This window comes from Lepidochelys kempii, chromosome 28, assembly GCF_965140285.1.
Source record: "Lepidochelys kempii isolate rLepKem1 chromosome 28, rLepKem1.hap1, whole genome shotgun sequence".
NCBI lineage: Eukaryota > Metazoa > Chordata > Testudines > Cheloniidae > Lepidochelys > Lepidochelys kempii.
Window position 1 is genome coordinate 2,124,704 of NC_136407.1, and position 140,309 is coordinate 2,265,012.

The window sequence follows — 140,309 nt, forward strand, 5'->3', positions numbered from 1 at the left end:
ACACACACACCCCGAGACACACACAGCCCGGCCTGCGTCACACTCCGACACACACACACACCCCGACACACACACAGCCCGGCCTGTGTAACACCCCGACACACACACACACACAGAGCCCGAGACACACACAGCCCGGCCTGCGTCACACCCCGACACACACACACACACACACCGAGACACACACAGCCCGGCCTGCGTCACACCCCGACACACACACACACACACAGCCCGAGACACACACAGCCCGGCCTGCGTCACACCCCGACACACACACACACCCCGAGACACACACACAGCCCTGCCTGCGTCACACCCTGACACACACACACACACCCCGAGACACACACAGCCCGGCCTGCGTCACACCCCGACACACACACACCCCGAGACACACGCAGCCCGGCCTGCGTCACACCCCGAGACACACACCCCCCCGAGACAAACACAGCCCGGCCTGCGTCACAGCCCGACACACACACACTCAAACCCCGAGATACATACATCCCGGCCTACGTCACACCCCGACACACACACACACCCCGAGACACACACAGCCCGGCCTGCGTCACACCCCGACACACACACAGCCTGGCCTGCGTCACACCCCGACACACACACACACACACCCCGAGACACACACAGCCCGGCCTGCGTCACACCCCGACACACACACACACACACCCCGAAACACACACAGCCCGGCCAGCGTCACACCCCGACTCACACACACACACACCCGCACACGCACACAGCCCGGCCTGCGTCACACCCCGACACACACACACCCCGAGACACACACACAGCCCGGCCTGCGTCACACCCCGACACACACACACACCGACACACACACAGCCCGGCCTGCGTCACACCCGACATACACACACCCCGAGACACACACAGCCCGGCCTGCGTCACACCCCGACACACACACACCCCGACACACACACACAGACCCCGAGACACACACAACGCGGCCCTCGCCACACCCCGACACACACACACACACACCCCGAGACACACAGAGCCCGGCCTGCGTCACACCCCGACACACACACACACACCCCGAGACACACACATACCCCGAGACACACACAGCCCGGCCTGCGTCACACCCCGACACACACACACACACACACCCCGAGATACACACAGCCCGGCCTGTGTCACACCCCGACACACACACACACACACCCCGAGACACACACAGCCCGGCCTGCGTCACACCCCAAGAGACACACACCCCCCGAGACAAACACAGCCCGGCCTGCGTCACACCCCGACACACACACACACACACAGCCCGAGATACATACATCCCGGCCTACGTCACACCCCGACACACACACACACACCCCGAGACACACACAGCCCGGCCTGCGTCACACCCGACACACACACACACACCCCGACACACACACAGCCCGGCCTGCGTCACACCCCGACACACACACACACACCCCGACACACACACAGCCCGGCCTGCGTCACACCCCGACACACACACACACACCCCGACGCACACACAGCCCGGCCTGCGTCACACCGCGACACACACACACACACCCCGAGACACACACACACCCCGAGACACACACAACGCGGCCTGCGCCACACCCCAACACACACACACACACACCCCGAGACACACACAGCCCGGCCTGCGTCACACCCCAACACACACACCCCGAGATACACACAGCCCGGCCTGCGTCACACCCCGACACACACACCCCCCGAGACACACACACAGCCCGGCCTGCGTCACACCCCGACACACACACACACACCCCGAGACACACACAACGCGGCCTGCGCCACACCACGACACACACACACACACACCCCGACACACAGCCCAGCCTGCGTCACACCCCGACACACAGCCCAGGCTGCGTCACAACCCGACACACACACACCCCGACACACACACACATCCCGACCTGCGTCACACCCCGACACACACACACACACACACCCGAGACACACACAGCCCGGCCTGCGTCACACCCCGACACACACACACACCCCGAAACACACACAGCCCGGCCTGCGTCACACCCCGACACACACACACACACACACCCCGACACACAGCCCGGCCTGCGTCACACCCCGACACACACACACACACACACCCCGACCTGCGTCACACCCCGACACACACACACACACGAGACACACACAGCCTGGCCTGCGTCACACCCCGACACACACACACACACACACACGAGACACACACAGCCCGGCCTGCATCATATCCCGACACACACACACACACCCCGACACACACACCCCAACACACACAGCCCGGCCTGCGTCACACCCCGACACACACACACACACACGAGACACACACAGCCCGGCCTGCGTCACACCCCGACACACACACCCCGACACACACACACACCCCGAGACACACACAGCCCGGCCTGTGTCACACCCCGACACACACACACAGCCCGGCCTGCGTCACACCCCGACACACACACCCCGACACACACACACCCCGAGACACACACAGCCCGGCCTGCGTCACACCCCGACACACACACACACACACACACACCCTGAGACACACACAGCCCGGCCTGCGTCACACCCCGACACACAGACACACACCCCGACACACACACAGCCCGGCCTGCGTCACACCCTGACACACACACCCCGAGACACACACACACCCCGAGACACACACAGCCCGGCCTGCATCACACCCCGACACACACACACACACCCCCGAGATACACACAGCCCGGCCTACGTCACACCCCGACACACACACACACACACTCTGAGATACACACAGCCCGGCCTACGTCACACCCCGACACACACACACACACACACCCCGAGATACACACAGCCCGGCCTACGTCACACCCCGACACACACACACACACACACCGAGACACACACAGCCCGGCCCGCGTCACACCCCGACACACACACCGAGACACACACAGCCCGGCCTGCGTCACATCCCGACACACACACACACTCCGAGACACACACAGCCCGGCCTGCGTCACACCCCGACACACACACACCCCGAGACACACACAGCCCGGCCTGCATCACACCCCGACACACACACACACACCCCGAGACACACACACAGCCCGGCCTGCGTCACACCCCGACACACACACACACACCCCGACACACACACAGCCCGGCCTGCGTAACACCCCGACACACACACACAGCCCGAGACACACACAGCCCGGCCTGCGTCACACCCCGACACACACACACACACACACACCCCGAGACACACACACAGCCTGGCCTACATCACACCCCGAGACACACACACACCCCGAGACACACACACAGCCCTGCCTGCGTCACACCCCGACACACACACACACACCCCGAGACACACACAGCCCGGCCTGCGTCATACCCCGACACACACACACCCCGAGACACACACAGCCCGGCCTGCGTCACACCCCGACACACACACCCCGAGACACACACACACCCCGAGACACACACAGCCCGGCCTGCATCACACCCCGACACACACACACACACCCCCGAGATACACACAGCCCGGCCTACGTCACACCCCGACACACACACACACACACCCCGAGATACACACAGCCCGGCCTACGTCACACCCCGACACACACACACACACACACCCCGAGATACACACAGCCCGGCCTACGTCACACCCCGACACACACACACACACACACCGAGACACACACAGCCCGGCCCGCGTCACACCCCGACACACACACCGAGACACACACAGCCCGGCCTGCGTCACACCCCGACACACACACACACACCGAGACACACACAGCCCGGCCTGCGTCACACCCCGACACACACACACAGCCCGAGACACACACAGCCCGGCCTGCGTCACACCCCGACACACACACACACACACACACCCCGAGACACACACACAGCCTGGCCTACATCACACCCCGAGACACACACACACCCCGAGACACACACACAGCCCTGCCTGCGTCACACCCCGACACACACACACACACACACACACCCTGAGACACACACAGCCCGGCCTGCGTCACACCCCGACACACAGACACACCCCCCGACACACACACAGCCCGGCCTGCGTCACACCCTGACACACACACCCCGAGACACACACACACCCCGAGACACACACAGCCCGGCCTGCATCACACCCCGACACACACACACACACCCCCGAGATACACACAGCCCGGCCTACGTCACACCCCGACACACACACACACACACCCCGAGATACACACAGCCCGGCCTACGTCACACCCCGACACACACACACACACACCCCCAGAGATACACACAGCCCGGCCTACGTCACATCCCGACACACACACACACACACACCGAGACACACACAGCCCGGCCCGCGTCACACCCCGACACACACACCGAGACACACACAGCCCGGCCTGCGTCACACCCCGACACACACACACACACCGAGACACACACAGCCCGGCCTGCGTCACACCCCGACACACACACACCCCGAGACACACACAGCCCGGCCTGCATCACACCCCGACACACACACACACACCCCGAGACACACACACAGCCCGGCCTGCGTCACACCCCGACACACACACACACACACACCCCGAGACACACACAGCCCGGCCTGCGTCACACCCCGACACACACACACACACCCCGACACACACACAGCCCGGCCTGCGTAACACCCCGACACACACACACAGCCCGAGACACACACAGCCCGGCCTGCGTCACACCCCGACACACACACACACACACACACCCCGAGACACACACACAGCCTGGCCTACATCACACCCCGAGACACACACACACCCCGAGACACACACACAGCCCTGCCTGCGTCACACCCCGACACACACACACACACCCCGAGACACACACAGCCCGGCCTGCGTCATACCCCGACACACACACACCCCGAGACACACACAGCCCGGCCTGCGTCACACCCCGACACACACACACACACCCCGAGACACACACACACCCCGAGACACACACAGCCCGGCCTGCGTCACACCCCGAGACACACACACACCCCGAGACAAACACAGCCCGGCCTTTGTAACACCCCGACACAAACACACACACACACCCCGAGATACACACAGCCCGGCCTACGTCACACCCCGACACACACACACACAAACCCCGAGATACATACATCCCGGCCTACGTCACACCCCGACACACACACACACACACACACCCCGAGACACACACAGCCCGGTCCTGCGTCACACCCCGAGACACACACAGCCCGGTCCTGCGTCACACCCCGACACACACACACACACACAGCCCGAGACACACACAGCCCGGCCTGCGTCACACCCCGACACACACACACACACAGCCCGAGACACACACAGCCCGGCCTGCGTCACACCCCGACACACACACACACACCCCGAGACACACACAGCCCGGCCTGCGTCACACCCCGACACACACACACACACACCGAGACACACACAGCCCGGCCTGCGTCACACCCCGACACACACACACACACACAGCCCGAGACACAGACAGCCCGGCCTGCGTCACACCCCGACACACACACACACCCCGAGACACACACACAGCCCTGCCTGCGTCACACCCCGACACACACACACCCCCCCGAGACACACAGAGCCCGGCCTGCGTCACACCCCGACACACACACACCCCGAGACACACGCAGCCCGGCCTGCGTCACACCCTGAGACACACCCCCCCCCCCGAGACAAACACAGCCCGGCCTGCGTCACAGCCCGACACACACACACACACCCCGAGATACACACAGCCCGGCCTACGTCACACCCCAACACACACACACTCAAACCCCGAGATACATACATCCCGGCCTACGTCACACCCCGACACACACACACACCCCGAGACACACACAGCCCGGACTGCGTCACACCCCGACACACACACAGCCTTACCTGCGTCACACCCCGACACACACACACACACACCCCGAGACACACACAGCCCGGCCTGCGTCACACCCCGACACACACACACACACACCCCGAAACACACACAGCCCGGCCAGCGTCACACCCCGACTCACACACACACACACCCGCACACGCACACAGCCCGGCCTGCGTCACACCCCGACACACACACACACACACAGCCCGGCCTGCGTCACACCCCGACACACACACACCCCGAGACACACACACAGCCCGGCCTGCGTCACACCCCGACACACACACACACACACCGACACACACACAGCCCGGCCTGCGTCACACCCGACATACACACACCCCGAGACACACACAGCCCGGCCTGCGTCACACCCCGACACACACACACCCCGACACACACACACACACCCCGAGACACACACAACGCGGCCCTCGCCACACCCCGACACACACACACACACACCCCGAGACACACAGAGCCCGGCCTGCGTCACACCCCGACACACACACACACACCCTGAGACACACACATACCCCGAGACACACACAGCCCGGCCTGCGTCACACCCCGACACACACACACACACACACCCCGAGATACACACAGCCCGGCCTGTGTCACACCCCGACACACACACACACACACCCCCGAGACACACACAGCCCGGCCTGCGTCACACCCCAAGAGACACACACCCCCCGAGACAAACACAGCCCGGCCTGCGTCACACTCCGACACACACACACACACACAGCCCGAGATACATACATCCCGGCCTACGTCACACCCCGACACACACACACACACACACCCCGAGACACACACAGCCCGGCCTGCGTCACACCCGACACACACACACACACCCCGACACACACACAGCCCGGCCTGCGTCACACCCCAACACACACACACACACCCCGACACACACACAGCCTGGCCTGCGTCACACCCCGACACACACACAGCCCGGCCTGCGTCACACCCCGACACACACACACACACCCCGACACACACACAGCCCGGCCTGCGTCACACCCCGACACACACACACACACACCGATACACACACACACCCCGAGACACACACAACGCGGCCTGCGCCACACCCCAACACACACACACACACACCCCGAGATACACACAGCCCGGCCTGCGTCACACCCCGACACACACACACACCGAGATACACACAGCCCGGCCTGCGTCACACCCCGACACACACACACACACCCCGAGATACACACAGCCTGGCCTACGTCACACCCCGACACACACACACACACACCCCCCGAGATACACACAGCCCGGCCTACGTCACACCCCGACACACACACACACCCCGAGATACACACAGCCCGGCCTGCGTCACACCCCGACACACACACACACCCCCAGACACACACAGCCCGGCCTGCGTCACACCCCGACACACACACACACACACCCCGACACACACACAGCCCGGCCTGCGTCACACCCCGACACACACACCTCCCGAGACACACACAGCCCAGCCTGCGTCACACCCCGACACACACACACACCCCCCCCGACACACAACCCAGCCTGCGTCACACCCCGACACACACACACACACCCCGACACACAGCCCAGCCTGCGTCACACCCCGACACATACACACACACCCCGACACACACACACATCCCGACCTGCGTCACACACCGACACACACACACACACCGAGACACACACAGCCCAGCCTGTGTCACACCCTGACACACACACCCTGATACACACACACACACCCTGACACACAGAGCCTGGCCTGTTTCACACCCGAACACACATACACCCACACACACGGAGACACACACACACACACACCCCGACACAGACACACGCACCCTGACACACACACACACAGAGTCCGGCCTGCGTCACACATACACACACACCCGAGACACACACACACACACCCCACACACACACACAGAGACACACACACAGCCTGCCCGCTTCACACCCCGAGACACACACACACACACACCGGACACAGACACACGCACACCCTGACACACACAGCCCGGCCTGTGTCACACCCCAGCACACCCACACCCACCGAGACACACAAACACCCCGACACGGACACACACCCCCACACACAGACACACACCCCGACACAAACACACACACACCCTGACACACACACAGTCCGGCCTGCGTCACACACACACCCCCCGAGACACACACGTGGACACACCCTGAGACACACACGGACACACCACACACAGAGACACACACACACAGCCCGCCTGCTTCACACCCCGAGACACACACACACACACCTGACACAGACACACCCCGAGACACACCCCGATACAGACACACCCACACAGACACACACACCCCGAGACACAGACACACACAGCCCGGCCTGCGACACACCCCGACACACACACACACACTGACACACACACAGAGGCACACACAGCCCGGCCTGCGTCTTACACACACACACACACACACAGAGCCCGGCCTGCATCACACCCCAACACACGCACACACAAACATACACACAGAGCCCATCCTCCGTCACAGCCCGACACACACAGACACACGCACATGGGACTCGGTTGCGCATACACACATATGTGCCTAGATCACACACACACACACACAGAGGCCTGGATAACACACACAGACACACATGGGCCTGGCTTGCACGCACATTCACGCAGGTCTGGCTTGCGTGTGTGTGCACACCGACACACCGGCCTGGATCACACTCGCGGAGGCCTCCTTGTGTGTGTTGGTATGTATGTGAGCTAAACACACATCCAAAGGGGGCTAGATCTCACACACAGGCCTTGCACTATCTGTCTCACGTAGACAGGTTTCGATCACATGTCCAACCCCCCCGCAAATCTAACACACATGCAGGCCTACATATCAGACACACACAAAGGTACAGGCCCAGCTCGCTCGCTCTCTCACACACACAGGCTTAAATCTCTCTCACACACACACACCTAGATCTCTCACACACACAGGCACAGAAAGGCCTAGAGCTCTGTGTGTGTGGGTCACACACAGAGGCCTAGATATGTCACTCAGACACACAAAGGCCGAGAGATTCGATACACACACACACAGAGGCACAGAAAGGCCTAGATCACACACAGAGGCCGAGAACTCTGTGTGTGTCTCTCTCTCTCTCACACACACACACATTTTTCTCACACGCAGGCCTAAATACGTCATCACAAAACACAGAGGCCTAGGTATCAGAAACACAACGGCCTAGACTAACAAAAGGCCTAGCTCTCACAGAGGCCTAGATCATACACACACACCCCCCAACTTGCACACACACAGAGGCCTAACACACACGCACACGCCTAGATATCTCACAGACACACAAAGGCCTAGATATCAGATACACACACACACACACAGGCAAAGAAAGGCCTAGATGACACAGGCCTAGAACTCTGTGTGTGTGTCTCTCTCTCTCTCACACACACACACACAGCCTAAATCCTACACACACAGACCTAGATCTCTCTCTGTCATGCACACACAGGCCTATATCTCTCTGTCTTGTGCACACACACATGCCTAGATCACACATACACACAGGCCTAGATCTCTCTCTCACACACACACACACACACACGCCTACATCTCACAGGCACAAATCACACACACACAGAGGCCCAGAGCTCTCTCTCTCACACACACGCCTAGATCTCTCTCATATACAGGCACAAATCACACACACACACCCAGGCACAAAAAGGCCTAGATCACACAGAGGCCTAGAACTCTGTGTGTGTGTGTCTTTCTCTCTCTCTCTCTCTCACACACACACACACACACACACACATTTTTTCTCACACACAGGCCTAAATATGTCATCACACAACACAGAGGCCTAGGTATCAGAAACACAACGGCCTAGACTAACGCAGAGGCCTAGCTCACACACACAGAGGCCTAACATACACACAGGCCTAGATATCTCACTCACAGACACACAAAGGCCTAGGTATCAGATACACACACACAAGCCTAAATAGCTCACCCCTGCACAGACAGAGGCCGAGGTATTGGAAACACAAAGGCCTAGACAAAGACACAGGCCTAGATCACACATACACACACAGGCCTAGCTCACACACACAGAGGCTTATATTGCACGCACACACACGCAGAGGCCTAGATCACACACACACGCACACACACACTGGCCTGGATATCACATACACACACAGAGGCCTAGATTACACACACACACACAAACAGGCCAAGATCACACACACACACACAGGCCTAGATATACAGAGAGAGAGAGGCCTATATCACACACACACACACCTAGATTGCGCGCACACAGGCCTAGATATCACATACACACACAGAGGCCTAGATTACACACACACACGCAGAGGCCTAGATCACACACACACGCACACACACAGAGGCCTAGATTACACACACACACAAACAGGCCAAGATCACACACACGCACACAGGCCTAGATATACAGAGAGAGAGAGGCCTATATCACACACACACACCTAGATTGCGCGCACACAGGCCTAGATATCACATACACACACAGAGGCCTAGATTACACACACACACAGAGTAGCCTGGATATCACATACGCACAGAGGCCTAGATATCACACACACACACAGGCCTAGATCTCTCTCTTACACACACACACCTAATCGCACCCCCCCCCGACCCCATCATATAGACAACCATATGCATACAGACACTTTACTCTCTGTCTGTCTGTCTCTCTCTCACACACACAAATCTCTGTCTCATGCACAGAGGCCTGGATCCATCTCTCTCACACACACACACACGCACAGGCCTGGATCCATCTCTCACACACCCATGCACACACACACAAATCTCGCACGCCCACACAGACCCAAATCACCCAGTAACATTACAGACGCCTAGATGACACCCCCCCCAGATCTCCCACAGACCCAGATTGCACACTCACAACACACTGGCCCATATCTCCCACACACACACCCCCCAGGTTGCACGTGTGTGTGTGTGTGTGTGTGTGTATACGCCCCCCCCCGCACACCTCCTCTCATGGCTCAGCCAGTCCCTCCAAATCCCACCCCCGTAGCAATGAGCCCAGCTGGGGGCTGGAGGGGGGGCATGACATCATCTGCTGTGGCGGTGATGTCATAGAGCCGTGTGGGTGACATCATAATCCCCAGGGACCTGAGCAGCTGCTGCGGGACCTGCCCGTGGGGGGATTCTCACACCAGCGGTGGGGGGACGAGTCAGGCCCCCCACCCACCCCAGACCGAGGCCGGAGGTGAGGACGGGGGACCCCGACATGGCTGGCTCTGAGTATGGCATGGAGAAGGGAGAGAGATCGAGTGGTTACAACGGGGGGCCTGGGAGCCAGGACTCCTGGGTTCTCTCCCCGGCTCCGGGAGGGGAGTGGGGGCTGGTGGTTAGAGCGGGGGGTGCTGGGAGCCAGGACTCCTGGGTTCTCTCCCCAGCTCTGGGAGGGGAGTGGGGGCTGGGGGGTTACAGCTGACCTGTACTGGGAATAGAAAGACTCTGGGGTAGGATGGGAGGCGCGGGCGGCTGGACGGACAGACGGAGGCAGGGCCGTGTAGGGGACTGGATGGGAGGCGTGTGAGGCTGGATGGACAGACGGATGGAGGGGGGTAGATGGGGATGGACGGATGGGGGGGATTGATGACGGTAGATGGGGAAAGACAGAAGGACGAGGTGGATGAAAGGACAGAGGGACGGATGGAGGGGGATAGATGGGGACGGACGGGGTGAATGGAAGGACAGGGGGACAGATGGAGGGGGGTAGATGGGGACGGACAGATGGGGTGGATGGAGGAGGGTAGTTGGGGTGGTTGAAAGGACAGATAGACAAGGTGGATGGGGGTAGATGGGGTGGATGGAAGGACAGAGGGATGGATGGACAGATGGACGGGTAGATGGGGTGGATGGAAGGACAGAGGGATGGATGGACAGATGGACGGGTAGATGGGGTGGATGGAAGGACAGAGGGACGAGTGGATGGAGTAGATGGGGATGGGCGGACAGCGGTAGATGGGGACGGACGGATGGGGTGGATGGGGGTAGATGGGGATGGACAGACGGATGGACGGGGTAGATGGGGACGGACAGATGGGGGTAGATGGGGACAGACAGATGGACAGGGGTACATGGGGGTAGATGGGGATGGACAGATGGACGGACGAGATAGATGGGGACGGATGGACAGACAGACGGACGGTGGTAAATGGGGGTAGATGGGGACGGATGGACAGACAGACAGACGGTGGTAGATGGGGGTAGATGGGGACGGGGACGGATGGACGGACAGACGGACGGATGGGGTAGATGGGGACGGACAGACAGACGGGGTAGGTGAGGACAGACGGACGGGGGTAGATGGGGACGGACGGACGGGGGTAGATGGGGACGGACGGACGGGGGTAGATGGGGTGGATGGAGGTAGATGGGGACAGACGGACAGATGGATGGGTGTAGGTGGGGATGGAGAGATGGATGGACGGGGTAGATGGGGACGGACGGACAGGGGTAGATGGGGATGGACGGACAGATGGACGAGGTAGATGGGGACAGATGGACAGACAGACAGACGGTGGTAGATGGGGACAGACGGACAGACAGACGGTGGTAGATGGGGACAGACGGACAGTGGTAAATGGGGACGGATGGACAGACAGCAGGACGGACGGACGGGGGGGTAGATGGGGATGGATGGACAGACGGACGGACGGATGGGGGTAGATGGGGACGGACGGACAGATGGGTGGGGGTAGGTGGGGACGGACGGACGGATGGGGGTAGGTGGGGATGGACGGACGGACGGGGGTAGGTGGGGATGGACGGACGGACGGGGGTAGGTGGGGTGGATGGGGGTAGATGGGGATGGACAGACAGACGGGGCTAGATTGGGATGGACAGATGGACGGACGGGATAGATGGGGACGGATGGAAAGACAGACCGATGGGGGTAGATGGGAATGGACAGACGGACGGATGGGGGTAGATGGGGACGGACGGATGGGGGTAGGTGGGGTGGATGGGGGTAGATGGGGATGTACAGACAGACAGACAGACTGGGGTAATTTGGGACGGACAGATGGACGGACGGGGTAGATGGGGACGGATGGAAAGACAGACCGATGGGGGTAGATGGGGATGGACGGATGGAGTAGGTGGGGACGGACGGACGGGGGTAGATGGGGGTAGATGGGGATGGACAGACAGACGGGGCTAGATTGGGACGGACAGATGGATGCACGGGGTAGATGGGGACAGATGGAAAGACAGACCGATGGGGATAGATGGGGACGGACGGACGGATGGGAGTAGATGGGGGTGGACGGATGGGTGTAGGTGGGGACGGAGAGACGGACGGACAGACAGGGTAGATGGGGATGGACGGACGGACAGGGGTAGATGGGGACGGATGGACAGACGGGTGGACGGACAGATGTAGGTGGGGACGGATGAACGGACGGGGGTAGGTGGGGAGGATGGGGGTAGATGGGGATGGACAGACAGACAGACTGGGGTAGATTGGGAAGGACAGATGGATGGACGGGGTACATGGGGATGGATGGACAGACAGATGGACGGGGGGTAGATGGGGACGGACGGAGTAGATGGGGACGGATGGACAGACAGACGGATGATGGTAGATGGGGCTAGATGGGGACGGATGGACGGGGTAGATGGGGACGGATGGACAGACAGATGGACGGTGGTAGATGGGGCTAGATGGGGACGGACGGGGTAGATGGGGACAGATGGACAGACGGACGGACGGTGCTAGATGGGGACGGATAGACAAGGTAGATGGGAACAGACAGATGGACAGTGGTAGATGGGGGGAACGGACAGGTAGATGGGGATGGATGAACAGACAGACGGACGGTGATAGATGGGGGTAGATGGGGACGGAGGGATGGACGGACGGGGTAGATCGGGACGAACGGACGGACGGGGTAGATCGGGATGGATGGTGGTATATGGGGACGGATGGAGAGACAGTCGGGGTAGATGGGGACGGATGGACAGACGGACGGACAGGGTAGATGGGGACGGACGGACGGATGGGGTAGATGGGGACGGACGGACAGACAGACGGATGGTGGTAGATGGGGGTAGATGGGGACGGATGGACGGGGTAGATCGGGACGGATGGACGGGGTAGATGGGGACGGATGGACAGACAGACGGATGGTGGTAGATGGGAACGGATGGACGGACAGACGGACGGGGTAGATGGGGACGGATAGAAAGACAGACAGACGGTCATAGATGGGGGGGATGGACAGACAGATGGACGGTGGTAGATGGGGCTAGATGGGGACGGACGGGGTAGATGGGGATAGATGGACAGATGGACAGATGGACGGACGGTGCTAGATGGGGACGGATTGACAAGGTAGATGGGAACAGACGGATGGACGGTGGTAGATGGGGGGGACGGACAGGTAGATGGGGATGGATGAACAGACAGACGGACGGTGATAGATGGGGGTAGATGGGGACGGAGGGATGGACGGACGGGGTAGATCGGGACGGACAGACGGACGGGGTAGATTGGGATGGATGGTGGTATATGGGGACGGATGGAGAGACAGTCGGGGTAGATGGGGACGGATGGACAGACAGACGGACGGACGGGGTAGATGGGGACGGATGGAAAGACAGACCGATGGGGGTAGATGGGGATGGACGGATGGGGTAGGTGGGGACGGACGGACGGGGTAGATGGGGGTAGATGGGGATGGACAGACAGACGGGGCTAGATTGGGACGGACAGATGGACGCACGGGGTAGATGGGGACGGATGGAAAGACAGACCGATGGGGATAGATGGGGACGGACGGACGGATGGGAGTAGATGGGGATGGACGGATGGGTGTAGGTGGGGACGGAGAGACGGACGGACAGACAGGGTAGATGGGGACAGACGGACGGACAGGGGTACATGGGGGTAGATGGGGATGGACAGATGGACGGACGAGATAGATGGGGACGGATGGACAGACAGACGGACAGTGGTAAATGGGGGTAGATGGGGACGGATGGACAGACAGACAGACGGTGGTAGATGGGAACGGGGACAGATGGACGGACAGATGGACGGAAGGGGTAGATGGGGACGGACAGACAGACGGGGTAGGTGAGGACAGACGGACGGGGGTAGATGGGGATGGACGGACGGGGGTAGATGGGGATGGACGGACGGGGGTAGATGGGGACAGACGGACAGATGGATGGGTGTAGGTGGGGATGGAGAGACGGACGGACGGGGTAGATGGGGACGGACGGACAGGGGTAGATGGGGACGGACGGACAGATGGACAGACAGACGGGGGTAGATGGGGATGGACAGACAGATGGACGAGGTAGATGGGGACGTATGGACAGACAGATGGACGGTGGTAAATGGGGGTAGATGGACAGTGGTAAATGGGGACGGATGGACAGACAGCAGGACGGACGGACGGGGGGGTAGATGGGGACAGACAGATGGACGGACAGATGGGGTAGATGGGGATGGATGGACAGACGGACGGACGGATGGGGGTAGATGGGGACAGACGGAGTAGATGGGGACGGATGGACAGACAGACGGATGATGGTAGATGGGGCTAGATGGGGACGGATGGACGGGGTAGATGGGGACGGATGGACAGACAGATGGACGGTGGTAGATGGGGCTAGATGGGGACGGACAGGGTAGATGGGGACAGATGGACAGACGGACGGACGGTGCTAGATGGGGACGGATAGACAAGGTAGATGGGAACAGACAGATGGACAGTGGTAGATGGGGGGGACGGACAGGTAGATGGGGATGGATGAACAGACAGACGGACGGTGATAGATGGGGGTAGATGGGGACGGAGGGATGGACGGACGGGGTAGATCGGGACGAACGGACGGACGGGGTAGATCGGGATGGATGGTGGTATATGGGGACGGATGGAGAGACAGTCGGGGTAGATGGGGACGGATGGACAGACGGACGGACAGGGTAGATGGGGACGGACGGACGGATGGGGTAGATGGGGACGGACGGACAGACAGACGGATGGTGGTAGATGGGGGTAGATGGGGACGGATGGACGGGGTAGATGGGGACGGATGGACGGGGTAGATCGGGACGGATGGACAGACAGATGGATGGGGTAGATGGGGACGGATGGACAGACAGACGGATGGTGGTAGATGGGAACGGATGGACGGACAGACGGACGGGGTAGATGGGGACGGATAGAAAGACAGACAGACGGTCATAGATGGGGGGGATGGACAGACAGATGGACGGTGGTAGATGGGGCTAGATGGGGACGGACGGGGTAGATGGGGACAGATGGACAGATGGACGGACGGTGCTAGATGGGGACGGATTGACAAGGTAGATGGGAACAGACGGATGGACGGTGGTAGATGGGGGGGACGGACAGGTAGATGGGGATGGATGAACAGACAGACGGACGGTGATAGATGGGGGTAGATGGGGACGGAGGGATGGACGGACGGGGTAGATCGGGACGAACGGACGGACGGGGTAGATTGGGATGGATGGTGGTATATGGGGACGGATGGAGAGACAGTCGGGGTAGATGGGGACGGATGGACAGACAGACGGACGGACGGGGTAGATGGGGATGGATGGAAAGACAGACCGATGGGGGTAGATGGGGATGGATGGATGGGGTAGGTGGGGACGGACGGACAGGGGTAGATGGGGGTAGATGGGGATGGACAGACAGACGGGGCTAGATTGGGACGGACAGATGGACGCACGGGGTAGATGGGGACGGATGGAAAGACAGACCGATGGGGATAGATGGGGACGGACGGACGGATGGGAGTAGATGGGGATGGACGGATGGGTGTAGGTGGGGACGGAGAGACGGACGGACAGACAGGGTAGATGGGGACAGACGGACGGACAGGGGTACATGGGGGTAGATGGGGATGGACAGATGGACGGACGAGATAGATGGGGACGGATGGACAGACAGACGGACAGTGGTAAATGGGGGTAGATGGGGACGGATGGACAGACAGACAGACGGTGGTAGATGGGAACGGGGACAGATGGACGGACAGACGGACGGATGGGGTAGATGGGGACGGACAGACAGACGGGGTAGGTGAGGACAGACGGACGGGGGTAGATGGGGATGGACGGACGGGGGTAGATGGGGTGGATGGAGGTAGATGGGGACAGACGGACTGATGGATGGGTGTAGGTGGGGATGGAGAGACGGACGGACGGGGTAGATGGGGACGGACGGACAGGGGTAGATGGGGACGGACGGACAGATGGACAGACAGACGGGGGTAGATGGGGACGGACAGACAGATGGACGAGGTAGATGGGGACGTATGGACAGACAGATGGACGGTGGTAAATGGGGGTAGATGGGGACAGATGGACAGACAGACAGACGGTGGTAGATGGGGACAGACGGACAGTGGTAAATGGGGACGGATGGACAGACAGCAGGACGGACGGACGGGGGGGTAGATGGGGACAGACAGATGGACGGACAGATGGGGTAGATGGGGATGGATGGACAGACGGACGGACGGATGGGGGTAGATGGGGACAGACGGAGTAGATGGGGACGGATGGACAGACAGACGGATGATGGTAGATGGGGCTAGATGGGGACGGATGGACGGGGTAGATGGGGACGGATGGACAGACAGATGGACGGTGGTAGATGGGGCTAGATGGGGACGGACGGGGTAGATGGGGACAGATGGACAGACGGACGGACGGTGCTAGATGGGGACGGATAGACAAGGTAGATGGGAACAGACAGATGGACGGATGGACGGTGGTAGATGGGGGGGACGGACAGGTAGATGGGGATGGATGAACAGACAGACGGACGGTGATAGATGGGGGTAGATGGGGACGGAGGGATGGACGGACGGGGTAGATCGGGACGGACGGACGGACGGGGTAGATCGGGATGGATGGTGGTATATGGGGACGGATGGAGAGACAGTCGGGGTAGATGGGGACGGATGGACAGATGGACGGACGGGGTAGATGGGGACGGACGGACAGACAGACAGATGGTGGTAGATGGGGGTAGATGGGGACGGATGGACGGGGTAGATCGGGACGGATGGACAGACAGATGGATGGGGTAGATGGGGACGGATGGACAGACAGACGGATGGTGGTAGATGGGAACGGATGGACGGACAGATGGACGGGGTAGATGGGGACGGATAGAAAGACAGACAGACGGTCATAGATGGGGGGGATGGACAGACAGATGGACGGTGGTAGATGGGGCTAGATGGGGACGGACGGGGTAGATGGGGACAGATGGACAGATGGACGGACGGTGCTAGATGGGGACGGATTGACAAGGTAGATGGGAACAGACGGATGGACGGTGGTAGATGGGGGGGACGGACAGGTAGATGGGGATGGATGAACAGACAGACGGACGGTGATAGATGGGGGTAGATGGGGACGGAGGGATGGACGGACGGGGTAGATCGGGACGGACAGACGGACGGGGTAGATTGGGATGGATGGTGGTATATGGGGACGGATGGAGAGACAGTCGGGGTAGATGGGGACGGATGGACAGACAGACGGACGGACGGGGTAGATGGGGATGGACGGACGGATGGGGTAGATGGGGACGGACGGACAGACAGACGGATGGTGGTAGATGGGGGTAGATGGGGACGGATGGACAGGGTAGATCGGGACGGATGGACGGGGTAGATCGGGATGGATGGACAGACAGATGGATGGGGTAGATGGGGACGGATGGACAGACAGACGGATGATGGTAGATGGGAACGGATGGACGGACAGACGGACGGGGTAGATGGGGACGGATAGAAAGACAGACAGACGGTCATAGATGGGGGGGATGGACAGACAGACGGACGGTGGTAGATGGGGGTAGACGGGGATGGACGGACGAGGTAGATGGGGACGGATGGACGGACAGACAGACAGATAGGGGTAGATGGGGACGGACAGACGGATGGACGGGGTAGATGGGGGTAGATTGGGACGGATGGACAGATAGACGGACGGTGGTAGATGGGGATGGATGGACAGACGGACGGATGGGGTAAATGGGGGGACGGACGGGGTAGACGGGGATGGATGGACAGACGGCCGGACGGGGTAGATGGGGACGGACAGATGGGGGTAGGTGGGGGGATGCCGTAGACACTCCCGGGGGTGGGGGGCATGTCCTGCCGGTGCCCCCTTCACCTGCCCCCCATCTCTCCCCTAGGCTGCGGTGTGAGCGCTGCCCCCCGCCAGCCCTGACACCATGCGGCCCCCCAGCGCCCCGCCCACGCCATCCTGGCCCCTGGCCGCCCTGCTGCGCTCCTCCCGCCCCTGCTCCCCGGCCCCGGCCGCCCCGGCCCGCTGGGCCCCCTGGCGCCGGTACCGCATCTCAGAGAGCATGAAGGGGCTGCTGGTGGCCCTGCTGGGGGGCGGGGTGCCGGCCGGCTTCGTGGCCCCCTTCACCCGCATGGCCCACGAGGCCTCCGCCATCCCCTCGCTGGAGATCCTGCTGGTCCGCTGCCTCTTCCACCTGGCCTTCGCCTGCCGGCTCCGCTGCGGCCGGGCCCCGCTGCTGGGGCCCGCCCCGGGCCGCCGCCGCCTGCTGCTGCACGCCGCCGCCAACGTCCTCTCCGTGGCCTGCGCCTACAGCTCCTTCGTGGCCGTGCCCAGCGCCAATGCCGCCACCGTCCGCAAGGGCTCCTCCACCCTGGGCTCGGCCCTGCTGGCCCTGTGCGTGGAGAGCCGGCCCCTGTCCGGCTACGACTGGTTCGGCCTCCTGGGCAGCACCCTGGGCCTGCTCATCATGGTGGTGCCGGATCTGCTCAGCCTGGACCCCAGCACCCGGCTGGCCGATGCCTTCGGCTATGCCTTGGCCTGCCTAGGTGGCGTGGCCTTGGCCTTGGGCTTGGCCATCTTCCGGGCCTTGGATTTCCCGGCCAAGCTGCCCACGGCCGCCTTCGCCTTCGGGGCGCTGGGGGGCCTGGTGTGCACCCCGGCCATGTTCCTGCTGCAGGAGCCGGTGCTGCCGGCCGAGCCGCTCACCTGGAGCTGCACCGTGGCCATCGGGGTGCTGGCCGTGGTCTCCTTCCTGTGCGCCAGCCACGCCGTCACCCTGGCGCACCCGGCCCTGGTGTGCGCGGTGCTGCACTCCGAGGTGGTGGTGACGCTGGCCGTGCAGCACTACGTCCTGCGGGAGACCGTGACGCCCTTTGACGTCATGGGGGCGGGCGTCATCCTGGGCAGCATCTCCATCATCGCGGCCCAGAACGTCAGCTGCCACCCGCGGGAGGAGGAGGAAGAGGAAGAGGAGGAAGAGGAGGAGGACGAGGAGGAAGGGTGACAGCCCGGCCGGGCAGCTGGCGTAGGGACGCTCCGCTGAGGGACGTCTGCACGCCAGGGACCCCTCCGCCCCGTGGACACACCTGGAGGAGACCCCCACGTACCAGGCCGGGCTAGGACCTTCCTCCCCTGGACACACCTGGAGGAGACCCCCACATACCAGGCCGGGCTAGGACCTTCCTCCCCTGGACACACCCAGAGGAGACCCCCGTGTACCAGGCCTGGCGGGAACCTTCCGCCCCATGGACACAGCTGGAGAAGATCCCCATGTACCAGTCCCAGCTGGGACCCTCTGCCCCATGGACACACCCAGAGGAGACCCCCATGTACCAGGCCAAGCTGGGACCTTCCGCCCCATGATACACCTGGAGGAGATCCCCATGTACCAGGCCCAGCTGGGACCCTCTGCCCCATGGACACACCCAGAGGAGACCCCCATGTACCAGGCCCGGCAGGGATCTTCTGCCCCATGATACACCTGGAGATCCCCATGTACCAGGCCGAGCTGGGACCCTCTGCCCCATAGACACACCTGGACGAGACCCCCATGCACCAGGCCCAGCAGGGACTCTCTGGCCCATAGACACACCTGGAGGAGATCCCCATGTACCAGGCCCGGCTGGGATCTTCTACCCCATAGACACACCTGGAGGAGATCCCCATGTACCAGGCTCAGCTGGGACCCTCCACCCCATAGACACACCTGGAGGAGATCCCCATGTACCAGGCCCGGCAGGGATCTTCTGCCCCATAGACACACCTGGAGGAGATCCCCATGTACCAGGCTCAGCTAGGACCCTCCACCCCATGGACACACCCGAAGGAGAACCCCACGTACCAGGTCAAGCTGGGACCGGCACAGCACCCACCTCCTGGTGTGGACATGCACGTCAGGTGCAGACCCTTCCCCTGCAGCGCGGACGGGAGGGACCGGCCCCACTCCGCCCCGGGGCCCGCTGGACATGCCAGGCTTTGGCTTCCCAGAGCTCTTCCCCGACAGTTCTTGCCCAGAGTCAGAAATAAAACATGTATGTCTGAGGACGAGCATGGAGGGCCGCTCGCTTCAGGTGTCCTCCGGGGCGGGCGGGGCTGTCTTGGCCACCCTAAATAGCCCCCCTTGAAGCTGTAAATGCCCCACCGGCGGATAACTGTCCCACCCCTTAGATCCCTTCCTGACCCTTGGCCGTTGCAGCCCTGAAGCATGAGGTTTAAGGTGGGGCATGGGCCAAAAGGGAGCAGGGGACGCCCGCGTGGGCTCAGGTGTTTTCAGCGTGGTACCTTCGGAGCTGCCCCCCGTGTTTCCAGCCACGCTGATTGGGGGGAGGAGTGGGGGGGGGTCACACAGAGTCAAGCCCCTCTGAGCAGCTGCACTTGGCTGAGGGCAGACGTTGACACCTGGCAGCAGAACTGCCCCGTGGGTGTAACATAGCGACTCCCTAGATGGCCCCGATCTCTGTCCGGGGGGGGGGGGCAGGTATGGGCAGCGCCTGGCACAAAGGGGCCCCGATCTCCGTCGCGGGGGTCTGGGCAGCCCTCCCACCATGCTCATCATAAACTCTTCTCATTTGGGGCGGGAGGGAGAGCATGTCAGGACTCCTGGGTTCTCTCTCGGGCTCTGGGAGGGGAGTGGGGGCTGGTGGTTAGAGCAGGGGGGGCTGGGAGCCAGGACTCCTGGGTTCTCTCTCGGGCTCTGGGAGGGGAGTGGGGGCTGGTGGTTAGAGCAGGGGGGCTGGGAGCCAGGACTCCTGGGTTCTCTCTCGGGCTCTGGGAGGGGAGTGGGGGCTGGTGGTTAGAGCAGGGGGGGCTGGGAGCCAGGACTCCTGGGTTCTCTCCCCAGCTCCGGGATGGGAGTCAGAGCCAGGGATCTTACCAGAGACGCAGAAAGGCCAGGCGGACGATGGAGGGGGGGTGATTCCGGCTTTATTTAATCTCTGCTCATCAGGACACTTCCATTCCTTCGTTACCCCAGCTTGGGGGGGGGGGTAATTAGCAGGCAGGAGGCCTTAGAGCGACCCCCATCCAGACCCGCTGGGGCCCCCCCTCCGGCCCAGCTCAGGCTCCTCATTCGAATGCTAACAGAGTCACCCAGATACACGCACCCACCAGCTGGGCTTTGTACGGACCCCCTCGGGCCTGTCACGCAAGGGACACAGAGCCGGACTGGCTGGCTCCGGGGGGCAGGGAATGGGGCACGGGGCCTGTCCCCTCTAGGGGGCGCCGGCTCCCCTCCAGCCCCGGAGGAGGGGGGGACTGGCTGGCTCGGAGGGGGTGGGGAATGGGACTGGTCCCCTCTAGGGGGCACCAGCTCCCCTCTGGCCCCAGGGTGGGGACTGGCTGGCTCAGGGGGGCGAGGAATGGGGCACAGGAGTTATGGGCCCAATGGGTTTCAACACACGCTGGTGCCATCTAGTGCCCAACGGCAGGAGCTGCAGGCACAGCCAGGCTCTGAACCGGGGACCCTCCAGCGGAGGGGCTCTGACTTGGGGGGCCTGGATCGTACCCTCCCCCTACTCGACATGCCCGCTGCGGGGGGACCCAGCTGGCACCTGTCCTGGCATCTGCGCCTCCCTGCCGCTTACTGTACTTCCCCCATGACCGTGCCAAATTCCCCCTGCTGGGGTGCGGAACCGTCTGTCCTCTTTCTCGGAAGCCCCGGCGTGCCTCAGTTTCCCCCGGCGAGGGGACGAGGCGTTCGGGGACGGGCTGAAAGTGACCCAGATCTGCGAGGCGGCCGGAGAGAGACACCCGCGACCCGCAGCTCCACGCTGGGCCCAGGGACGCCGAGCCCGGCACGATCGCCCCCAGATCCCCCCGGCCCCTAACCGGGCAGCGCCCCCCGCCCCCAGATCGCCCCGGCACCTAACCAGGCAGCGCCCCCCCCACCCCCAGATCCACCCCGGCCCCTAACCGGGCAGCGCCCCCCCCACCCCCAGATCGCCCCGGCACCTAACCGGGCAGCGCCGCCCCCCCTGCCCCCAGATCCCCCCTGGCCCCTAACCGGGCAGCGCCCCCCCCCGATCCCCCCCGCCCCCTAACCGGGCAGCGCCCCCCCCAGCGCCCCCAGATTGCCCCGGCCCCTAACCAGGCAGCGCCCCCCCCACAGATCTCCCCCTGGCCCCTAACCGGGCAGCGCCCCCCCCTGCCCCCAGATCCCCCCCCAGCCCCTGACCGGACAGCGCCCCCCCCGCCCCCAGATCCCCCCGCCCCCTAACCGGGCAGCGCCGCCCCCCAGATCCCCCCCGGCCGCTAACCGGGCGGCCCCCCCCCCCCCCCGGCGCCCCCAGATCGCCCCGGCCCCTAACCGGGCAGCGCCCCCCCCCGCCCCCAGATCCCCCCGGCCCCTAACCGGGCAGCGCCGCCCCCCAGATCCACCCCAGATCCCCCCGCCCCCTAACCGGGCAGCGCCCCCCCCCGGTGCCCCCAGATCGCCCCGGCCCCTAACCGGGCAGCGCCCCCCCGGTGCCCCCAGATCGCCCCGGCCCCTAACCGGGCAGCGCCGCCCCCCAGATCCACCCCAGCCCCTAACCGGGCAGCGCCCCCCCCCGGAGCCCCCAGATCGCCCCGGCACCTAACCGGGCAGCGCTGCCCCCCCCGCCCCCAGATCCCCCCCCAGCCCCTAACCGGGCAGCGCCCCCCCCGGCGCCCCCAGATCCCCCCCGCCCCCTAACCGGGCAGCGCCCCCCCCAGCGCCCCCAGATCGCCCCCGCCCCCTAACCGGGCAGCGCCCCCCCCCGCTCCCAGATCCCCCCGGCCCCTAACCGGGCAGCGCCGCCCCCCAGATCCACCCCAGCCCCTAACCGGGCAGCGCCCCCCCCCGGAGCCCCCAGATCGCCCCGGCCCCTAACCGGGCAGCGCCCCCCCCACCCCCAGATCCACCCCGGCCCCTAACAGGGCAGTGCCCCCCCGCCCCCAGATCGCCCCGGCACCTAACCGGGCAGCGCCCCCCCCCAGATCTCCCCCTGGCCCCTAACCGGGCAGCGCCCCCCCGATCCCCCCCGCCCCCTAACCGGGCAGCGCCCCCCCCGGCGCCCCCAGATCCCCCCCGGCCCCTAACCGGGCAGTGCCACCCCCCAGATTCCCCCCAGCCCCTAACCAGGCAGCGCCACCCCCCAGATCCCCCCAGCCCCTAACTGGGCAGCGCCCCCCCCGGCGCCCCCAGATCGCCCCGGCCCCTAACTGGGCAGCACCCCCCCCCCAGATCGCCCCGGCCCCTAACCGGGCAGCGCCCCCAGATCGCCCCGGCCCCTAACCGGGCAGCGCCCCCCCCGGCGCCCCCAGATCGCCCCGGCCCCTAACTGGGCAGCACCCCCCCCAGATCCCCCCCCAGCCCCTAACCGGGCAGCGCCCCCAGATCGCCCCGGCCCCTAACCGGGCAGTGGCCCCCCCCGCCCCCAGATCCCCCCCCAGCCCCTGACCGGGCAGCGCCCCCCCGGCGCCCCCAGATCCCCCCGGCCCCTAACCGGGCAGCGCCGCCCCCCAGATCCACCCCAGCCCCTAACCGGGCAGCGCCGCCCCCCCGGCGTCCCCAGATCCCCTCCGGCCCCTAACCACTCAGTGCCGCCCCCCAGATCCCACCCCCGGGCCCGCGCTGGGATTTGGCTCCGGGCGCAGGCCCGAGCCGCGGCCTTTCTTAGCCCGCGCGTCCGGGCCGCGGGGCGCCTCCTCCGGCCGGCGGCTCACGCGAGGCCCCTGGCTCCGCAGGGCCGCGCGCGGAGCGTTCGAACCCCTCCCCCCGCGCCGCCGCCCTCCGAGCCTCGACTTCGCTCCCAGGCCCGGCGGGCTCCCCCGGCTGACGCAGCACTCGGCCATCTCCGGCCTTTTCCGGCCAGCCCCGCCTTTTGACTCATACATATTCACTTACTCTCATGAATCATTCATAGAGGTGATTAATTAGTCATGAGCACGTACCATTAAAACCGGAGAGAGGGAGATTTGTTTTGGTTTGTTATTTTAGTTAAAAGACGGGGCTGATGGGTCATTCCGGGACGTACCAAACCCTTCCTTTACGAGTAAACGAGGGGACAAAAATCTCCTCCTCAAAGTTCACATGGAGGGTCTCACACAACAGCGGGTTTTGCCCCCCCTCCCCGCTTTTGCACTTGGTTCAGTCCCCTTTCCTCCCTCCCGCCCGCCACCGCTTCCGTCTCAGGCGTGACCACGCCCCCCCCGTGCGTGACCACGCCCCCTCCCGTGCGTGCTCACCCCTGCCGCCTGGCCCTGGCCTCCCCGCAGCGAGGGGGGAGGGAGGGGGCGAGGCTATATAAGGCGGCTCCCGGCCGCTCGCGGCTCAGTCGCGCTGAGGAGCGCGCCGGGGACGGATCGGAGGGAGGGGTCCGGCGGCCGAGCGGGGTCGCGCGTGCGGGGGGGGCGGGGGTGTGTGTCGGGGGGGGCGGCCCCCCCACCGGTTAAGCGGGGGTAGGGCAAGCGGTCCGGTCGCGCGAAGCGGAGGGGGGCGCGGGGCGACGGTTCGTGCCGCCGGAGGAGGCCGCCGCGGCGCGCGGCCGCGTCACGTGATCCGCCATGCACGGGGGGCCGCCCTCCGGGGACAGCGCGTGCCCGCTGCGCACCATCAAGCGCGTGCAGTTCGGTATCCTCAGCCCCGATGAGATGGTGGGTGCCCGGGGGCAAAGGGGGGGGGTGCATGGCGCAGCGTAGGTGTATCTGGGGGTGCATGGGAGGTGGGGGGGGTGCATTGCACCAGGGGGTGTGTTTGACAGTGTGTGTGTCTGGGGGTGCATTGCACAGCTTAGTGCTCTCTGGGGGTGCACTGGGGTTGTGCATTGCACATTGGAGTGCTATTTGGGGGTGCACTGGGGTTGTGCATTGTAGTGCTATTTGGGGGGGTGTATGGGTGGTTGGGGGCTGCGCGTTGCACGAGAGAATGCATTTGACAGTGGAGTATCGGGGGTGCCTTGGGATTGTGGGGGGTGCCTTGGGATTGGGGGCTGTGCGTTGCACTAGAGAGCGTATTGCACAGCTTAGTGCTATCTGGGGGAGCTCTGGGGTTGTGCATTGCACTAGAGAGTGCATTGCAGTGCTATTTGGGGGTGTATGGGAGGTTGGGGGCATTTGACAGTGGAGTATCTGGGGGTGCATTGTGCATTGCACTAGAGAGTGCATTTGAGGGTGCATGGGTTGGGGGCTGTGCATGGTACTGGGGTGCATTGCACAGCGTAGTGATGTCTGGGGGTTCACTGGAGGTTTGGGGGAGCTGTGCACTAGGGGTTCCATTGCGCAGTGTAGTGGTATCTGGGAGTGCATTGGAGTGCGGGAAGCAGTGCAACGCACTGGAGGGTGCGTTGCACAGTGTGAAGGTGTGCAAGGGCTGTGCAAAATGTAATGTTTGGGGGTGCATTGGAGGGGGGATGCTGTGCATTGCACTGGGGGTGCATTACACAATGTAGTGCTGCTGAGGGACTTGCTGGATTGTGGGGAACTGCAGTGCACCTGGGGTACAGAGAGTGAGGGGCTGTGCAGTGAAATAGGGGTACGCTGCAGTGTTAGCTGGGGGCCTGCATTGCACAGTGATGCTGTTGGGGGGTGCATTGGAGTGAGTGACCATGGGGGGGGGGTGCTATGCACAGTGAGGGGGCATGTGGGGTCCTTGCAGTGTGCAAGGGGGGTGTATGTAACAAGATTGCAGAGACCTGAGGCCTCTTTGGTATTGTCTGCTTATAAATGGGGCATATGCAATACATTTGGGGTGACAAGCTTTAGGGGGGTGTGCCATGCATGTGGGGGAGTTGGGTTACACGGGGAGCGGATGAATGTGAGTTTGCAGGGAAAGGAGCAAGTTTGGGGAGTGGAAGTGGATTTGATTTAAATTAGTAGTCAGGAAGACTTGATTTAATCACGGTTTTCTGCATAAAAGTGCATTCTTGGTTGTTATAACCTTAATACATATTTTTCACAACTCAGAGATAGATGCAGTTTCATTTTTAGAAGGGTTACACAATACATTTTTAAACAGTGATTTATTTGGAAAACTTTTCAGAGGACTTTTACAGCTATATCAGCAAATGGATAATTGGTTATTTCATTTATCAAAGGTAATTGAAGGAGATATATATGAAGTCGCTGGGAGGTGAACTATCTCCAATACAGCAGGTTAATCATTAATATTTGGAGGATTTTCTTGCCAGGCTGTATTAGGAGGAGAACATCACCAGACAGACATTTCAGTTGTTTTATTTAACTAAAACAACGACCTTAAGTAGTCTGGATTTTTTTCTTCAACAGCAGACAGATAATATTTTAACAAAACAAGCCTATGTCCCTCGCTTCTCACATTGATCTCCAGACTTCTTGTCCAGATCTATTCCACCCCAAACAACCTTGAACTTTTTAAAACTTTGCACTTTTAGAGAGAGGTAAGGGATTGACTCGGTCTACACAAATTTGCAGAGGGACAGTAGGGTTGAGGTCTGTTATTTCTCACCTTTATATATTTATTTGTTTAAAACAATTTTTGCTGTTAACAAGCATGTTACCTCTGGAGACACAAATCCACAGTCTGAGAACTTCAAAACTAAGCATCGCTGATGATATCTTCTAGACTGAGCACTGAGTCCAATTGGGTAGATAGGAAGATTAACCTCAATAATTGGTACAGAAGCCCCTGGAACCCCATAAGATTCGGTTCCTAATCCATGAATTATTGGAAGTCATTTACAAAATGTTTCTTAAACATGATTTGAATATATTGTTTCCTACTATAGAATTAGGATTTATAACCCCTATTTCATGATGAGATGTCTTTGAGCTATATAACATATCTTAATTCAAACTTTTTATCAAAAAAGTTTGATTTAAGTTTTAAAAAAATCTGATTTTTTTTTTACTTTTTATCCACCCTGGCATGCATACACTGGACTTGGGGTACACAGAACAGCTATGGGGTATGGGAAATTGACAGGGTGCATGACATGACTGGGGTGTGGAGGTGAAGGATACTTGTGGCTAGTAACCCAATTGAGGGTGTGGAAAAGTGGGACCAAGTGTTGAGGTGTACAAATGGGAATGCTTGCGACTGAGATAATGGGGGGTGCTATGGAACACAGGCTGAGACAGACAGACGTACGACGGTCGGGGCGAAATCAGGTGTTTTGTGCAGTTTGTTCCCAGGCTCTGGGAGCAACATAGATCTTTGTGACACTGTTGTGGTGTTATTTGGGGGCAGGGGGATATTTCACGCAGGTTGCATTGGTGTGCAGAGATCAATACACGGGGGATGGAGCTGGAGGCAGACAGGGAATCATGGTGCTAATATTTCTGGTTCAATTCCTTCGAAACATTTTTGGATGCGGTTTGCACAATGTCGTATTAACGGTCAGTTGAAAGTGATGCTACCAATTGATTTTAAAAATCAATTCCAAGTAATTTCAAGTGCTGTATCTCTCCTCAAATCCTGCCAAATTTTGTCATCTTCCTGCCACAGTTCAACATTTTCTACTGGTTTTTCTCGGCGCGGTTGCTGGTGTCGTTGGCCATACGAAAAGCCAATCGGCTCAAAAATCAGAAATGGTTTTATCACTCGTTTTCCCGGTGCAGTAATTTTCAAGCGCAGTTTGCAAGCGAAGGCAGTTCGAAAAATCGTAACCAAAAGAACTAGTCAGAAACCCAGAGTTCAGTTTTTGAAGTTTGTACACAGCTTCATTTTTAGGTTCGTTTTTAGAACTTACCGGGAGCCACTAGATTTAGCTTTCTGAAGATCCTGACCTGATTTAGTTTGAAAGCCCTGGCAGGTTTAAAGCCGGAAGTTAATTATAGGTTGGTGCGGGGGTGGGAGGCTTAACAATGCAAATTAACCTGTGGAACTCCATGCCACATGAAATGGAGGCAGTCTTTACAAACTGCTAGGTGTTGACAGGAATCCTAGCCTGGGTTTCATAAGGATGCAAACCAGAGGGTAAAATGTCCTGCTCTCAGGCACTGATGGAGGTTAAGAAATTTAGCCCCAGGGCAAAATCCAGCATTTAGCTCTGGAGACAGGATAATTGGGATAGAGGTCGGGCCCATCATGAAACATCCTGGGCTTCTGATAATCCAGAAGCCCCCCACATGCACCGTCGCCCAGGCTGACAGCCCACCCTGCTGCCGTTCCAGCACCTGCCTCAGTTTCCCCTGTGTGTGGTGCCGCTTCCTGCACAAGCCTGACCCTCCATTTCCATTTTGCACCCTCCCAGAAACGGATGTCAGTGACGGAGGGGGGGATCAAGTACCCCGAGACGACGGAGGGGGGCCGCCCCAAGCTGGGGGGCTTGATGGATCCCCGGCAAGGAGTGATCGAGAAGACGGGCCGGTGCCAGACGTGTGCGGGTAAGACCGAAAGACCTCTCTCCTGACTGCGGTGTGGGGGAGATGCCAGCCTGGTGTCCCCTGGGGGCTGAGATCCCTGCCCCCCTGAACCTACCAGTCCCTGCCTTGGGGCCGGATGGGAGCTGGCGACCCCTAGAAGGGACAGGCCCCATTCCCCACCCCCCTGAACTGTACACCCCAAAACCCAAACCTTCCCAGGCAGGCGGCTGCTGCGTTGGTTGACCAGCGCTGTTGGGTGCCCCCAGCGTCGGTGTTTCTGGGGTGCCATGGCCGCGGCGCTCACTGGGGGCCGCTCTCCCTGCAGGGAACATGACCGAGTGCCCGGGCCACTTTGGCCACATCGAGTTGGCCAAGCCCGTCTTCCACGTGGGCTTCTTGGGGAAGACCATGAAGGTGCTGCGTTGTGTCTGCTTCTTCTGCTCCAAGCTGCTGGTGGACTCGGTGAGCCGACCCGACTCCCCGCAGAGGCCAGGCCTCCCCCTCGTAGGCCTCCCTCTGATCTCCAGCCACCCTTGATCCCTGCCCGGCTGGATCGATTTCTTTACACAGACTTTTGAGGCGAAGTGGGGGCGGGTTCGCTGTGCTCGGGGCCCCAGGACAATTGTCCCCGCTTTGATTGCACCCCCCCCAACGGAAATCATCCCCTCCCCACCCTGAAATGAGTCCCTCATCCGCTCCCACTTCCTCTATAAGACCATACGCCGGCGGTCCCCAAACGTTTGAGGGTCACGCCCCCCGTTACCTCTGTCCACGCCTGGCGGGGAGCGGTGATGCAGATGGGTAAGGGGGCTGAGGCTGCAGCTGGGACTGGGAGGCTCTGGGGTGGGGTGGGGTTGTGCACAGGAGTAAGGAGGCTGGGGCCGGGAGCAGATCCGCGGCTCTGGGATAGGGTAAGGACTTGGACGGGGTAAGGGGGCTGGGGCGAAGCCTCGCAAGGGGCAGGAACGTGGCTCGGAGATGGGGTGGGGGAATGAGGACGGGGTAAGGGGGCTGGAGCTGCAGCTGGGGGTGGGGCTGAGGCCAGGAGCAGGAATGCAGTGGTGGGGTGGGGGACATGGACAGGAGTAAGGGGGCTGGGGCTGCACCAAAGTTGGGGGCAGGGAGGGGCTAGGTGGCACTCCCTCCCCGCCATCCCCTGGACGTTTCTCCATGCCCCCCACACTTTGGGGACCTCTGCCATAGACCCATCCCCACCCACCTTGCCACACCCCTCACTGTGCGTCTGTGGGTCCCTGGCTCACCCCCCGGTGTGTCTCCCCCATGCAGAACAACCCGAAGATCAAGGACATCCTAGGCAAGTCGAAGGGGCAGCCCAAAAAGCGCCTGACCCACGTCTACGACCTCTGCAAAGGCAAGAACATCTGCGAGGGCGGGGAGGAGATGGACAACAAATTCGGGGTGGAGCAGCCGGACGGCGACGAGGACCTGACCAAGGAGAAGGTAGAGAGGGGGTGACGGGTTGGGTCATAGAAACCCCCTTGGGAGCTACCACCTGATGTGCTGGAATTACCTCTGAGCCCGTTTTCCCTGCCAGCTTGGGACTCCAGAACCCTGCCTTGTTCAGGCAGACACACCAGCCTGCTACAGACCCAGGTCTGAACCACGCCCCCCAAAAGCTGCAGGCTTAACTGAAAACAGCTTAAGAAGTGTTCCTGTCTCCAACACCCAGATACCCGGCTCCCTATGGGATCCAAACCCCAAATAATTCCGTTTTACCCTGTATAAAGGTTATATATGTTAAATCATAGAATCCTAGAATATCAGGGTTGGAAAAGACCTCCGGAGGTATCTAATCCAACCCCCAGCTCAAAGCAGGACCAATCCCCAACTAAATCGTCATAAATTGTCCACGCTCTATAACACTGGTAGAGAGAGATGCACAGCTGTTTGCTCCCCCAGGAATTAATTGCTTGCTCTGGGTTCCTTAATAAGCAAAAGTGATTTTATGAAGTATAAAAAGTAGGATTTCAGTGGTTCCAAGTAGTAACAGACAGAACAAAGTAAATTACCAATCAAAATAAAACAAAGCCACCGCAAGTCTAAGCCTAATATAGTAGGAAACTGAATACAGGTAAATCTCACTCTCAGAGATGTTCCAATAAGCTTCTTTCACAGACTAGATTCCTTCCTAGTCTGGGCCCAGTCCTTCCCCTGGTACTGTCCTTGTTCCAGCTCAGGTGGTAGCTAGGGGATTTCTCATGACTGCAGCCCCCTTGGTTCTGTTGCACCTCCTTATATAGCTTTGGCACAAGGCGGGAATCCTTTGTCCCTCTCTGGGACCCCACCCCTTCCTTCTAAATGGAAAAACACCTGGTTAAAGATGGATTCCAGTACCAGGTGACGTGATCGCATGTAAACAAGTAAACAGCCATCTACAGTCAATTGCCCTGGTTAATGAGAGCCATCAAGATTCCAAACGGCCATTAATGGCCCCCACTTTGCATAATTACAATAGGACGTCAGAGTTATATTTTATATTCCTAGGTTCAGGTACAAGAGTGATACATTCATACAAATAGGATGACCCCACTCATCCTGACCAGGACTCCCTCCCTCCCCCCGCAGGGTCATGGCGGCTGTGGGCGGTACCAGCCCCGCATCCGGCGCACCGGGCTGGAGCTCTACGCTGAGTGGAAACACGTCAACGAGGACTCGCAGGAGAAGAAAATCTTGCTCAGCCCGGAGCGGGTGCACGAGATCTTCAAGCGCATCTCGGACGAGGAGTGTTTCATCCTGGGCATGGAGCCCAAGTACGCCCGGCCCGAGTGGATGATCTGCACCGTCCTGCCCGTGCCCCCGCTCTCCGTCCGGCCCGCTGTGGTCATGCAGGGCTCAGCCAGGAACCAGGTTGGCCCCGGGCGGGAGTCAGGACTCCTGGGTTCTCTCCCTGGCGCTGGGAGGGGAGTGGGGGCTGGTGGGTTAGAGCAGGAGGGGCTGGGAGCCTGGACTCCTGGGTTCTCTCCCAGCGCTGGGCCGCTCCCTGACTCCCGCCGTCTCCCCCGCTCTCAGGACGATCTGACCCACAAGCTGGCGGACGTGGTGAAGATCAACAACCAGCTGCGGCGCAATGAGCAGAACGGGGCGGCCGCCCACGTCATCGCCGAGGACGTCAAGCTGCTGCAGTTCCACGTGGCCACCATGGTGGACAACGAGCTGCCCGGCCTGCCCCGGGTGAGCCCAGCTCTCCTAGCTGCGTTGGGAGCCGTGCAGTGCATGCTGGGACTTTTGTAGTCTGTGCCCCTGCCTTGTGCATGCTGGGGTTTGTCTTCATAGTCCTGCTCCTCTGCTCAGCCAATGAGAAAGCATTGCATGCTGGGGCTTTTACCCCATACGTTGGCAGTCCAACATATGTCTGGGCATCGTTGGCATGGCTTGTAATGAAAAGCTGCCTGCAGGACGGTGTCCTTGCTGGGCCAGTTGGACCAAGGTGCAGGAGTGCATGCTGGGATTCATAGTCTCTGGCTTGGCTTGAGGGCCAGCCTTGCATGCTGGGACTTGTAGTCTTGGTGGGCGGTACCTCCACATTAATGATGAGGGTGGTTGCTGCATGCCTTGCTTTACCCATTGCTCATGCTCTTGGGGAGCGTCCGAGCCCAGTTAACCCCCTCCTTTCTCCCCCCGGCAGGCTATGCAGAAATCGGGGCGTCCCCTCAAGTCCCTGAAGCAGCGGCTGAAAGGGAAAGAGGGGCGCGTGCGGGGGAACCTCATGGGGAAGCGGGTGGATTTCTCCGCCCGGACGGTCATCACCCCGGACCCCAACCTCTCCATCGACCAGGTGGGGGTACCCCGCTCCATTGCGGCCAACATGACCTTTGCTGAGATCGTCACGCCCTTCAACATAGACAGGTGGGGCAGCTGGCGAGCCTGGGGGGGTGGCGGCAGCTGGCGAGCCTGGGGGGGTGGCGGGGCTGGGGGAGAGGGGGGACCAGCACCCCCCCCCCACTAACACCTCTGCCTCTTCTCAACAACAACACCCCCCCGATAGGCTCCAGGAGCTGGTACGCAGGGGTAACAGCCAGTACCCGGGGGCCAAGTACATCATCCGAGACAACAGCGACCGCATCGACCTGCGCTTCCACCCCAAGCCCAGCGACCTCCACCTGCAGATCGGCTATAAGGTGGGTGTGGCTGGGGCCCAGGGGGCGGTCTGGCCCAGGGGGGACTTGAGTGCCCCCGGACCGGGGCGATGCCTGGCTTTCGGGGTGATCGTTTCCCTGGTCTGTCAGAGAACCTGCCCATGACCCTGGTGGGGGGGGGTCTTAAAAGGAGGGGATGGAGAGGGTTCAGATTGGGGTGGGGGTGTGGTTCAGATTGGGGAAGGGGAGGGGATTTTGGGGGTGGTGGTTGGGGGAAGGGTGTTGGGAGGTGGGTCTCTGGGGCGGGGGGGTTGAGGGATGGGGTCTCTGGGGCAGGAGTGTGTTGGGCAGGTGGGATGGGGATGGGGGAGGAGTCTCAGGGGAGTTTGGCTGGGGAAGGGTGTGGGGATGGGATTTCTGGGGACAGGAGGCTGGGGGAGAGGGGCAGGGTCTGCGGGGCGCGGGTCACTTGGGTGCCTGGGGTGACCCGCCCCACTCACACCCTCCCCTCCCGTCCCCCCCCAGGTGGAGCGGCACATGTGTGACGGAGACATCGTGATCTTCAACCGGCAGCCCACGCTGCACAAGATGTCCATGATGGGGCACCGGGTGCGAATCCTGCCCTGGTCCACTTTCCGCCTCAACCTCAGGTGTGGGGGCCGCGGGCTGTACCCCTCCCCTCCACGCCTGAGCTTTCAATCCCCCCTGATCCGGGTGGCCCTGTGCCCCCCATGTGTGTGGGAGCCCCCCCAAGCTGGTGGGTGCAGGTGCAGTGTTGCGGGTCTGTTAACCCAGCCCTGATGTGACCCCGGCTGCTGTGAGGGGCTGATCTGCCAGGCAGAGCCACCCCACTCCCGGTAGCACTGGGTGGCATTCCCCACCCTCACGGGCTCCGTTCCCCTCCTCCCCCAGCGTGACCACCCCCTACAACGCCGACTTTGACGGGGACGAGATGAACCTGCACCTGCCCCAGTCGCTGGAGACGCGGGCGGAGATCCAGGAGCTGGCCATGGTGCCCCGCATGATCGTCACCCCCCAGTCCAACCGGCCTGTCATGGGCATCGTGCAGGACACCCTCACGGCCGTCCGCAAGTTCACCAAGCGAGACGTCTTCCTGGAGCGGGTGAGCGGGCGGCCGTGCGCGAATCCCCGGGGGTGGGGGGTGCTGGGCCAGGGGAGGGCTGGGCCAGCTTCCCCCCTGACACTCTCCCCCCCGTCTCGCCAGGGCGAGGTGATGAACCTGCTGATGTTCCTGTCCACCTGGGACGGCAAGGTGCCCCAGCCGGCCATCCTCAAACCCCGCCCGCTCTGGACGGGCAAACAGATCTTCTCCCTCATCATCCCGGGCCATATCAACTGCATCCGCACACACAGCACCCACCCCGATGACGAGGACAGCGGGCCCTACAAGCACATCTCACCCGGTGACACCAAGGTACTTGCCCAGGACAGGGTGACGGGTTCCCACCGAGCTCTCCCTTCACTGTGCCAGGCTCTCAAGCCCCTTCTCAGCAGACCCCCAGCTGTCGAATCTCAGAGTCTCCAATTGGCTCTCTGTGGAAGAACTCAGGTAGGGGATGCCCAGCGCTCCTGTGCGTGTGAACCCCAAATTATATTGGCTTGCACTATATAGACTGATCTGCACTGCGCAAGCTGAGAAAATGCGCCCCCTCCCTCATGTGGCGGAGATGTACACCACTTTTTATATGAATTGCTGTCACGGAGTGGGAATGTTCTTAATGTTTTCTCTGACTACTGTGGAGGTGCCTCAGTTTCCCCTATGTTTTTCTTACATATTTAGGTGGTGGGATAAGGGTGTGTGATTGTTGTAGAGCCCTAGAGGGCAGGTGTGATGGAGTCTGCACAGAGAAAGGAGACAGGGTGTCAGCCAGGTAACTGATGGCCTGGCCCCCTCGTCTGCAGGGTGCCAACTGAAGGGGTTGGAGACAAAGATCAGGTGGACCCCTGGTCCTAGAAAGAGACAAAGGCCAGAGGAGAGGCTGGAGGGGGTTTCAGTTTGGAGCTAGCTGGGGAAACGGAAGAAGGCCCAGCACTGGGGTCTGGGCTCTCTACCCCCCAAGATGGACCTGACTGAGGGGTCCTGTTTTCTGTATCCATAAGCTCTGTTTTGAACTGTGTTCCTGTCTAATAAACCTTCTGTTTTACTGGCTGGCTGAGAGTCGCAGTGAATTGCAGGGAGTAGGGAGTGCAGGGCCCTGACTCCCCCACACTCCATGACACTTGTGTACCCCAAATTATATTAGCTTGCGCTGTATAGAACCATCTGCATCACGCAAGCTCAGAAAATGCACCCCCTCTCTCATGTGGCGGGAGATATACACAGCTTTTGAAACGAACGAAAAATAACTGGATTGAACTACGAGAGGTAGATTTTAAATGATGATCGGAGATAGCGAACAGATCAAAGCAGATTCCCTTAGTAAATCAACAGTTTCCATTGCGTAGGGCTGTCTCTTGCAAGGTTTCTATTCCACCCGGTTCCTCGGCCTAGCCAAGCTTCACAACGTCCCATGCGCAGACGAGATCTGACTGTCCCACTCCGCTCCCGCCAGGTGATCGTGGAGAACGGGGAGCTGATCATGGGCATCCTGTGTAAGAAATCGCTCGGCACCTCGGCAGGCTCCCTGGTGCACATCTCCTACCTGGAGATGGGGCACGACACCACCCGCCTCTTTTATAGCAACATCCAGACCGTCATCAACAACTGGCTGCTCATCGAGGGTGAGTCCGGGGGGAGCCCCCCTGCCTTGTGCCCCAGGAGGCAGCTTCCCAGCCCCGAGCAGGTGCCGTGCTCCAGCTCCTTGTCGACGGGGCTCCTGCACAAAGGAACTGGCCACTGCCAGGTGCTGCGGGGGTGACCAGGGATCCCCCATTGGGTGGGGCACTGCACGGACCCCTCCCAGACAGAGATCGGGGGCCCCGTCAGGCACAGACAGAGATAGTCCACGCACTGGACGCCTTCCAGTCTCTGAGACAAAGGGGGATCGCTCAATGTCAGGAAGGACCCTGATTTCCAGCCCCCTGGCTCTAACCACTAATTCCCACTCCCCTTCCAGAGCTGGGGGGAGAACCCAGGAGTCCCAGCTCCCAGCCCCCCTGCTCTAACCACCAGTCCTGGCTCCCAGCCCCCCCTGCTATAACCCACCAGCCCCCACTCCCCACCCTGAGCTGGGGAGAGAACCCAGGCGTCCTGGCTCCCAGCTCCCCCTGGCCCCCCGCTCTAACCACCAGCCCCCACTCTCCTCCCAGAGCCGGGGAGAGAACCCAGGCATCCTGGCTCCCAGCCCTATTCTAATGACTTCTTTCTGGAGGTGGGTCATGAGCCTTGGGAGACCAGATCTGGGGTGTGGGGGACCGGGTCTGACTCTACTGTCCCCCCCACCCCCCCAGGTCACACCATCGGCATTGGGGACTCCATCGCTGACGCAAAGACATACCAGGATATTCAGAACACCATCAAGAAAGCCAAGCAGGATGTCATAGAGGTGCCAGGGATGGGGGGGCGGGATTGGGGAAGGGGGAGCCAGCCTGGCCCCTTTGTGCTGGGGTGGGGGGGGCAGTGGGGGTCTGGGGTTGGGGCATGGTGGATGGGTTCTGGGGGCTGTGGGGGGTCTGCAATTTGGGGGGCTGGGTTTTGGGGTGAGGGTTGGGGAGGTGATGGAGCTGGGTTGGGGGGGCTGTTTTTTGGGGGATTGTGGGGGACGGAGGATAGGTTGCGGTGGGCTAGGTATGGGGGTTGGCAGAGGGGTTTTGAGGATGGACTGGGGGGGGCTGGGTTTGGCGGTAGTGGAGGGATGTGGAGACTGGGTTTTGGCCGCTGTGGGGGCCTGGGTTTGGGGGCAGTGGAGGGGGTGGAGGTTGGGTTTGGGGGGCTGGGTTTCAGGGGGGCTGGGTTTGGGCATAGTAGAGGGACGCGGAGACTGGGTTTCCGGGGCTGTGGGCATCGGGGTTTCCGGGGGGCCGGGTTTGGGCATAGTAGAGGGACGCGGAGACTGGGTTTCCGGGGCTGTGGGCATCGGGGTTTCCGGGGGGCCGGGTTTGGGCATAGTAGAGGGACGCGGAGACTGGGTTTCCGGGGCTGTGGGCATCGGGGTTTCCGGGGGGCTGGGTTTGGGCATAGTAGAGGGACGCGGAGACTGGGTTTCCGGGGCTGTGGGCATCGGGGTTTCCGGGGGGCCGGGTTTGGGCATAGTAGAGGGACGCGGAGACTGGGTTTCCGGGGCTGTGGGCATCGGGGTTTCCGGGGGGCCGGGTTTGGGGGCAGTGGAGGGACGCGGAGACTGGGTTTCCGGGGCTGTGGGCATCGGGGTTTCCGGGGGGCCGGGTTTGGGCATAGTAGAGGGACGCGGAGACTGGGTTTCCGGGGCTGTGGGCATCGGGGTTTCCGGGGGGCCGGGTTTGGGGGCAGTGGAGGGACGCGGAGACTGGGTTTCCGGGGCTGTGGGCATCGGGGTTTCCGGGGGGCTGGGTTTGGGGGCAGTGGAGGGACGCGGAGACTGGGTTTCGAGGGCTGGGATCAGCCCGCCAGAGGCCCCAGTGGGAGCAGGGCTAGCGGTGGGTTTTAGGGGCCCCCGCCTCTCACCCCGTGCCGCTCCACAGGTGATTGAGAAGGCTCACAACAACGAGCTGGAGCCCACGCCGGGCAACACGCTGCGGCAGACCTTCGAGAACCAGGTGAACCGCATCCTGAACGACGCCCGCGACAAGACCGGCTCCTCCGCCCAGAAGTCCCTGTCCGAGTACAACAACTTCAAATCCATGGTGGTGTCGGGGGCCAAGGGCTCCAAGATCAACATTTCGCAGGTGGGTGCTGCTGGCCTGGCTGGGGCTAGAACCCACGGAGTGGGAGGGGCCTTCTTCCAGCCCCGCCTCCTGGGTTGGGAAGGTGGGAGTGGGCAGGGTCTTCTCTGAGCCCTGCCCCCTGCGTTGGGATGGTGGGAGGGGCCTTCTCCCAGCCCTGCCCCTGGTTTGAGAAGGTGGGAGGGGCCTTCTCCCAGCCCCACCCCCTGGGTTGAGGGCGGGGCTCTCAGACAGCCCCTCCTACCCAGTGGTAGCTTATCACCATGTCTCTAGTCTCTCTTAGGATCTATAGGGCTGGGTGTGCGGGGAAAAGCATCATGGAAGCCTCCAGACAGATTTGGGGAACCATGTGTGCAGAGCTGGGGGAACCCCTCTGTCCGGACCTGGGGAACCCCCAGAATGGGATTTGTTCAGGCCCCTCGGTCCCAGCTGCGGATTACGGTCAGCAGGGACCTGTGAAGTCCCCCGGCACAATGGGGGGGCCTGATCTTGGTGTGCGGGGATCCATCCCACAGGGCCAATGGGTGAGAGCTGAGACTTGGGGGGGGGGCTGGGTGAAGGGGGGAGACCCAGGCCTGGCTTGGCCAGTGGGGTATCACCTCAAGTGAAATGGGGGGCCCCCAAGAGACAGGCTGGGGAAGCCCCAGCTCTTGGGGGTGCCGGGACCAGGGTTGGCACTGGGGTCACTTTTCCTGCCCCTCCCTTCCCCCCCCAGGTCATTGCCGTGGTGGGCCAGCAGAACGTGGAGGGGAAGCGCATCCCGTTCGGGTTCAAGCACCGGACGCTGCCCCACTTCATCAAGGACGACTACGGCCCCGAGAGCCGGGGCTTCGTGGAGAACTCCTACCTGGCCGGCCTGACGCCCACCGAGTTCTTCTTCCACGCCATGGGCGGGCGCGAGGGCCTCATCGACACGGCCGTCAAGACAGCCGAGACCGGTGAGCGGCTGCCGCGGGGGGCGGGGGCGCTGTGGGGCGGGGGGCACTCTCCCCTGGCAGGCAGGGCTGGCCCCCGGGTGGCCCCTCTGTCACTGAGATGCTGCGACAAGCTGCAAACCCCTCCAGGTCCTGCGCTCACACAAATGCTCACACCTGGCTGAGTTTACACTAAGGCTTTTCACCAGCCACTCGATGGTGAGGCTCCAGCCAATTCCCACCCCGCCCAGCCAAGGACCCCGTCCTGCCCCGGTTAGAGGCCCGACCCAGAAATCCCTCCGGCTGGGACCCACCTCCCTGGTTCAGTCTTTGTTCCCCAGACGGGTGTCGAGTTGTGGGGGGAGCTTCCCCGTTTTTTTTACAGCTTCTTCCCGCTTGCTGGGAAGACCCTTTGCCGGAGTCAGTGTCCCTTGTGTACTGAGAACTTGTGGCTGGTGAATATGGGGGTGCCAGGGTGCTGCTTGCGGGTATCTAGCTGGCAGAGCCCGTGCCGTTGGGCGCCCCCCCATGCTGACACCCACTTCCCCGTCCCCAGGGTACATCCAGCGGCGGCTGATCAAATCCATGGAGTCGGTGATGGTGAAATACGACGCCACCGTACGCAACTCCATCAACCAGGTGGTGCAGCTGCGGTACGGGGAGGACGGGCTGGCCGGGGAGAGCGTCGAGTTCCAGAACCTGGCCACCCTCAAGCCCTCCAACAAGGCCTTCGAGAAGAAGTGAGCGAACCTCGCCCTGTGCGTGTGGGGTGCCATTCCCCGCCTCCCCTCCGCCCCAGAGGTGGCTGCATCTTAGTGCCAGGCCAGGGGTCCCTGTGTCACCAGCCGCTCCGCCCCAGAGGTGGCTGCATCTTAGTGCCAGGCGAGGGGTCCCTGTGTCACCAACCGCCCTGCCCCAGAGGTGGCCACCTCTCAGTGCCAGGTGAGGGGTCCCTGTGTCACCAGCCGCTCCACCCCAGAGGTGGCTGCATCTTAGTGCCAGGCGAGGGGTCGCTGTGTCACCAGCCGCTCCGCCCCAGAGGTGGCTGCATCTTAGTGCCAGGCGAGGGGTCCCCATGTCACCAGCCGCTCCGCCCCAGAGGTGGCTGCATCTTAGTGCCAGGCGAGGGGTCCCTGTGTCACCAACCGCCCTGCCCCAGAGGTGGCCACCTCTCAGTGCCAGGCGAGGGGTCCCTGTGTCACCAGCCGCTCCGCCCCAGAGGTGGCCGCGTCTCGGTGCTGGGTGGGGGGTCCCCGTGTCACCAACTGCCCCGCCCCAGAGGTGGCCGCCTCTCAGTGCCAGGCGAGGGGTCGCTGTGTCACCAGCCGCCCTGCCCCAGAGGTGGCCGCATTGTGGTGCAGAAGCGTACGTTTGGGAGTACGGGTGGGGAAAGGTTACAGAGGGAGGGGTGTGGGGGTGCAGGGAGCAGCTCTGATGGGTGGGTGGGAGTGTGGGGCAGAGAACCCCCCCCCCCCCCGCAGCTCTCACTCCTGGCCCTTCTCCCCCCTCCCTCAGGTTCAAGTTTGATTACACCAACGAGCGGGCCCTGCGGCGCACCCTGCAGGAGGAGATGGTGAAGGACATCCTGAGCAACGCGCACATCCAGAACGAGCTGGAGAGGGAGTTCGAGAAGATGCGCGAGGACCGCGAGGTGCTACGGGTCATCTTCCCCACCGGCGACAGCAAGGTGAGCGGGTCAGCGTGGGACCCAGGAGTCCCGGCCCCCCTCCTCTGACCCACCAGCCCCCATCCCGCTCCCAGAGCCGGGGAGAGAACCCAGGAGTCCTGGCTCCCAGCCCCCGGCTCTAACCACTAGCCCCTACTCCCCTCCCAGAGTGGGGGGGAGAACCCAGGCGTCCGGGCTCCCAGCCCCCCCTCCTCTTAACTCTAAACCTCAGGACCCGGCAGCGTGGGGCTAGGCTCTGGATTGTGCCATGTGCTGAGCCCCCAGCAGTGGGGTATGGGGGGGGCTGGATCTGGACTGGACCATGTGCTGAGCTGCTGTCCCGTCCCCCCCAGGTTGTCTTGCCCTGCAACTTGCTTCGCATGATCTGGAACGCCCAGAAGATCTTCCACATCAACGCACGCCTGCCCTCCGACCTGCACCCCATCAAGGTGGTGGAAGGTGGGTCTTCCCCCCCCCCGGCCCCGTCGAGGGGCCAGCCGGCCCCATGGCATACTGGGACAGCCTGGGGAGTGGGGGGGGTTCCTCTGTGGGGACCCTGAAACTGACCTGGGGGGTGTTGCAGGACCAGTGGGTCTGACCTTTGGGGGTGTGGGAATACCCACCTGGAGGGGCCTCTTCCAGGTGGGGGGAGGATAGAGGCCTCGGGGGCCTGTGGTCTGATCTGGGGCGGGGGGGAGAGAGTCTACCCCTCTGATCCAATCCAGTGCCAGGGCTGGGGGGCCTACTGGACTGGAAGGGGCCAATGGTCTCGTCTGATCTGTGGGTGGGGGAGGATACCAGCCTTGGAGGCCTGTGGGCTGATGTGAGACTCCGGGGGGGGGGGGGGGTGCTGGCCTGGAGGGGCCCAGGCTTCAATCCAGGGGGTGCTGGCCTAGGGGGCCCAAGGTCCAGTCCAGGGGGGTCTGCTGGCTTGGGGAGGGCCTGGGGTCTGGTCCAATGCGGGGTGGGGAAGGGTGTCTGGTCTGCTCTGATCTGATCCGGGTGAGGGGAGGATACAGGCCTGGGGTGCCCATGGGCAGATCTGGGGGGCGGGGGGGACTGTACTGGCCATGGGGCGGATACAGGGGGCAGTGTACCAGCCTGAGGGGCCCGTGAGCGGTGCTGGAGGGCAGGTGGGGAGTGTACCGGGCTGGGGCGGTTCCGGGGGTGTTGGGGTGACCCTGGGGTGTGTCTGATGCTGCCCCCCCCCCCCCAGGCGTGAAGGAGCTGAGCAAGAAGCTGGTGATCGTGAACGGGGACGACCCGCTGAGCCGGCAGGCCCAGGAAAACGCCACGCTCCTCTTCAACATCCACCTGCGCTCCACCCTCTGCAGCCGGCGCATGGTGGAGGAGTTCCGGCTCAGCGGGGAGGCCTTCGACTGGCTGCTGGGCGAGATCGAGTCCAAGTTCAACCAGGCCATCGTAAGTGCCGGGGGCGGGCGGGCGGAGGCGGGGCCGGGTGGGCAGACATGGGCTGGGGCGGGCGGGACGCTGGTGGGAGATGGGCCCGTGGGGTTGGTCTGGCCAGGGGGAGATGGGGCCGGTGCGGGCGGGACGCCCGAGGGAACGGGGGGGGAGGACGAGGCGGGGCCGGTGCGGGCGGGACGCCCGAGGGAACGGGGGGGGAGGACGAGGCGGGGCCGGTGCGGGCGGGACGCCCGAGGGAACGGGGGGGGGGGAGGACGAGGCGGGGCCGGTGCGGGCGGGACGCCCGAGGGAACGGGGGGGGGGGGAGGAGGCAGGGCCGGTGCGGGCGGGGCCGGTTCCTCCCTCTCTCCGGTTCTGACACCGTCTCCCCCTCCCGCAGGCTCACCCTGGCGAGATGGTGGGCGCCCTGGCGGCCCAGTCGCTGGGCGAGCCCGCCACCCAGATGACCCTGAACACCTTCCACTACGCCGGCGTCTCGGCCAAAAACGTCACCCTGGGCGTGCCCCGCCTCAAGGAGCTCATCAACATCTCCAAGAAACCCAAGACGCCCTCCCTCACCGTCTTCCTGCTGGGGCAGTCCGCCCGGGACGCCGAGCGGGCCAAGGTAATGCTGCGGGGCTCTGGCGTTGCTCGGGGGGCCATCGGGGGGAGGCTGTGTGGGGTCCCCCTTACCCCGTCTCTCTCCCCTGCAGGATATCCTGTGCCGGCTGGAGCACACGACCCTGCGCAAGGTGACGGCCAACACGGCCATCTACTACGACCCCAACCCGCAGAGCACGGTGGTGGCGGAAGACCAGGAGTGGGTCAACGTCTACTACGAGATGCCCGACTTCGACGTGAGCCGCATCTCGCCGTGGCTGCTGCGCGTCGAGCTCGACCGCAAGCACATGACCGACCGCAAGCTCACCATGGAGCAGATCGCCGCTCGCCGTGGCTGCTGCGCGTCGAGCTCGACCGCAAGCACATGACCGACCGCAAGCTCACCATGGAGCAGATCGCCGAGAAGATCAATGCTGGTGAGGGGGCCGGGGGGCGACGTGCGGGGCCCATCTTCCCCCCCCACCACACACACCGAGGTGGCAGGAGCCTTCATGCTATCCCAGCCGGGGGGGGCAGAGATGTGTTCCTCACCCCCCAAGCTCGGATTGGAGGCAGACTCCAGTCCACTCTCATGCTTCAAGGCTGCAGCCTACAGGGGTCAGGAAGTATTTATGGGAAATCAGGCACCCATGTGAAGTTTTTTTCCCCACCTTCCTCTGAAGAATCAGAGCTCACCCCACAGTGGCAGATGGGTTATGGGGTGGGGAGCCTCTCTGGGGAAAGGGGGTCTGACCCATGGCGGGAAGCAGGCTGCGGCTGACGGCTCCCCCTCTCCGCCGCAGGCTTCGGGGATGACTTGAACTGCATCTTCAATGACGACAACGCGGAGAAGCTGGTGCTGCGGATCCGCATCATGAACAGCGACGGAGAACAAGAATGCAGGAGGTGGGTGCCCGGGGCGGGGGGGGCATCCGGCCTCTCCCAGCTGCGGGGGGGGGGAGTACGAGGGGGGGGGGCCGCTGGCTGAAGCTAACCCGGACCCCTCTCCCCGCGTGGCGCAGGAGGAGGAGGTGGTGGACAAGATGGACGACGACGTTTTCCTTCGCTGCATCGAGTCCAACATGCTGACGGACATGACGCTGCAGGGCATCGAGCAGATTAGCAAGGTGAGGGGCCTCCGCCGGCCCCGGGGGGGGCTAGGCCGGCCCCGGGGCACCCTGGGTAACTGGGCCACAGCTGGGGAGTTACAGACGTGCACTCTGCGGCAGGAGCCGGGCAAAGGGCTCGGTAGGGGGCGCTCTCTCGGTGCCCACCGCCACGGATGTGAAACCAGGGTCCGCATCAGTGAACCCCACTGAACCCCCCCCCCCGGGCCTGTCCACATCAATCCGGGTGTGAACCCCGGTGTCCTGGCCCCCGCCCCCCGTCTCGGGGGAATCCCGTTAGGTCACTCCCTGTCCTCCCCTGCAGCTTCAGTTGCACCATGTCCCTTCACTTCCTGTCCTAAACTACTGGTACCATGTCTGTGCGGCTGTTCAACCCACGGCCCACCCCAGCAGCAGCTTCATTTCAACAAAGGGATCCCCAGAGGTGGCCGCATCTCGGCGCCGGGCGAGGGGTCCCTGCCTGGCCCCCTGGGGGCGCAGTGTTGACCTCCCCTGTGCCCCCACCCCCCCAGGTGTACATGCACCTGCCCCCAGACGGACAACAAGAAGAAGATCATTATCACGGAGGACGGGGAGTTCAAGGCCCTGCAGGAGTGGATCCTGGAGACGGACGGGGTCAGACTCATGAGGGTGCTGAGCGAGAAGGACGTGGACCCCGTGCGCACCACCTCCAATGACATCGTCGAGATCTTCACCGTGAGTCCGGACGCCTGGGTTCTCTCCCCGGCGCTGGCGGGGGGAGTGGGGGCTGGTGGGTTAGACGGGGGGGGCGGGCTGGGAGCCAGGACTCCTGGGTTCCATCTCCCAGCAGGGGAGTGGGGTCTAGAGGTTACAGCAAGGGGGGGCTGGGAGCCAGGACTCCTGGGTTCCTCTCCCTGGCTCTGGGAGTGGGGGCGAGCAGGGGGGGGCTGGGAGCCAGGACTCCTGGGTTCCATCTCCAGCAGGGGAGTGGGGTCTAGTGGTTACAGCAAGGGGGGCTGGGGAGCCAGGACTCCTGGGTTCTCTCCCCGGCTCTGGGAGTGGGGGGCGAGCAGGGGGGGGCTGGGAGCCAGGACTCCTGGGTTCTCTCCCTGGCTCTGGGAGGGGAGTGGGGGATGGTGGGTTAGAGCAGGGGGGGCTGGGAGCCAGGACTCCTGGGTTTCCATCTCCAGCAGGGGAGTGGGGTCTAGTGGCTACAGCAAGGGGGGGCTGGGAGCCAGGACTCCTGGGTTCTCTCCCCGGCTCTGGGAGTGGGGGCGAGCAGAGGGGGCTGGGAGCCAGGACTCCTGGGTTCTCTCCCCGGCTCTGGGAGTGGGGGCGAGCAGGGGGGGCTGGGAGGCAGGGGGCTGGCGGGTTGCAGCAGGGAGGGCTGGGGGGAGACCCTGCAGGATCTGGGCCCGTTGCCCCGCCCCCCCGCAGAGGGGGCACCATGCTCGGCGGGCTCTGGTGACCCCCCCCCCCCCCCCCCCTCCCCCAGGTGCTGGGCATCGAGGCGGTGCGCAAGGCCCTGGAACGGGAGCTTTACCACGTCATCTCCTTCGACGGCTCCTACGTCAACTACCGCCACCTGGCGCTGCTGTGCGACACCATGACCTGCCGCGGGCACCTCATGGCCATCACCCGGCACGGGGTCAACCGCCAGGACACCGGCCCCCTCATGAAGTGCTCCTTCGAGGAGACGGTGAGCCGGGGCCCTCCTGCAGGGGGCGCTGTGCGGGGGGGGAGCGCCCGGCTCTTCCGGCCCCCGGCCTCTCCCGGCAGCGGGGCTGGCGATGGGGAGGTCTCCCGGCTACCGCAGTCCCCAGCCCCTTTCAGCAGGGGGCCCTGTGGGGCAGGAGGGCTGGCTGTGGGGGAGCTCCTGGCTATTCCAGCCCTGGGCTGTCCCCAGCAGGGGGTGCTGTGGGGCGGGGGGCTGCCTATGGGGGGGTCTTCTGGCTACCCCAGTCCCAGCCCCTTTCAGCAGGGGGCCCTGTGGGGCAGGAGGGCTGGCTGTGGGGGAGCTCCTGGCTCTTCCAGTCCCGGCCTCTCCCAGCAGGGGACGCTGTGGGGCAGGAGCGCTGGCTGTGTGGGATGCTCCCAGTTTCTCCAGTCCCAACCCCTCCCAAAAGGGGGTGCTGTGGGGAGTGGGGCAGGGTGCTGGCTGGGGGTGGGGGGGTCCCGGCTACCCCAGTCTCAGCAGAGGGGTGCTGTGGGGAGGGGGCTGGCTGTGGGGGGAGCTTCTGGCTATTCCAGCCCTGGCCTCTCCCAGCAGGGGGCGCTGTGGGGGGTGCTCCCGGTTCCACCCCTGACCCCCGGCTCCCCGCCGCCCCCCTGCAGGTGGACGTGCTGATGGAGGCGGCGGCCCACGGGGAGAGCGACCCCATGAAGGGGGGTGTCGGAGAACATCATGCTGGGCCAGCTGGCGCCCGCTGGCACCGGCTGCTTCGACCTGCTGCTGGACGCCGAGAAGTGCAAATACGGCATGGAGATCCCCACCAACATCCCCGGGCTGGGCGTGGGCGTCCGTGAGTACCCGCCGGGGGCGGGCTGGGGGGATAGAGCAGGGGGGGCTGGGAGGCAGGACGCCTGGGTTCTCTCCCCGGCGCTGGGAGCGGGCTGGGGAGATAGAGCAGGGGGGGCTGGGAGGCAGGACGCCTGGGTTCTCTCCCCCGGCGCTGGGAGCGGGCTGCGGGCTGGTGGGTGACAGCAGAGGGGGCTTGGAGGCAGGACGCCTGGGTTCTCTCCCTGGCGCTGGGATGGGAGTGAGGGCTGGTGGTTAGAGGAGGGGGGCTGGGAGCCAGGATGGCTTTTGGGGGGCAGTGGGGCGGGGGGATGTCCCTCGTCACCCCGCTCCTGTCGGCTCTAACATTTTGCTCTCCTTCCCCACAGCCACCGGCATGTTCTTCGGCTCGGCCCCCAGCCCCATGGGGGGGATGTCGCCCGCCATGACCCCCTGGAACCTGGGGGCCACCCCGGCCTACGGAGCCTGGTCCCCGAGTGTCGGTGCGTGGCGGGGTGGGGGTGGAGTTATCCCTTTGTGGGCAGTGGATTGGTTCTGCCTCCCCCCCTTTACTCCCAGTCGGGGGTGAAATTGACTCTGCTAACCCGCCCCTCTTTGTCGCCCCCCCACAGGCAGCGGCATGACCCCCGGCGCTGCCGGTTTCTCCCCCCAGCGCCGCCTCCGATGCCAGCGGTTTCAGCCCGGGCTATTCCCCGGCGTGGTCCCCCCACCCCTGGCTCGCCCGGCTCCCCGGGGCCCTCCAGCCCCCCTACGTCCCATCGCCAGGTGAGTGTCGGGGCTTGGCCCGTGTCCCCTGCCCCCCGGCGCGCCCTCCCCCGCCTCTAACGGCGCCTCTTCCTCTGCCCCCACAGGTGGGGGCCATGTCTCCCAGCTACTCCCCGACGTCGCCGGCTTACGAGCCCCGCTCGCCCCGGAGGGTACACGCCCCAGAGGCCCCAGCTACAGCCCCACGTCCCCCTCGTACAGCCCCACGTCCCCCTCCTACTCTCCCACCAGTCCCAACTACAGCCCGACCAGCCCTAGCTACAGCCCCACATCGCCCAGCTATAGCCCGACCAGCCCTAGCTACAGCCCCACATCGCCCAGCTACAGTCCGACCAGCCCTAGTTACAGCCCCACGTCCCCCAGCTACAGTCCGACCCAGCCCCAGTTACAGCCCCACGTCCCCCAGCTACAGCCCGACAAGCCCAAGCTACAGCCCCACATCGCCTAGCTACAGCCCCACTAGCCCTAGCTACAGCCCGACGTCGCCTAGCTACAGCCCCACTAGTCCAAGCTACAGCCCGACGTCCCCCAGCTACAGTCCCACCTCGCCCAGCTACAGTCCGACCAGCCCCAATTACAGCCCGACGTCCCCCAACTACACCCCCACCAGCCCCAGCTACAGCCCCACGTCACCCAGCTACAGCCCCACCAGCCCCAACTATACCCCGACCTCGCCAAACTACAGCCCCACCTCTCCCAGTTACAGCCCGACGAGGTCCCAGCTACAGCCCGACATCACCGAGCTACTCGCCCTCCAGTCCCCGCTACACCCCGCAATCGCCAACCTATACCCCCAGTTCGCCCAGCTACAGCCCCAGCAGCCCCAGCTACAGCCCGACCAGTCCCAAGTACACCCCGACCAGCCCCTCCTACAGCCCCAGCTCGCCTGAGTACACCCCGACTTCCTCCCAAGTACAGCCCCACCTCCCCCAAGTACAGCCCCACCTCCCCCAAGTACAGCCCCACGTCGCCGACCTACAGCCCAACAACCCCCAAGTACAGCCCCACCTCGCCAACTTACTCCCCGACCTCCCCCGTCTACACCCCAACCTCCCCCAAGTACTCCCCGACCTCGCCCACCTACAGCCCCACCTCGCCCAAGTACAGCCCCACCTCGCCCACCTACAGCCCCACCTCGCCCAAGGGCTCGACCTACTCCCCAACTTCACCCGGCTACAGCCCCACCTCGCCGACCTACAGCCTCACCAGCCCGGCCATCAGCCCCGACGACAGCGACGAAGACAACTGAGGGGGCGGCGTGCCTGCGTCCTTGCAGTGCGGGGGCGCGTGAGCCAATTAAATGGGGGGGGTGGGCAGGGAGGAGACCTGTTGCAATCAGGAGTGTCTGATCTTTTTTGGGGGGGGAGTGGTCACCCCAGGAAATACGAGGGGCCAGGACTGGTTGATCTCCATTGGGGTAGACCGGGGGGATGACCCCCACCTTAAATTCCTTACTGGGCAATCCAAGGGGGGCAGGAATATGGGGGGGGGCATGGATTCATGACCCCCCCAAAAAACAGGGCAAGATTGTGCCTCCTGTTTTAATTCTCTTTGTAGATACATTTAGACTACCTAGCCAGCGGGGTGGGGGGGGGTCACATTGCTGCCCCCCTCCTGGCGTGATACCGCCAGGACTGCGAGCGGCGTTCCGTTACCTTCGTTTAAGCCTTTTCTCCCGGCGCTTGGAGCTCTTTGTTTTGTTAGGTGTGTCGGTTCATATTCCCCACCCCCACCCCCCCGGCGACGTGAGCGCCGATTTTAACCAGCGTAGAAAATCTCGGGGGGACGGTTACGGGGACGCCTGATTGCTCTGGACTTTTAATCAAACTTCCCTCTAGCGCTGTTTGTGTGTGTGTGTGGGGGGGGGGGGTCTCGGTTGCTCCCCAGTTCCACCCACCCATGCCGGGGGGGGGGTGAATAACCGATTGTAAATGACCCCCCCCCCCCCCCCAGCTTCTATGATTTTTTTTTTTGTCTTAACTTGACTTCCCTGTGTGGAGGGAGAAATAACTGTACCTTTGGGAGGGAAATAAACGTTTTAGTAATTTTGATCAAGGTGCGTTTGTGTCTGTAAGCAGGGGGTGGGGTGGGCAAACCGAGTGGGTGCTAGAACCCAGGAGTCCTGGCCCACTAGACCCCCCCCCCCCGCTCTAACCACTAGCCCCTATGCCCCTCCCAGAGCTGGGGAGAGAACCCAGGAGTCCTGGCTCCCAGCCCCACCCCTAGCCCCCCAGACCCTACTCCCCTCCCAGAGCTGGGGAGAGAACCCAGGAGTCCTGGCTCCCAGCCCCCCTCCGCTCTAACCCACCAGCCCCCACTCCCCTCCCAGAGCTGGCGAGAGAACCCAGGTGTCCTGGCTCTCAGCGACCCCCTGTGTGTCAGGAATGAGTTCTGGGCTTATAGCCCTTCGTGCCTGCTCTTACTGCCTCAGTTTCCCCAGGGGTAACAACAGGAGCCTCCCCCTCCTGCCTTCTGCAGCAGGGCTGAAAGGGGCCTTGGACTGGAGCTGTCTCAGGCGGGCCAGGAATCGAACCCGGGACAACTGCTCGGAAGGCAGCGGCGCTCCCCACTATCCTGCGCCCGCAGGCTGGCAGGCGGTGGGCACCGGCCTGGCCAGGCACTGTGCAAGGAGCCGTTCCCCTCACCTGGCTGCGGGCAAAGCCCGAATCCCCGGGGGCGGGGGGGCGAGCCGGCTCCTGGCAGGGGTTGGATTTGAACCCCCTGTCCCCGGAGGGACCAGGGCTGTGCCTTAAACTGCTCGGCCTTGCTCCCATGGGGTCTGGCTTCATAGAAGGGGGATGTGTGGGGCTGAGAGAGTGTGCAGAGTGGGGGGCAGGGGAAAAGGCGGGGGGGTCGTTCCAGACACCAAAAAAATCTCAGGACTCCTGGGTTCTGTCCCTGGTTCTGGGAGGAGAGTGGGGGCTGGGTTAGAGGAGGAGGGGCTGGGAGCCAGGACTCCTGGGTTCTCTTCCCAGCTCAGGGAGGGGAGTGACGTTCAGTGGTTTGGGCAGGGGAGTGGTGAGCCAGGACAGAACCCAGGAGTCCTGGCTCCAGGAGGGGAGTGAGATTAGAGCCGGGGGGCTGGGAGCCAGGACTCCTGGGTTCTCTCCCCAGCTCTGGGAGGGGAGTGGGGTCCAGTGGTTAGAGTGGGGGGCAGGGCTCCTGGGTTCTGCCCCTAGTGCTGGGTGGGGAGTGGGTTGGACCTCGGACTCCTGGGTTTTGTGCCTACCTTGGAGGCTTTGGGGGAAGTGCCTGTCTTGTTGTGCCTCAGTTTCCCCCACTGGAAACTGAAACGGGGCTGGAGGCAGCGTTCGGGCAGGGCCTGGTTCCGGTCGAACTCTCTGGGATCCCCCACGTCCTTGAACCGGTCTTGGGGGGCAGGAAGAGACGATTCCCCACGGATTTCACCCCAACACACAGCCTGTTCTCCACCCAGCTGTGGGAGGGGAGTGGGGGGCTGGCGGGTGAGAGCAGCGAGGGCTGGGCGCCAGGACTCCTGGGTTCTCTCCCCGGCTCTGGGAGCGGACTGGGGGCTGCGTTCGGGCTAATCCTCTTCGTTAGCGTTGCTGCCTCCCACCCACCCCCCGGCTGTTTCACGGTCGTGTGGAAGGGGTTTGCCCCCTTGCCTCCGGCTCGACCACTTGGCCGCCTGGGGCCGAGCGAGACTTCGGTGCCTTGAGGGGAGCTGCTGCAGACCCCCCCCGTCTGTGCTTAAAGTGTAGCTGCGCCCCGCCCCAGAGGTGGCCGCATCTCGGGGCTGGCCGAGGGGTCCCTGGGGTCACCAGCCGCTCCGCCCCAGAGGTGGCCGCATCTCGGGGCTGGCCGAGGGGTCCCCGGGTCACCAGCCGCTCCGCCCCAGAGGTGGCTGCATCTCAGCGCCAGGACTCTGAGATAGCGCGCAGCTGCCCTGCCCCAGAGGTGGCTGCATCTCAGGGCTGGGCAAGGGGTCCCCGGGTCACCAGCTGCCCCCACCCCAGAGGTGGCCGCATCTCAGCGCCAGGCAAGGGTCCCTGGGTCACAACCAGCCGCCCTGCCCCAGAGGTGGCTGCATCTCAGGGCTGGGCAAGGGGTCCCCCGGGTCACAACCAGCCACCCCATCCCTGCCCCAGAGGTGCCCGCATCTCGGGGCCAGGGGAGGGGTCCCTGTGTCACCAGCCGCCCTGCCCCAGAGGTGGCTGCATCTCAGTGAGGGGTCCCTGTGTCACCAGCCGCCCTGCCCCAGAGGTGGCTGCATCTCAGTGAGGGGTCCCTGTGTCACCAGCTATGCCCCCCCCAGATGTGGCTGCATCTCGGGGCTGGGCGAGGGGTCACTGGCCGCCCCACCCCAGAGGTGGCTGCAGATTAGCTTTGCCCTGCTGTAGCAGGAAGCGGAGGCGAGATGGGTTTGTACCAGTGGGGGGTGTCTCCGCCCTGGGGGTACGCCGAGGTCTTCCGGGGGGGGGGGTGCGACATCTCCTCGAGATACTTGCCTCAATTTCCAACAGGTGGGCGAAGCCAGGCCAAGTTCAAATTTCGGACCATGTCCTGTTTACACCACTCCGGATCCTCCCCACTACTGGGTCTGGCCCAGGTTTACTGGGGACAGAATTGGTCACGCCTGGGTGGTTGTCTGGTTTCAGGTGTAATTTGGGGGGCGGAGCCGGAAGCCCAATCAGCCCCCCCCGCCAGGGGGACAGGCCGAGCGTGGCTGGTTTACACCGCAGGCAGGAAACCGGGCAGAAGCGGACGCGGCTCTGGATCCGGTGGCTTCGCACCTTTTAATCCGGTTTCAGGCTTTTTTGTGCCTTTTCCCACCCCATTGCCAGCCCCCGAGACGGGAGGCAGCCGCCTGTGGTAGCGTGGCCGAGCGGTCTAAGGCGCTGGATTTAGGCTCCAGTCTCTCCGGGGGCGTGGGTTCGAATCCCACCGCTGCCAGAAGAAGGGTTTTTTTGGGGGGGGGGGAAGGGTGCGTTTATAGCGCCACCCCCAACAGGAAGCACCCGCTTGGTTGGGGTGGGGGGGGAGCCAGTCTCTCCTTCCAGGGAAGGGATCTTAGCTCTGGTGGAGTAGCGGGGAGCGGAGCCGGCTTCCAACTTGTAGGGCCTGGTTCGATTCCCGGCCAAGACAAGTTGGCTTTTCACCGCCGATTATTTTAACCCCATAAAATCCTTTCCCCCCATGGCTCAATCCCGGCCCCTTGCTAGCCCAGCCCTGTGCCCCCTCACTCCTGACCTGCAGCCCCCTGGGCTCCCCCCCCATCTCTGCCGGTGCTCCTGACCCACAGCCCCCTGCCCCCCACAGCCCTGGGCTCCCCCACCCCCGCTCTGCCGGTGCCCCTCACTCCTGACCCGCAGCCCCCTGCCCCCCACAGCCCTGAGCTCCCCCCCCCAGCTCTGCCGGTGCCCCTCACTCCTGACCCGCAGCCCCCTGCCCCCCACAGCCCTGGGCTCCCCCCCCCCCAGCTCTGCCGGTGCCCCTCACTCCTGACCCGCAGCCCCCCGGATATGGCGGACTGAGGCCCTGTGGGGCGATTGTTCCGGGCAGGAGCCAAATTCTAGGAGGTCTCCGGCGGGAGGCATCCGGAGCGGACCCGGCCGAAGAGCCTCCCCCGGCCCCCCCGGGGGACGCCTGGCCAGAGGCCCTGGCCGCCAGATGTTGCGGGGGAGAGAAGTGGGGCGGGCGCTCGGTGCAGATGCAGGAGTCTCCGGGGGCTTGGCATGTAGGGGGCGGGGAGGTGGGGGGGTCAAGCAGCTGCCGAGCTGGGGCCGGATCTGGGTCCTGGAGCTGTTCCACGCACCGGCCACCAGGGGGCAACAGAGACCAGCTGGTGGGCTAGTGCAATGGGGGCTGGGAGCCAGGACTCCTGGGTTCTCTCCCCGGCTCTGGGAGGGGAGTGGGGGCTGGTGGTTAGAGCAGGGGGGCTGGGAGCCAGGACGCCTGGGTTCTCTCCCCCGCTCTGGGAGGGGAGTGGGGGCTGGTGGGTTAGAGCAGTGGGGCTGGGAGCCAGGACTCCTGGGTTCTCTCCCCGGCTCTGGGAGGGGAGTGGGGGCTGGTGGTTAGAGCAGGCAGAGATGGCTGGGAGCCAGGACTCCTGGGTTCTCTCCCCCGTTCTGGGAGGGGAGTGTGGGCTGGTGGTTAGAGCAGGGGGGGGCTGGGAGCCAGGACTCCTGGGTTCTCTCCCCCGTTCTGGGAGGGGAGTGTGGGCTGGTGGTTAGAGCAGGGGGGGGCTGGGAGCCAGGACTCCTGGGTTCTCTCCCCCGTTCTGGGAGGGGAGTGGGGGTGGGTTAGAGCAGGGGGGGCTGGGAGCCAGGACTCCTGGGTTCTCTCCCCGGTTCTGGGAGGGGAGTGGGGGGCTGGGTTAGGGGAATCGCCAGCCCCCTGCCACTGGCAGGATTTCGTTCTGGGGGCCAGGCCCGCACCGGAGTCCCCCGGCTGCTGTGTGTGTCGGGGGCAGAGCGACGCACCTGGGCCGGCTCCTCCGTCCGCTTGTTACACACACACTGACGCCTCGCTCGCACACCCAGAGACTCGCACACAGCGCCGCACTGCTGACTCCCACAGGCACACAGTGCAACGGACGCTGACACGCAGCCAGTCACGGAGACACCCTGTGTGATACACTCAGCCTTGCCCGCCCTGACCCACAGACAGCCCACACCTACGCACTCCCACACCGACACTTACTGTCACACACAGAGAGTGCTACACTGACGGACACACTCGGACACTGAGACACACTCACACACACAGACACGCCCCAACACACTCTCTCACGCACATGCACACTGAGCGACACACACTCGCTCTCCACGCAGAAACACACACACTCTCACACACACATTGACACTGACACACTCTCACACACAGAAACATTCACACACAGAGTGACCCACACACTCACACACAGACACACTCCAACACTCCAACACACACACAGAAACACATTCACACACGCCCACTGATTGATACACACACTCACACACAGAAACACACACACATTGACACTGACACACTCACACACACTCACACACTGACTTGCACACACAGTGACACAGACACAAACTGACACACACTCTGACACCTACACACACACTGACTCACACACTGAGACACACACACACGACTCACACACTGACACACACACCGACAGACTGACACAGACACAGACACACTGACTGACACACACTCACTCACACACACTGATTCCCACACACTGAGTGACACACTCACACACACTAACTCGCACACTTACACTGACACACTCTCACACACACACTGACTCGCACGCAGACACTGACTGACACACACACTCACACTAACACACACTCACACACACACTGACTGACATACACACACACACACTGACTGACACACTCTCACACACACTGACTCGCACGCAGACACTGACACTCACACACGCACTCACACACACACTCTGACTGACACACACAGTCACACGCACTGACTCGCACGCAGACACTGACTAACACACACACTGTCTGACACACTCACACACACACTGTCTGACACACACTCACACTCACACACTGACTGACACACACACACTGACTGACACACACACTCACACACACATTGACTGACACACTCACACACACTGACTGACACACTCACACACACTGACACTCACACTGACTGACACACGCACACGCACACACTGACTGACACACACTCACACACACTGACTGACACACACACTCACACTCACACACACTGACTGACACACACACTGACTCACACACACTCACACACACACTGACTGACACACTCACACACACTGACTGACACTCTCTCACACACACTGACACATGCACACGCACACACTGACTGACACACACTCACACACACTGAGTGACACACGCACACGCACACACTGACTGACACACACTGACTGACACACACACTCACACCCTGACACACACACTGACTGACACACGCACACGCACACACTGACTGACACACACTCACACACACACTGACTGACACACACTCACACTCACACACCCTGACTGACACTCTCACACTCACACATGCACACTCACACACACACACTGACTCGGACGCAGACACTGACTGACACACTCACACTCACACACACACTGACTGACACACTCTCACACACTCTCTCTCTCTCTCGGGCTCCCCACCCGGCCTGTTTCCTGTCACTCGCGCTCCGCGCTCCCGGCCCCCGCCCGGCCCCGCACGGACCCGCCCCGATGCCCCGGCCCGGCCCGGGCGGAGCGAGGGGCGGCGGGTCCATGGGGCGCAGGCGGCGGCGGGCGCGGGCCGGGCGGGCGCTGGGGCTGGCGGCGGGGGCCGCGCTCGGGCTGGCCGGGCTGGGGCTGGTGCTGGCGGCCTGGGCCTGGGCCCGGAGCACCCCGAGGGTGAGTGACCGGGACCCCCCCGCGCCCCCCGCCGGGGGACCCCCCCCGCGCCCCCCGCCGGGGACCTATAGCGGCCCCTCCCCGCGCCCCCAGCCTGGGACCCCCCAGCGGCCCCCCAGACGCTCCCCCCCCAGCGCCCCCCTCCCCGCGCCCCCAGCCACGGCCCCCCCGCAGCCTAGGGACCCCCCAGCGGCCCCCCGCGCCCCCAGCCTGGGACCCCCCAGCCAGGAACCCCTCTAGCGGCCCCCCCGCGCCCCCAGCCGGGGACCCCGCCAGCGGCCCCCCGCACTCCCAGCCGGGGATCCCCCAACCAGGAACCCCCCAGCGGCCCCCCAGCGCCCCCAGCCTGGGACCCCCCCAACCAGGAACCCCGCCAGCGTCCCCCCAGCGCCCCCAGACGGGGGCCCCCCAGCCAGGACCCCCCCAGCGGCCCCCCCAGCGCCCCCAGCCTGGGGACCCCCCCCAGCAGCCCCCGCGCCCCCAGCCGGGGACCCCGCCAGCGGCCCCCCAGCGCCCCCAGCCGGGGATCCCCCAACCAGGAACCCCCCCAGCGGCCCCCCAGCGCCCCCAGCCGGGGGCCCCCCAACCAGGACCCCCCCCAGCGGCCCCCCAGCGCCCCCAGCCGGGGGCCCCCCAACCAGGACCCCCCCCAGCGGCCCCCCAGCGCCCCCAGCCTGGGGACCCCCCCCAGCAGCCCCCGCGCCCCCAGCCGGGGACCCCCCCAGCAGCCCCCCGCGGCTCCAGAGGCTCCCCCAGCGCCCCCCAGCCTGGGACCCCCCGCCCCACCTGGCACCCCCAGCCTGGGACCCCCTAACGGCCCCCCAGACGCTCTCCCCCCGTGCCCCCTCCCCGCGCCCCCAGCCACTGCCCCCCCCAACCTGGGACCCCCAGCGGCCCTTCCCCACGCCCCCAGCCTGGGACCCCCGCCCCACCTGGCACTCCCAGTCTGGGACCCCCCCTAGCGGCCCCCCAGACGCTCCCCCCCGCGCCCCCTCCTTGCGCCCCCAGCCAGAGAACGCCCCTAGTAGCCCCCCCAGAGCTCCGCTCCTCCACCCCCCCCCCGAGCCCTTCCAGCGCCCTCCATGCCTCGAGCCCCCCCAGCACCCCCCGGGTTCCCCGCCCCCACGGGTTGAGTGCCTGGGACCCCCACGTTCGCCCCCCCCCCCGCCCCGCAGGCGCAGGGGGGAGGGGCTGGGCCCCAGGCCACGGGAGAGGGCGCCGGGAGGACGTGGTGGGGGAGGGGAAACCCACAGGGCTACCCCCCCACACACACACCGCAAAACAACCGCCCCCCCACTACACACACACACAGCACACGGCCCCCCCCACACACCACAAAACAACCGCCCCCCCCCCACACACACAGCACACAGCTACACAACCCCCCCACACCACAAAACAACCGCCCCCCCCACACAGCACACCACTACACAACTCCCCCAACACACACAGCCAAACAACTGCCCCCAGCTACACACACACACCGAGGCTACACAACCCCCCCCACACACCACAAAACAACCGCCCCCCCCACACACACACAGCACACAGCTACACAACCCCCCCACACCACAAAACAACCGCCCCCCCCACACACACACAGCACACAGCTACACAACCCCCCCACACCACAAAACAACCGCCCCCCCCACACAGCACACCACTACACAACTCCCCCAACACACACAGCCAAACAACTGCCCCCAGCTACACACACACACCGAGGCTACACAACCCCCCCCACACACCACAAAACAACCGCCCCCCCCACACACACACAGCACACAGCTACACAACCCCCCCACACCACAAAACAACCGCCCCCCCCACACAGCACACCACTACACAACTCCCCCAACACACACAGCCAAACAACTGCCCCCAGCTACACACACACACCGAGGCTACACAACCCCCCCCACACACCACAAAACAACCGCCCCCCCCACACACACACAGCACACAGCTACACAACCCCCCCACACCACAAAACAACCGCCCCCCCCACACAGCACACCACTACACAACTCCCCCAACACACACAGCCAAACAACTGCCCCCAGCTACACACACACACCGAGGCTACACAACCCCCCCACACACCACAAAACAGCCCCCCACCGCTACACACACCACAAAACAACTGCGCCCACTACACACACACACCACACCACTACACAACCGCCCCAACACACACAGCCAAACAACTGCCCCCCCGCTACACACACACACCCCACATGGCTCCCCCACACACACCGCAAAACAACCGCCCCCCGTTACACATACACACACCACACGGCTACACAACCCCCCCAACACACACCGCAAAACAACCGCCCCCCCACTACACACACCACACGGCTACACAACCCCCCCAACACACACCGCAAAACACACCCCCCGCTACACACACACCCCACATGGTTACACAACCCCCCAACACATGCAGCCAGACAACCGCCCCCCCCGCTACACAACCCCCACACACACCGCAAAACAACCACCCCCCCACCTCTACACACACACTCACCACACCACTATACAACCCCCCCCACGGCTACACACCGCCAAACAGCCACCACAGCGCTACACACACGACACAACCCCCCACACAACACCAATCACCCCCCACTGCTACACACACACCCCCCACACACCACTACACAACCCCCCCAGCTACACACACCACGCCGTTACACAACCCCCCCACAACCTCCCCCTCAACTGCCAAAGAACTGCCCCCCCCAGCTACACACACACAGCCTCCCCCCACGGCTACACAACCCTCCCCCTCACTGCCCAAGTACTGCCCCCGCCAAACCGCTACACACAGCCCCCCTCTTCCACAGCGGCACACACCCTGCTTTGCAAACACACCCTGCTACACACAGACAGTCCCCCACATGACTACACAGCCCCCGCACACACCCCCCCACCCCCCCGCTACACACCCACACGCACTGCTGGGCAAACAGACACCCCACCACATAGACACACTGCTCTGCAAACACCCAGCTACAAACACACACACGGCTACAGAATCCCCGCACACCGCCAAACAACAGCCCCCCCCCACACTACACCCCCCCCCCACAGCCCCCCCAGACAGCCGAACAAACGCTGCCCCCACACACCCAGCCCCACACCACTACACATAAAGCCCCCCCGCGGCTACACACACACAGTGTTCTGCAAGCCCCCCCAGCCACACATACACCCCGCTACAAACACCCCCCCACTCTGCAAACACACACCCAGCTACACTCTCACACTGTTCTGCATACACCAAGCGTGCACACACAGCCCGCGACACACACACACACACAGCCCGCGACACACACACACACACACAGCCCACGACACACACACAGCCCGCGACACACACACACACACAGCCCGCGACACACACACAGCCCGCGACACACACACACACACACAGCCCACGACACACACACGCAGCCCACAACACACACACACGCAGCCCGCGACACACACAGAGCCCGCAACACACACACACAGCCCACAACACACACGCAGCCCACGACACACACACAGCCCGTGACACACACACACGCACACACAGCCCACAACACACACACAGCCCGCGACACACACACACACACACAGCCCGCGACACACACACACACAGCCCGCGACACACACACAGCCCGCGACACACACACAGCCCACAACACAGACACACACACACACAGCCCGCAACACACACACACACACAGCCCGCGACACACACACACACACACACAGCCCACAACACACACACACACACAGCCCGCGACACACACACACAGCCCACAACACACACACACACACAGCCCGCGACACACACACAGCCCGTGACACACACACACAGCCCGCAACATACACACAGCCCGCGACACACACACACAGCCCACAACACACACACAGCCCGCGACACACACAGAGCCCGCGACACACACACACACACACAGCCCCCGACACACACAAACGCACACACAGCCCGCAACACACACACAGCCCGCCACACACACACACACACACACACAGGCCGCGACACACACACACGCAGCCCGCAACACACACACAGCCCGCGACACACACACACGCAGCCCGCGACACACACACAGCCCGCGACACACACACACACACACAGCCCGCGACACACACACACAGAGCCCGCAACACACACACAGCCCGCGACACACACACACACACACAGCCCGCGACACACACAGCCCGCAACACACACACACACGCAGCCCGCGACACACACACGCAGCCCGCAACACACACACACACAGAGCCCACAACACACACACACACACAGCCCACAACACACACAGCCCGCAACACACACACACACACAGAGCCCGCAACACACACACACACACAGCCCGCGACACACACAGCCCGCAACACACACACACACACAGAGCCCACAACACACACACACACACAGCCCGCGACACACACAGCCCACAACACACACACACACACAGAGCCCGTGACACACACACACACACAGAGCCCACAACACACACACACACACAGCCCGCGACACACACAGCCCACAACACACACACACACACAGAGCCCGTGACACACACACACACACAGAGCCCACAACACACACACACACAGCCCGCAACACACACACACACACACAGCCCGCGACACACACACACACGCACACAGAGCCCACAACACAAACACACAGCCCGCGATACACACACACACACACAGCCCGTGACACACACACACGCACACACAGCCCACGACACACACACACAGCCTGCAACACACACACAGCCCATGACACACACACAGCCCGCGACACACACACACACACACAGCCCCCGACACACACAAACGCACACACAGCCCGCAACACACACACAGCCCGCCACACACACACACACACACACAGCCCAAGACACACACACACAGCCCACAACACGCACACACACACAGCCCGCGACACATACACACAGCCCGCAACACACACACACACACACAGAGCCCGCAACACACACACACGCAGCCCGCGACACACACACACACACACACAGCCCGCAACACACACACAGCCCGCGACACACACACACACAGCCCGCGACACACACAGCCCGCAACACACACACACACAGCCCACAACACACACACACAGCCCACAACACACACACAGCCCGCAACACACACACACACACACAGCCCGTGACACACACACACAGCCCGCAACACACACACACACACACACAGCCCACAACATACACACAGAGCCCACAACACACACACACACACAGCCCGCAACACACACACACACACAGAGCCCTCAACACACACACACACAGCCCGCAACACACACACACACACACACAGCCCACAACATACACACAGAGCCCACAACACACACACACACAGAGCCCTCAACACACACACACACAGCCCGCAACACACAGCCCGCGACACACACACTTATTCTGCAAACACATAACACTCTAACATACAACACTGTCCAAACACACCCACACAAACCCACCTACACACACACAACCTTCCGTGCCTTGATCTGATCTGTGATCTCCCCCCGCACCCCCTGGCTGCAGCCGTGGGTGCTCCCAGCTCCAGATGGAAGGGTCTGGGTGTGTCCCCCCAACCCCACCCTGTGCCTCAGTTTCCCCGCGTGCTGGGTAGGGGGAGGCTGTTGCCTTTCTGGCCATGGGGACAGGGTGGGGTGGCAGCGGGTACACACTGAGATCCCCAGGGGACACTGCTCTGAATCTGGGCTGGGTTATAGGGCAATGGGGCCAGCCCCGCCTGCCAGGGGAGAGCGCCCCCCGCCAAGCCCCCCGCCCCGCTCCCTGCCCCCTAACTCCACCCTGGGGCCAGCCCCGCCTGCCAGGGGAGAGCGCCCCCTGCTGAGCCCCCTGCCCCGCTCCCTGCCCCCTAACTCCACCCTGGGGCCAGCCCCGCCTGCCAGGGGAGAGCGCCCCCTGCCAAGCCCCCCGCCTCGCTCCCTGCCCCCTAACTCCACCCTGGGGCCAGCCCCGCCTGCCAGGGGAGAGCGCCCCCTGCCAAGCCCCCCGCCTCGCTCCCTGCCCCCTAGCTCCACCCTGGGGCCAGCCCCGCCTGCCAGGGGAGAGCGCCCCCTGCCAAGCCCCCCGCCTCGCTCCCTGCCCCCTAACTCCACCCTGGGGCCAGCCCCGCCTGCCAGGGGAGAGCGCCCCCCGCCGAGCCCCCCGCCTCGCTCCCTGCCCCCTAACTCCACCCTGGGGCCAGCCCCGCCTGCCAGGGGAGAGCGCCCCCTGCCGAGCCCCCCGCCTCGCTCCCTGCCCCCTAACTCCACCCTGGGGCCAGCCCCGCCTGCCAGGGGAGAGCGCCCCCCGCCGAGCCCCCCGCCTCGCTCCCTGCCCCCTAACTCCACCCTGGGGCCAGCCCCGCCTGTCAGAGGAGAGCGCCCCATGCTGAGCCCCCTGCCCCGCCCCCTGCAGCGGAGGGGCTGCGGGTCGGGAGTGAGGGGCACCGGCAGAGCTGGGGGCTGCGGGTTGGGATTCGGGGGCTCAGGGGCGGAGCGCCCCCTCCTGGTGCTGTTGGTCCGACTCCATCTGTGTCTTTCTGTCGCCAGGAGCTGCCGGAGGACATGCCGGGCGCGCTGGAGCTGGTATGTCTGGGGCGCCGGTTTCCCCCCCACACACACATCCCGCCTGCCCCCCGCCACCCGCCCCACACCGGCTCCCTTCCCTCTGGGGTGGTTTTCTCCTTTCTCGGACACTCTCAGTCCTTTTCTCTCCCTTTTGCTTTTTCCTTCAGTCTTTCGGCTCCTTCTCTCTCTTCATTTCTCCCGCTCTTTTCCTTTCATCCTTGACTTATTCGCTCCTCCTTTCCTTCCCATCTTCCTCTCTCCGTCCTTCCTTCCGCTCATCCCTTCGCTCTCTGGTTTTCTCTCCCGTCTTCAGTTCCTCTTTGCCCTCAGCCCGGGTGGCGTTCCTTCTCCTCTCCCTGGACTTTCCTTCCTCCTTCTCCGCTTTCTGCCTTTCTCTCGTTCATCCCTTCAGCCGCTTTCCTCTCCTTCACTCCTTTGTCTGTTCAGTTCACATTCATCCCTTTCTCCCTCCTTCTCTTTCAGGATCCATTCCCTTGCTTTTCTTTTCTTCTTTGTTTTTCTGTTTCTTCCGTCACCCTTTTCATTCTGCTTTTTACGCCTCCTCTCGCCTCTTTTCGTTCTTCTTTCCACCGATTCTGTGGTTTGCTTTCCTCCATCATAGACTTTTTCGTTCTTCCTTTCTCTTCCGTCTTTCTTCTCTCGGTTTTCTCCGTTCCGCCTACATTCCTTCGCTCTTCCTTGCACTCAGTCTTTGTGCGTTCGCTCGTTTTGCTGTTTGCTCCTTTCTCGTTCATTCTTCTGCTTTTCTCCTTCCCTTCTTTCACTCATTCCTCCATTCGTCCCGCATTCAGCCTTTCCCCCCTCTCTTCACTTGGCCTTTTCTTTCCCATTCTCTTCTTCTTCCATTTCTTCACTTTCTCTTGGTTTTTGTCTTTCTTCCTTCCTCCATCTTTTCTTGCCATTACTTTCTTTCTTTCTTTCTTTCTCATTCATCCCCTTTTCTTTCTTTCTTTCTTTCTTTCTTTCTTTCTTTCTTTCTTTCTTTCTTTCACTCATTCTCTGGAGGGGCCCAGGACCCCAGAGGGAGGTGGGGGAGACTGGCTCATCCCCCCCCCGAGGGATCAGGGCCATGAACAGAGATGGGGTAACTTCCTAACCCCCTCTACTCCCTACTCAGAACTGGCTCCCAACCCCCAAGGCGGTGTATTATTTAGGAGGGGTGGGGTCCTGTGGTACAGAGATGGGGAGGTGAAGGGGGGGGCTGTGTGCGTGTGTGTGTCACTTAGACCCCCCCCATTAACCCCTTTCCTCACTGCACTGTCCCCCACCCAGCTGGCGCCCCCTGTTGGCCGCAACTCCCGGGGCTGGTTCCTGCAGCACCTGGACCAAGGGGACGCGCCACGGGAGAGGAGATCGGGTGAGTGAACCCCCAGTCACATCCCCAGCCCAGCACAGGTGGGCTGGGAGCCCGGACTCCTGGGTTCTCTCCCCGGCTCTGGGAGGAGGGTGGGGGTGAGTGGGTCAGAGCAAGGGTGGGTGGATTCTGCGGTTGTCTGCGTATGCATCTCCATGTAATGCTGCTCCCTAGCGGCAGCTCACCATATGGCGCCCATGTGTGTCATGAGACCCGTACAGCCAAAGCTGAGTGCGAATCTCCCTGCTTGTATTTGGCAGTGTCCAAGGGGAAGAAGCCTCGGGCCCGGAAACCTGCTGCTGCACACTATAAAGGTGAGAGAGACTTGGGACACATCCGATCAGGTTGGGATGGGGAGGTGGTGGATTTAAAAATAGATACATATTTGGAGGTTGCTTGTTGCTGGTTAAATCATCGTGACTCCATGCCCCCATCCTGCTCTAACCACCAGCCCCCCTCCCAGAGCCGGGGAGAGAACCCAGGAGTCCTGGCTCCCAGCCCCCCTGCTCTAACCCACCAGCCCCCACTCCCCTTCCAGAGCTGGGGAGAGAACCCAGGAGTCCCAGCTCCCAGCCCACCCTGCTCTAACTCACCAGCCCCCACTCCCCTCCCAGAGCCGGGGAGAGAACCCAGGAGTCCTGGCTCCCAGCCCCCCCAGTGTAATAATGACTCATGTCGGTCTCTGTTTCAGTGGGATTTCCAGAGAACCCAGCTGGGATCTACTCAGGTAATTCCAGGAGGGGCTGTGTGAAGGGGAGTTGGGGACTGGTGGGTTGTGGGTCAGAGCAGGGGGGGCTGGGAGCCAGGAGTCCTGGGTTCTCTCCCCAGCTCTGGGAGGGGAGTGGGGGGCTGGTGGGTTAGAGCAGGGGGGGCTGGGAGCCAGGACTCCTGGGTTCTCTTTTTGGCTCTGGGAGGGGAGTGGGGGGCTGGTGGGTCAGAGCAGGGGGGGCTGGGAGCCAGGAGTCCTGGGTTCTCTCCCCAGCTCTGGGAGGGGAGTGGGGGGCTGGTGGGTTAGAGCGGAGGGGGGCTGGGAGCCAGGAGTCCTGGGTTCTCTCCCCAGCTCTGGGAGGGGAGTGGGGGCTGGTGGTTAGAGTGGGGAAGGGTGGGGGTGCTGGGAGCTTTTGGTCTAGCTTGGCTTCCCCCACACTCTCTCTCCCGGCCGCCCTTTTAGGGGTGAGAGGCCTGGTACCCAGACAAACGTTCCCTCCCCGCTCTGGGGTGCCCTGCAGCTCCGAGGGGAGCCAGCAGGGGGCAGCCCTGTGCCCTGAGGATAACACATTTGGGGCGGCTTATGATAAACTAGGGGTGTGGGCAGAGAAGGTGGGAGTGGGGTTGGGGCAGCTCTCGGTCTTGAGGGTGGCGGGGGGGGAATCGAATGTGTAATACACCTCCCCCCCTCCCTTCTATGCCTCCCCCTCCCCCCCACGCCAGGGCCTGACGGGACCATCGAGGGCTGGGAGGAGACGCCACTCAATGCCACGAGCCCCTTGCGCTACAATTTGGCCAGCGGGGAGTTCGCCGTCCTCCGGAGGGGCCTCTACTACCTGTACTGCCAGGTGAGTGGCGGCCGGACGCCTGGGTTCTCTGGGGGGCGGGGGCTGGGAGCCAGGACTCCTGGGTTCTCTCCCCGGCTCTCGGAGGGGAGTGGGGGCTGGTGGGTTAGAGCAGGGGGGCTGGGAGCCAGGACTCCTGGGTTCTCTCCCCTGCTCTGGGAGGGGAGTGGGGGCTGGTGGTTAGAGCAGGGGGACCTGGGAGCCAGGACTCCTGGGTTCTCTCCCTGGCTGTGGGAGGGGAGTGGGGGCTGGTGGTTAGAGCAGGGCGGGCTGGGAGCCAGGACTCCTGGGTTCTCTCCCTGGCTCTGGGAGGGGAGTGGGGGCTGGCGGTTAGAGCCGGGGGGACTGGGAGCCAGGACTCCTGGGTTCTCTCCCCGGCTCTGGGAGGGGAATGGGGGCTGGTGGTTAGAGCCGGGGGGACTGGGAGCCAGGACTCCTGGGTTCTCTCCCCAGCTGTGGGAGGGGAGTGGGGGCTGGTGGTTAGAGCAGGGCGGGCTGGGAGCCAGGACTCCTGGGTTCTCTCCCCGGCTCTCGGAGGGGGAGTAGGGTCTGGTGGGTTAGAGCAGGGGGGGCTGGGAGCCAGGACTCCTGGGTTCTCTCCCCAGCTCTGGGAGGGGAGTGGGGGCTGGTGGGTTTCAGCAGGGGGGGCTGGGAGCCAGGATCCTGGCTTCTCTCCCCAGCTCTGGGAGGGGAGTGGGGGCTGGGAGCCAGGACTCCTGCGTTCTCTGCCCAGCTCTGGGAGGGGGGTGGGGGCTGGTGGGTTAGAGCAGAGGGGGCTGGGAGCAAGGACTCCTGGGTTCTCTGCCCAGCTCTGGGAGGGCAGTGGGGGCTGGGGGTTAGAGCAGGGGGGCTGGGAGCCAGGACTCCTGGGTTCTCTCCCCGGCTCTCGGAGGGGAGTGGGGTCTGGTGGGTTAGAGCAGGGGGGGCTGGGGCCCGAACTCCTGGGTTCTACTGCCCCCCCTCTGCTCTCGGCAGGTGCATTTCAACGAGGGCCGGACGGTGTACATGAAGCTGGACGTGGTGGTGGACGGGGTGCTGGCCCTGCGGTGCCTGGAGCAGTTCCCCCCGACCAGCGCCGGCCCCCAGGACCCCGAACTGCGCGTCTGCCAGGTCTCCGGGCTCCTGCTCCTCCAGCCGCCCTCCGCCCTGCGCATCCGCACCATCCCCGGCGTGAGGCTCAAGGCCGAGCACTACCTCACCTTCTTCGGGCTCTTCCAGGTGCACTGAGCCCGGGGGCGGCGGGGCAGGACTCCTGGGTTCCCCAGGAGAGCAGTGGTGTTGAGTGGCCAGAGCAGAGGGGGCTGGGAGCCAGGACTCCTGGGTTCTATCCCCGGCTCCAGAAGGGGAGTGCGGGCTGGTGGGATAGAGCGGGGGGGGGCTGGGAGCCAGGACTCCTGGGTTCTCTCCCCAGCTCTGGGAAGGAAGCAGGGTCCCGTGTTCTTGATCACACCAGTGGGCCCAGTTTGGCTCCCGGTTGCTTCGTATCGGATCCCAGTGGACCGCGCCCTCCTGCCCACCCCGTCCCCTCAGCTTCTCCTAGACCCCGGCGTCTTGCGGGGGGGGGGGGCAGTGCACACACCCCACGCAGCGATGTGTGGGCGGGGTTCTGATCCATGCCACTCCTCGCTTCTGGATGATGGCCAGTGCCTCCCCCTGAACCCTGGCGAGATCCCTGCCCATCCAGCCGGAGACCCCCCCCCAAATTCCTTTACTGCAGCTCCACTGTGGGGGTGGGGGTGTCATTAAAGTCTGGGTAGCCCCCCACAAGGTGAGGAGCCAGGACTCCTGGGTTCTGTCTCTGGCTCTGCGAGGGGAGTGGGGGCTGGTGGTTAGAGCAGCGGGGGCTGGGAGCCAGGACTCCTGGGTTCTCTCCCCGCCTCTGGGAGGGGAGTGGGGGCTGGTGGGTCAGAGCAGCAGGGGCAGGGAGCCAGGACTCCTGGGTTCTCTCCGAGGCTCTTCCTGTCCCCAACGCTCACGGCGGGATTAAAACACCCACTCCAGCCAAAGCCCTTCCCCCCCCCCCCCGCAGCAGGGGAAAGTGGCACGGGGGGCTGCAATGCCCCTTGCAGCCACCAGGGGGTGCACGGACATATCCTCCCCCTGGCTGGGGGCGCAGGGCCCCTGGCTGCCACCAGGGGGCGCACAGATGCCCTCGGCTGGCCGGCCTGCCCGCCTCGCCCGCCGCCCGACTGCCCGGGCGGCCAATAGCACACCAGGACCACTGCTGCCTGACAGGCTGTGCTGTGGGTGGGCGGGGCCTTGCGGCGGGCCAATGAACTCATCCCAGTGGCGGTGACGCCCGCCCATGGAGGGGACACACACACACACACACCCCGGTGGGGGGGGGTTGGGACACAGAGTATTTTATAGCAGAAATGGTTATTAAAAAGATAATTAAAATACCGTGGCCTCATCTGTGGTGAATCACTGGACCTGGGTTTTCTGGGAGGGAAGCAGGGGCTAGTGCTTAGAGCAGGGCGGTTGGCCTGGGAGCCAGGACTCCTGGGTTCTCTCCCCAGGTCTATATCAGGGCAGGGGTGTTTCGTGTAGAAGAAATGGATGATCTGACTCAGGTTTGTTCTTCGGTACCAACCCATTTATTTTACCACGAATGGCCAACACGGGCCCACTTCCCTGGCCATGGCGGAGACCGACGGCCACAGCTGGCTTCCTGGCTCAGAAATCCCCAGGCCCGCTTCTCTGGCTGGTCCTGTGCCCCAAGGAGCTCTGCCTCTTGACTTCCTCTCCGGGTGACTCTCCCCGCCTGCCTCCCTCGCTTTCTGTCTCTCACACGCGCGCAGACAGCGATGACCTGTCGCCCCTCAGCCCATGCCCTTAGCCATCACTCCCAGGGAAACCCCTCCGTCCGCAGGGCTTAGCACCTTGGGCGGTGGCTTTCCGCAGTTTCAGCTCTCGCTGCACTCATGGTGCACTTAGTTGCTCCTTCCGTTGAGCTGGATCAGTTAGCGCAGCCGGGGCCATCAGTCGAGCAAAACAGCTGAAAACAGCCATGAACTGGTTTGTCACAGGGTGCGAGAAGGGAGGCCGAGCCCCGGGCAGCTAGACTCATTACCAGCTGCCCAAATGGGTGGCTTATAAAGGCGGAGACGGGTGCCAGCAGACGGTGCCCAGAGGAAGCTAGGATCCATGGGAAGAGGCCACTGGGCCCAGAGAACCAGGTATGAGTTTTCTTTCAAAAGGCTTCGTGCGGAGCTTAATAGGCCAGAAGGAGAGGGAAAGGGGGCTTTGTTTTGGGGAAACTAAGGCAGGCCTCAATAGCATCCCACTAAGCCAGCAGCAGGTGCTATGGGTCAGGTGCCCCAGTGAACGCTGCTCATACATTGGCTCACATGATATCGTGAGGCGAAAGGGGGGGTTACACCTTTTATCCGTCTACCTCCACCCCCCGGCCAGCCCTCCTCAAGGACCCCTCCATCCATCCGCCCAGGGACATACACCTCCGAGCTCCCCAGGCCTCAGCTCCGCACCGCCTCTCTGTCCTGACCCGCAGGCTCCCCGCCCGCCCAGCCCCACCAGGGCCCCTCGATCCTGACCCGTGGGGTGAAGGCCACTAAGCCCCGGATCGATGGCTTTCCCAGAGCTGGCACCCGCGTGGGTGGCTGGGTCAGGTCTGCGGTAGCTTATCTTGTGTTCTCACTCACCAGAACAAACTGATTATCACACACTTCCATTCCTGAGAAAGCCCGAACGTGGGTAATCACAACCACCACCCCGCCCCAGAGGTGGCCGCATCTCAGCGCCGGGCGAGGGGTCCCTGTGTACCCAACCTGGCGAGTGCTTTAGGCTCGAAAGGCCCAGGGGAATATTGGTTGGGAGGGGGCTGCAGACAGATGCGGGGTAGGCAGTAGCCCAGTGCGGGCACAGCATGGGGGGGCTGGGAGCCAGGACTCCTGGGTTCTGTCTCTGGGAGGGGAGTGGGGGCTGGTGGTTAGAGCAGGGTGGCTGGGAGCCAGGACTTCTGGGTTCTCGCCCCGGATCTGGGAAGGGAGTGGGGACTGGTGGTTAAAGGAGGGTGGCTGGGAGCCAGGACTCCTCGGTTCTCTCCCCGGATCTGGGAGGGGAGTGGGGGCTGGTGGTTAGAGCAGGGTGGCTGGGAGCCAGGACTCCTGGGTTCTAGTCTCTTCGGGGGGCGGGGGCGGGCGGGGAGGTTTCCCAGCTGTTGCCAACACCCTGGGACCTCAGTGCATTCATCCTTCCTATGCAAATATGAATAATTTTTTTTTGGGGGGGGCATAGAAATCAGGGGGCGACTTTGAGTTTTGGAGGCCTGTGGCAAGAGGGGGGCCTGGACATTTGGGGATGGATTTGGGGGGGGTCCCTGGAAAATTCGGGGTGAGCTCAGAGGGGGCAGAAACTTGGGGGTGACCTCCACAGAGGGGTAAAGGTTGCGGGGAGAGATTTCAGGGGGCAGAGACTTGTGGGTGACCTCCCCACGGGAGGAAGGTTTTGGGGGCAGAGATTTGGGGGCAACTCAATTGAGGGATTTTAGGGGGGATTTCACAGGGTGGGGTAAAGATTCGGGGGGGGACCTCAGGGGAACCCACAGGGATCTGAAGTGGGGGCATCCCCCCACCCATTCGCCGTTGGGGGTCTAACGGTCCCTGCCAGCTGGCAGACGGATACAGCTGGCAAGGCCCCGGGCACCCGTCGGTTTCCTGCCCCACGCCCTCTTCCCCACGTCCCCTTACGCAAGAACCAGACGCCAGCACCCGCCACTAGCTGGCCACAGCCCGGGGCTCACCGGCTGCTCACCGGCCACCCCCTGGAACCTGCAAAGCACCCCCAGATCCCAGCTGCACCCCCCTTGGCCATCCCAGGCCTTGCTGACCCTGCCAGGGAGGGGCAGGTTTGGGGCAGGACTCCGGAGAGGTTGTGGGGTGGGTGGGCAGGGGGATTTGGGGGGGGGTGGCTTTGAGAACAGGCAGGGGGAGATTTTGGAGGTGTCCAGGCAGGAATTTTGGGGAGCAGCTAGCAAAGGGGAGGGGGGCTCTGGGAATGGGAGTTTGGGGGTTTTCGAGGAGGGATTTGAACAGGATTTGGGGGAGCAGCTAGGGAGGGGGAAGGGGGCTCTGGGAGTGCGATTTTTGGGGGTGTAGGGGAGTGATTTGTGGATGTGGCTAGGGAGGGAGTGAGGGGCTGTGGAAGGGGGATTTGGGGCCATCTGGGCAAGGATTTGGGGGAGCAGCTACCAAGGGGGGGCTCTGGGAGTGGGCTTGGGGGGATCAGGTGAGGGGGCAAAGTGCGGGGGAGGTGACTCTCCCCAGCCCTCATGGCCGGGGCCCCGGGGCACCAGCCACTGGGGGCGCTGTGGTTAGGGGGGGGCGCAGCCCTGGGGGTGCTAGCCTGTCTTACAGCCCTCATGGCCCAGCAGGCCCAGCTGGGAGCCCTGCGCCGGGAACTGGTCCAGCTCCGGGGGGAGCTGGTGGCCGCCAGGACGGGAGAGACCAGGCCCCCTGGAGAGACACAGGTGAGACCCCTCAACACTGATCCAAATGAGAGGGCAGTGAGGGTTAGTGGTTAGAGCAGGGGGGGGGCTGGGAGCCAGGACTCTTGGGTTCTCTCCCCGGCTCTGGGAGGGCAGTGGGGGCTGCGGGAGGGGGGGCTGGGAGCCAGGACTCCTGGGTTCTCTCGGCGGCCCTGGGAGGGGAGTGGGGGCTGCGAGAGGGGGGGCTGGGAGCCAGGACTCCTGGGTTCTCTCCCCGGCTTTGGGAGGGGAGGTGGGGGGTGAAACTTACCCGGGCTCTGCTCTGCTCTCCCTTCCCCCTTCTCCTCCATGGGGCAGCAGCCGGGGAAGACCCCCTGAAGGGTTAAAGATTAAGCGGCCCCCCCCCATCGGCGCGGCGGGGGGTAGGAGCGGGGCTGGGGGGAGCCGCAAACACAAACCCGGCACCGACCTTTAGCGCTCGGCGGGGAGGCGGAAACAACCCGCCTCCCTGGGAAAGCCCCGCAAGGCGGAAAGGAATGTAGAGAATCCCCCCCCCCCCAGCCCCCACTCCCCTCCCAGGGCCGCCGAGAGAACCCAGGAGTCCTGGCTCCCAGCCCCCCCTGCTCTAACCCACCAGCCCCCGCTCCCCTCCCAGGGCCGCCCAGAGAACCCAGGCGTCCTGGCTCCCAGCCCCCCCTGCTCTAACCCACCAGCCCCCACTCCCCTCCCAGAGCAGGGGAGAGAACCCAGGAGTCCTGGCTCCCAGCCCCCCCTGCTCTAACCCACCAGCCCCCACTCCCCTCCCAGAGCAGGGGAGAGAACCCAGGCGTCCTGGCTCCCAGCCCCCCTGGTTCTAACCCACCAGCCCCCACTCCCCTCCCAGGGCCCCCGAGAGAACCCAGGAGTCCGGGCTCCGGGCCCCACTCCCGGTAGGTTCTGTAACTCCGCAGGCAAGTCTGGATGATCTTTGAATGAACTTCACTTCCTGGGCGCCATGCAGCAACCCAATTAATCCTGCCTCCGGGAGGGGAGTGGGGGCTGGTTGTTAGAGCCGGGGGGTGGGGGGCTGGGAGCCAGGACTCCTGGGTTCTCTCCCCGGCTCCGGGAGGGGAGTGGGGGCTGGTGGGTTAGAGCAGGAGGGGCTGGGAGCCAGGACTCCTGGGTTCTCTCCCTGGCTGTGGGAGGGGAGTGGGGGCTGGTGGGTTAGAGCAGGAGGGGCTGGGAGCCAGGACTCCTGGGTTCTCTCCCGGCTGTGGGAGGGGAGTGGGGTCTAGTGGTTAGAGCGGGGGGGTGCTGTGAGTCCGGACGCCTGGGTTCTCTCCCGGCTCTGGGAGGGGAGTGGGGTTTGGTGCCAAGGGATTTTTTGCAGGGTTAACCCTCTCCTGTCTGCTCCCGGTTCAGGCGCCCAGGGAGCTGGAGTCCCCTCAGGCTGCGGGGGTCCAAGCCCCCCCAGTTTGGCGAAGGGGGAAAAGAGGGTCCGAGTGGAGCTCCAGGGAACGGGACCAGCGACAGCAACACAGTGAGTGGCTGGGGATGAAGCGAGAGTGACAAGTGGCTGCAGCTGTTAATGGTTGTCCCCCGGGCGGGGGGGGGGGTGAGGAATGGGGCCTGTCCCCTCTCTGTGTGTGTGCGTGGGATGTGGGGAACGGGACATTGAGAAGTGAAAGTAGAAAGTGACAAACTCAGCAGGGGAAAGGCCAGATGCGAATCTCAGCTCCCTCTGGGTCAATCCAGAGTCACTCCTGCTTACAAGGCAGTCAGGCCTAGATTCTGTTCCCAATTTTTGCCCCCAGGTCAGTTTCTGGTAAAGAGCTGTTGCCCCCGCGCCCCTCCTCCGCAGTGGATCACCAAATTGAGCTGGTGTCAGCGGTGGGATCGATCGCTGATTATCTCGATTAACCCACATGTATTTTGCCATGTGGCGTGAGATGCTCTGGGGTTGGCACCTGGGGTAGAGACTTCAGGCTCTGACCCATGGTGCAGGCAGCAGATCTGGGGCGATCAGACACGCCCTTAGGGTCACACCGCTTGGTGTGAGCAGTGGGATCCCAATGCCACTTGGTAGGGCTGTTTAAGTTCCCAGTGGATCCGGGCTCCAGCAGCCGTGGGGCAAAGGGGCGCAGGGGTGAGAGGAGGGGCAGGTTGTGGGGAGGGGAGCTGGCAAGTCACCGTCTCTGTCTCTCCACCTCACTCCTAGGGAAACGCTCGGTTCTCCACCTGGCCCCGAGCCATCGCTCCACCAACAGTGAGTTGTCCCCCCTACCCCATCCCACCATCCCCCTTCCCTGGGTGACCCATGCTGACCATCAGGACTCCTGGGTTCTCTCCCTGGCTCTGGGAAGCGAGTGGGGGCTGGTGAGTCAGAGCAGGGGGACTGGGAGCCAGGACTCCTGGGTTCTCTCCCCGGCTCTGGGAGGGCAGTGGGGGCTGGTGGGTCAAAGCGGGGGGGGCTGGGATCCAGGACTCCTGGGTTCTCTCCCCGGCTCTGGGAGGGGAGTGGGGGCTGGTGGGTCAGAGCAGGGGGACTGGGAGCCAGGACTCCTGAGTTCTCTCCCTGGCTCTGGGAGGGCAGTGGGGGCTGGTGGTTAGAGCGGGGGGGGGGGGGCTGGGAGCGCTAACAGCCCCCCATCTCCCCCACAGACGAGGGGGACATGACTGAGATCTGGTGGCAGCCTTTCCTGCAGCAGGGCCGGGCGCTGGACGTGACTGGCCCAGACGTCACCGTGAAGCAGACGGGACTGTACCTCGTCTACAGCCAGGTAAGGGCCAGTCCCCGCCCTGGGGCGGGGGAGCCGGCACCCCCTAGAGGGGACAGGCCCCTGCCCCATTCCCCGCCCCCCCTGAGCCAGGCAGGCCCCTGCCTGGGGCTGGGGGGAGCCGGCGCCCCCTAGGCCTGCCCCATTCCCTGCAACACCCGGCCCAATCCTCACCCCCTCTTCCCTGCTGCCTCCCAGGTGCTGTTCCACGACCCCACGTTCACCATGGGGCAGGTGCTGTGGCGGGCGTCGGCCGGGGGGCCGGGGCAGATCCTCCTGCGGTGTGTTCAGAGCATGCCCCGCGAGCCGGAGCAGGCCTATAACAGCTGCTACAGCGGAGGTGAGGGGGGGGGGATCCAGGAATTGGGGGGGGTGGGGATGTTGCAGCTAGTGGGGATGCAGGGGGGGAGACCACCCAGGGAGGAGGGATTTGCAGCCCCTGGGGGGGCAGTTAGAGGGAATGGGGGGGCTGTCCGGCAGAAGGAGGGGGATGGGCTCGCCGGGGCTCCCCCCAAGGATGATGCGCCCCCCCCCCAGGTGTTTTCCAGCTGCAGCGCGGGGACCAGCTGAGTCTCCGTGTGCCCCGGGCCAACGCGTCCCTCGACCTCAGCCCGCACGGGACCTTCCTGGGCCTGGTCCGCCTCTAGCAGGGCCGGCCACCCCCACTCCCCCAGGCGAGGATGGAACCCAGGCGTCCGGGGAGCTGCAGAGGGACCAGGCCGGAAAGGACCCAGGTGTCCGGCCAGAAGGGACCCAGGCATCCAGGGAGCTGCACAGAGACCAGGCCGGAAGGGGGCATCCGGGGAGCTGCAGAGGGACCAGGCCGGAAGGGACCCAGGCATCCGGGGAGCTGCAGAGGGACCAGGCCGGAAGGGACCCAGGCATCCGGGGAGCTGCAGAGGGACCAGGCCGGAAGGGACCCAGGCATCCGGGGAGCTGCAGAGGGACCAGGCCGGAAGGGACCCAGGCATCCGGGGAGCTGCAGAGGGACCAGGCCGGAAGGGACCCAGGCATCCGGGGAGCTGCAGAGGGACCAGGCTGGAAGGGACCCAGGCATCTGGGGAGGTGCAGAGGAGGGACCAGGCCGGAAGGGACCCAGGCATCTGGGGAGGTGCAGAGGAGGGACCAGGCCGGAAGGGACCCAGGAGTCCGGGAAGTCTGGAGCAATCCCAGGGCTGTGATTTTGGGGTACATCCTGGAAGGGTCTCACCACTGGGGAGGGTGCAGGACTCTGCCCCAGCCACAAGGGGGCACCCCCTGAGGACAGCCTGAAACAAACCAACCCCCCCCCCCCCGAAAAAACCGAAGGAAATTCCAGCCAAAAAACTTTGTGAAGGTCGTGAATGGGGCCCTCTGAACAAACATGCCCAGGAGCACAGTGGCTGGGAGCCCGGACGCCTGGGTTCTCTCTTCAGCTCTGAGTGGGATCTAGTGGCTTGGAGCAGGGGCGGGGGAGGAGTGGGGCTCAGAGCCAGGACTCCTGGGTTCTTGTTTGGCTTTGTAAGAAGTCCGAGGCTAGGCAGATGCCACACGGACACAGAGCAAATGGCCCCAGCCCAAACGACTCTGCCGGTCTGGAAGGAAGGGACCCAGGCGTCCAGGGAGTTGCTGAGGAACTCAGCTGGCCTGGGAGAAAGGGACCCAGGAGTCCAGGGAGCTCAGAGGGCCTCAGCCAGCATGGAAGGAAGGGACCCAAGCATCCGAGGAGCCGCAGAGGGCCTCGGCCGGGCTGGGAGAAAGGGACCCTGGCATCCGGGGAGCCGCAGTGGGGCGTTAGAGGACACCCCCTGTTTGTTACAGTCCCGGGTCGAAGCAGGGGGGTAGCGGGGGGCTGGGTTCTCCCGGGTGCTCTGCTGTGGGTTTCTTACCTGCTAATAAAGTATTCCACGCGCCAAAGTATTCCCAGACCCCCCTCTTCTCGGGAGCCCAGCGACGTGGGGGGGGGGGGGTGAGCCATGCAGGGAACCCCCTGGGTGCACAGGGCTCCCCCCACACCAGCAGGTCCCTCATAGATACCGTCTGGCTTTGTCCTGCCGTAGACCGGGCTGGGCCCCCCCCAGCCCCTGTGTCCCATTCCTGCCCCCCCCCCCGGCCAGGATCCCTGCCCGCCGGGCCTCCTCACCCCCGAGCTCCCCCCTCCAGCCTCCACTCCCCACTGGGCCCCTTCCCCCCCCCAGCTCCCCCCTCAGCCCCCCACCAGCCTCCCCTCCAACCCCCAGAACCCACCTCACAAGACACCCCCGGCCCCGCCCCACCCCCCCGACTCCTGCCAGGCCCCCCGGACAGGTCCCCATCATCCCTGGGGGGGGGGTTGATGCACCCAGAGGTTCCAACCCCCCCCCCCATGGCCTCCCTGGGGGGGGCACCTGGGTGCTGTCATGGGGGGGGAGGCCCGGGGCCGCGGGGGGCGAGCAGGTCACAGAATCCTAGAGGATCAGGGTTGGAAGGGCCCTCAGGAGGTGTCTAGTCCAACCCCCTGCTCAAAGCAGGACCGATCCCCAATTTTTGCCCCAGATCCCTAAATGGCCCCCTCCGGGATTGAACTCGCAACCCTGGGTTTAGCAGGCCAAAGCTCAAACCACTGAGCTATCCCTCCCGCTCAACATCTCGCGAGACGTGCGGAGGAGAGCGGCCAGGGGCTGAGATCTCGCGAGACGTGCGGAGGAGAGCGGCCAGGGGCTGAGATCTCGCGGGACGTGCGGAGGAGAGCGGCCGGGGGCTGAGATCTCGCGAGATGTGCGGAGGAGAGCGGCCGGGGGCTGAGATCTCGCGAGATGTGGGGGAAGCTGGGGTGGGCGGGGGCGAAGTGAGAGCGAGAGTTTCTGATCTCGCGGAGTTTCCAGCCACGTCTCGCGAGATCTCACCGAGTGGGTGGAGCCCGGTGCTGTCATGGCCGCCTCCAGCCCTTGAGCGGCTTGTGCTGTCGGAGCGATAACCCGGGAGGTAACGGCGCCCGTCCATATAACACCCCCCCGGCAGAGAGTGGGCCCGTCCATCTGTTCCCCCCCGGGAGAGAATGGGCTCGTCCATCTCCCTTCTCCAGGGGAGAGAGTGGACCCGTCCATATAACACCCCCCCCCGGCAGAGAGTGGGTCCGTCCATATAACACACCCCCCCCGGCAGAGAGTGGGCCCGTCCATATAACACCCCCCCCGGGAGAGAATGGGCTCGTCCATCCCCCTTCTCCAGGGGAGAGAGTGGGCCCGTCCATATAACACCACCCCCCCCCGGGAGAGAATGGGCTCGTCCATCCCCCTTCTCCAGGGGAGAGAGTGGGCCCGTCCATATAACACCACCCCCCCCCGGGAGAGAATGGGCTCGTCCATCCCCCTTCTCCAGGGGAGAGAGTGGGCCCGTCCATCCACACCCCAGCACCCTTCTCCTCTCCACCTACCCTGGGTAAGAGCCCGGATTGCAGCTGGGAAGAGAGGACACGTGGTCTGGGGGGGGGGTCTTGGAGCCAGGACTCCTGGGTTCTCTCCCTGGCTCTGGGAGGGGAGTGGGGGCTGGTGGTGAGAGCAGGGGGCTGGGAGCCGGGACTCCTGGGTTCTCTCCCTGACTCTGGGAGGGGAGCAGGGGCTGGTGGGTTAGAGCAGGGGGCTGGGAGGCAGGACTCCTGGGTTCTCTCCCTGACTCTGGGAGGGGAGCAGGGGCTGGTGGGTTAGAGCAGGGGGGGCTGGGAGGCAGGACTCCTGGGTTCTCTCTTGCCATTAACCCTTTGTCTCCTGCCTTGGCAGGCGCCCGCGCTCTGGGGATGCCCGACTCACCGGGGCTCGTCGGCCGCTGCAGCACCCGCAGGAGCAGAGACGGCCCCCCCCGCGCTCCCCGCCGCCCGCCCAGCTGAGCCCCCGGGCGATGGAGCCAGGGACGCTGGCTGACAGTACCTGGGCGGACGATCCAGCTGGGGGAGACCCCGGCTCCGGGGAGCCCCCCGCCAAGCTGGCCCGGCAGAGCGGCTCCCCCGGGGGCCAGGCGCCGGGGGCGGGATCCAGGCCGGAGGACCCCGGCGGGGAGCCGGCTGGGGGACAGGGGCTGGCGGAAGCGGGGAGCGAAGTGGCGGAGGACGGAGGACAGGAACCGGAGTGGGAAGAGGAGTACTAGTAAGGGACGGGTTGACGAGCTCGGGTCCCCCCTTGTGCCGGGCGTTGGCTCGGGCCCCACACACGGAGCCTCTGATCTCCGGGGCGCGGGGAGCACCCGGTTCTGATCGCTGGCGCCAAGCAGGGGCTGGGTCGGGGTGTCTCGATCCACCGGGGTGGTTAGAGGCTGGGGCCTAATGGTTAGAATGGCCGGCAGGGGCGGGGAGCAGGACTCCTGGGTTCCGGGAGGGAAGTGGGGGCTGGTGGATCAGAGTTGGGGGGCTGGGAGCCAGGACTCCTGGGTTCTTTCCCCAGCTCTGGGAGGGGAGTGGGGTCCAGTGGTTAGAGCCAGGGGGGCTGGGTGACCTCTGTACCAATGTCTCCCCCTCCTCTCTCTCTCCCCCAGCCTGCCGGGCTACGAGTTCCTGGGGCCCCCCAAATTGCTGACGGGGGCCTGGGGCGAATACAGCAGCATGCTGGAGAACTTCCTCAAGGGCTGCAAGTGGTAGGATGCTGGGCCGGGCCCTGGTGTCAGGGGCTGGGGCGGGGGGGGGTGGATATTTGGGGTCACATCTCGGGGCTCTGACCAGGGATCCGCTGCCCCCGCCCCCCCCGGGGAGCTGAGTGTCGCACACAGCCCCCTTGAGGAGATCGGGGACCCCCTGGTGGTGCACAGAGCCCCAGGAGCAGGTCCCAGACACACCAGACCTGGGGTCTCCTTGAGAGTGGGGGCTGCTGGGATTGAGGGGACCCCGAATTGGGATCGGGGGGGGGTCCCTGTAATGGGCTGGGTGCTCAGGGTAGTTGTTTCCTCACAGGGCCTTTAGCCTAAATACACATGGTTGGGAGGGGAAACTGAGACTCTGGGAGGGCAGTGGAGTCTAGTGGTTAAAGGGAGGGTGGGGTGGGCTGGGAGCAGGACACCTGGGTTCTCTCCGCCGTTCTGGGCAGGGATGGGGGCGCCCTGATGGCCTGGCTGTGCCCCCCTCTCCGCAGGGCCCCTGACGGATCCTGTCTCCTGACCAACAGCGCCGACAACACCTTGCGCATTTACAACCTGCCCCCCGAGCTCTACGGCCAGGAGTGGGGGGCCGTGGCCGAGATGGTAGGGGGGAGGGGTGGCGGGGAGGGGGAGGGGCTCTTAAAGGGACAGTCTCACACACACACACCCCCCGTGTGGTGTGGAACTGTGCTGGTGCAAATGGGTGGGGGGGGGGGGGGCTGGTTTTCCCCAATAGCCCCCACTTGCCTCCCAGAGCCAGGGAGAGAACCCAGGAGTTCTGGCTCCCAGCCTGCCCTGCTCTAACCACCAGCCCCCACTCCCCTTCCGGAGCTGGGGAGAGAACCCAGGAGTCCTGGCTCCCATCCCCCCCTGCTCTAACCACTAGGCCCCACTCCCCTCCCGGAGCCGGGGAGAGAACCCAGGAGTCCTGCCCCCGCCCTGTGGCTCCGGGGGGCGGCGGCCTGACTGTCCGTGGGTCTGTCTCCCCACAGAGCCCCGTGCTGCGAATGGCCGAGGGAGACACCGTCTACGACTACTGCTGGTTCCCGCTGATGAGCTCCACGGACCCGCCCACCTGCTTGTAAATGCTGCGGCCACGAGGGCGCCCCCTGCTGCCCCACGGGGAAGGGGGTGGAGCCCTTTCCCATCCGGCCCAGGGACTGGCTGGCTCAGGGGGGCGGGGAATGGGGCAGGGCCCTGTCCCCTCTAGGGGTGCTTGTTCCCCCCCCCCATCATACACTCCCCAGTTGTTCTCCTCTGACCCCCCCACTCACGTTTCTGCCTCTCTTGTGTTCCCGCAGCTTTGCCAGCAGCAGCCGTGACAACCCCGTCCACGTGTGGGACGCTTTTCACGGGGACCTGCGGGCCACGTTCCGCAGCTACAACCACCTGGTGGGTACAGAGCCTGGCGCCCAGCCCCCCTGCGCCCACCCCTGGGGAGAGACCTCCCTGCTCTAACCCCACCGGCCCCCACTTCCCTCCCAGAGCTGGGCAGAGAACCCAGGAGTCCGGGATCCCAGACCCCCCTGCTTTAACCCCAGCAGACCCCACTCCCCTCCCAGAGCCAGCAAGAGAACCCAGGAGTCCTGGTTCCCAGCCCCACCCTGCTCTAACCCACCAGGCCCCATTCCCCTCCCAGAGCTGGGAGAGAACCCAGGCGTCCTGGCTTCCAGCCCCCACTGCTCTAACCCACCAGATCCCACTCCCCACCCAGAGTCGGGAAGAGAACCCAGGAGTCCTGACGCTCCTCTCTGTGTGTCTGTCCCCAGGATGAGCTGACGGCCGCTCACTCCCTTTGCTTCACCCCCGACGGCTCCCAGCTGTTCTGCGGGTTCGATAAGACCGTGCGGGTGTTCGACACGGAGCGCCCGGGCCGGGTGTGCGAGAGCCGTCCCACGTTTGGTGAGAGCGCCCCCTGGCACCACCGTGGCGGATGGCACCATGATGCTGGTTTTGTAAAATGCCATTAGGTTTCAGAGTTAACACTTCCACAGCAGGAAAGGAGGGGCCCGTGGGGATCAGGGAAGGCAGATTCGGGGTGACGCTTGGGTTTCTGGAGAAAAATAGGGAATTGTTCTTTGTCACCATTGTTCTTTGTTGCCGCAACAATCTGGATGTGTATGGGGGGGGTGTGCGGATGGTGGATCTAATTGAGCTGTCCGCTGCAGTGAATGAAATCAGGTTGTTTGCCGTCATTAGGTTCCAGAGTTAACGACCCACTCGGGTTTGTGTGGGGGGTGAAATGTGTGTGTCAGCCCCAGCTGCTCCCCTTCTGCCAGTGAAATAGGCATTAGGCATCTCACTGCCATCATTAGGCTCCACAGTTAATATGCCCCCTAGGTTTGAAGTTGCCGTTTGTGATGCAGTGGGGGTCCAGAGCAAGTGGACTCCCTGGGGGGGGCCCATGGCGAGAGATTCAGAGAGGTGCGGTTCCAGGTGACACTCCCCCCCCCCCCCCCCGGAAGAGAGTGGACCCCCTGTCACTGAAGGGGGTTGCCCCCCAGGGACCGTATGGGGCCAAGAGTGGGGATGACCTGTGAGCCCGTGACAACGTTCAGCTCGGGGGAGGCTGTGGGGGGTGGAGGAACGACCCCTCCTCCTCTTTGCGGTGAAATGGAGCCGGCAGTTTACTGCCATCATTAAAGTCCAGAGTTAATACCCCGCCCAGGTTTGGAGGGGTGGGGGGGCAGGCAGGGTCAAACCTAAACCCGGTATTAGGTCTCGGTGGTGTCACTTTTTCCCACCCTGCCACCATTAGGTTCCAGAGTTAACGGAACGGCGCTGAGTGGAGTGGGTGGGAGGGCTGTTCCGGGGGGATTGGTTGGGGGTTTTTTAACCTGTCCCCCTGTTCCGACGCAGTGAAGAAACAGGGGCAGAGCGGCATCATCTCCTGCATCGCCTTCAGCCCGCTCCAGCCCCTCTATGCCTGCACCTCCTACTCCCGGACGGTGGGGCTGTACTCGCGGGCCGAGGGGGCGCCCCTGGCCATGCTGCAGGGCCACCAGGGCGGCGTCACCCACGCCCTCTTCGCCCCCGACGGCACCCGGCTCTACACCGGCGGGCGCAAGGTAGGCGGAGCTTACAGAGGGGCAGGGCCTGAGACACGGCTGTGGTCGGGGGTGGAGTCCGGGGGGGGTTGTCTTCTGCTGGGCTCACTCCCTCCCCCCCCCCCCCCCAGGACCCCGAGATCCTGTGCTGGGACCTGCGGCACCCGGGCCGGGTTCTGTTCTCCATGCACCGCACCGTGGCCACCAACCAGCGCCTTTACTTCGACCTCGAGCCGTGAGTGACCTTTCCCTCCTTCCTCAACATCCCCGGGGGCCAGGACTCCTGGGTTCTCTTCCCCAGCTCCGGCACCCGCTCTCGGTACGAGCCAAGGCACGTGGCTTTGTGGCTGCGTGCCTCAGTTTCCCTACCTGCCTCAGTTTCCCACCTGTAGAAGAGGAGTAAGGCGCCTTCCTTTGTCTGGGGGGGCGGGAAGGGGTGCTCGCGGTGGGGCTGAGCGGGGCAACGCTGCTACCGTAATGCCCCTAATAATGCCCCTTCAGATAATTATCGGGGTCTGGGGATGGAACCCAGGCGTCCTGACACCCAGCCGCTGTCGGTGTGGAGCCCAAGGAACCCTGGGAGCCATAAACCCCCCCAGCTGCAGCCTCTAAGTGCCGGATTGGGTATGTGTCGCCCCCCCCCCGTGTCCCGTCCCCCCACCCCACCCCTCAGGAGCGGCCGGTTCCTGCTGAGCGGTACCACGGAGGGGCTGGTCTCGGTGTGGGACACGGATCAGCCCCCGACCGGAGACACGGAGCCGGTGCTTCAACCCGCGCTGCAGTTCCAGGCCCTGCGGGACTGCGTTAACGGGATCAGGTACCGGGGGGCCAGGACGCCTGGGTTCTCTCCCCGGCTCTGGGAGGGGAGTGGGGGCTGGTGGTTAGAGCAGCGTGGGCTGGGAGCCAGGACTCCTGGGTTCGCTCCCCAGATCTGGGAGGGGAGTGGGGTCTGAAGAGTTAGAACAAGGGGGCTTTGAGCCAGGACTCCCCGGGAGAGGACCCAGGTCTGGGAGGGGAGTGGTGGGTGAGTGGGGGGGCTGGGAGCCAGGACTCCTGGGTTCGCTCCCCAGATCTGGGAGGGGAGTGGGGTCTGAAGAGTTAGAACAAGGGGGCTTTGAGCCAGGACTCCCCTCCCAGACCTGGGTCCTCTCCCGGGGAGTGGGGGCTGGTGGGTGAGTGGGGGGGCTGGGAGCCAGGACTCCTGGGTTCTCTCCCTGGCTGTGGGAGGGGAGTGGGGCTTCATGTTAGAGCCGGGGTGCGGGGGCTGTGGGTCGGGGGGAGGAGCCGGTGGCCCCTCTTGACCCTGTCTCCCCTCTGTCCAGCTTGCACCCCAGCCTGCCCTTGCTGGCCAGCGCGTCCGGCCAGCGCGAGTTCCCGGAGCCGTGGGACAGCGGCGAGGAGGACGTGGAAGGGGGGCCCGGGCCCCCCCAGCGCCCGGCCCGTGGCCAGAACTGCCTGCAGCTCTGGTGGTGTGGGGAGAGCCGGGAGCCCGACCCGGCACCTCCTGCCCCGTGATGCGGCCTCCGGATGGGTCGGGGAAAGTGGGGGGCTGAGCTGTGGGGGGCGAGGAGGGGGGGCCACTGTTTGACGGCGGGGATCTGTACATAACGCACTCAGCTTTGTCTCTATTCGCTGGCTCGTTGGGAGCCATAAAACTTTTTTTATCATCCCCCCCCTGTACGTTTTTGGGGGGCGGGCGACAGTGGGGAACTGGGGCCGACACCCCGACCTGCTCTAACCACAGGCGCGCCCCCCCCCAGGCCGTGCACACCCGGGCTCCATGGTCCTGGGATTTCATGCCTTTCGCTAGCCGCCAGCCAGCTGGGAGACCCTACAATAACAAACCGCCCGAAGGCCCCCCCAGTCCCCGTGGAAAAAGAAAAGAAGGAAGACGGAGGAGGGGGCACGATCTGCCTGCTCTACATCCCTCCCCAGTCGTCCCAGTAGTGGGGGGCAAGCAGGTCCAATCCCCCCCCCTTCCCCCGCCCCCAGGCATGTGAATCCCACCCCAGAGACGCTGTCTGGGGCCAGGTGGCCCAGCGCAGGGTTGGTTTGCCTTGGCAGCGGCTGTCCAAACACAGCTGGAGATGGGTAAATAGCTCTGCCCCACGGGAAGGAAGGGTGCCAGCCGGCCGGCAGTTGGCATGAGTGTCCATTGAAAGGTTGCAGGCGGGGGGGGGGGCGTGAGTCAGGACTCCTGGGTTCGGCTGCTGGGAGGGGAGTGGCAGGGGAGGAGGGATCCTTGTATAGATAGCTGACCCCACCCCAGAGGTGGCCGCATCGCTGGGCCAGGGGTCCCCGGGTCACCAGCTGCCCCGCCCCAGAGGTGGCAGCATCTCGGTGCTGGGCCAGGGGTCCCCGGATAACCAGCCGCTCCGCCCCAGAGCTGGCTGCATCTTGGCACCGGGTGAGGGGTCCCTGTGTCACCGCCCCCCCCCCCCCCCCGCCTGGCCCTTCTGCGGGTCGGGGTCCCTTTAAGAGCTCACCTTCCAGCCTCCTTCTCTCCCCACCTGAGTCTCCTGTTTCCAGCAGCATCCCGTTGCCACAGCAACCTCCTGTGATGTCACAAAAATGGGATTAGGAGCAACCAAGCAGGACCAGGAGCCCCCCCTTAAAGGGACCCGGACTCCTGGGTTCCCTTCCCAGCCTGGGAGCCAGGACTCCTGGGCTCTGTCCCAGCTCTGGGAGGGGGCCCCTTGGTCTAACCACCAGCCTCCACTCGCCTCCCAGAGCCGGGGAGAGAACCCAGGAGTCCTGGCTCCCAGCCCCCACTCCCCTCCCAGAGCGGGGGAGAGAACCCAGGAGTCCTGGCTCCCAGCCCCCCCTGCTCTAACCCACCAGCCCCCACTCCCTTCCCAGAGGCGGGGAGAGAACCCAGGAGTCCTGGCTCCCAGCCCCCCTCCCCTGCTCTAACCCACCAGCCCCCACTCCCCTCCCAGAAGCATCGAGGGTGGGGGCGAGAGACCTGGCCAGCGGGGCCCCTCAGCCTGATCCGGGCCAGCGGGGAGGGGGCGGGTGCTGGCCTAGATCGGCTGCTGGGTCTGATCCTGGCAGGGGGCGAGATGCCGCAGTAGATGGGCCCGTGAGGCTGCTGCTATGGGGGGACGGGGGTGGCCCCCTGTGCTCCCGGGAGACCCTACAATAACAAAGTGACATTTGGGCCCAGTGTTCCCAGAAGACCCAACAATAACCAAGTGATCGCTGCCACCCATGCTCCAAAGACCCGACAATAACAAAGAGAGGCAAGTATGCAGGGTGCTCAAAACATCTTAATGATTTATTATTGTAGGGTCTTCCTCAGCCAACAGGTTCTGGTTTTTGTGCTAAACTAATTACCCTTGTGGACTTGAGGAATCTCCCGGGTCTCTTAGCAGTATAGGGGCTATGACACGCACTAGTCTGGGCTCTTCCCATCCATAATGGGATTTAATTCCCCCTTTTTCTCCGGCGCTTGGCATCTCTGTCACGTTCGCTCCCGGCGCCTGTCCCTGCTTGTCTCAATATCCCACCTTCCCCTGCCGGATCCATACGGCACCGGACCTGCCCGGCTCCCCTGGCGGGGGGGGTGTGGATGTGGGGTTCGGGGGCGAAGCAGCCTCTTCCCCGGCTAGTAGGCGATGAGATCGGGGTGGGAGCCATGTCCCCAGTTGGTGTGGGGCGCAGGTGGGGAGGGGGAGCTCCTGGCTACTCCTGCCCTGGGCCCTGCCAGCAGGGGGTCCTGTGGGGGGATGGGGTGGGGGCAGCTCCTGGCTACCCCGGTCCCTGCTGCTGGGTGCAGACTCGCTGCAGTAACACATTGAGCCACCAGATGGCGCCAGCAGCCTCTGTTTGCATTGGGCAAATATTTCCCCCCACCCCCCTTGTGGGCTCCAGCCCCCCCCCCCCCAGCCAGGGGAGCACGCCCCCTACTGAGCCCCCCGCTCGCTGCCCCACAGCGCCCCCCTGGGGCCAGCCCTGCCTGCCGGGGGAGAGCTCCCCCTGCCCCTCTCGCTGCCCCACAGCGCCCCCTGGGGCCAGCCCTGCCTGCCGGGGGAGAGCGCCCCCGCTGAGCCCCCCGCCAGGGGAGAGCGCCCACTACTGAGCCCCCCGCTCGCTGCCCCACAGCACCCCCTGGGGCCAGCCCTGCCTGCCGGGGGAGAGCTCCCCCTGCCGAGCCCCCTGCCCCTCTCGCTGCCCCACAGCGCCCCCAGGGACCAGCCCCGCCTGCTGGAGGAGAGCGCTCCCTGCCCCACAGCACTCGCCAGCCCTGCCTGCTGGGGGAGAGCGCCCCCTGCTGACCCCCCCCGCCCCTCTCACTGCCCCACAGCGCCCCCAGGGGCCAGCCCCGCCTACCGGGGGAGAGCCCCCCCTGCCGAGCCCCCCGCCCCGTTCCCTGCCCCACAGCGCCCCCTGGGGCCAGCCCCCCCTGCTGGAGGAGAGCACTCCCTGCCCCACAGCGCTCCCTGGGGCCAGCCCCGCCTACCGGGGGAAAGCCCCCCCGCCGAGCCCCCCGCCCCGTTCCCTGCCCCACAGCGCTCCCTGGGGCCAGCCCCGCCTGCCGGGGGAGAGCCCCCCCACCGAGCCCCCCGCCCCTCTCACTGCCCCACAGCGCCCCCTGGGGCCAGCCCCACCTGCCGGGGGAGAGCGCCCCCGCTGAGCCCCCTGATCGCTGCCCCACAGCACGCCCTGGGGCCAGCCCCGCCTGCTGGAGGAGAGCGCTCCCTGCCCCACAGCACGCCCTGGGGCCAGCCCCGCCTGCCGGAGGAGAGCGCCCCCGCTGAGCCCCCTGATCGCTGCCCCACAGCACGCCCTGGGGCCAGCCCCCGCCTGCCGGAGGAGAGCGCCCCCGCTGAGCCCCCTGATCGCTGCCCCACAGCACGCCCTGGGCCAGCCCTGCCTGCCGGAGGAGAGCGCCCCCTGCTGAGCCCCCCGCCCCGCTCCCCTATCTCCCCTCCAAATCCTGTACTGGCCCTGCCCTGCTATCAAGACATCCATGGGGCCAGGGACTCTGTTACACATGAAGTGCCACCAGCCGCTCCTGGCCCGTGGGGGGTGCTGGCCCGTGGGGGGTGCTGGACAGCACAATGGGGGGCAGGCGGCTTCACGCTGTGAATATTTGTCTCCAAATTACAGGGTCCTTCCCAAAGCAAATTCAGGTATACGTGGCTACGGCCTAGCCTGTGGGGCGCCAGGACTCCTGGGTTCTCTCCCCGGCTCTGCCCCTCGCTCCTTGGGCCACTCTAACCACTAGACCCCTCTCTCCTCGCCCATGCCGGGGGCCGAACCAGGCTCGTCTGTGCCCGTCCTCCCGTGATCGCTCCTTTCCCTCTGTCCATGGCACCTGCCCAGCTCCCCCAAACTCCGTCTCAAGCGCTGGGGTTTGGGGGGGCATTGGTCCAATCCTTCACAGCCTTGTTTAGTTTGGTTTCGGGGTGTCACTGGGCTTCAACTTCCCTCAAGTCGAAAATCCCCCTCCCCGCTCCTGAGGCTAAAATCCCACCCCACTTTGCCCCAGGCCCATCTGGAACCTCCAACAACGCCTGCCGCTCCCGCTTCGCTTCCTGCTTCGGCCTCCGGATCCCGCTTGGCCCATTCGACCCCCGACCCCGAACATCAAGACCCTGGAAGCCCCCGACGGGCCAAGAAATCCCAGCGGGCCGCGGCCAAAGATCGCAGTCCGGGCAAGTCCTGTCTCGGGGAAGACCCACAGCCAGGAGGATCCGCCACGGCCCTTAAAACAAGCGGATCCCGGGATGAATTTTTCACGAAAGGGTTTCCCGGCCGGTTTAGCATCCGCAAGTTCTCGGCAAAGGCGAAACGCTCCGGCCGGTTCAATGGGACCAGTGGGTCGGAAACGGCCTTCAAATCCACGCAGGGTTTCGCAAGATGCTGGATTCCTCTCCAGCCAGATTTGGCCAGCGAGTGGGGTTATTGTTTGTTTAATCGATCCCCCACCCCCCACCCCGATTCTTACAGAGAAATCCCACTTCCCAGGCCCTAAATGTTCCCGGACTGCCCGGCCTCGGGGCGCCAAGGAAAACCCAGCCGGCCTGGTCCAAGGGGCGAAATCGCCAGCGTTGGGGCTCAAGTCCCTTTCCCCCCCAAACCGATTTCCAATGCATCCCCAATGCATTGGATGAAGTGAGCCGTAGCTCACGAAAGCTCACGCTCAGATAAACTGCTTAGCCTCTAAGGGGCCACAAGTCCTCTCCTGTTCTTTTTGCGGATACAGACTAACCACGGCTGCTCCTCTGAAACATTTCTAACCCAAATCCGCCTTGCCCTACACGCAGGCACACAAGGAACCCGGCTGGGCATTTGACAAATCAATCGCAGCTTGGAGACATTGCTCGCTTTCCTCGCAGCGCAAAGCGGCTCGGGAAAAGGACCCTGATTTCGCTCTCTTTTTTTTTCTTTTCCCCCTCGAGAAGCGAACTGTGTCTCTGATCAGTCCTGACAGGGAAGCGGAGAGGCCTGCAAAATATTCCTGTCTTCAAGCAACCCTTGCTGGCGGATTTATTTGTGTGCACGCTACTCATTGGGGAGGATTTTAGACCTGAATCCTGACTCCACATCTTCTTTAAAGTCCAGGCTCCAGATCCTAGCCTGTGTGTGTGTGTCTGTGTGTGTCTGGGTGTGTGCGCCCCTGTCTCTCTTTCTCTTCTCCAGTATTTCCCATTCACCACTTCTCTTCTCCTGCTCCTCCTCCTTTCCGTTTACTCCCATTCTCTGTCCTGTCCTCATCTCTGGAGTTACTCAATGCTGAACCTTCAAAAAAAAAGAGAAAGAAAAGAAGAAGAAGAAAAAAAATCTCACCAAAGACCAGGAGTCCAGGGGGGCTTTCAAATGAATTCCTTCCCCTCCCTCCTTTCCTTGTGTCTTACAACAGTGTGTCCTCCCCGCTCAGGAGATCAGACCAGAAAGACACACACAAGAGACGGAGAGGCAATCTCTGTGTGTGTGTGTGAGTGTCTAGATGTATTTTTCGCCAAGGCTGCAGATGGCATTAGGATCTTGAAGGAAAAACAACACACACACACAACTGCCCCCCCTCCCCAAACTTTCCAGTTCTGGCATGAAAAATCCAGGCGGGTGGGGGAAAAAAATCCATAAAACTTTACCCAGCCTAGGGCTTGCAGAGTGGGGCAAAGTCTAAGAGTTTGGGAGCCTCTTGATTTTTGTGTGTGTGTGTGTGTGAAAGAGAGACTCTCAAGAAGAAAACACAGAGGAGGGGTAAAAAAAAATTCCTTTCCTTTGCAATCATGGCATTGAGGACTTCATTGCTTGGACTCTATGTAGGGTTACTGTTTTCCTTGCTGGAACTGTGGATTATTTCGGGTGTTAGCTTGGAGCCTATATACTGGAATACAGCAAACAAAAAGTAAGTGGGGAAAGGGGTGAAATCCTCAGGTTTTTGCTGTTATAAAGCGGGGATGGGTTTTGGGGTGGGGGGCAGAGGGAAAGAACCCCCAAGTTTTAAATCGCTGGTTGTGGTTGGGGATTCATTTTGGGGCTGCAAATCCCAGAGGCGAAGGGTGTGGGGGGGGGGAATTGAAAGTTCTTTTCTTTTCCCCTAATCTAGTCAATTTCAAGTGTAACTGACTCGGGTTTTATAAGGACCTGGGTCAATTTCACCCTCAAAAGTCTGCCATTTAATCCTCTTGTCAACTTTTCTTTCTTTCCCTTTCGCCCTCTTCAGTCAACCCATGTTTTGGAAAGTGTGTTGGGGGTGGGGACTTGGTAATCCTCCCCTCCCCCCCCCCAAATCAAGGACAATGTTTTATTTAACAAAATCAGCCTCTAAAAGTGCCGGGGGAATGTCGGTTTTGCTCTTTATAACAATCTATATTTTTTAAAGTCTGGAAAAATCGGTGTTTTCAGTGTAAAGGTGAGATGTGTTTGTTTCGGGGGGGCGGATTTTGGTGGCTTTTTGACGCTGGACAGCGCGCAAGAGCGAGTGTGTGTGTGAGAGAGATTGTGGTGTTTTGGTGAAGTTTGTGCAGGCGAGCCAGAGACGGGTGTGAATTTGGGGTAGGCCTCTTGAAGGTCGTATTTTGGGTTGTGGTCGGCTTTTTTTTGGAAAAGAGCGGTGCTCTCCACGGGTGCGGTATATGAATGTGTGTCTCTTCCCAGTTGTGGGTGTTGGTTTTGGTGCCTTCAGTGTGTAGATCAAGTGTGTGTGTGTGTATCGAAAGGGGAAGAGGGATTCCCTTGAAATTATTCTGTGTGTGTGTGTTTATTTAGCTTTATACTGGCAGCTTCTTAAAGTTGTGTGTAGTTTGATGTCCCCTTGAAATGACTGACTGGGTGTGTGTGTATCATAGGGTTGGAAGAGACCTCTGGAGGTATCTAGTCCAACCCCCGGCTCAAAGCAGAATATATGGATTGATCCTGCTCGAGACTGATGGCTTCTTGAGACTGATCTTTGGGTCTTGGGTTGTGTTGTGAGCCTCTGTGGATCCTTTTCATTTTTGATCACCGCACACGGGGGCTCTGTTTGCTGATCTATGCTTTATGGGGGCTGAGCGAGTTTCCAGACCATGGTGTTAATAGGTCAACGTAGGCATTTCTTTCTGCCCCTATATATCGGTAAGTTACATTTTCCTCCCTGCTGGCTATATTATTCCAGACACAAGATCCATCTAAACCACCCGAGTGTGGGATCTGCTCCGGGCTCAATCAAAACCCCCTTTCTCCATCCGGCGCCAACAACAAAGTTTTAGGGGGTTCGATGGGCTGGCGAGCCTGGCCAGGGACGGAGCCTGGCTGCCAGAAAGATGAAGCATAACCGTGATTCACAGACCCTACAATTACTCCCATCGTCGTTGTCAGCGCTTCCTAGCAACAAATACAGATTCTAGGGAATGGAGCTATTTGTCTAAATCATTTCCACCCCCACCCCCACGCCTGAAAAGGGGGTTCGCAGTCTCCCTTGCAGATCTAGGGAGAAGGGTGGTTTTTGGTGTCTTTCCGGGTGGTTTTTTCCCTCCCCCCCATCCCCAAAGGATCTTAAAACACGGGGGTACGCCGCTTAAAGAGGGGAAAAAAGCAAAGCCACTTTCTTTATAAAACGTATTTCTTTTATGACGCAAAATATCAGACCAGATCAGCCTCTAGCTACATTTACGTGCGGGGACCAATTTGGCTGTCTCTTGGGGGGCTGGCAGTGTGTGTCTGGGAAGAAATCTTGCCATTTTTTGAAGCCATCTTCTTTTTAAAGCAAACCGTTGGATTGCTTAGGCGTTGATTTTGGACACACGCGCGTGCACGCGCAGATCGCCCGGCCAGCCTAGGGCGAGCAAATTGTTGAAAGGCTTTAAAAATCTGCCCCGAACGCCAAGTCCCATTGTCAAAGGTCACTTGGGCCCAGGGCTTCATTTGGGCCAGGGCTTGGCAGGACAGGGCCCCGGCACCTCTGGGCTTGCTGCGTCAGTCATAAATGTAAATAAATTACTTCCGCCTCTTTCATGACAAATTAAGCACCGCGTAGGCCATTTGGATAAATCAATGGGGACGAGGTGCCTAAACCCCTGTGGGGGAACTGGAACCTAGCAGCTTGAGACTCAGTGGAAGGCTTCTAAATCTCCTAGGCCCATTTCGGCCATGCTCTGCACTGAGCTGTTTCTGTCTCTGTGTGTGTGTGTGGTAGGGGACTGGGACACTCGAGATCTGACCGTTCCCGAGATTGGAGGGACCAGGCTCCCGGCAAACCGGTTTCTCTCTTGCATTTCCCCGGGCACCGGTTTCTTCCTCTCTCGCACGCAGGCCTGTGAGTGTCTGCAGCCCAGCCAAAACCTGGATCTATTATCTCTCATGGGACGTTCAAAGTGTCCCATTTTCAGGGGCGTTCAATGAAGTTTTTCGGCGTCAAATCCGTCAACCGATTTTTGGAATGATCTTCAAACCGGACGGTTTCCAAAGCGGAAAAATCTGGGAGTCCCTTTCGTGGCCAGAGCTCAGATTGATCCCGCAAACTCCTACCCCTGAATCCTGATTTTGAAGCCGCTCGGACAATTTCTAGCTGCCCGGGCGGGAAGGAACAGGAAATATTCCTGCGGCTATTCTTGGTCATCACTATCGGTTTTTATGAAGCCGTCCAGAAGTTTGTAACAGTCCTTCCCACGCAGGTGGAGTTATTCCTCATGAATGCTTAAAATTAGGAAGGCACGTGTACTGCCCGACGGATGCGCCAGGCCGCTGAAAATGAGTGTCTCTTATTAAATAGAGGGGTGCCCCATCCCTTTGATCCGCTCCGACCGCAATGATACGTGGTGAATATTTTAACGTCCAGGAACTACACGGATCAGAGTTTTGTGGCCAGGAATCGACGCCGATCCGTGTGACTTCCGATAAAAGCTTTAACGCTCCCCCCAGCCCCCCCCCAGCGGGCTCACCCGGGGCTCAGATGCAGCTGGCTCTGGGGTGGGGAGAAGCGACTGGGTAATTTTCAAAGCGACCTCCGCTTGCGTTCGATAGGGCAGCCTTGTTTTTAAGCACGTTGGCCTCAGGAATGCGTAGTAAAGCACTGAAAAATCAAGCCCTCTGACCAAATCCCTAAGCCACAAACCGTCCACCCCCTCTGCGCGATACAGCCGTGGATCGTCTTAAACAGCAAATATTTTCATGGCCAGCATCCTTGCAACGCCGTGCGTCAGCGTCCTTTCAAATCACTTGCCCGTATTGAAGATGGACGTGCCAGTGGGAAATCAGTGCGTCTCGTGTGAAAATACGATTCACCAGGATTTACCCCGAGAGTCGAGAGAGACTGCGGGGCTCGCAGATCGGTGCCTCTGGACACGGGCTGCGTGCCAGACAGGGCCGGCACAGAGATAAGAGGCCGCTGGCTGCGGCGGGATATTTTCGGCTCTTGCTTTTTGGTGGCGGGGTGTGGGGGGGAGGGCGTGAGGGGTGGTGTTGCGGGGCCTCCGGAGCCCGGGGTGGCCGAGGAAACGCAGGGGGAATTCTCTGGAACCGCGAAATCAGGCCGCCGGTCCTAGAGAGAGAAAACGCAGTGGGTTGGCTCTTGGGCTGAAGGCCTGTGACCATCAGGACTCCTGGGTTCTAACCGTGACTCTGGCATGGATAAGGAAGAGAACCCAGGAGTCCTGGCTCCCACCCCCGGCTCTAACACTAGACCCCAGTCCCGTCCCAGAGCCGGGGAGAGAACCCAGGAGTCCTGGCTCCCAGCCCCCCAACCTACTAGAGTAGGAGCTGTGCCCCGCCCCAGAGGTGCCACATCTCCGCGCCAGGCAAGGGGTCCCCCGATAGCCAGCCACCCCACCCCAGAGGTGGTTGCATCTCAGCACTGCGCAAGAGGTCCCTCGGGGACCAGGGGCAGCTGATGGGGGTCTTTCCCCCAAGTCTGGGTGGGGGTGGGGCTGGGTGGCTCCCCTGGGGGTGGGGCTGCGGGGGGGCCCAGCAGAGGGGTGAGGGACAGGTGTTTCACACGGACGAGGGCCGGGAGGGGCCCTGCTCCCAGGCGGGAGGCTGTTTTGTCTCAGCCTGTTCCCCAAAATCGGCAGCCTTGGCTGGGGTGGGGGTGGGGGGAACGACCGTGTCTCTCTGTCAGGGTCTCCTTAGTCAGAGGATCTGGGGGAGGTCACAAAGCAAGCGGGGGCCGTCCCGGGGGGGGGCACCAAGCTGTGCCTGTCCTGGGGGGGCTGGGTGGGAATCAGGGGCCTGTCCCCTCTAGCGGGCACCGGCTCCCATCTGCCCCCAGGGCGGGGACTGGCTGGCTCAGGGCGGGTTGGGGTCCCCTCTCTGACGCCCCGTCTCCGGCAGGTTCCAGGCGGCGGGCGGCTACGTCCTGTACCCGCAGATCGGCGACCGGCTGGACCTGATCTGCCCCCGCTCCCGACCGCCGGGCCCCTTCTCGGCGGAGGAGTATGAATATTACAAGCTGTACCTCGTGCCGGGCGAGCAGGCCCGGGCGTGCGAGATCCTGCGGGCCCCCAACCTGCTGCTGACGTGCGACCGGCCCGAGCACGACGTGCGGTTCACCATCAAGTTCCAGGAGTTCAGCCCCAACCTGTGGGGCCACGAATTCAAGAGCAACCAGGACTACTACATCATCAGTGAGTGCCCGGACTCCTGGGTTCTCGCCCGGCTCGGGAGGGGGGCTAGCGGCTAGGGCAGGAGGGGCTCCTGGGTTTGGGTTGATACATTTTTCTCCTGCATCTCGGCGCCGGGTGAGGGGTCCCCGTGTCACCGGCCGCCTTGCCCCAGAGGTGGCCGCATCTGAGTGCCGGGCGAGGGGTCCCTGGGTCACCGGCCGCCTCGCCCCAGAGGTGGCCGCGTCTCGGCGCCGGGCGAGGGGTCCCTGGGTCACCGGCCGTCCTGCCCCAGAGGTGGCCGTGTCTCGGTGCCAGGCGAGGGGTCCCTGGGTCACCGGCCGTCCTGCCCCAGAGGTGGCCGCATCTCAGTGCCAGGCGAGGGGTCCCTGGGTCACCAGCCGTCCTGCCCCAGAGGTGGCCGCATCTCGGCGCCAGGCGAGGGGTCCCTGTGTCACCGGCCGCCCCGCCCCAGAGGTGGCCGCATCTCAGTGCCGGGCGAGGGGTCCCTGGGTCACCGGCCGCCCCGCCCCAGAGGTGGCCACGTCTTGGCACCGGGCGAGGGGTCCCTGGGTCACCGGCTGCCCTGCCCAGAGGTGGCCGCGTCTCGGTGCCAGGCGAGGGGTCCCTGGGTCACCAGCCGTCCTGCCCCAGAAGTGGCCGCGTCTCGGCGCCGGGCGACAGACCCCAATGTCAGGGCCCGTCCTGTCCGGTGGGGGTCGGGCTGCTGCGGTTTGGAGGGGCGGCTCCTGTCTCTCAGGCTCTGTGTTGTGAAATCCGGCTCCCCGCCCCCCCCCCCCAACACAATCTGTCCGTCATTCTGTCTGTCTGTCTGTCTCCTGCCCTCCCACGCTGTTCATTGCTGAGTCAATCGCTCGCCGCCCACCACCCGCTTCTCCAGCCCCCACAGCCTCACCTCTGCCGGTGCCCCTCACTCCCGACCCACAGCCCCCTGACCCCCCCAGCTCTGCCGGTGCCCCTCACTCCCGACCCGCAGCCCCCTGACCCCCCCAGCTCTGCCCCCCCAGCTCTGCCGGTGCCCCTCACTCCCGACCCGCAGCCCCCTGACCCCCCCAGCTCTGCCGGTGCCCCTCACTCCCGACCCGCAGCCCCCTGACCCCCCCAGCTCTGCCCCCCCAGCTCTGCCGGTGCCCCTCACTCCCGACCCGCAGCCCCCTGACCCCCCCAGCTCTGCCGGTGCCCCTCACTCCCGACCCGCAGCCCCCTGACCCCCCCAGCTCTGCCCCCCCAGCTCTGCCGGTGCCCCTCACTCCCGACCCGCAGCCCCCTGACCCCCCCAGCTCTGACCCCCCAGCCCTGCCGGTGCCCCTCACTCCCGACCCGCAGCCCCCTGACCCCCCCAGCTCTGCCCCCCCAGCTCTGCCAGTGCCCCTCACTCCCGACCCGCAGCCCCCTGACCCCCCCCAGCTCTGCCCCCCCAGCTCTTCCGGTGCCCCTCACTCCCGACCCGCAGCCCCCTGACCCCCCCCAGCTCTGCCCCCCCAGCTCTGCCGGTGCCCCTCACTCCCGACCTGCAGCCCCCTGACCCCCCCTCACCTCTGACGGTGCCCCTCACTCCCGACCCGCAGCCCCCTGACCCCCCCAGCTCTGCCGGTGCCCCTCACTCCCAACCCGCAGCCCCCTGACCCCCCCCAGCTCTGCCCCCCCAGCTCTGCCGGTGCCCCTCACTCCCGACCCGCAGCCCCCTGACCCCCCCCAGCTCTGCCGGTGCCCCTCACTCCCAACCCGCAGCCCCCTGACCCCCCCCAGCTCTGGCCCCCCAGCTCTGCCGGTGCCCCTCACTCCCGACCCGCAGCCCCCTGACCCCCCCACCTCTGCCGGTGCCCCTCACTCCCGACCCGCAGCCCCCTGACCCCCCCAGCTCTGCCCCCCCAGCTCTGCCGGTGCCCCTCACTCCCGACCCGCAGCCCCCTGACCCTCCCACCTCTGCTGGTGCCCCTCACTCCCGACCCGCAGCCCCCTGACTCCCCCACCTCTGCCGGTGCCCCTCACTCCCGACCCGCAGCCCCTGCTAGCCCCTCCCAGGCTCCCCCCGACTCCCGAGGCCATGCCTGGGGTGACAGTGGCAGGCTCCCAGCCAGGATCATAGGGTCTGAGAAGTTGGGGGTCAGAGCTGGAGCCGTGGGGTGACCCCCCCCGAGTCCAGTGTCCGAGGGGTGGGGGGTTGTTTGCATGGGACGGGGGGCTCTCAACAGGAGGTGTTTCAGGGTGTCTGCCGGTGAGGGGGTGAGCATGCAAGAGACCAAGGCACCTTGCGGGGGGGGGACGCGTGCAAGGGGGTGTGCACGCAGACCGGTGCGCGTGTGGAACAGGTGTGTGTGTCTGTGCAAGGGGGTTAGTTCGCTGGCTTGCCCGCTTGCACTGTCCCTTCCCCAAAACGCTCCTTGCCCACTCAGTCCCTCGCCTGCATTTGCACACCCCCGTCACTTGCACACCTGTCATCATTTGCACACTCACTTGCCTGCACACACCTGGGGTTGCCTTTCACCTTTGCGCGCCAACCCTCTGTCGCACACTCATAGGCAAATTTGGTCCCTGGCCCACTTGGCCCTTTGCACACCCACGTGCACACCCTCTTGCACACACACCCCAGACCAGGCCCTGCACCCACCTCCTGGCACGCTCGCTCATGCTGGTGCACACACCCCAGCATGGATGTTTGGTCTCTCGCACACTTGTGTGACCCATTGCATACTCACGCACACTCAAACCTCTTGCACACACAGTAGAGACGTTCAGCCCCTTGCACGCTCGACTGGTCCCTTGCAGGCACACAGGATGAACATTTGCTCCCTCACACCTGCCCCTGGCCTGTTGCACTTTCACACCTGCGCACACTCACTCAGTCTCTTGCACACATATGTAGGATGGACATTCAACCTCTTGCACACTCCCCTGGTCCCTTTCATGCACACTCACATGCCCATGCCCCCCCTCCTCTGCTGCCCACAGACTCTTGCACACCCTCTCTCCTGTGCACACTGCCTCCCTTGCACACTCACCCAGCCCCCTCCCTACAGATGGCTCAAGGCCTCTTACAGGGCTTGAACCCTGGCTGCTCCCGCACGGGCGTGCAACACAGTGTGTGTGTTTGAGTGTGTGTGTACCTGTGCACATGGGTGTCTGGGGGTGGTCCGGGCTGAGCAACCCCCCCCCCACCCAGAGCCTGTCGGCTGCTCCGGGATATTTTCCCTTTTGAAGCGCTGAGGCTTCCTGACATCTGGGTCACGGGGCAGGGGGACCGGGGGGGGCCAGTTTGAAACATCAGGGCCCCATGGGGGGGCAATTGTTGCCCCTGAGGGGGTGGAGAGATGCGGGGGGGCGCACATCCACCCCCCCCGCAGTTTCCCATCACAGACCCCGCTGGTCTTTCCCCCATTGCTATGGCAACTGTCTCCCGACAAACCAGTGACTTCCTGGCACCCTAGCAACCGTGCCACGGCAACCGCCCCCCCGACCCCACCCCAGAGAGGCTGCACCCCCCCACTTGGGGAAGAGGGGGCCTCATGGGGGGCTGGGTGTCACCTGTGGAAGGGAAGCTCAAGTCCTCAGCCCCCCCCAACTCCCATTCCCAGCCCTCCCCCTCCCTCCCTGCCCCTCCGCACCCCCCATTCCCAGCCCTCCCCCCCTGCCCCTCCTCTCCCCCCATTCCCAGCCCTCCCTCTCCCTCCCTGCCCCTCCGCACCCCCCATTCCCAGCCCTCCCCCACCTCCTCCCTGCCCCTCCTCTCCCCCCATTCCCAGCCCTCCCCCTCCCTCCCTGCCCCTCCGCACCCCCCATTCCCAGCCCTCCCCCCCTGCCCCTCCGCACCCCCCATTCCCAGCCCTCCCCCACCTCCTCCCTGCCCCTCCTCTCCCCCCATTCCCAGCCCTCCCCACCCCCCATTCCCACCGCTCCCCCACCTCCTCCCCCTCTCCCTTTGCTATCACCCACCTGCCCCAGCGTCTCCTGGGGGGTCTTGGGGATTTTACTGGGGTGGGAGGGGGGAGCGAAGGGGCCGAGAGGGGATCCGGGGGGGCGCTGGGGGGAAGAGCGAGAGGCCAGCAGAAGCAGGGAGGGGAGATGGCAGGGTGCGGGGGTGGAGCTGCGGGGGGGGGAGAAGGGGGCAGGAGAGTCGGGGGGGGAAGGGGCTGGTGGGGGAGGGGGAACCAAAGGCGCTGGCATCGCTGACCCAGTTATTGGTCAGACGATTGTTCTGCCCAACAAGACACGAGCGAGGGAAGCTGGGGGGGGCGGGGGGGTCAGGTGCCAAGTAGGGCAGGAAGTGACAGAACCAGAAACAAGCCCCCCCCCCCCTCGGCAAAAAATCCCTGAGTAACCAGCCGCCCCGCCCCAGAGGTGGCCGCATCTCGGCGCCGGGCGAGGGGTCCCGGTGTAACCAGCCGCCCCGCCCCAGAGGTGGCCGCATCTCGGCGCCGGGCGAGGGGTCCCGGTGTAACCAGCCGCCCCGCCCCAGAGGTGGCCGCATCTCGGCGCCGGGCGAGGGGTCCCGGTGTAACCAGCCGCCCCACCCCAGAGGTGGCCGCATCTCGACGCCGGGCGAGGGGTCCCGGTGTAACCAGCCGCCCCGCCCCAGAGGTGGCCGCATCTCGGCGCCGGGCGAGGGGTCCCGGTGTAACCAGCCGCCCCGCCCCAGAGGTGGCCGCATCTCGGCGCCGGGCGAGGGGTCCCGGTGTAACCAGCCGCCCCGCCCCAGAGGTGGCCGCATCTCGGCGCCGGGCGAGGGGTCCCGGTGTAACCAGCCGCCCCGCCCCAGAGGTGGCCGCATCTCGGCGCCGGGCGAGGGGTCCCGGTGTAACCAGCCGCCCCGCCCCAGAGGTGGCCGCATCTCGGCGCCGGGCGAGGGGTCCCGGTGTAACCAGCCGCCCCGCCCCAGAGGTGGCCGCATCTCGGCGCCGGGCGAGGGGTCCCCGGGTCACCGGCCGCCTCGCCCCAGAGGTGGCCGCATCCAATACACAAATGTTTATTACAGATCTTTAAACTCTCCAGGACTCCTGGGTCCCGTGGGGGGTGGACAGAACAGACCAGCGGCTGGGGGCTGGGGGTTTTGAAGCGGGGGGGGCCCGGAGCTGCGCATGGGGTGGGGTCGCTGGGCTATGTGAGGAGCTGACTAGGTGGGGGATGAATGTGTGTGGGTGTCTGCGGGGGTGGGGCGGGCAATCGGGGTGCATGTGGGGGGCTGTCTCTGCCCTGGGGGGAGCTGTATAGGAGGGGTCTGGGGGGGCTCTTGGGAAGACAGGGGGCCTAGTGGGGATGGAGGGGACCGTGGGGAAGGCTGGCTGCAAGGGGGGCTGGCCCGGGTAGCCAGCATCTTTGAGCACAGACCCCCCCCGGGTTTAGCGGTGAAAGGGCCCGGCCACGCGCGGCTAACACGATGTGATGGCCTGGCTTGCCGGCGCCCCCGGCACCTGCTGCCACCGCACACACGCAGCCCCCCCACCGCTCCCTGGGGACCCCGGCGTCCGGGCCACCACCCCCGCTCGGCTTCAGCACCGACCTCCCAATGGGCTTCCAGCCCCCCTGCTGCCACCACTAGCCCCCAATCCCCTCCCAGAGCCAGGGGGAGAACCCAGGAGTCCTGGCTCCCAGCCCCCCTACTCTGACCATCAGCCCCCACTCCCCTCCCGGAGCCGGGGAGAGAACCCAGGAGTCCTGGCTCCCAGCCCCCGGCTCTAACCCACCAGCCCCCACTCCCCTCCCGGAGCCGGGGAGAGAACCCAGGAGTCCTGGCTCCCAGCCCCCGGCTCTAACCCACCAGCCCCCACTCCCCTCCCGGAGCCGGGGAGAGAACCCAGGAGTCCTGGCTCCCAGCCCCCGGCTCTAACCCACCAGCCCCCACTCCCCTCCCGGAGCCGGGGAGAGAACCCAGGAGTCCTGGCTCCCAGCCCCCCGCTCTAACCCACCAGCCCCCACTCCCCTCCCGGAGCCGGGGAGAGAACCCAGGAGTCCTGGCTCCCAGCCCCCCCTGCTCTGACCCCCCAGCCCCCACTCTCCTCCCAGAGCTGGGGAGAGAACCCAGGAGTCCTGGCTCCCAGCCCCCCCTGCTCGAACCCACCAGCCCCCACTCCCCTCCCGGAGCCCAGGAGAGAACCCAGGAGTCCTGCCCCCCCCCCCCGCTGCTCTAACCCACCAGCCCCCACTCCCCTCCAAGTGCTGGGGAGAGAATGAGGGTGGGGGCTGGGAGCCCGGACTCCTGGGTCCAGTGGGGGCTCCAGGCTGGAGGCTGCGCTCTCCCCGCGAATTGCTGAGAGCAGCACAATGAGGACCTAGTAACACGGCCCGGGGTGTGTGTGTGATCCAGGCCTCTGTGTGTGTGTGTGTGTGTGATCCAGGCCTCTCTGTGTGTGTGTGTGTGAGATCAAGGCCTCTTTGTGTGTGTGAGAGAGATCGAGGCCTGTGTGTGTGTGTGTGTGATCCAGGCCTGTGTGTGTGTGTGTGTGTGTGTGTGTGTGAGATCCAGGCCTCTGTGTGTGTGTGTGTGAGATCAAGGCCTCTGTGTGTGTGTGAGAGAGATCGAGGCCTGTGTGTGTGTGTGTGTGTGTGTGAGATCCAGGCCTCTGTGTGTGTGTGTGTGTGTGAGATCGAGGCCTCTGTGTGTGTGTGAGATCGAGGCCTCTGTGTGTGTGTGTGTGTGTGATCCAGGCCTCTGTGTGTGTGTGTGTGAGATCAAGGCCTCTGTGTGTGTGTGTGTGAGAGAGATCCAGGCCTCTGTGTGTGTGTGAGATCAAGGCCTCTGTGTGTGTGTGTGTGTGAGATCGAGGCCTCTGTGTGTGTGTGTGTGTGTGTGTGTGTGTGTGATCCAGGCCTCTGTGTGTGTGTGAGATCGAGGCCTCTGTGTGTGTGTGTGTGTGTGTGTGTGATCCAGGCCTCTGTGTGTGTGAGATCGAGGCCTCTGTGTGTGTGTGTGTGTGTGTGTGATCCAGGCCTCTGTGTGTGTGTGAGATCGAGGCCTCTGTGTGTGTGTGTGTGTGTGTGTGTGTGTGTGAGAGAGAGAGAGAGAGTGTCGCCCAGCATCACTGGGGTCTACTTTCACCTTCCACAGAGCGACAAAGAGCTCTCACACAATCACCCCACACGCACACAACACACCACAATCCGTGGCCAGAGACACGCGCACGGCCCGCGTGACAAGGCCACCTCACACACGCGCCGCGAGCATCCGCTTGCAGGCCAAGCCCCGGCCCCCCCACTCCCCAAACCAACCCTGCCCCACCGGTAATGGCTCCCCCCGCCTGCCCCCTACCGCCACCCTGGGGCCAGCCCTGCCTGCCCGGGGAGCGCGCCCCCTGCTGAGCCCTCCGGGCCCCACTCCCTGCCCCACAGCGCCCTCTTGGGGCCAGCCCTGCCTGCCTGGGGAGAGCGCCCCCTGCTGAGCCCTCCCGCCCCACTCCCTGCCCCACAGCGCCCCCTGGGGCCAGCCCTGCCTGCCTGGGGAGAGCGCCCCCTGCTGAGCCCTCCGCCCCACTCCCTGCCCCACAGCGCCCCCTGGGGCCAGCCCTGCCTGCCCGGGGAGAGCGCCCCCTGCTGAGCCCTCTGCCCCGCTCCCTGCCCCACAGCGCCCCCTGGGACCAGCCCTGCTGCCCGGGGAGCGCGCGCCCCCTGCTGAGCCCTCTGGCCCCACTCCCTGCCCCACAGCGCCCTCTCGGGGCCAGCCCTGCCTGCCTGGGGAGAGCGCCCCCTGCTGAGCCCTCCGCCCCACTCCCTGCCCCACAGCGCCCCCTGGGGCCAGCCCTGCCTGCCCAGGGAGAGCGCCCCCTGCTGAGCCCTCGCCCCGCTCCCTGCCCCACAGCGCCCCCTGGGCCAGCCCTGCCTGCCCGGGGAGAGCGCCCCCTGCTGAGCCCTCTGCCCCGCTCCCTGCCCCACAGCGCCCCCTGGGGCCAGCCCTGCCTGCCCGGGGAGAGCGCCCCCTGCTGAGCCCCCTGCCCCGCTCCCTGCCCACAGCGCCCCCTGGGGCCAGCCCTGCCTGCCCGGGGAGAGCGCCCCCTGCTGAGCCCTCTGCCCCGCTCCCTGCCCCACAGCGCCCCCTGGGGCCAGCCCTGCCTGCCCGGGGACAGTGCCCCGTGCTGAGCCCCCTGCCCCGCTCCCTGCCCCACAGCGCCCCCTGGGGCCAGCCCTGCCTGCCCGGGGAGAGCGCCCCCTGCTGAGCCCTCTGCCCCGCTCCCTGCCCCACAGCGCCCCCTGGGGCCAGCCCTGCCTGCCCGGGGACAGTGCCCCGTGCTGAGCCCTCTGCCCCGTTCCCTGCCCCACAGCGCCCCCCTGGGACCAGGCCCTGCCTGCCCGGGGAGCGCGCCCCCTGCTGAGCCCCCCCACCCCACTGTAATGTCCCTCTCTCTCCCCACAGCCACGTCAGACGGCACCAAGGAGGGGCTGGAGAACCTGAAGGGCGGCGCCTGCCTCTCTAAGGGGATGAAAGTCGTCTTGAAAGTGGGGCAGCGTAAGTCACAACATTACGGGGGGGGATGGGGGGCAGGGAGCGGGGAAGGGGGCTCAGCAGGGGGCGCTCTCCCCAGGCGGGCGGGGCTGGCCCCAGGGCGGCGCTAGGGGGCAGGGAGCGGGGCAGGAGGCTCAGCAGGGGGTGCTGTCCCTAGGCAGGCAGGGCTGGCCCCAGGGCGGTGCTAGGGGGCGCTGTGGGGCAGGGAGCATGAATTGGAGGACTGGCAGTCAGGACTCCTGGGTTCTCTCCCCAGCTCTGGGAGTGGAGTGGGGGCTGGTGGGTCAGAGCAGGGGGCTGGGAGCCAGGACTCCTGGGTTCTCTCCCTGTCTCTGGGTGGGGAGTGGGGGCTGGTGGGTCAGAGCAGGGGGGCTGGGAGCCAGGACTCCTGGGTTCTCTCCCTGTCTCTGGGTGGGGAGTGGGGGCTGGTGGGTCAGAGCAGGGGGGCTGGGAGCCAGTACTCCTGGGTTCTCTCCCTGTCTCTGGGTGGGGAGTGGGGGCTGGTGGGTCAGAGCAGGGGGCTGGGAGCCAGGACTCCTGGGTTCTCTCCCTGGCTCTGGGAGGGGAGTGGGGTCTGGTGGGTCAGAGCAGGGGGCTGGGAGCCAGGACTCCTGGGTTCTCTTCCTGGCTCTGGGAGGGGAGTGGGGGCTGGTGGGTCAGAGCAGGGGGGCTGGGAGCCAGGACTCCTGGGTTCTCTCCCTGGCTGTGGGAGGGGAGTGGGGGCTGGTGGGTCAGAGCAGGGGGGCTGGGAGCCAGGACTCCTGGGTTCTCTCCCTGTCTCTGGGAGGGGAGTGGGGGCTGGTGGGTCAGAGCAGGGGGGCTGGGAGCCAGGACTCCTGGGTTCTCTCCCTGGCGCTGCGAGAGCGGATCCGAAATCCCTGGTTTTCTCCCAGCTGGGGTTGATTTGGCGAGTCCCGCTGAGCCCCTCCACGGAGCTAATTAGCGCTGCGTGATTGCAGCGGGCGAGAGGAGGAGCGACTGCGGGCGGGGGGGGGGAGGGGAAAGGGGGAGGAGCTTGCTGTGTGATTGACAGCACCTAAAGCCAGCTCCAGCTGGCCTGCGCTTTTCCTCTGGGCCCCGAACTGCGGCGAAGGACCCACAGCTTCTGGGGCAGCCTCTGCTCAGCCCTCTTCCCCCCCCCCCCGGAGGGCTGGGGGTCAGGAGTGAGGGGCCCCAGCAGGGTCGGTCCTGCGTCCCATAGACTCCAAGGGGAGTGGCGCCCCCCTCCTGGCCGGGCCTGGTTTTGCAACACACAGAGGGGAAGGTGGCTGGGAGAAGTGGGGGGCTTTGCTGGGGTACAGGGGACTCTGCACCCTCCCAGGGGGCAGAGTGCGCTGGGGACCCCGCTCTGTGTGCACCTGTCACTCTCCCCCCCCATCCCCTTCCCCCCACCCACGCATCTCTCTCTCTCTGCCCCCCCAGATCCCGGCACGGCCTCCAAGTCCCAGAAAGCGGGGTCGGAAACGCCGCCCGAGAAGGAGCGGGGGACGCTGGGTGGAGTGGAGCCCAGCAAAGCAAGCGGCGCAGGTACGGAGCTGCCCACCCCCCGCCAGGTTCCCCACCCAGTACTGGGGGTCCCTGCCCCACACCCAGCGCCCCCTGTCTGCCCCGTCGGCACCAGATCGCTCCCCCAGACCACGCGTGTTCAGAGATGGGAACTGAGCCCCCCCTGCTCTAACCACTAGACCTCCCAGAGTCAGAGAGAGGACCCAGGTAGTACTGGCTCCCAGCCCCCCCTGCTCCAACCCACCAGCCCCCACTCCCCTCCCAGAGCCAGGGAGAGGACCCAGGAGTCCTGGCTCCCAGCCCCCCCTGCTCCAACCCACCAGCCCCCACTCCCCTCCCAGAGCCAGGGAGAGGACCCAGGAGTCCTGGCTCCCAGCCCCCCCTGCTCCAACCCACCAGCCCCCACTCCCCTCCCAGAGCCAGGGAGAGGACCCAGGAGTCCTGGCTCCCAGCCCCCCTGCTCCAACCCACCAGCCCCCACTCCCCTCCCAGAGCCAGGGAGAGGACCCAGGAGTCCTGGCTCCCAGCCCCCCCTGCTCCAACCCACCAGCCCCCACTCCCCTCCCAGAGCCAGGGAGAGGACCCAGGAGTCCTGGCTCCCAGCCCTGTTCATGGTGGCAGCTCCCTGACTGGCTTGGCCCAGGGGGTTTCTGAGCCCTCCTGTCCCTCAAAGCCAGTTAAGGCAGCTAATTGTCCTCTGTGACTCCGCCCCCTGCCCAGGACACCTGGGTCCTTTACAGCCAGCAGCATCCCTCAGACTCAGCCCCCGCCTCTCCCTCCTGGGACAGACAGCAACAGGTCATTAACCCCTTCACACCCACCGAGGGGGGGGCCTGCCTTGATTCCCCCATCCCCCTGACTCCAGCCCCTGCTAGCCCAGCCGTGGGCCCCCCCCCCCAGCCCTGCCGGTGCCCCTCACTCCTGACCCACAGCCCCCTGCCAGACCAGCCCTGCCCCCCCTGCCCTGCCAGGGCCCCTCACTCCCGACCCGCAGCCCCTGCCAGCCCAGCCCAGCCCTCCCCACCCCTGCCGGTGCCCCTCAGTCCCGACCCACAGCCCCTGCTAGGCCAGCCTTGGGCTTCTGGGCGGGGAGTGGGGTCAAGTGGTTAGAGCAGAGCGGGCTGGGAGCCAGGACTCCTGGGTTCTCTCCCCGGCTCTGGGAGGGGAGTGGGGGCTGGTGGGTCAGAGCAGGGGGGGCGGGGAGCCAGGACTCCTGGGTTCTCTCCCTTAGCCCTTTCTCTCTCTCTCTTTCTCCCCCTGCAGGTGCTGGGAACGCGACGGGCCCGGCGGGGGGCGCGAACGGGCCCTTGCCCCAGTCCAACGTGCCCGTGGTGGCCGGGGCAGCGGGGGGCGCCGCCTTCGTGGCCCTGGTGGCGGCGGGCGTGACGGGGGCCGTGTGCTGGTGTCGGAGGCGGGCCAAGCAGAGCGACACCCACCTCCCGCCTCTCTCGCTCAGCGGCCTGACCAGCCCCAAGCGGGGGGCCGGCCCGGGGGGGAACAACAATGGGTCGGAGCCCAGCGACATCATCATCCCACTACGGACGTCGGACGGGGCCTTCTGCCCCCACTACGAGAAAGTGAGCGGGGACTACGGGCATCCCGTCTACATCGTCCAGGAGATGCCCCCCCAGAGCCCCCGCCAACATCTACTACAAAGTGTGAGGGGGAAGGGGGGCCCGGGCCCACCCCGGCGCTGGCTACGGACTTACGCCTCTCCCCCCCCAATACGGACGGCCCCCCCGACGCTGACGGAGATGGGTGCCCCCCACCCCCGATTCTTCCTCGTGTAAAGAGCCCCCGGCACTGACAGGGTTAAAGCAGAGGGGGGACCCTGTACTCTGGCGCTGACAGGGTTAATGGGGGCCAAGGGGGTCCCTGTCCCATTCTCCTCTCTGGCACAGATGTTGGGGGGGGGGCTTGGAGCTGGTCCCTTCCCCTAGCTCCGCTCCCCACATCCCTACAGTCCTGTCCAGGCCAGCTCCTGGCTCCCCACATCTCAGCTCCACCAGGAGTGCGGGGGGGGGCCTGTGGGGTCAGAGGGGAAAGTCAGGAGCAGCTGTGTTACGTCTCGGGGTGGGGGGAAATCGGCCCTCTTCAGGAGATTCCCCCCTGTCCTAAGGGCTGGTGGGGGCAGTTTTATCTCCCGCCCTCCCTTCCAGTCCCTGTTCACATGGAGTGGGGGAGGGGATTCGAGGGAGGGGCAAAAAGTTTGGTTATTTCAACCGTCGGGCCCCCCCGGGACCTTTTCTTTGTCGCCATTTGAAAATGTGACTCAACAAAATGGCCGCACCCCTACCCCCCGCCCCCCGATCAGAGAGACGTTTTTGCCTGTTGGGGGACCAGGTACGGAGGTTCGGGAGTGGACTCGTCATTTTACAAAAAAAAATCCACCCCCCATTCAGCAAAAAGTGAACTTGAAGCCACAAGAAGTGACCTATAGCCCGCCAGGAAATGAGGCGGAGGAAGAGACTCCAGCGAGGGTGGGACTTCCTGTTTTTGGATGGGGACTTCCTCTTTTGGGTGGGGACTTCCTGTTTCGGGCCCAGAAATGACTCCAAGGTGAACAAGAAGGGGAGGGGTGGGATCTTTGCGGGCTTTAATGACGTTTTTTGACCTGGGAATTTCTTAGCTTTTGTTGGTGGAATTTACTGTCCGATCACGTGCATTATAGAAGTTCTTGTGCATCCATCTGGCCACCGTTGGTTATTTCGTACCCGTCTCTCCCCCGCCCCCTTTTCCCTCGTGAGTTCAGGAGGGGGCCCCTGGCGGGGGCTGGGTTACACTTCTCCTGTGCAGAGGCCTCGTCTCCTGGGAAAACGTTTTCTTTTACAAGGTGTTTTCCCGCTCCAAATAATAGGGAAAAACGATGCCCGGGAAAGGCATCATGCACATTTATACCAGTTTAAGCTGCTTCACTTCACAAACAGGAGTAAAGAGGTGATTTGGTGGGGGACCCTGCGCTCCTGGGTCCGGTTCTGGTGCTACTTTGCATCACGCCGGGCGGTTGCCCTGACAGATCTACTGCTATCCAGCCGGGGTTAGACGGGGTAGTTACACGGAGCCTGACTGGCCTCGTAACGTGTTAATCTATTTTTTTAATAGTTCAGGGCCGGTGCCCCGCACAGGATCTGGGATCTCCCAGCGGGCTGTGGGAATTTTCTGGGGTTGGGCGGGTCTACGTGTCGCCAGGCACAGCTAGTGGGGATCGTGGGATACAGTGGGCCCGAAAGGTGGCCAGGTCCTTCCAAAGCCGAGCCCGAGAAAGCTGCCTTCGGGCGAGCGTGGCAAAGCGGCTTGGCCTAGAAGCCAAAAGTGATGGGGACAAGTCATTCCCGCGCCTTGGAGAGGGGATGGTGGAGAGGGGTCCGGCCGAGCGCCGCGATCGTGGCCAAGCTCCGGCTGGAAACTGAAGCTAGACACGTTCATACTAGAAATTAGGCACAAAGTTTCGATGGTGAAGCAATGAAACAATAGCTGGGCTGGCTCGAGGGGACACTGGATCATGGGGGGCCACAGGGGATGAACTGGCCTAGCCTGGAGCCGGTCCCTGGAGTGAGGTAATGGCTCCTGCTGGGCTCTCCAGAGGTGCAGGCTCAGCCCAGCGGGGAATCGAAATGTGCCTGCTGCAGAGAGCAGCCACCAGGCAGTGCAGGGCACTTGGGTGGGGGGCGTTGTGGGGGGGCAAAGAGGTGTTCTATCCATCGACCTGCACATACCTCGCCTGGGACCTGCTGAGGCTGGAATTTCACACCTGGAAATACATAAAAATACATCCCTCCTTCTAAATGATCTGTGTCAGTCTGTCTGTCTGTTCCTGTTCGCACCCTCTGCCTGTCTGTCTGTCGGTCTATTCCACTTCGCACCCTCTGCCTGTCTGTCTGTCCGTCTATTCCACTTCGCACCCTCTGCCTGTCTTGTCTGTTGGTCCATTCCCGTTCGCACCCTCTGCCTGTCTCTGTCTGTTTATTCCCGTTCATATCCTGTCTCTCTGCCTGTCTCTCTGTCTATTCCCACACACACTCTCTGTCTGTCTATTCCCGTTTGCACCCTCTGCCTGTCTGTCTGTCCGTCTATTCCCGTTTGCACCCTCTGCCTGAATTGTCTGTTTGTCTATTCCTGTTCGCACCCTCTGTCTGTCTCTCTGTCTATCTATCTATTACCATTCATATCCCATCTCTCTGTCTATTCCCATTTGCGCCCTCTGCCTGCCTGTCTGTTGGTCTATTCCCATTCTCACCCTCTGCCTGTCTGTCTGTCTATTGTGTTCGCTCCCTCTGCCTCTCTTGTCTGTGTGTCTATCTCCATTCGCACCCTCTGCCTGTCTGTCTGTCTATTCCCACACGCACCCTCTGTCTGTCTATTCCCGTTCGCACCCTCTGCCTGTCTCTGTCTGTCTATTCCCGTTCATATCCTGTCTCTCTGCCTATTCCCACACGCACTCTCTGTCTGTCTATTCCCGTTCACACGCTCTGTCTGTCTGTCTCTGTCTATCTATCTATTCCCGTTCATATCCCGTCTCTCTGCCTGTCTCTCTGTCTATTCCCACACGCACTCTCTGTCTGTCCATTCCCGTTTGCACCCTCTGCCTGTCTGTCTGTCCGTCTATTCCCGTTCGCACCCTCTGCCTATTTTGTCTGTCTGTCTATTCCTGTTTGCACCCTCTGCCTGTCTGTCTGTCTCTATCTGTCTATTCCCATTCATATCCCGTCTCTCTGTCAGTTCATTCCCGTTTGCACCCTCTGTCTGTCTGTCTCTATCTATCTATTCCCGTTCATATCCCGTCTCTCTGCCGTCTCTCTGTCTATTCCCACACGCACTCCCTGTCTGTCTATTCCCATTCGCACCGTCTGCCTGTCTGTCTGTCTGTCGGTCGGTCTATTCCCGTTCGCACCCTCTGTCTGTCTCCCTATCTATTCCCATTGCACCATCTCTCTATCACTCTATTTCCATACGCTCCCCCCTTTCTCTCAGCGAGGGGGGAATATTCACTGGGGGGTTCATATTGCTAGTCTGGGGGGCACCTGGGGCTGGATCACTGCTGGTGACCCCAAGAGAGGAAAGTTCCCATATCCCGTTCCCCACCCCCCTGAGCCAGCTAGTCCCCACCCTGGAGCAGGATGGGAGCTGGCTCCCCCCAGAGGGGACAGGCCCCCTGCTCCATTCCCTGCCACCCACCCCCCGCTCTGCCTTTCTCAGTGCGTTTTTGCCTGGTGTCTCTCTCCCCCCAAGTCCCTGTCACTGCTTCACCCTGCCAAGGGCCCTGGATGTGAGGGTGGGGGGGCTGCCTCTGTTCCCAGCTGATCTAAGCCAGCCCAAGCTGCAGCCGAAATCCAGGCGTTTGCCACCCCCCTCCCCCAGCACCAGAGGGGCTGCATGTGGAGTGGGGGGGGGGCTCTGAAGCCTCATTAGATCCATAGTGCAGGGGACAGACTCTGCCCTGGGGGCAGGCGGTGGGGGGGCCGCGCCGCCTGCTGTCAGATCCGTTCACATAACGGCCTCACAAAACATGGCTAGTGGCAGAAGGAGCTGCAGAAGCTGCAGTAGGGGTGGGGGCCCGTGGATGGGCAGCTCGTGGGGGTAGGGTGGGGGGTTTTCCCTCAAGGAGGCGCTGGTTAGGATCGGACCCCAGGTCGGGGATGGGGGGGGAGTGACTTGGACCAGAACCCAGGTGTCCTGGCTCCCGCCCCAAACCACCAGCCCCCACTCCCCTCCCAGAGCTGGGGAGAGAACCCAGGTGTCCTGGCTCCCAGCCCCCCCACTCTAACCCACCAGCCCCCACTCCCCTCCCAGAGCTGGGGAGAGAACCCAGGAGTCCTGGCTCCCAGCCCCCGCACTCTAACCCACCAGCCCCCACTCCCCTCCCAGAGCCAGGGAGAGAACCCAGGAGTCCTGGCTCCCGCCCCAAACCACCAGCCCCCACTCCCCTCCCAGAGCTGGGGAGAGAACCCAGGAGTCCTGGCTCCCAGTCCCCCCACTCTAACCCATCAGCCCCCACTCCCCTCCCAGAGCCGGGGAGAGAACCCAGGAGTCCTGGCACTTAGCTCTCCCTGTTCTAAACCACACGTTTCCCACCCGGGGGGCGCTGAGTGGGGGGTGGGGTGCAGCTAACGAGGGATGGGACGGGCTATTAGCTCAGTGAGCACCAGATCTGCACTGCCAGCCGGGGGTCGCCTGGGGTCAGTCCCCAATTAGGTCATGTTTTTTTCCTGCCGAGGAAAGCGGCCTGTAGGCATCGTCCCCGTCCCCCCCCACATCGCCCTGCCAGAGAGCCAGAACTCCTGGGTTCTCTCCCTGGCTCTCGGAAGGGAGTGGGGGCCGGTGGGTTAGAGCAGGGGGGCTGAGAGCCAGGACTCCTGGGTTCTCTAAGTGGCTCTAGGCAGGGAGTGGGGTCTAGTGGTTGCATGCAGGGGCAAGTCCCATCTCTTTGTGCCTCAGTTTCCCATCTAATTGTCTATCCGGCCTGTGAGTGCATGGTGGGCAAGGACGGTCTCTATCAGGGGCCTCTGGGGCAGGCCCCGCCTGTGGAGGCCCCTGGACATGGGGAGGGGTCTGGGTGGAAGTTCAGATGGCCACATCCGCTCCTGTCTCTTTAAATCTCTCCCCTCCCCTCCCCCAGGCCTGGTGGGGGCTGGGAAAGGACATGGGGGTCAGAGAGCAGCTAGCCACTCAGCCAGGGCTCAGAGCTAGGCGGGGAGGGGGGGGGCACTCAGGACACCTGGATTCCAGCCCCAGCTTTGGGAGGGCTGCCCTGGGGCCAGGAGAGAGGACCCATGTGCAGGGTGAGAAGTAGCCAGCCCCATAGACACCGATCTAAGGGGGTGCACCCCATCTAGCTATCGATCCTCCGCATCCACCCTTGTGTGTGTATAGCAGTCGCCCCTCCGCCTAGCCCCATCCACCCCATCTGTCCCCAGACACCCCATATCTATCTATCCCTCCCCGTACTCCCCCCATCTACCCCCAGACACCCCGTATCTATCTATCTATCTATCTAGGCTTTCCTCCCATCCCCCCACCCTGTTCCCCTCCCCCCCACTGCAGGGCCCCCCGGACTGACGGGGTCTCTTCACTGTGACGGGAGGCAGCTGCTGTGGGGCCGAGTGGGCTCAAAGGCCCCCCATCAATCACAGCCCCCTTCCCCTCCCCCCCCCCCCCACTCTCAGCAGCTGGGCTGGGCCAGGCCGGCTATTCTTCCGGGGGAGCAGAGCCTGGCTCCCCTGCCCCGAGCCCGGGAGAGTCTGGGGCAGGCGCACCCTGCATGTCCCCCCCCCCCCACCACCACCACCACAGCCCCCCCAGCAGGGCCCGGCCCAGCCTCACCCACGGCCCCTTTGCACAAGTGGGTGGGGAGGGCCGGAGTCCTAGGGAAACGCTGCCCCTAGTGGGACACCTGGAAGCTGCATGTGAAGCCACTGCCCAGCTGTAGGGGTCACAGTGACCTGCCCTGATGGGGGGGCTGGGAGCCAGGACTCCTGGGTTCTCTCGCTGGCTCTGGGAGGGGAGTCGGGGTTGGTGGTCAGAGCGGGGGGGCTGGGAGCCAGGACTCCTGGGTTCTCTCGCTGGCTCTGGGAGGGGAGTCGGGGTTGGTGGTCAGAGCGGGGGGGCTGGGAGCCAGGACTCCTGGGTTCCTCCCACCCCAGGGAGCATGGCAGGGGAAGTGGGGTGTAGCTGTGGGGTACAGAGCGAGTGGCAGGGTCGGGGCTCGGGCAATGTGGGAAGCAGAGCACGGGAGGGGGTGTTTGGGGGCAGGGTCCAGACAGACCCAGGCCAGGGAGTGACTGGGCCATGGGGAGCCCAGACTGTCCTCAGCCTAGGGCAGCCCCGGACCCCCCACCCCAGAGGGGCTGGTGATGAGGCCGGCTGACTTGGCAACAGTAACCAAGTGGCCACGGGCAACACACGAAAACAGTGGCCACAGGCAACACACGAAAATGCTGAGGAAGGTGCCCTGGGGTTGGGGGGCAGCAACTTCCCTTCCCCATGGCCCCATGGGAGCCAGGACTCCTGGGTTTTCTCCCCGGCTCCGGGAGGGCAGTGGGGGCTGGTGGGTTAGAGCAGTGGGGGCTGGAAGCCAGGACTCCTGGGTTCTCTCCCCGGCTCCGGGAGGGCAGTGGGGGCTGGTGGGTTAGAGCAGTGGGGGCTGGGAGCCAGGACTCCTGGGTTCTCTCCCCGGCTCTGGGAGGGCAGTGGGGGCTGGTGGGTTAGAGCAGGACTCTCCCCACCTCAGGGAAGGGTGCGGGGGGGCAGGTCTAGGGCTTCCCTGGGGCTGCCGGGGGACAGCGCCCCCCACTGGAGCTCCCTAGTGATTGGCTGGACGCTGGGCAAGGGTCTGGGCCTGCTGTGGGGCTGGGGACGGTTATGCCTCAGGGCTCAGGGGGCTGCAGCGGGGGCGGGAGCGAGCTGTGATCTCCCACGGGCCCTGGGGGGCACCCAGGTGGGGAGCAGCAGCCGATCTCCTTGGTGTGGCCTGGGGGGACTTGAACTCACAAAGTCGGCGGTGGGGCCTTGGCTGCTCCAGGCCGGGCTGGGGGACGAGGGACTCACACTGGGGATGGGGGGAAGCAGGGGGTCCAGGCCGGGGTCAGGGGGTTCAGGGTATGGTTGGGGTTAGGGGAGGGGCAGGGATCAGGGTTAGAGGTGATGGGTTAGGGGGCAGGGGACAGGCTTAGCGGTTACAGGTTAGGGGTTGTGGGTCAGAGGTTATGGTCAGGGTCAGGGTTAGAGACTGGGGGTCAGGTTACGGCCGAGGTTAAAGATTAGAGGTCGGGATCAGATGTTAGGGTTAGAGGTTAGGGGTCACAGGTTATGGCTGGGGTCAGAGGTTCGGGGTTAGAGATTGGGGGTTGGGTTATGGCCGGGGTTAAAGATTCAGGGTTAGGGTCAGAGGTTATGGTCAGAGGTTAAGAGTTGGGGTTAGGGATAGGGGTCAGAGTTTAGGGTTCGGGGTCCGAGGTTAAGGACCGGGGTCAGAGGTTAGGGATCAGGTTCTGAGGTTAGGGTTAGACATTGGGGGTGGGGGTTAGGGGTCGGGGTCAGAGGTTAAAGTTCGGGGTTGGGGATCGGGGTCAGAGGTTAGGGGTTGGAGTCAGAAATTATGGTTAGAGGTTAGGGGTCAGGGTCAGAGATTAAAGTTTGGCGTTAGGGGTCGGGTCAGAGGTTAGGGATCGGGGTCAGAGGTTATGGTTAGAGGTTAGGGGTCGGAGTCCTAAGTTAGGGACCGGGGGTCAGAGGTTAGGGGTTGGGTCAGAGGTTAAAGTTTGGGGTTAGGGATCGGGGTCAGAGGTTATGGTTAGAGGTTAGGGGTCGGAGTCAGAGGTTAGGGGCTGGGTTCTGAGGTTAGGGTTAGGGGTCGGAGTCAGAGGTTAGGGGTCGGACTCAGGGGTTGTGGTTAGCAGTTAAAGTTTGGGGCTAGGGGTCGGGCCCAGAGGTTAGGGGTCGGGTTATGGGCCGGGCAGCGTTGTGGGAGGGAGGCCGGAGGCCTTGGCAGAGGCTCTGGGGCCGGTTAGCGCTAAGAGGCGCAGGGAGACTCAGGGGTCTCAGGGTTTGGGGGGCTGGCGCCAATGCCAGGGTTGGGGTGGGGGGCTCGGCTCTCGGCGGGGAAGGGGGTCGGGTCCCGGCTCGCGGCTGCCCCATCCCTCGGAGGCAGGTGCGTCTCTGGGCGTTGGTGCCTCTCGCTCCCACCCGGCATCAGGACCCCGGGGGGGCACCTCCCTGCGCCCGGCCCCCCCCCCGCAGCCATGAGCGCCCCACACTCCTCCCACACCCCTGCAGCGAGCTCCCCCTCTGCCCCCCATAACCTACTGCCCCCCAACCCTGGCGATCTCCTACCCCCAATGCCCCCCAAACCCCGCCAGCAGCTCACTTTTGGGGATAGGAGCTGGCGCCCCCTAGAGGGGACAGGCCCCTGCCCCGTTCCCCCCCCAGCAGCCAGTCCTGGGGCCGGGTGGGAGCCGGCGCCCCCTAGAGGGGATGAGCCCCATGTAGTCTCTGTCAGTCCCAGCTGCAGCCAGCCCGAGCCTGCAGGGAGGCGGCTCCCCCCGGCTGAGAGCTTGGGGGGGGCACTAGCCCCAGCTGTGTGCTCAGCAAACAGGGCGAGAGAAGCCAGGCCCGGCACTGTCAGGCTGGGAGAGGGGGGGAGTGCGGGGCGGCAGGGGCGGGTGGGATTCCCTAGAAACAGACATTTAATAGAGGAGAGAAAATATCGAGTTTTAATTTAAAATCCCCATCAATCACACGCCGGGGGGGGGGCTGTCTGCAAATGTCCCCGGCTTCCCACACTCCTGGGCCACCCCGGCTCCAGGGCGGGGGGCTGGGAGAGACGGGGATGAGGATAGGAGGGGCCTGCGGGTCAGGAGTGAGGGGCACCGGCAGCGCTGAGGGGGGGCTGGGCTGGGCTGGCAGGGGCTGCGGGTCAGGAGTGAGGGGCACCGGCAGAGCTGGGGGGGGCAGGGCTGGGCTGGCAGGGGCTGTGGGGCGGGAGTGAGGGGCACCGGCAGGGCTGGGGGGGGCAGGGCTGGGGTGAAAGGGGCTGCGGGGCAGGAGTGAGGGGCACCGGCAGGCTGGGGGGATCCCAGAGCGTAATGGGGAGGTGACTGCACGGGGAGGGGGACAGTGGGAAGGCTGCGGAAAAGGCAAGGCGTGGGGGGCATGGGGGGAGCAGGGGGTGGGGGGAGGGAGCAGGTGGAGGTGGGGGACCGGGGGGGGGTGTCTCTGAAGGTGTCAGGAGAGGTGTCACAAAGCGATGCAGAACCCAGCGAGTGTGAACAAGACGCAGCCGGAGGGGCCTGGGAGGCTGGCGGAGGAGGGGGAGGTTAGAGGGGGTTGTGGGGGAAGGGGGGGTGTCTCTCCTTGACAGGCCCCCCTCCCATCGTGGTGAGATCCCAGGCGACAGCCGCGTGCGGTTGGAATCCGGCTTCATTAAAATGGGGGTAAATCAAATGGAAACCAGAGACCGGCCCAACCCGCCCCCGCCACTGGGCCTGCCTGCGCTGGCAGCCAGGACTCCTGGGTTCCCTCCCTGCCACTGGGAAGGGAGTGGGACCAGCGCCCCCCGCAAACCGCCCTGCAGACAGGCCCCCTCCTGTGAGCCAGCCGGTTCCAGCCACCCCCACAGGTCCCGGCCGATCCTGAGCTGAACGGTGCGGGACAGACAGAGCCATTCGGGGAGCCCAGGGGTCGGCTAGCAGGGGCTGCGGGGCGGGAGGGAGGGGCACCAGCAGGGCTGGGGGGCAGGTCTGGGCTAGCAGGGGCTGCGGATCGGGAGTGAGGGGCACCGGTAGAGCTGGGGGGCAGGTCTGGGCTAGCAGGGGCTGCGGGGCGGGAGTGAGGGGCACCGGTAGAGCTGGGGGGCAGGTCTGGGCTAGCAGGGGCTGCGGGGCGGGAGTGAGGGGCACCAGCAGGGCTGGGGGGCAGGTCTGGGCTAGCAGGGGCTGTGGGGCGGGAGTGAGGGGCACCAGCAGGGCTGGGGGGCAGGGCTGGGCTAGCAGGGGCTGGGGGGGCGGGAGGGAGGGGCACCGGCAGACATTGGCACTGACCCCAGTGTTCAGTCTAACAAAAGATGGGGGGGGTTCATGTCTTTGCCCGAGCCCCCCGTGGCCTGGCACATCCCGCCCCCCCGCACCCCGAGGAGGCGGGGGGCTGGGGAGGGCCCGGCGCAGTAGTTAAACATTGACGGCTGGCAGAGGCCAGGTCCCTGCGGGCGCGGCTCCCAGGGCCGCCCCATGGCGCGGAGCTCGGGGGGCGGAGGGGGGCGGCTCGTAGCTGGGCAGGGCGGCCCTGGCATCTGCCCCCCCAGAAACCTGACCTTTCCCAGGCGCCAATGTTTAACTTCTGCGCTGGGCCCTTTCCAGCTCCCCCCCTCGGTGAGATCCATCCTCACCCCCCCCCCCACGGCAGCCCCCCACTGGTCCGGGTTGTCATAGTTACGGTGCCGCAGTAGAGGGGGGTGTGGGGCTGGGGAAGGGGAAACCCCAAAGATCTCTGGCAGGCTTTGCGTGGGAAGGAGGGGGGCATGGGGGAGAGAGGGAGGGGATGGGTGGGGGATGGGGGCGTGTGGGGAGAGGTGGGGGACGGGCTGGTCTGGGCGGGGGGGCAGCAAATGGGATCTGGAGCCTTTCCCACTTCCAGTCTAAATACCAGGCGCCCCCATGGGGCCAGCCCTGCCTGCCAGGGGAGAGCGCCCCCTGCTGAGCCCCCCTACCCCGCTCCCTGCCCCACCGTGCCCCCTAGTGCCACCTTGGGGCCAGCCCTGCGGAGGCCAGGAGAGATTCATGGGGGCTCGGGGCTCCATCTGGATCCCCGCCCCCGCATACACACCTTCCCCAAGACAGGGGTGTCACCTGCCCCCCACACTTAGCTGCCCCACGCGCTGGCAGCCGGCTCGGGGCTGGGGGGGCGGGGCTGGGCCTAGGTACAGGGAAGGGAAGTGTCATTAGCGCTGTTTTAAATGGAAATGCAATCAAGGGCACTTCTGCCTGGGCTTAATTACAGCCCCTGGAGATTCTGCTCAGCCCCCCCCCCTGCCCCCTCAACACCCCAGGGGTAAATGCAGGTCAAGGGGAAGTGCCCCCTCCCAATCTGGGTAGAACGTGGGGTGGGCTGGGAGCCAGGACTCCTGGGTTCTCTCCCTGGCTCGGGGAGGGGAGTGGGGGCTAGTGGTTAGAGCAGGGGGTGCTGTGAGCCAGGACTCCTGGGTTCTCTCCCTGGCTCAGGGAGGGGAGTGGGGGCCAGTGGTTAGAGATGTGGGGGCTGGGAGCCAGGACTCCTGGGTTATATACCTGGCCCTGTCTAGTACCCTTGCTATGCCTCAGTTTCCCCATCTCTAACATGGAGCTGATTCTGCCCTATGTGCAGGGGTGGGGCGGACAAGCCGTGCTGGCAGATGCGACGGGGGAGGAGGCTGGCTCGCTAGCTTGGGAGTCGCCGGCCACCGCTTTGGATGGTGAAGCTCGGGCCCAGGCCACTGGGCCTGCGGGGGATGCCCGCGGGGGGATCCCGGTCCAGCGGCACGGCCGGGGTTGTTGGCATCCTGCGCTGCCGGCAGGCGATTGGAGCAGGGCCAGCCCGGCTGGTGGGGGCTGCGGGGAGGCCGAGGGGAGTCACTGGGTCTGGAAATTGGAGTGAGAACCAGGTCCCTCACCGTCAGTGCAGGGACCTGGTTCTCACTCCAATTTCCAGACCCAGTGAGGGAGGGAGCCCCCTACACCCAATGCAGCACTCGGGGGCGCTGTGCTCAGGGGTGCTCTCCCCTGGCACGCAGGGCTGGCCCCAGGGCTGGCCCTAGGGGGCGCTGTGGGGCAGGGAGCAGGGCGGGGGACTCAGGAGGAGGCGCTCTCCCCTGGCAGGTAGGGCTGGCCCCACGCCGGGGCATTGGGGCTCTGCAGACCGCCTGCCTCACAAATAATGGGGTTCGGGGCCCCAGGTTCCAGACAGTGCTTTGGTCAGGCTTGTCTGGGCAGCGCCTGGTGCAACGGGGCCCCGATCTTGGTCGGGGGGGTCTGGGCAGCACCCAGCACAACGGGGCCCCCGGTCGGTGGGGTCTGGGCAGCGCCTGGTGCCACGGGGCCCCGATCTTGGTCAGGGAGTTCTGGGCAGCGCCCGGCGCGACAGGGCCCCGATCTCGGTCAGGGGGGTCTGGGCAGCACCCAGCGCGACGCGGGTGCAAAAACTGACGACGGAGTCTGTGTAACGGGGTGAGAAGCTGTTTATTGGGGTGCCAACAGGCGGATCGGGGCAGGGGCTGGAGGGCCGGCGGGGACCCGTTTCCATGTGGCCGCGGGGCAGTGGCCTGTCCCTCGACAGCGGCTCACTCCAGGGCGTCGGGTTCCAGGTCCCAATTGGGGTTCTCCGCCCGGACCTTGGGCCCCCCGCTCTTCTTGGCTACCAGGATGTGGCTGACGCCCAGCAGGGTGGTGGCCGTGTGGACGGCCAGGCGGATGGCCCTCTCCTTGACCAGCAAGGAGTCCAGCACCCCCTCCCGGGCCGCGTCTATGGTGGGAGCCCCCCCCCTCGCCCAGCCGGACGCCGGCCGTGGCCGTGCCCAGCTGGTGCAGGGCCTCCAGTGCTGCCATGGTCTTGTTGACCGGCAGCCCAGCGTTCTCGGCCAGTGCCGCTGGCAGGGTCTTCAAGGCCTGGGCAAACTCCAGGATAGCGTACTGCTCCGGGCTGGGGATGTAGGTGCCCAGCGTGGCCAGCCGCACGGCCAGGGCCATCTCCACGGCCCCCGCCCCGGGCAGCAGCCGGCGGTCGCCCACCAGGGCCTTGTAGGTGTTCAGCCCGTCCGTCACCGCCTCCTCCAGGCTGCAGAGCAGCTCGGTGGTGGCGCCCCGCAGCAGGACAGTGGCCACGGGGCAGGATCCGCCGTCCTGGCGGAAAACCACCACGGCCGTGCTCCCGATCTCGGTCAGGTAGACGTGCCGGCAGTGCCCCAGGGCGCCGGGCGGCGGGGGCACCAGGCTGGCCAGCGGGACGGCGCCCACGGCCCGGCAGAGGCGTTGCAGCTCCAGCCGGGAGTTGAGCCGCACCACCATCAGCCCCAGCTGGTCGGCGTACTGCAGGGCCAGCGGGTCCACCCGCCCGCCCACCACCACCACGCCGGCCCCCTCCTCGGCAATGGCCCGGACGCGCCGCCCGAGCAGCTCCTCCTCGCTGTACGCCCGCATCTCTGCCGGCCCCTGGAACAGCACCGTGCCCTTGGTCTCGGTGTGGGCCAGGCCGAAGGGGCAGCAGTAGACGGCGATCCGGGCCTGGTGTGCCTGGTGCGCCCGGCTCTCGGCCTCGGTGCAGAAGACCATGCCCTCCAGCAGGCAGGAGTCAGTGACGCCGCCCCCCGGCACCTGGCAGAGGCGCACGTTATCGGGCTCGAAGGTGCCTTCCGGGCTCAGCGCGGCCACGCAGCACCGGGCCACCAGTCCGGCGAGGAAATCCTGGTAGCCGAAGAGCTTGCTGCCCACGGCGGTGCGCAGGGCCCAGGCCACCCTGTCCAGGTCCCGGAGATCCGCCAGCGTGTGGCAGGCCAGGCCGGGCAGCAGCCGCACGGCCTCCTTGCAGGCCACCTCGTAGCCGTCCCGCACGGCGGCCACGGGCAGCCCGGCACGCACCAGCTTCTCGGCGTTGTCCAGCAGCGCCCCGGCCAGCAGCACCACGGCGTTGGCTCCGTCGCCCGTCTCCTCCTCCTGGGCCTGGCTGGCCACGCCCAGCATCCGGGCCACTGGGTTCTCCAGCTCCAGCTCCCGCAGGATGGTGCCGGCGTGGGCCGTGAACAGGGGCTTGCCCAGGTGGGTGATCACCAGTTTGCTGCGCCCCAGCGGCCCGTAGGAGGTGCGGAGGCACAGGGCCAGGGCCCGGCAGGCCGTGATGTGGCTGAAGAGCGACTCCTGCTGGCCGGAGAAGTATCTGGTGCCGGCTTTGAGCAGCTGGGGCAGGCCAGGGGGCAGGGGCACGTGGGCAGCCATGGCCTGAGGGGAGAGAGACAACCAATGGCCACGTTACGACTGGCTGGGGCGGGGAATGGGGCACGGGGCCTGTCCCCTCTAGGGGGCGCCGGCTCCCCTCCGGCCCCAGGGCGGGGACTGGCTGGCTCAGGGGGGGCGGGGAATGGGGCACGGGGCCTGTCCCCTCTAGGGGGCGCTGGATCTGGGGTGGTTTCCCCGCCTGACAGCCCCTATCGCCAGGGTTACCCACCACCAGGGGCGACGCCGTCCCCGGACACGCCGCCCGGCTCTGCTCACGGTGCGAGCGGGAGGCAGGGACTCGGACACCGGGGTCCTCTCGCCGGCACCGGGGCGGCCGGTAACCAACTGCTGCAAACCGTAAGTAAACGGTCGATGTCACCATGGCGCCTTCCGCGCGGGAGCTGTCCTGCCACTCCATTGGCTGGAATGGCAGTGAGGTCAGCACTGGGTGGGGCAGCGGGGGGGGGGGACAAGGGTGGGAGCAGAATCACAGGAGTTGGGAGGGGGAAGGAGCCAGGAGAGTCCAGGATCCCCCCCCCCTCCCGCACCGCAGGGCTGCCTCCTCCAGCAACCTGAAACCCGCCTGTCCATCATCTCAGGACTCCGCCTCCCTTGGGGTGCCAGTTCCACCCCAGAGCTGGCTGCATTTCCACAGCACTGGGCAGAGCTACCCTGCACCTGCCCATCCATCCACCCCCAGACCTGAGACTCTGCCTCCCCTCTGGTGCTGGGTGCCAGTTAGCTTCTGCCCATACCCTGGATAGCTAGATAGAGGGGGTGGATGGGGATAGATGGATAGATAGAGGGGGTGGATGGGGATAGATAGATAGATAGATAGATAGATAGATAGATAGATAGATAGATAGATAGATAGATAGCGGGGGTGGATGGGGATAGGTAGATAGATGGAGGGAGTGGATGGAGATAGATAGAGAGATAGATAGCATAGAATCATAGAATATCAGGGTTGGAAGGGACCTCAGGAGGTCATCTAGTCCAACCCCCTGCTCAAAGCAGGACCAATCCCCAATTAAATCATCCCAGCCAGGGCTTTGTCAAGCCTGACCTTAAAAACTTCTAAGGAAGGAGATTCCACCACCTCCCTAGGTAACGCATTCCAGTGTTTCACCACCCTCCTAGTGAAAAAGTTTTTCCTAATATCCAATCTAAACCTCCCCCACTGCAACTTGAGACCATTTCTCCTTGTCCTGTCCTCTTCTACCACTGAGAATGGTCTAGAACCATCCTCTTTGGAACCCCCTCTCAGGTAGTTGAAAGCAGCTATCAAATCCCCCCTCATTCTTCTCTTCTGCAGACTAAACAATCCCAGTTCCCTCAGCCTCTCCTCATAAGTCATGTGTTCCAGACCCCTAATCATTTTTGTTGCCCTTCGCTGGACTCTCTCCAATTTATCCACATCCTTCTTGTAGTGTGGGGCCCAAAACTGGACACAGTACTCCAGATGAGGCCTCACCAATGTCGAATAGAGGGGGACGATCACGTCCCTCGATCTGCTCGCTATGCCCCTACTTATACATCCCAAAATGCCATTGGCCTTCTTGGCAACAAGGGCACACTGCTGACTCATATCCAGCTTCTCGTCCACTGTCACCCCTAGGTCCTTTTCCGCAGAACTGCTGCCTAGCCATTCGGTCCCTAGTCTGTAGCTGTGCATTGGGTTCTTCCGTCCTAAGTGCAGGACCCTGCACTTATCCTTATTGAACCTCATCCGATTTCTTTTGGCCAATCCTCCAATTTGTCTAGGTCCCTCTGTATCCTATCCCTGCCCTCCAGCTTATCTACCACTCCTCCTAGTTTAGTATCATCCGCAAATTTGCTGAGAGTGCAATCCACACCATCCTCCACATCATTTATGATGATCATTTATCATTTATTATGTTGGCAACAAGAAGAAAGCCAAGGAAAGTGTGGGCCCCTTAATGAATGAGGGAGGCAACCTAGTGACAGAGGATGTGGAAAAAGTTAATGTACTCCTGTCTTCACGAACAAGGACAGCTCCCAGACTGCTGCGCTGGGCATCACAACAGGGGTGTTGCCGGCACCCAGTGCCGAGAGGCTCAACAACAGCTTGAGTTGGTTCGTTACCCGGTGTGCTACACCCAATAATCACAACGGGGTGGAGAAGCAGAAAAGTTTATTTGCAGCTTCAAATAGGTACAGGGAGATTTGAATCTCAAATCCTGTACACAAAGCAGGAAGTTACACAGGCTTTTTAGACATCCTTTTTTCCAGCATACTTATCCAATAGCAAGCTTCCCCAAGTATCCATATAGCCAGCCAATCCAGTTCCCAGCTAGTTCCCTGGTTCTCTGTATCATTTGTTAAACTATACATAAAGCTGCTTTATTCAGCATTGTTCTTCCATATCTCCCCTGTTTGGCCTTGCTTAGTTTCAGGCAGTCTGACTCTGCAACATATTGTTGCAGATTCTCAGTATAACTGCTGTGTGTGCCTCCAGGCGGGGGGGAGAGGGGGGCAAGGACACTTGGGCCTAGTACGCAGAGCTGCTGCGAGTGCCTCTAGGCGGGAGGGGGGCCAAGGACACCGGGGCCTAGTGCGAGGGGGCTTCATCGACACTCGTGGTCTTCCATCCCCTCGAGTTACCTAGTGGCCATGCCCAGTGTCCCCAACAGGGGGAATAGATGGCCAGCCCTCTGTGGAGAAAGAAGTGGTTCGGGACTATTTAGAAAAGCTGGACGTGCACAAGTCCATGGGGCCGGACGAGTTGCATCCGAGAATGCTAAAGGAATTGGCGGCTGTGATTGCAGAGCCATTGGCCATTATCTTTGAAAACTCGTGGAGAACGGGGGAAGTCCCGGATGACTGGAAAAAGACTAATGTAGTGCCAATCTTTAAAAAAGGGAAGAAGGAGGATCCTGGGAACTACAGGCCAGTCAGCCTCACCTCAGTCCCCAGAAAAATCATGGAGCATGTATAAGGATGGATGGATAGATAGCTGTGTATGGGGATGGAGGGGTGGATAGATGGCGTGTGTGGGGATGGGTGGACGGATGGATGAATGGATGGATGGTTAGATAGATGGTGTGTACGGGGATGGATGGATAGCTGTGAATGGGGATGGATGGATGGTTGGTTGGATGGCTGTGTATGGGGATGGATGGATGGCTAGATGGCGTGTACGGGGTTGGATGGGTGGATAGATGGCGTATATGGGGATGGATGGATGGATGGATGGCTAGATGGCGTGTACAGGGATGGATGGTGTGTATGGGGATGGATGGATGGATGGATGGCTAAATGGCGTGTACAGGGATGGATAGCTGGATGGATGGCATGTATGGGAATGGATTTATGGCTGGGTGGCGTATACGGGGATGGATGGATGGATGGATAGATGGCATGTATGGGAATGGATGGGGGGATGGAAGGGAGGATAGATGGCGTGTATCGGGATGGATGGGGGGATAGAAGGGGGGATAGATGGCGTGTATGGGGATGGATGGGGGGATGGAAGGGGGGGATAGATGGTGGGTATGGGGATGGATGGATGGATATCCATGTGTAGAGCAGCTGGCAATGGATGGAATAGATCCTCGCGGGCAGCATGGTATTGGGGAAGACGGAGCAATCACTCACGTGCTGCATTCCCAATCCCTAGCTGTATCTGGTCCCTAATCGTCAGAGTAAGACGCTCTTTGTGCCAGGAGCTAGCTGGGTGACTGGGGTGGCTGCTGCCTTCCATGCGGCAGCGGGACAGCCGGCTTGGTTTGCTCTCCCCACCCTCCTCCCGAACGGATGGCGAACCATCCTAAGGGGATGGTGCTTGGTGAAGGCTGATGGGCTCCCCTAAGTAACAATAGCCAGCACCGGCTTGGCCTATGAGAGGTCACCTTCTTCAGCCTTGGAGCAGAGGCCAGTTGGCGACACCCCTGGCGGCCAAGGTGCGCAGCGGCCGATGGCACCTTTCCCCGCACGCTGATCGTCTGCTGCTCTCTGGTCAGCCTGGGGAGCCCTCGGCGGTCCCAGATGATCGGCCTGTTCCCGACAAGCCTTGGTATGAAACCCCAGCCTCTCCCCTGGCTGCTGACGGCACCTGCTCATGCTGCGGGTGCCTGATTGATGGGAGTGGGCGAGGAAAAGTCCCACGATAGCAAAGAGCCAGGAGGATGGGGGAATAAAGGGCCTTTGCCCCCTGTGAGGGGGCTAGGTCCAATCAGGGGAAATGGCTGGCTCCAGGTTCTCGACAAAGAGTACATAAAGCGTTCCCCTTCCTTGGGTCTGCGGCTCATCGCGTGTGTAGCAATGCATTCTGGGACCTCCGCCCCGGGCCTGCGGCTCGTAGTGTGTGTAGCAATGCATTCTGGGACCTCCGCCCCGGGCCTGCGGCTCATAGTGTGTGTAGCAATGCATTCTGGGACCTCCGCCCCGGGCCTGCGGCTCATTGTGTGTGTAGCAATGCATTCTGGGACTGCCGCCCCGCGCCCGTGGCTCATCGTGTGTGTGTAGCAATGCATTCTGGGACCTCCGCCCCGGGCCTGCGGCTCATAGTGTGTGTAGCAATGCATTCTGGGACTGCCGCCCTGCGCCTGTGGCTCATCGCGTGTGTAGCAATGCATTCTGGGACCGCTGCCCTGCGCCTGTGGCTCATCGCGTGTGTAGCAATGCATTCTGGGACCTCCGCCCCGGGCCTGTGGCTCATCGTGTGTGTAGCAATGCATTCTGGGACCGCCGCCCCGAGCCTGTGGCTCATCGCGTGTGTAGCAATGCATTCTGGGACCGCCGCCCCGCACCCGTGGCTCATCGTGTGTGTAGCAATGCATTCTGGGACCGCCGCCCCGCACCCGTGGCTCATCGTGTGTGTAGCAATGCATTCTGGGACCTCCGCTCACATTGGGGTACAGCAATGCACTGGGGGAGCTCTATTCCTGTTCTGTTGGTGCAATGCATTCTGGGACTGATGCTAAGCTCTGATAAGCAACCCCTTCTGCTGCATGATGGGAGCTGTCAACCAGACCTTGTGGGGCGGGGCGGGGGGGGGGATTGAATTCCTCCCTCAGGGAATTTGAGGAGACCCTCTCCTTCTTCCTACCCATTTCCCCCCAGCTCTCCAATCAGCTGCCTCTCTGGCCAAGATTGACAGTTTTTCCTAGGCCCACCCATCCCTTCTGCTCCCGCCGCTCTCCTCCTGATTCTCCAATCAGGCGCCTCTCTTGGTAGGATTGACAGGGCTGCTTCCCATCCCAGTCGCTCCTCCTCACCAACTGTCACTCAAGCGGCGCGCGCTCCCCGCCCCTCCCACCAACCGCCACTCAAGCGGCGCGCGCTCCTTCGCCCGGCCCTCTCGTGATTGGTTCCCTCCCAGGCTCGCGCTCCTCCCCGCAGCTTCCGTTGCCCGGTTGCCCGGGGAGACGCTGGGGGTGGGCGGGGCTCGAGGGGCGAGTTGGAGCGGAGCGTGCAGGACAGGGGTGAGGTGGGGTAGGAGTGAGGTGTGGGGGAGGGGCACATATGAAGGGGAGGGGGCAGGTGAGAAGGGGAGGGGCAGGTTGAAGGAGGGGGCATGGGGGGAGGGGCACATATGAAGGGGAGGGGGCAGGTGAGAAGGGGAGGGGCAGGTTGAAGGAGGGGGCATGGGGGGAGGGGCCCATATGAAGGGGAGGGGGCAGGTGGGAAGGGGAAGGGGCAGGTTGAAGGAGGGGGAAGCGGTGGGAGAGGGGTAGCTGTGGGGGAAGGGGCAGGCAGGAAGGGGGAGGGGCAGGTTGAAGGAGGGGGCAGCTGTGTGGGGAGGGGGCAGGTGCGGGGAAGGGCAGGTGGGAGGGGTAGCTGTGTGGGAGGGGCAGGTGAGAAGGGGAGGGGCAGGTTGAAGGAGGGGGCATGGGGGGAGGGGCACATATGAAGGGGAGGGGGCAGGTGAGAAGGGGAGGGGCAGGTTGAAGGAGGGGGCATGGGGGGAGGGGCCCATATGAAGGGGAGGGGGCAGGTGGGAAGGGGAAGGGGCAGGTTGAAGGAGGGGGAAGCGGTGGGAGAGGGGTAGCTGTGGGGGAAGGGGCAGGCGGGAAGGGGGAGGGGCAGGTTGAAGGAGGGGGCAGCTGTGTGGGGAGGGGGCAGGTGCGGGGAAGGGCAGGTGGGAGGGGTAGCTGTGGGGGAGGGGCAGGTGAGAAGGGGAGGGGCAGGTTGAAGGAGGGGGCATGGGGGGAGGGGCCCATATGAAGGGGAGGGGGCAGGTGGGAAGGGGAAGGGGCAGGTTGAAGGAGGGGGAAGCGGTGGGAGAGGGGTAGCTGTGGGGGAAGGGGCAGGCGGGAAGGGGGAGGGGCAGGTTGAAGGAGGGGGCAGCTGTGTGGGGAGGGGGCAGGTGCGGGGAAGGGCAGGTGGGAGGGGTAGCTGTGGGGGAGGGGCAGGTGAGAAGGGGAGGGGCAGGTTGAAGGAGGGGGCATGGGGGGAGGGGCACATATGAAGGGGAGGGGGCAGGTGGGAAGGGGAAGGGGCAGGTTGAAGGAGGGGGAAGCGGTGGGAGAGGGGTAGCTGTGGGGGAAGGGGCAGGCGGGAAGGGGAAGGGGCAGGTTGAAGGAGGGGGTAGCTGTGTGGGGAGGGGGCAGGTGTGGGGAAGGGCAGGTGGGAGGGGTAGCTGTGGGGGAGGGGCAGGTGAGAAGGGGAGGGGCAGGTTGAAGGAGGGGGCATGGGGGGAGGGGCACATATGAAGGGGAGGGGCAGGTGGGAAGGGGAAGGGGCAGGTTGAAGGAGGGGGCAGCTGTGTGGGGAGGGGGCAGGTGCGGGGAAGGGCAGGTGGGAGGGGTAGCTGTGGGGGAGGGGCAGGTGAGAAGGGGAGGGGCAGGTTGAAGGAGGGGGCATGGGGGGAGGGGCACATATGAAGGGGAGGGGGCAGGTGGGAAGGGGAAGGGGCAGGTTGAAGGAGGGGGTAGCTGTGTGGGGAGGGGGCAGGTGCGGGGAAGGGCAGGTGGGAGGGGTAGCTGTGGGAGCAGGGGTAGGTGAGGAGTGGGGCAGGTGGGAGGGGTAGCTGGGGGGAGGGGGCAGGTGGGAAGTGGGAGGGGTAGGTATGGGGGAGAGGGGAGGGAAGGAGCAGGTTGAAGGAGGGGGTAGCTGGAGGGAGTGGGCAGGTGAGGGGAGGGGCAGATGTGAAGGGGAGGGGGCAGGTTGAAGGAGGGGGTAGCTGGAGGGGAGGGGGCAGGTGGGAGGGGTAGCTGTGGGAGCAGGGGCAGGTGGGAAGTGGGAGGGATGGGTGTGGAGGTGAGGTGAGGGGCATGTTGCAGAGGGAGGGGTAGGTGTGGGGGAGGGGGCAAGTGAGGGCAGGGGGTAGGTTGCAGAGGGAGGGAGTAGATGAGGGAAGGGGCAGGTGGAAAGGGTAGCTGTGGGGGAGGTGGGCAGGTGAGGGGAGGGGCCAGATATGAAGGGGAGGGGGAAGTGTCTGAGGGGAGGGGCAGGTTGAAGGAGGGGGCAGGTGGGAAGGGTAGCTGTGGGGGGGCAGTTGTGAAGTGGAGGAGAAGGGATGGGAGGGGAGCTGTGGGAGCAGGGGCAAATGGGAAGGGGTGTGGGGAATGGGGACAGTTGTGAGTGGAAGGGGATGGGTGTGAGGGGAGGGGAGAGGGTGAATGGGGGAGAGGAAGGAGGGAGGGGAGGGGGTGTCAGGTGCAGGAGAGAGGGGGAGGCAGGAGTTAGGTGGCAAGTAAACGAGTGTAGGACCCACATGTGGTAGGGGAGGGGGCAGGTAGGAGTTGGAGGACAGGTCGGAAAGGGGGCAAGTGAGCCGCTGGGGTGGGGAGGAAGGGGACAAGTGTGAGGTGGGGAAGGTGGGTGCGGGGGCAGGTGGGTTGGGGAGGGGGCAGGTGAAAACAGGTAACAGCCGTTAAGGGGAGGGAACATTTTACCGGGAAGAGGCCAATGGCTTTGAGGAGGAGGAGGAAGAGGGACCGAATGTAGGCGCAGATGGGTGGCCCAGAGACAGGAAGTGACGTTCCCAAAGGCCCGGCTCCTTTGTGGTGGGGCAGGAACAGAACTCCTGTTCTCCATGGCTCTGGGCCGGGTGCCATCATTTACCCCAGAGCAAGTGGTGTAAAAGCCACCTGAAGAGCATGGTAGCAGGGGAACAGAGTCTCCTGCTCTAATCCCCTAGACCCCACTCCCCTCCTAGAATCAGGGATAGAACCCAGGAGTCCTGACTCCCAGCCCCCCCCCCCCCCCGCTCTAACCCCCTCGATCCCACTCCCCTCCCAGAGCTGGGAATAGGACCCTGACCCTCTATCCCCCCTGCTCTGTTCGACTGTTTTTCCTTCCAGTGATGCCGTCGGTTTCCTAAATACAGGTTTGTTTTTTTCACAGAGCCTTTGGTGAACAATGAGTGCTCGCCGCCGCGGCACGCCTGGCGACAAAAAGCAGCGCAAAAGTGCTGTGCGGAGACCCACCTTGGTATCGGATAGTGAATTGGGTCTGCCGGCCCCCACCCCGGAGGAGACTGGTATTTCCCCAAACCCTTTACTAGCGCTGCCTGCTGTGCAGATTATCCAACTCTCTGAGTGCCCCATAGCTCCCTGGGCTTCCTGGGAGTCACAAGTGCTCAGCACCTCTGCAAATCCTGCCACTAGCTCTGTATACCCTAATTTGTACCAAACCTGGCTGCAAAGGTCATATCAAATAACTAGTGATTTCACCAGACTGCAGCCCCTTGGGCCTTGTCTACGCTACTCTCTTAGGGCCTGGTTTTCAAGTGCTGAGCTGAAGTCAGTGAGAGCTGCAGGCCCTTAAATTCCCCGCCATTGTTTTGACGGGTGCAGCTCCACCACTGGACGTAGGAGTGACAAGGTCCTCCTGGGTCATGGAGTCTGGTCCCCTGCTGTCCCAGGTCAACCTGTCATATCCCGTTTAAACTTATCACGCTCCAGCTTCAAACTAGTTAGGTTGTTTGCCCCCATGATTCCTACTGGGGGGCTGTTCCAGAACCTCTCTCTAAACCTTCTGGTACCGTGAGAACCTCAGACGTGGGTTGTGCTAAGCCCAGGCACCAAGACCCCACTAGGAGATAGATCTTTCAAAATCCGGCCCACTCCAGATGAGTAAACCACAGGAGGAAGGCCGGAAGGTTGGGTTAGAGTTAGAAACCTTCTAATTTCCAGCCTAGATTTATTCCTGGCCAGTTTATCCCCTTTTATTCTTGTGTCAACATTGTCCTGGACAGGATTTGGACATTTTAGTCACCATAAAATTCACCTGACCCGGTGGTTTTCAACCTGTGGTCCGCAGACCATGTCTAAGGGGTCTGCGAAAGGTTGTCGTTCCCATAGAATAACGGTTTTCAACCTGTGGTCCATGGGGGGTCTGCAGACGGTCTATCATTTCCGAAGGGGGCTGCACCTCCATTCCAAAATTTTCATTGGCCCACAAATGAGAAAAGGTTGCAGACCGCTGATCTAACTTGCTCTCAGCAAGTCTGTTATGATGACCGTAGCACTGGAGTGCTGCATCGTACAAACACCCACTGAGGGATAGTCCCTGTCGCAGAGCTAACAATCTCGCTAGACAAAGGGTGAGAATGAAACAGAGGCCCGGGAACTTGCCCACGGCTATACAGCAGATCTCGGGCAGAGCCAGGAATAGAAGCCAGGTCTGTTGGGTCCTAGTGCAGTGGTGTAACTACAGGTCCACATGAGATGCTGGTTAAAATCCAGGCAGCAGTCTGGGTCCTTTCTGCACACTGCTGGAGCTGTGAGGGTGGGAAGTTACACCAGACATAAAAATGTCCAGTGTCGGCCTCACCTTGTGAAATCAAACCCAGTGTTACCTTCATGGCCTCCTGGTATAGGGAGTGAAGTGCAGCCCGAGCCTTCACCCTATTAAAGATACAGGCAAGTTGAAGACATCTGCTAGTCTTTGCAAAAAGAAAAGGAGGACTTGTGGCACCTTAGAGACTAACCCATTTATTTGAGCATGAGCTTTCGTGAGCTACAGCTCACTTCATCGGATGCATAGAATGGAACATATAGATAGATAGATACACACAGATACAGATAAGTTGGAAGTTACCATACAAACTGTGAGAGGCTAATTAGTTAAGATGAGCTATTATCAGCAGGAGAAAAAAACTTTTGTAGTGATAATCAAGATGGCCCATTTAGACAGTTGGCAAGAAGGTGTGAGGATACTTAACTTAAGGAAATAGATTCAGTATGTGTAATGACTCAGCCACTCCCAGTCTACTCTGAAATCTGCTAGTCTTCTTCATTATAGGCACTCTTGAGCCCCAGCTGCTGTTACAATAGTTTTAATATATGGGTTTTTTTTTTTTTTTTTTTGGTAAAAAAGCCATCCACCTGGAGCTGGATTAGAACTGCCATTGTAGCTGGAGCTCTTCATCCCACTCCCTAAACTAACCAGTCATCTCTGACATGGTGCCAGATGCAGCCACTGCTCTAGAGGTGAAAGGTCCTGTGTCCCATTCCCTGCCTCCCAAGAGCCAGCCAGTGCTCCCCATGTGGGGCGAGTCAAAACCAGTGTCCTCGAGGTGAAAGGCCCTATATCCTATCCCTTGCCCCCCATAAGCCAACTTGTCCCCCATGTGAGAGACAATACTGGAAAGCTTATGCTCAAATAAATTGGTTAGTCTCTAAGGTGCCACAAAGTCCTCCTTTTCTTTTTGCGAATACTGGAACTGATGCTCTAGAAGGGAAAAGCTCTGTCTCTCTGTCTCGGACCCCCGATCTATGCTGTCTTTTCAATCATTCCTTTCTTCAGACTTATCACTTAAAACTCCTAGCTGTAGATGTTTATCTTAATCAGGTCTGTGAGCCCCCCTCCCCCTCAAATTGTTTCCCTTCAGTGTGTTACCACAGTAACCCACCCTGATTTCCAGCAGCAGCTCTTCCGAGCTACACTAGCTCTTCCGTTCCAGTGATCATCGCTGCCTAATGTAATGTGCACGAAGCCAGCTCCGCTCAGAGCTTCTGCTCCAATCCAGAACGCTGCGACAGTCAGTGAAATGACATCCCCTGTCAGGCAGCTGAACGCTGGCTGAATTGGGAAGCACTTCCACGGGCGTGCTCCCTGGGAGATGAAGCCGCAGGAGGGTTTTATTCAGCAAGTGCAGAGGGTTTGATTCGGGACAAGGGAGCATGAAACAAGACAAAATGAAAGGGAGCAAAGATTAGGTCTGTAATATCAGCACCCAGGCCTGGCCTGACCGCCTGCTGGTCCCCCTTGACATACGCTGAGTCATCAGGGCCAGATGTAGACCTCCCCTGTTGGCAGCTGTCTCCCCTGGCCCGTCTGTCTCTCTGGCCGTTGTTGTGTGCAGAGTTGTTATAGCCGTGTCTGTCCCAGGTCGCTCCCACCATCAGAAGTTGGTCAAATATTGTCTCACCCACCTTGTCTGGCTAGCCATTCACGGTAACAAATCCCTTTAGAGCCGGCCACTCTGTTTTTTGGGTTCTTATATTGGGACACCCTGGGCCTGATTTTCTGAGCTTCAGAGAACCCACGACTCCCGTGAGCGCCATTAGGAGCTGGGGCTGCTCGGCACCTCTGAAGATCGGGGTCCGAATTTCTAAAATGGGGCCACGAGTATTAGAGGCGCCTGTGTTTGAACATGTGATGGCTAGTGCCCGCCAGGAGGTCCTGCGCTGTGCACAGTGGTGGCTCAGAGCCGCCCAGCAGAGGTGGAGCTAGAACGTGGGATGTGTGCGCACAGCAGTCAGGAGGGGCGATGGTGGCATGTGTCGGCATATCCAAGCTGGCTTCAGTTGAGTTGGCTTGCTAAGACTAGCAGTGTAGTTGCAGCAGTGTGGGCTAGCTGGCTGAGGACAGTCCCGGCCTGGCCCCTAGGCACAGATGCAGGCAGCTAGCCCCATGCTGCTGGCCATGCTGCAGCAGTTACACTGCTATTTGTAGCAAGCTAGTTCCATCCAAGCTAGCTTGGGTATGCCTATGTGTGTTGTCCCAATTGCAGGGAAGACGTACCCAGAGTTTCTCCTGCTGCAGAAGCTCAGGCCGTAGCACTTGGGCAAAAGGAGACTCTCCCTCAGCTCCTAGCAGCGCAGGGGCTAAGAAGCATGTGTGAATCATTCGAGTCCATCCGGTGGCACACTCAGCAGTTCATTATAGAATCCAGGGCGGCCTGTCCTCCTGCAAGCCCCGCCCCATTGCATGTGCTGGCTCCGTCCCTTCATTATCCACTAATAAGCTGTGCTGTTTCTAAAGCAGCAGCAGCAGGAGACGAGGTGAGGGGGAGAGAAGTGGGGAGCTGCTGGTCAGGTGGCATTGCCACCACTCAGCAATGAGCTGGCCATTGGGTGGCAGCGGAGCAGGCGGAAAAGAGATGCTGGGCAGAGGGTAGATCACCAAACTGTGCTTTTTTCAATTCAGTAGGGCTTTATTGGCATGACAAGCTATATACAGAGTATTGCCAAAGTGTAAAAGGGAACGAATGGCTGTCAAGTCTGTCTCCGAGGCAGATACCAGCTACCCAGGAGGGGGCATCACACCGGGTTAGGGCTTTTATCCTGTGTCCGTTTGCCACTGCAGTTCAGTCCTGGGCTAGTGGAAAGCTGCTCCAGCTTTGGGATGAAAAGTCTTGTGTGATTCCTGATAGTTTGAGGAAATTTCTCTGGTACAGACACCGCAGTAGGAAGTCTTTCTCTCTCAGTCTCTCCTTCTGTGTCACGTTGGCTGCACTGTCACTTCTCTCTAGCTTTGAAGCGTGTCTCCCGGTTTCCATATCTGGTTTATGGTCACTGATTCTGAATTTGTTGAAATCAGATTCAGCTTTGCACATGTTGCTCTAGTAAAGTATCTGCTAGTGTGATAGTCCTGTAGCAGCCTAACTCATTGTTTTGGATCTCTCCAGTGGTGTTCAAATTGAGAGAAATTCCAAAGCAACTTTTAAACATGATCGCAAAATGCGAAAGCGTGGGGACTGGCTGGCTCATGGTGGGGGCGGGATGGAGATTGGACTCTTCCACCTCTGGGTCATGGGTGTAGAACTGGCGTGGGTCAATGGTTGGAATTCATACCTACCTGATGCCATTCGATTGCCCACTTGTGAAATGAATTCAGGCCAGTTCCACATTACGATTATCACCACCATCTGCTCTGGTGCTGGCAGCCTTGGCAGAGGCCAAATGGGCTATAGGCACTGACTTTAAATCAATGTGAGTTAGATTTAAATACCTTTAAAATCTAGCCCAAATACCTTTAAAATCTAGCCCATGTAGACTAAACTCTTGTCGTCCCCTACAAGGAATTCCCCTAACTGAGGCACACTGATGTGGACAGTGTACGAACTGGGGGGGAAAGTTTACTCCGCTGCTGCCCAGTGATAAATGAAGAACTCCATGTCTGGGGAACGCCAAGCTGGCACCTTTCACCAACCCATACATTCGCTTGTTAACAGTTTCACATTAAAGAAAAGTATTCATGGCCAATCAGAAGGCGACTGTTCTTCATTCCCTCGCTATGAGCAGAGGGTGCCTCATTCTGGATGCTGGTGTAATTGAAATACAAATGATGACTCGCTATGGGCAGTGGCATGTCCCACTGCGTTTGATTTGAGGAGCAGGGGGTGGGGGTGGGGGACAGTTAATTTAAAGAGTTGATATTGGAGAGTTTCTGTTTCAGCTGGATGGTTAATTTGTCATGCTTCATGACAACATTGTAAGTGTCCCCAAGGTTCCTCTCTGCTGGGTGTCGCATTCGTAGTGCCGACGTGCAGGAACAGAAACATTTAGCCGTATGTCACGCTTCCGTAACCGAATGTGTTAGTCCCTTGTCACTTGGATCGAGGGAGGCTCACGGTGCTTTAGGAACCCGCGTTACAAAGTGCTCCAAAATCCATGAGCCTTCATCTCTTCTTACAGCCCGGTTTCCTTTTCCTCATCTCCCTTTCCATGTGCAGCAACAATGGAATAGTCTGTACTAATGAAGCTGTTTTGTTGTGCTCAGGGTTTACTGTTAGCTCAAAGGTTTGGGGAATGGGATAACGGGGACTTTCATATCTAGGGCACCAGTGCCAGTTTGCCTTCAGGTCGGTGGGGACTGGCTGGCTGGCTCAGGGAATGGGACACTGGGCCTTTTGTATCTAGAGCACTGGTTCCAATTTGGCCTGAGGTCAGGGTGGATGGGTTGCTTCACAAGGTCGGGGAATAGGATACAGAGGCTTTCAGCTCGAAGGCACCATTTCCAAGGTGGGTCAGTAGCGACGGATTGCTCCCATCTGGCAGCCCTTCTGGGGCCCCTGTGTGAAATTATGTAGGAGACTGAGTCCAGTTACTAGTGCCGGCCACACGGGTAAAACCTCATCGCAACTAGCACTAATAGACATCCTCATTGCACCTTCACAGGGAGGGCAGGGTAAAGCTCTTTGGAGAGGGGACATAAGCTTTCTTTGCCTCCAGCTCTGGGGATACACAGAGAGAATATCCTTCTTGGACTGGGTAAAAAGCCTGGTGGATGGGAGTGGCGGGAGCAGTAGATGTGATACATCTTGGCTTTCGTAAGATTTTTGATTCTCATGACTTTGTCATAAGCAAACTAGGGAAATATAGCCTAGCTGAACCTACTGCAAGGTGGGAAAACCGTACTCAGAGAGTAGTTATCAATGGTTCACAGTCAAGCTGGCCGGGGAAATCAAGTGGGATGGATCTGTCCTCTGTCTTCAATATCTTTATAAGTGATTTGGGAATGGCACAGAGTACACTTATAAGGTTTGTAGATGATACCCAGCTGGGAGGAGTTGCAAACACTTTGGAGGACAGAATTAGAATTCAAAATGATCTTGACAAGCTAGAGAAATGGTCTGAAATAAATAGGAAGAAATTCAGTAAGGACAAATGCAAGTACTGTACTTAGGAAGGAATAATCAATTGCACAAATACAAAATGGGAAATGACTGCCTAGGAAGGAGTACTGCGGAAAAGGATCTACGGTTATAGGGGATCACAAGCTAAATATGAGTTAGCAAGGTAGTATTGTTGCAAAAAAAAAAAAAGCAAACCTCACTCTGGGGTGTATTAGCAGGAGTATTGTAAGCAAGGTGTGAGAATTAATTCTTCCACTATAGTCAGCACTGATAAGGCCTCAGCTGCAGTTCTGGGCACCAAACTTTGGGAAAGATGTGGACAAACTGGAGAGCGTTCAGAGGAGAGCAACAAAAATGATGAAAGGTCTAGAAAACATGGCCTCTGAGGGGAAATGAAAAAAAAACAGGTTTGTTTAGTCTGGAGCAGAGAAGACTGAGAGGGGGCTTCATCTACATCAAAGGTGGTTATAAAGAGGAGGGTGATAAATGGTTCTCCTTATCCACTGAGGACAGGAGAAGAAGCAATGGGCTTAAACTGTAGCAAGGGAAATTACCCTTCCAGTTAGGAAATTTTTCCTAGTTAAGCACTGAAGCAAATTACCGAGGGAATTTGTGGAATCTCTGTCATTGGAGGTTTTTAAGAACAGATTAGACAACTGCCTGGAATAGGTGGTCTGGAATAATACTTAGTCCTGCCTCAATGCAGAGGACTGGACTTAGATGACCTGATGAGGTCTCTTCCAGTCCTACATTTCTATGATTCATTCTCCAGGGGCTGTCTAGCTGACACCTTCCACTCGTGCTAAACTCACTAGTCATTAAAGGAGGGGGAAAGTGTTAAGGCTCAGAGAAGAACCCCTTATTTTTTGTGTCTTTACATTTTGTCTTCTCCAAGGAGTCAGTGCTCTCGGATCTTGTGATGGCGGGGGAGAAGGTGAGGCAGACGTGGGTGCAGTCATCATCCCAGAGGAAAAAGAGGTGGATCTGGTAGGTCAGAGGTCCCCAATGTCCTTTGTGGGCCATTGTGTCACCCATGCTGTGCTTGGGTAGCTGTGCAAGTTTGACATTCCCTTTCCGTAATATCACAAAGGATGATGCAGCCTCCATGATGGGGCTGGGGTGAGAAAGGAAGGCCGTCAAATACAAGACTTTCCTATACATGGAACTACTAATATGTTATCTTGATGTCCTGGCCAGCTTCCAGCTCAGGTGATCCCATTTTACCTCTCAAAATTCCCTGCTGCCATTGCAGTTGGATGTGGAATCCACCTTAATTTTCTGTTTTAAACTCCCTGTGGAACGGTGAAATGGCTGCCTCGTCCCCCTTCTGAGTGTTGCATTTCACGCTGCAAAGCTCTTACAGATTCGATGGCACCATAAGTGATTCTGATGATGATTACTGGCAAGGAACATTAATCCATCCTCCCCTCTCAGATCAGTCACACAGAGGGGAGGGGATGCCTTTTCTGAACTGTGTTCCAGTTTTTACCTGCCATCCGGCACCTCCCAGCCCTGATGGCTCTTCACTCAGAGCCCAGAAACAGAAAGGACAGAAGGGAGGAGGGTGCCTGCATGGCACTGCATAGAGTTTTGTCACATTAATGCAGGTAACATCTGGCTCTAAACTTTCATGCCAGATGTTACCTTAATTTGATCCTAATTTCCAAGTTTTCTTTAGATGCTCCTGGGAATGAGAAATGGAGACAAGGCTTAATGCTTGTTCTAAAAAAACCCTTCCAAACCCAAACAGCTGCTCTGCCCAACTCCAGATTTGCTTCTTTCATTCCTTACATTTCGGCTCTTTATTGTTTCTTACCTTCTCCTCCTCAACAGGGATCAGGTTGCCTAACAGCCTAGCCCAGAAAGCTATGGAAGCTTTGTTTGTCTTTCAACTACATTGACAAATTAGCCTCTCCTATACATTCCTGAGGGGCCTCAGGGGACAGCGATTGGCTAACAAGGATTTGTAATGAGATCAGGAGGCTTTCACTTTCTGGTATCCAATCCCAGTTCAGTGCAGGTTGGTGCGGAGGAGAATCCGCTCCCATCTGATGGCCATTCTCAGGCCCCCTGTGTGAAATGGGTTGGGAAGGCAGTGTCTGTATGTTTCAGTCCCGTTCCGAGAGAAGCAGGTGTTCACCTCACAGAAACCACTGTCCCATCTCTCCTCGGCTTTGCTAAAGCTGTTGCTGTCCTGTCCTCTTTCCCCAGAAACCCTGCATCCGCAGCCGGGTGGTCCTGAGTGGCCTAAGGGATGACATGTGGACAGAGGAGCATGCTGCAACCCTGGATCTCTTTCTGAAGGATGTCAGTAAGCAATTGCTCGTCGTCTACATAGATGAGTTTGCTGGACTGAAGGTTGAGCAGACCATGCCATATCAGGTTTGTTTGGCACTGTGCTGCCTAGATCCTACAAGAGTTCCCGTGGAGGGGCTGCAGTCATACCAGTTTGTGCTGTCATCCTATTGGCCTCATGAGCTAACCAGGTTTGGGACTAGTTGGTGCTTGGGGACATTCTCCCCTATGAGTTATTGCTGATCCTAATGCCCCAGCACTAGGGGGCGCTGTGCTGCAGGGGATGTTGAGGGGGAAGGGACCCTGGTGGTTCAGCATGGTGCCTTCAATGGCATGCTCATCACATTCGTAAAATTAAGCGTACACATAAATGTTTGCAGGCTCCGGGCTTTAGTTTCCTTAAAAGCCTTTTGGGAAGGATTTTGCCTGAAGCTTTTTGAAATACTAAATAAATGATGTCAGCCAATTCTCCTTTATTCACTCTTTGGCTGAAATGCTCAGGGAATTCTAACAGGTAAGAGAGGTGCACTTTTCCTTTACAGAAGCCAGGCCAGCTTATCCCTGTCATATCTTGTTCATGACTGTAATTTCCTTGCTTTGATTATGCTTCAAACCTACGGCCCATTGCTTTAACTCCACGTATTGGGTGTGGGAACAACACACATTGCCCATAGATACAGTGAGGGGGCAAAGCCTGCTGCTAATTAACCTCACCCTGTCATTGGCTGCCCCTTGCAGGAGCAGAAACAACTTACCTATTTCATCCGCCATGAGAATGCAGAGATCACCGCAGAGAATTTCCAGAAGACAGTGCAATTTGGCACCGTCCGGAGACCCTACATTGATTCCCTCATGCGAATTCTCAATAGTGTCTTCCTCCCCCGCCTCTTCCGCAACACCAATTGGCCCGAGAGCATCAAGAACGAATTCTTCTCGGAAATATACCACTTCATGACCTCTCTCACAGGTAGAGTGAATAACACCTCTCCCCCTGAGCTGCCTCGCAGTGCTGCCCTCTGGTTCTCTCCACCAGGACGTCGGTACCTGGCCAGTTTCTTGTTACACAAGTTCTTGTTGGGTTGCTCTGTGCTCTCCTTTCCGGAGACTCTGTGACGTCCACAGTACAAAATGGGGTGCTCGGGTGGATTTTGCACAGCGCTATTAATGATTTCCAGCCTTCAGAGGAGAATGACTTTGGCACCACTGTTGTTTGCAGTGTTGTAGCTGTGTTGGTCCCGGCATATGAGAGACACAAGGTGGGTGAAGTAATGTCTTTTGTTGGACCAAACAACAGGTCTTTCTGATGGGGAAAGAGACAAGCTTTTGAGCTCCCCAGAGCCAAAGGTACTACCTCACCTGCTTTATCTTTGTCACCACTGACCGAGGGGCAGGGTGGAATTGGTCCTTAGTGGTGAAAGGCTTCGTATCCCATTCACTGACCCTCCTTGAGCCAGCCAGTGTTCCCTGACCTGGGCCCTGACTGGAGCTGGTCCCGAGAGGTGAAAGGCCCCATGTGCCATTCTCCGACTCCTCTGCGAAAATAAAATCAGAGAAAAAAGACTTCTCTTTTCCTCCCCGCTCCAGCCCCAAACCCAGTGCAGGAGAGAGGATTTGACTGTGTACTAGCAGCTCCATCTGTCTCTCCCTTCTCCAGATACACGTTCAAAAATGAAGGGCCGCACGGTTCTCTACATCCCTATTGAAGCCCTGACCATGAAGCCTGAAGTGGTCGTGAAGGACAAAGCACTGGTTCAGAGACTGGAAAGTGAGTAACTCCCCAGCCTGGCTCTTTGGGGGCCATAATGCCACGTGGCCTGGGAGAGTGGAGCAATAACCAGATCAGTGTAATGGGAAAGTGGCTGGTCGGGGGGATAAACTTGACAGAGGAGCTGGGGAGAATCGCAGTGCGCAGAGTCTAAGTGAATTAACCTCCAGCAGCATATGAGCTGCATCCATCATTCCCAATCTCTGAGAGGCTTGTTGGGGCCTGAGGAGCATGGAGAATCCTTTTGCAGGGTTATTGCTTTCAGTTCAGATATTCTTCAAGGAGCTGGCAACCACCAGGCAGTAAAAACTTTAAGCAGAGGTAAGACCAGCCGGGGCGGCTCAGTGGCGGGACTCTGCATTCCCCAGAAACTGGGGACGCACTCGCTGCACTGTCCTCGGGTACCTCTCTGGGGAATCAGGGCATAAAGAGGGCCTTGATTTCATGACCTTGGAGGATGTGAGGCTGATCGGGGTCAGTCCAGGCCCTGCCATGTGGGCGAGACTGGGAGGGGAAAGTGCTGTGTTTATTCATGACCTGTGCTGTTAAAATATCTTTTCTGGGTTTGACTTGTGGCAAAGGGATGCCTGACTGGTCCCCAGCCAGAACGGTGTGGGGGGAAGGGTTGGTAAAGCTAGAAAAATTGGGGAGCACTTGAAAAAGATCACCCAAAGAGAGCAGGAGATCAAATGCCTTTGATCTCCATCAGCGGTCCACCTTCCGGGCCCCCATAGGCCTCGCTCTCTCCACACAGGTTAGCCGTAGGCGCACGCCAACTGTCCGGTCCTCCGAGCATCCCTCTGGAGTGCCCAGCACCCGTTCACTGAACGCTCACAGAGCTCTCAGGTTTGCTACTCCTAAAGGAATCGCTCACACCAGCCTGGAATAGTCAACGCGGGACCTCCAGTCTGCTTCACACACACCACTTAGATATGTTTATCGTGAAATCAAGAATAAATTTATGATCGAAGAACAGAGATGGAAATGAGAGAAAGTAGGAATACTGGAAATTAATGGTTACATATAAAACCATAACACAGCTTTCAGTGCATACATTTAACTTCTGAGATATTCCCCTGTTTCCTGGAGGGTAGCTTACCCCAAGCCCTCTTCCTAGAATTTTTAGCCAAGCCTCCAACCCACTGTTAGTTTACTTCTTCAGTTGGGGTTTATCTGCACCCCTTTTGTACTAAACCAGACCTTTTGATCTTCACTTGAAGAACAGGGTGTCTCCCCCACACTGTTTACATCTGCCTGTTACTTTCCTTCTCAAGTCTCCACTGGCTCTTCATTAGCATTTGACCCAGTATGCTAATCGACTTCACTTGTTGGTTTCATACACAATGCTCCCTGCCCCACTAGGAGATAAGTGTCTCCTACCTGCTGGGGGAAATGTGTCTCCAGGCAGGCTACCTTTGGGTGACCTGCCTTTAACTCACAAGACTAGAGAACATAATTTTCAAGCATATGTACATAACTCCTGACAGATTTGCCATGCATACCTCTCCCAGTGGTGACGCCAGCCAGTGCAACGCAGGCTTTCATTAGAGACCTTCCCTGACATTCTGTGGGGAAGCCAGGGGATCTCTGTACCCCTATGGACCCCTCTGCCAGTTGGCATCAAGGGATCCTTGGGTCATGATGGTTATTTATTAAGCACCAGAACTGCACTTGCAATTGGATCAGCTTACCATTATGCCTAGGGTGACCAGATGTCCCGTTTTTAAAGGGACAGTCCTGTTTCTGGGGACTTTTTCTTATATAGGCGCCTATTCCCCCCCCCCCGTCCCGTTTTTTCACAGTTGCTATTTGTCACCCTAATTATGCCCGTGTGGCGTCCCAGTAAAATGAATGGGGCTCCACCCGAGCACAGAGGTCTCTCTGCACGGATCAGATTGCTGGCTCAGGGCCCTAGAGGAAAGCCAGGAAACGACAGTCTAAGCCCCCAGTCCATGTGTGTTCAGTTTTACACGCGTCACTTCATTCACACGAGTAGTCCATTTATTTCGTTCGGATATTTACTCACATGTGAAGATTTGCTGGCTCAAGTGCTACCCCCGACACACGGAAAAATACAGCAGCTAGAACAATGGCACTGTGATGGGGGCCTGTAGGCACTACTCTGATTGAAATAATTAATAATAATTACTAACGTCCAGTTAATTATAATGGTGCAGCTGCTATATAAAGAGAGCACGTACACCCTCTGTCTCCCACAAAACCGTTCTCTTCCAGCACTGGCTGTTAGACTGCGTAACCCCCCAGTCTAAACTGTAAAAAGCAAGAAAAAAGCAGTTAAGTGATTCCACTCCCCATCTGCATGGCTCTCGTCAGCTCCCCTTCTCGCCCTGATCTTCCTCCCTCCCACAGCCCGTGTACCTCCACCCTTATCCCGAGCAACCCGCAGGCGGCCGTAACGCCAGCCAGGCTCATTTATTATATATCTCCGTGGGTTTTGATGATCAATCTAGGGTGGGCGTAGCTTTCCTCACGTACATTGTATGTAGTGCTTTACCTGGCTCTGTATCAGGGCCTGTCTACAGTATCTGTCGTGTCACGGCAACGACACAGCAGTTGCGCTGTTGTAGTGCAGACGCTGCCTATGCTGAGGGAAAAGACATCCAGTGAAAATGAGCAGTAACCTATTGGGCACTGTACGTACACAACGTGTAATT

General features: G+C 62.3%; 7 protein-coding genes and 1 non-coding gene across 8 annotated transcripts in view; 7 read left to right on the forward strand and 1 right to left on the reverse strand.

The window, feature by feature from the left end:
• Window positions 1-19,328: 19,328 nt before the first annotated feature.
• SLC35G6 (solute carrier family 35 member G6) lies at window positions 19,329-20,405 on the forward strand. Its single transcript, XM_073327017.2, has one exon. The coding sequence runs from the start codon at window positions 19,329-19,331 to the stop codon at window positions 20,403-20,405; it is 1,077 nt and encodes a 358-aa protein (XP_073183118.2).
• Window positions 20,406-25,779: 5,374 nt separating this feature from the next.
• POLR2A (RNA polymerase II subunit A) lies at window positions 25,780-48,901 on the forward strand. Its single transcript, XM_078851040.1, is given in 39 exon segments — window positions 25,780-26,014; window positions 29,590-29,722; window positions 30,027-30,163; window positions 30,989-31,162; window positions 32,288-32,569; window positions 32,732-32,893; window positions 33,348-33,568; window positions 33,708-33,840; window positions 34,324-34,448; window positions 34,711-34,921; window positions 35,024-35,233; window positions 36,372-36,540; window positions 37,210-37,304; window positions 38,419-38,622; window positions 39,335-39,557; window positions 40,090-40,273; window positions 41,049-41,220; window positions 41,553-41,658; window positions 42,416-42,621; window positions 43,007-43,231; window positions 43,320-43,514; window positions 43,592-43,643; window positions 44,010-44,116; window positions 44,232-44,333; window positions 44,846-44,860; window positions 44,862-45,029; window positions 45,790-45,993; window positions 46,629-46,679; window positions 46,681-46,816; window positions 47,181-47,294; window positions 47,424-47,458; window positions 47,460-47,516; window positions 47,518-47,556; window positions 47,559-47,600; window positions 47,664-47,720; window positions 47,723-47,953; window positions 47,955-48,290; window positions 48,292-48,483; window positions 48,485-48,901. Coding segments are annotated over 39 exon segments (5,937 nt in total). The 5' UTR covers window positions 25,780-25,924; the 3' UTR covers window positions 48,827-48,901.
• A 3,508-nt stretch (window positions 48,902-52,409) lies between these two features.
• TRNAL-UAG (transfer RNA leucine (anticodon UAG)) lies at window positions 52,410-52,491 on the forward strand. Its single transcript has one exon. It is a non-coding gene; the product is annotated as a tRNA-Leu (tRNA).
• Window positions 52,492-55,496: 3,005 nt separating this feature from the next.
• LOC144929931 (uncharacterized) lies at window positions 55,497-75,627 on the forward strand. The gene is made up of 14 exons (XM_078850812.1): window positions 55,497-55,958; window positions 62,584-62,619; window positions 63,895-63,979; window positions 64,237-64,290; window positions 64,668-64,703; window positions 65,408-65,532; window positions 66,505-66,747; window positions 68,559-68,708; window positions 70,922-71,017; window positions 72,377-72,494; window positions 73,173-73,220; window positions 73,616-73,734; window positions 73,930-74,071; window positions 74,269-75,627. The coding sequence occupies exons 1-14, from the start codon at window positions 55,605-55,607 to the stop codon at window positions 74,376-74,378; spliced, it is 1,716 nt and encodes a 571-aa protein (XP_078706938.1). The 5' UTR covers window positions 55,497-55,604; the 3' UTR covers window positions 74,379-75,627.
• Window positions 75,628-76,953: 1,326 nt separating this feature from the next.
• WRAP53 (WD repeat containing antisense to TP53) lies at window positions 76,954-82,917 on the forward strand. Its single transcript, XM_078850822.1, is given in 13 exon segments — window positions 76,954-77,020; window positions 77,062-77,130; window positions 77,469-77,534; window positions 77,537-77,831; window positions 78,217-78,315; window positions 78,807-78,915; window positions 79,305-79,393; window positions 79,614-79,704; window positions 80,082-80,214; window positions 81,172-81,380; window positions 81,491-81,594; window positions 82,033-82,176; window positions 82,682-82,917. Coding segments are annotated over 13 exon segments (1,653 nt in total). The 5' UTR covers window positions 76,954-76,968; the 3' UTR covers window positions 82,875-82,917.
• A 3,560-nt stretch (window positions 82,918-86,477) lies between these two features.
• On the forward strand, window positions 86,478-105,099 carry EFNB3 (ephrin B3). The gene is given in 6 exon segments (XM_073326497.2): window positions 86,478-88,719; window positions 93,120-93,412; window positions 101,751-101,843; window positions 103,263-103,367; window positions 104,610-104,980; window positions 104,982-105,099. Coding segments are annotated over 6 exon segments (1,008 nt in total). The 5' UTR covers window positions 86,478-88,600; the 3' UTR covers window positions 105,009-105,099.
• Window positions 105,100-117,150: 12,051 nt separating this feature from the next.
• On the reverse strand, window positions 117,151-119,180 carry LOC144929932 (T-complex protein 1 subunit theta-like). Its single transcript, XM_078850813.1, has 3 exons — window positions 119,028-119,180; window positions 117,385-118,801; window positions 117,151-117,332 (listed from the first exon to the last, which is right to left on the reverse strand). Exons 1-3 carry the CDS (start codon window positions 119,178-119,180, stop codon window positions 117,151-117,153), a joined length of 1,752 nt encoding a protein of 583 aa, XP_078706939.1.
• Window positions 119,181-124,192: 5,012 nt separating this feature from the next.
• DNAH2 (dynein axonemal heavy chain 2) overlaps window positions 124,193-140,309 on the forward strand; it is a 109,671-nt gene continuing 93,554 nt past the window's right edge. The window contains 6 exon segments of the mRNA XM_078850877.1: window positions 124,193-124,245; window positions 127,112-127,247; window positions 134,470-134,561; window positions 135,786-135,956; window positions 136,608-136,836; window positions 137,524-137,634. Coding sequence (XP_078707003.1) covers window positions 127,127-127,247; window positions 134,470-134,561; window positions 135,786-135,956; window positions 136,608-136,836; window positions 137,524-137,634 — 724 coding nt within the window. The 5' untranslated portion in view covers window positions 124,193-124,245; window positions 127,112-127,126.

What these genes read in the sequence shown, in the direction of transcription:
- SLC35G6 (XM_073327017.2), top strand. Translation starts at nt 19,329, where the DNA reads ATGCGGCCCCCCAGCGCCCCGCCCACGCCATCCTGGCCCCTGGCCGCC.
- LOC144929931 (XM_078850812.1), top strand. Translation starts at nt 55,605, where the DNA reads ATGCACACTCACACACACACACTGACTCGGACGCAGACACTGACTGAC. An exon ending in GGACCAGCGACAGCAACACA is followed by an intron (nt 72,495 to 73,172) that starts GTGAGTGGCTGG and finishes CCTCACTCCTAG; the next exon opens with GGAAACGCTCGGTTCTCCAC. An exon ending in TGTACCTCGTCTACAGCCAG is followed by an intron (nt 73,735 to 73,929) that starts GTAAGGGCCAGT and finishes GCTGCCTCCCAG; the next exon opens with GTGCTGTTCCACGACCCCAC.
- LOC144929932 (XM_078850813.1), bottom strand. Translation starts at nt 119,180, where the DNA reads ATGGTGACATCGACCGTTTACTTACGGTTTGCAGCAGTTGGTTACCGG. An exon ending in GGACGGCGTCGCCCCTGGTG is followed by an intron (nt 118,802 to 119,027) that starts GTGGGTAACCCT and finishes CTCTCCCCTCAG; the next exon opens with GCCATGGCTGCCCACGTGCC. An exon ending in GGAGGCCCTGCACCAGCTGG is followed by an intron (nt 117,333 to 117,384) that starts GCACGGCCACGG and finishes CTCCCACCATAG; the next exon opens with ACGCGGCCCGGGAGGGGGTG.